The following is a 141315-nucleotide window of genomic DNA, read 5'->3' as shown; positions in this document are numbered from 1 at the left end:
AACCAGTCCCTACAGAGGAGATTTGCCAAGGGAGTGCAGTATAACAGTAAGTATGACGGCAGGTCCGGGGGTCTCTCTGCACCCACCCAATCCATTAAATTCATAGGTAGGAGCTGAACCTGTTACCTCCCGGCCCTGGCCATGCCTGTTATTGTTCCCTCACACTGGGTCATGATGGATTTAGGACAGGAGGAGTCACACCTGGAGACAGTTCCAGCTTTAAGCGATCTCTGATGCCTGTAGTAGATAGAGTAGAGGGTAGTAGATAAATGGAACAGTCTCCCAACAGCAGGGGTGGAGGCAAATACAGCGAGGGAATAGACATAAAGCTTTCCTCACTGTAGGATCTGACCAAAGACCGATAGGGGTTTAAACTCCATACATCAGGAACGGCCGTCAAATCCTGTGTTTCTATAGGGAATGTGTAAAAGCCAACAGTGGGAAACTTCTTCCTCCTTCCAGCACCGGGTCACGGGTTCTACTACCTCAAGGGGTGTTTTAATGACTTTTACTATACTGAATTGAGGACCTCATCGGTCAATGCATTAATTAGACTTTTCGGTATAACAGACAAAAACCTTGTCGTATTTGTAGCTTGGAAATAGTTGCTGCTTTTCACGCGGCCGGGGCTTGGATCAGGGCCGGCGGTGACCTCCCTCGTTAGCAAACAGAGGCTGCGGAAACCCAACGCACAAAGCATTCCTTGTGTGTATAGCGTGCTGTGTGTCGAGGCGTGATCAGGAATTTATCCCGTTACTGATTCCTACATGTGTACGTTTCCGCTAAGGGCTAAAAAAACGGAATATTACATGAGAGCTGGAATATTTGAGGACGTTTATCGCCCAGAGCTGCTCATGCAGACACAGCGACCGTTACGTATAACACTGATTCCAGTGCAAAAAGTGGTCTTATTGTCATAGCAACCAACGGAATGATGCAATCAGCGGGAAAATCCCGCTGCCTGTGGGTTTCTATACACCGGATACGTGGCCGTTCCTGGGTAAGTGGAATCATCCAGACTTATTCCTAAACACATTGGCTGTTTATTGATTTTTTCCAGTGAAAATTGTTATCCGAGGAGACCGTAACACGGGGAAAACCACTCTGTGGCACCGCCTGCAGGGGAAGAAGTTTGTGGAGGAATATATTCCTACTCAGGAGATCCAGGTCACCAGCATCCACTGGAACTATAAAAGTAAGGACTGGATTCTCTGACGTTCACTGTTCGTGTTAATAAATCACATTATTCCAAGTCCCTGCTGCTGCTCCTTGCATGTTTTGGCCATACTCTTCTGCTGAACTTTCCCTCACCGTCCCTCCTCGCTGTCTTCCCTCACCGTCCCTCCTCGCTGTCTTCCTTCACCGTCCCTCCTCGCTGTCTTCCCTCGCCGTCGTCCTCCTCGCTGTCTTCCCTCGCCGTCATCCTCCTCCTCGCTGTCTTCCCTCGCCGTCATCCTCCTCCTCGCTGTCTTCCCTCGCCGTCATCCTCCTCCTCGCTGTCTTCCCTCGCCGTCGTCCTCCTCCTCGCTGTCTTCCCTCGCCGTCGTCCTCCTCCTCGCTGTCTTCCCTCGCCGTCGTCCTCCTCGCCGTCTTCCCTCGCCGTCCTCCTCCTCGCTGTCTTCCCTCGCCGTCATCCTCCTCCTCGCTGTCTTCCCTCGCCGTCGTCCTCCTCCTCGCTGTCTTCCCTCGCCGTCGTCCTCCTCCTCGCTGTCTTCCCTCGCCGTCGTCCTCCTCGCCGTCTTCCCTCGCCGTCTTCCCTCGCCGTCTTCCCTCGCCGTCCTCCTCCTCGCTGTCTTCCCTCGCCGTCCTCCCTCGCCGTCGTCCTCCTCGCTGTCTTCTCCTGGCAGTGTTAAGGGAGCCTGCAGTTTGGGGATGGCTGATTTCTGTGTCCTGAAGCCTTGCAGTCATTTTCATGAGGTCACCAATCTCCCCATACAGAACCATCTAGATGTGACATTTCATGAAGCTGGGTCCTGAGCTCTCCTGGCCTTCAAGGGCTTAAGAGTCTGTCACTTTTTCCTTTTTTTGTTGTTTTAATTCACAAGCTGATCAATTCCTCCTCTCTTGTGTTTGCAGCCACTGATGACATAGTGAAGGTAGAAGTTTGGGACGTGGTTGACAAAGGTAAGTGCAGAATGTCCTCAGATATTTACCCTGTTACCTAAACATTTAGCCATTGCCAAGCATGCTTCCCTGGCAGTCAATGTTAACACTTAGGGACCGGGGGGGGGGGGGGGGGGGGCGAGCATTTCCAGCAATAGTTACCGATCTGGACTTAAACTGTACATCGTTAATTTATTGGGCGGTAAATGCGTTCTGTGATGTCATAAAAAAATAAATCACACTTTTTCCTTATAGGGAAATGTAAGAAGCGCGGAGAAAGCTCCCTGAAAATGGAGAACGAGCCGCAGGAGGTGAGGACAGGCGCTGCGGCCGCAGATCTGACCTTGTTAGTGCGTGTTATACCCCGTGCTGACAGGGGATGTATTTACAGGGGGACGCAGAGTTGGCACTGGATGCAGAGTTCTTGGATGTGTATAAGAATTGCAACGGGGTGATCATGATGTTTGACATCACCAAGCAGTGGTAAGCGGTTCTCACACCCCTTGGGGTAACAGACTTTACCATTTTGGTTATGATACGCACAGCTCATGCTGCTTTGATTGGTGGGATGGGGCTTTTTAACCCATTGTGATTTCCAAATACATCAGTAGATCCACGCCATGTTTCATAGCATTTATTAGAATACTCCCACTCTTTATTTCGGCTTCTGTTTTGGCACAAGGTCTGGCTTCACATTGGTGCTTGTGACGTAACTTGTAGGTTTATGCTAATGAATGTTGTAGGTTTATTGAAAGGTGAAAATGCTTAGGGCCCCTGTGCTGTTCTAGGAGCCACGTCCAGAAACTCATCTTATAGTATATCTTCCCCTAGCGGAGAGTCTGTACGCTTGCTTATCACATTGTATATATATATATATCATCCTTTGTAAATAACTGCGATCATAGCTTCCACACCCGAATCTCTTCTTTTATCTCTGCTGCAGGACATTTAACTACATCCTGAGAGAGCTGCCGAAGGTCCCTAACCATGTGCCGGTGTGTGTGCTGGGCAATCACCGTGACATGGGGGAGCATCGCGTGATCCTGCCCGACGACGTGCGAGATTGCATCGAGAAACTGAACCGGTTAGTGTGAAACGCTCTGCAGCGGAATGGTCCTCCGAAATTAAGAAGGAAACCCCTGTTCTCCCCCGTGCCTCTGTATTGCCGTCTAACTTCTTGGCAATATCACAGGGTGAATTTGTAAGTCCAGTAAAGATTTCTCATACCATATTAGACCCTCCATGTGTTTATTTTCTGGTAAAGAGCAGCCGCGCGTCCTCCTCGTTGCCTGCGCTCATATCCTTGTTCCCGCATCAGCTGAATCGTTTTCCATCCCTCGTCCCTTTGCTTCCCCCACAGACGCCCGGGTTCTTCCTACATCCGCTATGCTGAGTCCTCCATGAAGAACAGCTTTGGGCTGAAATACTTGCACAAATTTTTTAACATCCCTTTCCTGCAGCTCCAGGTGAGAGCCCTGTCCAGATGTCTCCCTGTATGCTTCACCTCGGCACCGTCTCCTGCCTTTGTATTATCTTTGTTGCATTAAAGGGTGTTGTGCGTCACCATATATACACTTATAGTATATAAATATATCTCAAACCAGGAAGGCAGGGGTGTGTTAAAAGGAGCATTTTATTTAATTCATGAAGCATCAACTTAGCTTTGGGCTGAGTCCACGTAATAGACCTAGTTAAGCAGCGGACTGTGTTATGGACCTTTTATCCACCCCTAAGGCACAGGTCCAGTCCGGGACACACCTCTGGGTGCCGCACAGATATATCGGTAGTTTAGCCTGTAGGCTGTATCGTTTCCCCTTTAAACTTGTGGGAAATAGATCACCCGTTGGCAAGAAATACCCAACATCTAATCCTTTTCTTGTTGGACAGTAATCTCCCACGCGTTTCCCTAGATCTCAGTCTGCGTCCCGTGGCTTCCCACCCACCTTCCCGCTGCCCTTTACCCGCGTTCCTGTCTCTCGCTGTGTTTTCTGCGCATATGGTTAGGGTTTAATCCAGTAGCCGCGTTGCGGGCAGGTTGCTGGTTTACCTTTACATGGTACACCTGAGCCGAGCGGCTGGTGTGAAGTTTCAGCCCCTGCTGGTCCGGCCGCAATCCCTCCGAATAAGTCTGCATTCTCCATTGAGCTTCAGACAGACCGGTAAGACTGGGCTGTAAGGTGACTCCGTAGGAACGGATACAGCATCTGCTTTACTTATTCATTGGTATCAGCATATGAGACTTTTAACACCGCTGTTGCTGGTGGCTCCAAAAAGACTATAAAATGCTACTTTGTTTCGTCTAAATAGGAACACACCATCATATCATAGCCCTGAACTGCTGTAAAGGTAGAGCAAACCATTACTTGGCTTCTAAGTGATAGGAGTAGATTTACTGGGCCATGATGATAAACCTTAAAATTCAGGGTGGCAGTTTTGTTGACATTTGGCTCAAAAACCAAACATTTGTCTATTTTCTGTAATTCTTGTAAATGTGAGTGCCATGATTTGCGTGTTCGGTCCGGCATGGGTTAATAAAGGGTGGTGTCGGGCCGGTAACGCGATCCGCGTAGAGGTTCGCGGATATCCTGTGACCCCGCTCCCCGTATTCCCGCAGAGAGAGACCTTGTTACAGCAGCTGGAGACCAATCAGCTGGACATCGATGCGACTCTAGAGGAGCTGTCTGTCCAGCAGGAGACGGAGGACCAGAACTACGAAATGTAAGTTACTTGTTAACTCTCCGTGTTCAGAAAGTAGATTCCATCACGGTCAGAACCGAGGAACATGGGGGGCGCTCACTGAATCGCTCCTCTAGGCATCAGGTTTATGGTAGGGGGTTGCGTTTCAACAAATTAAAGCGACAATACCCTGGAAAATAATATTATAATTTCTTTTATGATTACTGTAGATTTCTGGAAATGTTGGAAAACAATAAACGGCTGGCGTCTCCAGCGGCCACCAACGGCCAAAGCCCAACTTCTGGCTCTCAGTCTCCTGTGGTCACTGTGAATTCTGGGTCTCCGGAGAGTTCCAGCCCCGGAACGCCGCTGCAGCCCTCTTCTGTAAGTCCGGCTAACCCCCCATTGGCCGCATCCCCACCACCTCCTGCATCGGACCTCCCGGAACCCATGGCTCCATCGCCTTCCTCCGTGTCGTCTCCAACTCCTCCTCAAGCATCTCAACAAAAGCGTGGATTTATCTCTCGGCTTTTTGGCTCCTCCACCCCAGAGAACCCTCCAGTGAAAACAGGTGAAGATAATGCTTCTGAGATCCCCTTTTCTCCCCGCTAAGCAGTACATTTGCATGGGGTGTATGTCATTACCCCTCGGTCGTATCCCTTTAAATATTTTAATACCGAGGGGAGGTGGTTATATAAAACTTTATATAGAAGTTTTTATAAACCATCGTGGGGTTTGAAGCGGGTTGGATCTGTTCTGCTGCCAGAAAATCTGGGGTATTTTGACGCCCCCGAAAATGCTTTTTCCCCTCAGAAAACAACGCGTCTCCTGTTGAGCCGATACCGAAAGTGCAGAGCGTGGAGGACTTTATCCCCGATGAGAGCTTGGATCGCAGCTTTCTGGAGGATAGTGGAGTACAGAAAGAGCCGGAAAGAGCGCCCACCGGAACGAGGAGAGACAGTGACAGGCAAGTGCCGCTTCCAGATCTTTCGTTCATATTGCCCCACGTTGGGTCTAACGCCCGGCAGTACCTGGGCACGGAGCCAGAGCCTGCTGTCTATGCCCGATATTCAGTATTTGTCAACCACCTACTTACCCCCAGTAAACAGGACCGGGGTCCCACTAGGTGCAGGCCTAGAGCTCCAATTTAAAAAAATAAAGCCGAGAACATTAGTGACCATTTATTACTGCAACCAGTTCTTGCCCCTGCCATAATCTGACGTTATTTGGGCTCTATCCTGCTGAAATTAACACCTCTCCTATTCTTACTGGCAGCGATGGGGATGTTTCGAGTATGAACCCAATGGTCGCCAGATTTCAGGACGACTTGGATCTTGAAGACCAGCCAGCGGAGAAAGGAAACGCGCTCTCGGTGGTCCCCAGCAAGAACATCACCTTGTCCAGCGATGAAGAAGGGTCCGCTCCGAACGTCCTCATCACTGCAGACGAAGATATCGACTCGGAGCCGGAGAAATGGTAAAAAGAGCTGCCTGCGCTTACATCTAAACCTCAGAGAAACCCAGAGGGGTATTTTTTATTTCTGCTGGCAGCAGAATAAATGTAAAAAATATTTCTCTAACATTAAAATAAATTCCTCTATGACGAGATCCAACAGGTACAAAGCGAAGTCTGCGGAGGGTTTACTGGTTCAGGCTGTTCTGTCTGTGCTCAGATGCTGCTTTTATAGTAACAAACATAATAACTTTTAATTAGAAGCTTAGCGTAAGTAGTTTTTTTTTTAATAAAAACGGGAATATTTAAAGGAAGCCCTAGAAGAAGCAATAACCGAAAAGAGTCAGCCGCTCCCAAGAAGCTTTGTAAATGAATGTTATATGTGGATATTTAGTTGCTTCAGCTCAGGATAATTACAGGCAGCCGGGGCAATTAAATATTAATAGGAAATGTATCCTGCAGACTGCGGTGCGGCTGAGCTTGGTGCCTGTAACAGTCTGTGTTTTCCTGGGTGATTACGATGCCAAGAGAGCTAAAGCCGCAGATCCAGGGAAATGCGAACGTATATAACCTAGAATGCTGAATGTATCAAAGAGTTAAATGTGAAGAACAGAAAACAAGTGTCTTGTGGGATACATCATTAGAGAGGGAGAGAGAGGAGTCTCTAATATGTAACTAACAGCATAGAGCGTCAACGCAAACAAAACGTAGGCGAGGAGCCATAGACGTGGGATATCGGCAGATATTTTGGCCATTGTCAAGGGAGTATCTGGGAGATGACCGGATCAGAGACACACATGCGTTTAGCCGAGTTAATCCAGGTGTCAGACAGTGAGGCGGCGGGCGAGGAGCAATCAGTATAATAGTGATGTGGAAGCCGGGTCCGGAAGCAGAGCGGGACACGTATCCTGCGAGTGTGTCATGTAAACCCAGCACGTTACAGTTACGTTAACCTCATGTCCTGGCAAGTATCTTGTAAAAAATTACAAAAGACGTCCCTAAAAATGCACGTGCCTTATATTCAAAATACCCGGAGAATACAGTAAAAGGAAGAAAGAAAGACATACTTGCCAACACTTCTCCGATGCAGTTAGCAAAGCTTCCGGCTGATTCCCATCCCAATCACACAACCTTTTAATAATCCCCCTCGCCCGTGATGGCATTCGATTCGAAAAGCTTCTGCTGGCAGAAAATCATGGACAGGTAACATTAACCAAATGATTACGGTGTGAAGCTCAATGTTATCCTCCCGTTTCCAGGAAAGCCTCGGAGACCCTGGCTTCTCAGACACAACCCCCAAAACACAGCCAACCCCAGGTGAAGGGACCTCCTGCGGGGAAAACCTCCACCAAACCGAAGAAAGGGAACCCAGAGGTCCAGGAGGAGTCCGATAGTGACCGAGAGGGGCCGATAGCCACACAGATGCTCTCTTTTGTCATGGATGACCCCGATTTCGATAGTGAAGATTCAAGCAAAGTCACCAAAAAGCCGGTGAGTGACGAGAAGTTGAAGTATTTAAAGAGTCGTCGCTACATTCTTGTTACGTACCGTTGGCTCTGACGTTTTCCTTTGCTCCCAGGACGTGTTCCCGGTACTGAGCAATATGTCCGACAGCTCCAGTGAAGAAACTGCCCCAACTCAACCTCCGCCACAGGCAACCAAACCCATCGTGCCAGCCTTTAAAATGAAGGAAGACACCGATCTTTTTGGGCTCGGATTGGAGGAGAAAGTGACAAAGGACGACAGCGAGGAAGGTATGGACGTTTTTACAGACTACGAAACAAAGTAGCAATCGTAGTAAGTCTGCGGTTGGGGTTTTGAAGCTTTGTATCTGTGACGTACTGTATGTGACTGAGCTGCTCATCAATATCCATTTTGGGTTGTTTTTTGTAGATAAAGACAGCAAAACTCATAAAGAAAAGAAGAAAAAGAAGAAGAAATCCAAGGAGGTGATGTAAAAAAATAAAATAAATCCTCAGTCTGTTTCAGGCCGGATTTATATCACGAGCCCAAATACTTCAGGAATCTTGCTAGATATTTCTGTAAATATTCTGTTTCTTTTGCTTCTCTCCCCTTCCAGGGCTCCGAAGAGGACAAATCGACGAAGAAAAAAAGTAAACTGAAGAAAAGCAAAGAGAAGGAAGATGGGAAAGAAGAGAAGAAGAAAAAGAAGACCAAAAAGAGCAGTGAGAAGGATGAATATGATGAGCTTGAAGCCTTCCTGGGTGGTGGGGCCCCAAGCCGGCCCCGCTCAGGCGGGGAGTACGAGGAGCTGTAAGCAGGAGGGACCCTTTTTTCCGTGCCTGTTTCAAGCCCACAAGCCCACCTCCTCTTCCACGTCTCCCTCATCCGATGCTGAGCTTGGAAAAAGAAGACTCGCTTGTGCTCGCTCCACGTAAAAGGTTTTAAAGCGAACCTTTTCCCCAGGCCACTTTTGGAACAGCCTTGTACAGCGTATAACCTCCGTGTATCACACGGGCAGAATATCTTTCAGGGACGGACCGCCGGGCTGTATGAGTTATTTGCATACCTAAACTGGCTGTTGATATCACTAAACCATGTTACGTTTTTTTTTGAGTGACAGGTAAAAAAAAAAAAATCTATGTTCACAGGGGAGGAAAAAAAATACTGCTTTAGAAAAATCATCCAAAATTCCGAAGTAATGAACGTTCTGCAGATTTGAATAAGAAACTCCGCACCCTACCGTTAAACTCACTAAAGCTGCTGAAATATAGCTAGACACACATGAAAAAGCGTATGATTACATCGACGTGCTCATCTCCTTTTTTTCGGTGTTCCATGACGGTTTCCCTACGATGAAGGTTTTTTTCCACTTGGTGCTGACGACCAACCCGAATGCATGCGGATGCTATTGATACTCCATGAGCCGTAGCCACTCGTGTGTCGCCCTCTAGTGTTCATTCAGGTTTATCGGCGAACGTGGCATTAAATCTGCCGTCGTTCTTTATGTTTGGATATCCCCCCCCCAAGAAACAGAGGCCTTTATCACAATTGCGTGATCATGGTGGACCATTTGCATTTAGCGGAACATTGATACTTGTGCATCAAATATTGCCTTTTTTTTTCCTTTAGAAGCGCAGGAATTCTCAGTATGTTGCTGAAAAGTGTTACACCTGGGGGGTTTTATCTGCTAGTAAAATAAGTGTTGGAAATGTGTATGGGTTTTTGCTGACCCCAGAGAGGTGGGAATCACCGAAAGAAAAGTTGTGTTTGTGTGTTTTTGTAGCAGTAGTGTTTTTGTGAAATACCCATTCCATGAGAACTTGTCTCAAGATATTTTGTGATCCGTGTGTTTTAGCAATCACTCTTCATTCTTTCACCCCCGAAAGGTACGACGAACCCTTGAACTTTAGCCTGCGTTTAGCCTCAATTCTTCATGAGGACATCAGTCATTTATGACATCCCTGTTTGCAATCACTTTTCTGGCAGATGGAGCCGAAATGGGGCTTTTGGGTATTTTGATGAGGATACAGAAGGTTACGTTGGCCATTACTAGACACGGCTGGTTCTTGTGACCAATTAGGGCTGTTCTCCATGTATTACAAGGAAGCCACCTGGTTGGCTTTTAGGTGGTAGATGCTTGAATGTTGGTGAACTTCATTTTATCCCATTATTTGTCTTTGAGGTCTTCAAAGCCATGATGCTCATTCCAGAAATAAAATCTGTATACTGTGGCTGCAGAAAAGTAACCAACTCTGCGTATCCATAACAGAGGCTGTGGTGTTGGTTTTGGACCATGTTCGTAGCTAGAAAGCATGTGGCCCGCCTGTGAGTTATTTAATAATTTCCCGGATCCTGCCTCTAACCAAGTTACAAAGTATCATAAAGATCTTCTCTGAGAGCCAAAGAGGACCGAGCTTTGCCAGATCGCCCCGTGAACTGCTGGACCAAGAGTCCGAGCGGATCTCATGCTTGTCCATGACGGGAAGACTTTGGCTCTGAGTCGATGGCCTAACATACCGGGCGTTCATAGGCGTTTGTTTTTAAGGCATATGATCCAGATGTTTGGGCCCCCAATACAATAGTTGGGCTTGCTTTGGTTTTGGTGTAAATGCCGCCTGACCCTTTTGACCTCCATAAAGTGTGTCTGGACCACTAGCTTTTTTGTTTTGCACGCTGGGTTCATATGGATTGACTGCATCAAAAGACACTTGGCATCATGCTGTTATCTTTTGATGAATATACACTGACTTATTGAAAACACAGCTACAAAAAATAAATAAAAACATTTTGTGTAAGGTTTATGTCTTCTCTGCTTGCAAAACATGATCGGTCGGTAAAGTTTCCCAAAGAGCCAAATCATGAGTCTCATTTACTGCAACTTTTGACTGCAGGAAACCCCGGCGCTACGTTCTTGAGGTCCGCCAGAGCCTCTGAAGAAACCCATAACAAATCCAGTACGGTCATCCTTCAATGTCCATTGGAAGGTTACCTCTACACCTGCAGCTTCGGTTTGGCCCTGAATCCCGGCCAATGCTGATAATTGCAGAGTCTGCACGTACCGGCTCATGTCGCCGTAATTTGCTGCTATTATTTCTCCTGCCGTCGGTGGAAACGGTTGCTAGGAAACCGAATGAATTCCCCCACCGGCTGTAGGAGAAGCCCTCTTTCCGCAGTCCCTATATTTAGTTCTCCTGTAAATCTTAAGAAACGTGCATTTCGGCCACCTTGGCCGCTTCCTCGGTGTTCCTCGCGCCGGGAACGCCTGACACGCTGTCGGGGAGACTCCAGGTGTGACCCACAGAGAAGTCGACGTGTCCGTGACGGATTGGTGCGAGCCTTGTACCGGAAACAGGCGCTAAGTGCTACTAATTCACCATATGCTTGCTGTTTGTATCTGCTTACCGTGACTGTTGTTTTGTGGCGTGATAATGAGTAATCGAGAGGGTCAGGAGAAAACACCAAACAAACGAGTCCAATTTAAAATTTTAACTAAATTTTTTTTCTAAACAATATAAAACGATGAACGTGAACGTTAAAAGTACAAACTACAAACCGATAGCTCTCTGGGCTGATCGGGGGAGATCAGTGGATCCCCCCCCAACACACCTATAATCACTGTAATGCCTGAAAATCAGGACCGCACGGAGAGTGAAAATAAACAGAAACATTGAAACTGACAATATAAATTCTGACTGGTACAGAAGGAGAAGAGGACCCTGCCCCAGGGAGCTTACGATTTATAAGATTTTCAGATCGCGGTGTAAGGGGGGCGCTGACCTGACCTCTGCTTTCTGTATCAATGTATTGGCAGCGCAGGGTTAGGAGAGAGACCCCATTTTCATCTGTTTAGGGGAAAACATCAGCAGCAAAATTTAAAAATATATGTAAAACTTAGAGAGGAGCCGATCTAAAAGCTGTTTCCATGGAAACCACAGCCCAGACTGGAAAGTTTTACATTTAGGAACGCATTCAGAACATGGTTTTCCCACGTCTCTGAACAGACTGCATGACTGTTTGCTACATGCGTGTTTGCGGGGCAAGACAAGATATATTTTTGTTAGTAACCCAATTTTACTGGATTTAACCCAGAAAATAAATTATGAACGATGATGGTTTCTCGTACACCCTTCGCACCCCAATAGCTAGCCATCTCTGCAAAGAGGTAAAAACGCCAGCCAGCGTTACATGCTCTGTTACCCTAGCAGCAAAGCTCTGCGTTTAAAGAGACAGCGCACCCACTAATTGCCCCTTTGGGAGTTCAAGTGCGTCAGCGCGTAGCTGGGTCGGGGAGATGTTAGTAAATACTGTGTTACCCGAGACATGCCACGTCTTGGATCAACCTGAAGGCTAATTAAACGCTGCTTTATTCATGCATTCAGATTATATATATATATATATGTATGTATATATATGAGGCAAACCTGCCCATGCGCAATGTTTGGTGTCTGCTGAAATGCACACTGAGCAGAATTTGGATCAGAACGCTGCGGTGTTGACCCATCTACAGGCCGGCTGTTGCGTGTGCTCTCGTGTAGCTGCACATGCCTGGGCTTGCTGGTTGCCTGGACTCGGGGTAAACAAGCATTAGATGAGTGCGGCCTCCCTGCCTCCCGTAGCTCGGCCCCGTGGACAGCGCTGGCACCCTTTCTGCAGTTAACTCCATTCCTCTACTCAGCACTTATAACAATATGTTATAGAGCTGGCACAGCGCAAGCGCCTCCATTGCATTAACCTCCTCAATCAATATGAACGTCTCAGAAGGAAGCCTCCTTAGTCTTCCTTTCATAACCTGACGCCTATCCTGCCGTCTCAATGCAAAATATTAACAGCCGAACTCCCAAAGTCCCCGGTACCTGATTTAACTTCATGTGATTATTATTTATTATTACTATTATTATTTATTATTAGTATTATTATTATTATTACTATTGTTTATTATTATTATTATTATTCACTCTATGCTTTATTCAGCTCCAACAGATCCTGCTACACGTACAACTAGTTATAATCCCCAATGATGATAACCAGTAAGGCCCTGGTCAGCAGAGCTTACAATCGAAATGGGGGCAATGACTCTGAGAATTACCACGTGGAAGGAGAGATAGCGAAACAGAATTTCTAAATAAAATATTATTTATTTCTGAGACATACGTAATTTTTTCCATTTTTGGCATGACGGACATGTTTACTGGTAGATAGAGTTATGCTCCTGCCTGGTGCTTAGAATAATATACCTGGGGTATATTGGGCAGTGAAAGGGGCAAAGTCACCAGCGGGTGCGCATGTCCATAGTGTGCGGCGCATTTTGTCTGATGAACTGTGAGCCCCGGGGATTTGGATTGATTGAATCTGGATCAGTTCATTATGTTAAAGATAATAGTACATTCCTCTGTAAAAGGGTTAAACATATGCCGGTCCACAGAATGCCTTGTTAACCCCATTTGCCCTCGCTGGTCCTCGTTTTCCCCCTCCCTTACAGGCGATGCTGTCCCTTTAAGAGCTCCCTGTGTGTTTCTTTGTAGCCAGCAGAGGCGATCCTGATACTCAAAGTGAAACTGGAATCTTCCAAGGAGACATGAGAGCCTAACAGGTACCTGGAGAGGGGCTTAGGGGCCCCGCATCACTGGGGCCGGGGACTGAGGGCTGGGGGATATGCCCCTGCAGGCTGTGCAGCAGGGGTAGGAGGTGCATATCCACCCCCACCCAAAGCTGGATCTTCCATGCAAGGCTGGCATTAGTGGCATGGGCTGCTGGAGACGCTTTTGATGGCTGTGTCCTTCCCCTGGATGGCATGTGGGGGCAGGTAAGGAGGCAGCAGGCACGGATGTGCTTGCTTGCTTGCAGGAGGCATGGGGCAGCAGGCAGGGATGTGCTCGCTTGCTTGCTGCAGGCAGGGGGGCTGCTGAGATGCAGGCAGGGGGGCTGCTGAGATGCAGGCAGGGATGTGATGCAGGGTACCAGAGCATCCTTCATCCTGCATCCTCCACAGATGGGATTAGCACATGGGATTTACCCTGCTAATGATCTCCAAAGCCCCAGCCTGTGGCATATGGAGTGGATACAGTATCAGGATACTGCTAATGCTGCTGGGAAGCCCCGTCTGATGATGTTAGAGGGAGATACAGGCTCTCATGTCATACCCATCTTTAGGTGTGCGGGTCTATCCAGCCATGTTTATCGATGACTTCATGGGGATGTATGCTGTGTATGTGATCTGCCTGGCAGGGATCTGAGTGCTGGGTTGCTCTGTGCTGTACGCCCAGGGGGCTGCCACCTGCCTAAATACCCCTTCTATATACATATATACCCCACATAATGCCCAGAACATTAACCCTTTAATGCCAGAGTCTGTACTGACGTAGTGTATGGTCCTTGTACAAATCCTATTAGTGAGGAAACCACAGCAAGTTTTGGGGGCATTTGTCAGAGATTTCTGTGAATGATGCCATTTCTGGCTCTTGTCCTGTTAATTACACAGAGGGGCAGAGAGTTTCTACCAAGGCGAGTGAGGAAAGGATGGTAATTACAGTAAGAAAAAAAAAGTTATTTGTGTTCCTAATAATTGTATCTGTACATAAACAATAACGAGATATACCTGAATGGCGCATATATATATATATATATATATATATATATAATTGTATATAATATGTAGACTGAATTCTAAATGATGCACAGGATGTAAGATACATAAACGCGTATCTGGGACGCATGCCCTCAGTGGTCGCAGACTGAGCTCGGATGCTATAAGTAATTATATAACATTCTGGGGCTGTGCAGTCTGTCACGTAGTTGAAGAGGACGGTGGAAAAGCAGTGTAATAAGGATGGATAATTTGTTAATACCCTGCTGAGTAATAAGTAACCCTGTTGGCGCCACCAAGCCGGGACACTTACAGAGAAATGCATCCTGGTCCGTGGGGGGGGGGTCCGTAGCAGACATGGGCAGTCTATGTGCCGGTAACTCCCAGCCAACCGGTAGCGTATCCGGCTGTAGTGAACCAACTACTGGTCTGATCCCATGGGCCTTCCCGGTGAGAGGGCAGAGGATACTGCACAGATATATTAAACCATATGGCCGTCCTGCCTTTCAGCCATATTGATATTGTAAGGAGAGGAAGATTTCCTGTAGCTTGATACAAGATGGAAAGCAGAGCTGGCTTTTAACGTAAGACTTGTAATAGTGAAGGATTCTGGGATGAAGAGCGTGACTTTTACACAGCGGACTGTAAAAAACATCCCCTGCGTGGTTGTCCTCGTTTACCTCTCAGCCCAGGTGTAGGTGAGAACCTCTTGGAGTATTAGATTTAGTGTTGGGGTCTGTCCCGTACCACAGGTTATCATGCGCATGGCCAGATTTTCAGGGTGAAGATACGGGTTCCGTGGATACATTCTCAGAATTCCGAGGATCTCGAGGTGCTTGGCTGGAATGTCAAGTATCTTGGGGTGTATGATCAAGATCTGTATGAAGGGGGTGTCCAAGATTTTTTGGCCCGTCTCCTGGAACATTGTAGTTTTTTCATTCTTGTCCTTGTTTGTTGTAGATCCTGCTTTTAATTTCCTTGGCACTATACAGCAAAACGCCAAACCATGTACAGGCCGCAGCCGATAAAGCCCGATCTGTGTGTTTCATACACAGACAGTGATCACACTTACAATCAGGGGGGGGGGAGTGACAGACGCTGTGAAACATCCATTAACATCGTCACACGCACGCTCACGACAAACACGTGGATGAGAAGGTCTTTCTCGAAGCCAAAAAATAATTAGCAGTAAGCACCAAGAGTGTTGAATTTACCGTTGTCTATTTGTCACCGTTCATGACGCTGCTTTTAAACAGCTGATGCGTTTCTCGGCATTTGGGAGACGGATCATCCCACCGATCTCTGGCCATCCCTGTCACGTCTTTATTTCCGTCCCCGGGATGTTGGGAAGATCGGTTTGACGTTAAACCCAAACTAGAGGACGGGAGATGTATCTTTGTCTCTTCGCTCGCTGCTGACACAGATTTTGGAATGCCGTGATTAGAGGGGAAGAATATGAACTATTTGTTATAAAATATATTTATATATATATAGATTTTGAAACATTGTTTATAACAAGCTATAGATGAATGTACGTTTTTGGGAATATATTTCGGGCAGCGTTTTGGTTGAGGGGGCTGCTGTAATAGGTCCGTTTCCATTTGGCATTTGAAATCGGTAATCGAGAGACACAGAAACATCTAACGGGCGGAATAAACCTGTGTGCATCTCCAGTGATTGAAGCTGTGGTTGTGGCACAGGGACGCTCCTGGAAGGTACAGGGCTTCCCGTCAGTTTTGCAATCCTACATCCCGAAGCCTAGACCTGAGAGGCAGAGTCTCAGCGAGCCATGGGTTTTCCTTGAGACATAACAGGCAAATGTGTAGGTCGGTGTTGTTATTGTCAAGTCTGTAAAAGATTGCATTAATGCCATGTCTGTTTTTCCACACGAAGTTTTTCCACTAACTGCAGCGCGAAAAAACAAGCTTTAACTTAACATTTTTTCACTCAGATTCGTTATGCCGTACTTTGCTTACAATAAACCCATGTGTCCTGTTCTGTTTGCAGAAATTGGCACGTTGAGATGATCTGAAGGGAAGAAACGTAGTCCCGCTTCTTTAAGATGACACGAACCGACCTGCCTGACATACTAACAGCTTATCAAGACATTAAGGTGTCCCTGAGCACGGATTCTCAAAGCCACCCAACCACCGCACAATGTGACAGCTTCATGTCCAAACGCACGGAACTTCACCAGCAACCATTCAACAAAAGGCACTGCCGCAGCTTTGACTTCCTTGAGTCGTTAGAGGAGCCCTTGGCCAACACTGCAAACATGGAAGCATCTCAAAGGGGATCACAGAGACGCGCTGGAACCCCCGAGCCATCTAGTCAGCCTGTGAGCAGGAGGTCCACTCTCAGATCTGAAGGCAGATACATGTCTCAGGGGGTGGATACGTCAAAGGAAACAGTTAAAGAACCAAGAAGGAGACCAAGATCAAAGAGTGCTCCAAGGGTCAAAACTGCCTTCACTTCAGTCCCTATACAAATGTCTTCTTCTCAGTCACCTCCTCCAACTGCCAGAAGAGGTAGAGAGGTCGTTCGGGCATCCCGGGAGCCTCAGAAATCTGTAGCTTCTCCCAAAAGGGAGGCCAGCTACGCCTCTACGAAAGCACTACTGAACGAGGTGCACCCCATAAAGCTGCAACCGCAGCGCAATAGCGCAAGCCGCATTTCTCCGCTTTGTGTTAGCAACAACTGCGTGGAAGAGCCAAAAGGCTTAAAACAAATGTCTAGCCCTCATGTGCGTTGCCGAGTGGACATCAAACCAGATGACGCGGTCCTGCAACATGCTGCTCATGGATCCAAGCCCTGCCAGACCTGGGGTGAAACACCTCACTGCACAAGACAACCTAGCACACCCAGAAGCCTAGCTGTGCCAACGGCGAGACTCATGTCTGTATCCCGCACACCCACCCCCAGTGATTCCTACAGCATGGAACACAGGATCACACATTATCCAAGTACCCCTGGGGGAGAGATGTACGCCCCTGATTTCCGAGGGATCCCATACCAAAGTGTTGCTTCCCCAAGGGATTTTTCAATGTATGCCAGCAGGGACTGTGGGCCATATGGCAACCCAGCCATTCCAACTTCATACTTCTACACGGAGGAGGATACAGGCTTTAGCCAAAGCATTCCTATAAAAAGCAGGGGTTGTGTCACTTACCCTCATCAGTTTACTGATCATGGGGCTCCTACTCATGCATACTACACAGAGGAAACCCCAAGTGGCCTACCTAGGACCTATTACATTGAGGACCCTCGACCATACCCTATTCAGGAAGCCCCAGTACGGACGTTCTATGGAGAAGACCCTCGTTTTTTTCCTCCTCGCACTATCCCTGCCAAAACACATTACGGGGAAGATCCAAGATCTTATCCACTTCAGAGCACTTCCTCCAAGCTCTACTATGCTGAGGACATTGCAAAGTACGCAGAAAGGGAAGCTATCTCAAGAACCTACCCGTACCCCAAAAGCACACCGCCCCTGCAGTTCAGTGAATGGTATTTTCCTGATCAGAGTTCAATCCCTTACCCGACCATTCACATGCCGCCTTTCCCCCAGCAGACTACTGGAAGAGAGGCGATGCTTTCATCTTGGCATGCTTCATATAGCATGAACCAACAGAGACTAGCAACAGACGCCCGAAACTATTCCAGGTCTTGGGACAATATATTGAACCCCAGTGGAAGGAAAGAGGACCCACTATCACGTGGTCGCAGCTATGAGAATTTGCTGTGCCGCGAACGTCGTGCCTTATCTCCTGACGACCGACGTCAGCCTGTGGTGGTTAATCTTTCCTGTTCTCCGAAGAGGTACGCTGCCCTATCACTTTCTGAGAATTCTATAGTCGAGAAGGTCCAAACCGACGGTGTAGGCGGGAGATACACAATGGGTCGGTCATGGTTTGTTACACCAGAGATCACAATTACAGACAATGACTTGAGGGCAAACGGAGTGGGAAGAGGAGAGAGACGTTCAGCCAGCTGGGATGTTATAGATTCAGGAGTATCACCAACAGCTTATCCACCTCATGTCCCCTATCCTACCAAAGAGAAGATGCCAAGCAGATCGTCCCGACACCGCAGCCTTGAGCAACTTGATGAGCTAATAGCAGACCTAGTAATAGATTATAAACCACCATCAAGCCGAAGACCCAGCGAGGCAGATGCTTTGGCTGAACAACTGAGGAAGTTGATTAAGGAGGACATGATAGGGATTCCACGGAAGTCCGAGCCCTACAGCCACGTGGTGCATCACCTTCAGAGCCGACCTCTAAAAGAACAGCCAACACCGACTTTTCCAGACTCCCAAAGAGGACAGAGGAGGGGAGCTTTCCCTGAGGTGCCAGTATCTAGTCCTCACAAGCCCCTAGAAGATTGCTCACCAGATCTAAGTGCTGATGAGGATGACCTTTTGACATGTTCTAATGCCAAGTGCAGGCGTACAGAGACAATGTTCAATGCCTGTCTATACTTTAAGACCTGCCACAGCTGCTACACATACTACTGCTCTCGAAACTGTCGTCGCGAGGACTGGGACATTCACAAAGCGAACTGCATCTATGGCCGCATGGGCAGTGTGTGCCGTCATGTGCTCAAATTTTGCAGAGAAAACAATGAGGTTCACAAGGCCTTCTCTCGTATTGCCAAGGTGGGGTTTCTTTCACGGGGAAGGGGAGTACTCTTCTTGGGGTTTCCAAATCCAGGTTCTGCAGATAACTTTTTGCAGCTAGGTCTAGAGGGTTTACTGATGTCCCCCACCTACCTGTCCCTGCGGGAACTAGAGTGTTACTCGGACAATTTAGGAGAACATGCCAAGGAGCTGCAAGGAGCTGGCAATCAGTACGACCCTGAGGAATGTTTCCTATTGAATGTAACTGTGGCAGTGGGGCAGGGTGGACCTGACCGTCTCTCATCCAGAGCCCATCATGTTCCCACTATCCGTAAGTATGCCAAAATAGCCTTAGCCTCTTCGAGTCCAGAGAGGAAAATCACAAAAAAAGAAAAGGATATGGAGACGCTTATCCTGACTCCTCCACCGGGCACAGCTGACTTGGATAAAGAGGGAGAAGAGGGCAGGAAGGCCAGGGAAGTCTGTTTCATCCACATCCAGAGGGAACTGAGGATGAGAGGAGTCTTCCTTCGCCATGAGTATCCCAAGATCTATCAGCAGCTGTGCGAGTTTGTAGAGAGCAACAAAAGGTTCACACCTACCACCATTTACCCCATTGACCGAAGGACTGGGAAGCAGTTCATGTGCATGATTATGGCAGCTTCTGAGCCTAGGACCCTAGACTGGGTGGCCAGCCCCAACCTGCTGGATGATCTCATGTAACACCAGCATGTGCTGCGTCCAGAACCGAAACCCCGACGGCTGATTCTCTTGTTTTGTAGTTTTTCTTGTAGCAGGAGTAGTCCTGTTATGTAGATATCAAAAAAGTTGAGAGCCTCCTGAAGGAAGCAGGAACATTCAGGATGCATGGGACAGAAACTGTAATGATGGATTTGGATACTTTACAGTGTTTCTTTCAGGTTTGTTTTCCTAAGATGATTATGGGTAGATTGTAGTGCACGTGGAAAAAAAATAGATTTTAGGGGTATGGAAATGACCACATACAACAAATTCAGTAGTCAGCAGCATTCTCATATGATTGCCTAAAAAAATCATGAGTTGTGAATGGATTTTCCTGCAGGGCTTTTAAATCAGTTTCCATTCCAAGGCATGTCACGCTGGCCATTTTCACTCCGTATTTGGTGCTCAGCAACAAACTATGGTTGCTTTTGGGTGCAGAATGGCAGGTTTCAGACAATAATTCAAAAGTTTGAAAATTTCAACTGAACCAGTGAGGAAATAATTTTTTATCGTAACTGTTAGTGAATACTCCACAGGGGCTCTTGGGCACTTGCAATATTCCATGGTGATATCATAATGTATCATTGACAATGTGCACACACTCCACAGAGCTGCGCAACTGTACAGAATTGGCCATTTGGTTTAAAACGAAACATCACATGAGTTCAAGGTCTGCCCAGAAGGACAGGGTACACGTGAGGTCTGCTGCGGTGAAGGCTGGTTAAAATCGTGTCGATTAAAGCTAACCATAAGATCTGTTTCACTGATTTCCATTTGAAACTAAGGACAACTTCAATTCTACATGGTGGGCACACGTGGCACGCGGTGCTTTGTGGGTGTTACAAGAATACTAGGAAAGCATGTGAGTTTAAGAAATGCAATAATTTATTACTAGATGGCATGACAGAGCTGCGGGATTCTCACGTTCTAGATTCTGTCTATCCTTTACCGATAAGAATAATTAGCGTGTGGTGGTAAACCCACAAGGAACGGTGGGGAACGCCATAAGTCCAGAGCTTTAGCATGTAATTATTTCTCTTCAGGGCAGGTTAATCTTCGTGTCGCCTCCACTGTTCCTACTTCGGAAACAGGACCAAACTTGTTTCTGTAGTTATCTCTCGCACCTTCTGCTTTCTTGAACGGCAACCATCTCGGTTTTGAAGCACAAATGTTCATCCGCTTGATGTCATAAATTTAACTGGGAATCCTGAGGAAACACCCAGTGCTAGGTTTATATACTGGCCCCTAAATGATACCTGCTGGCCTTGTAATCAAAGGAAAAGCTGACCTCCAATGAATAGTCAATACTCTCTCTTTAAAGCTGATTGTCAGTGTTTAGGTCGCTGATGTTACGAGTCTCGGGCAATTGCACAAATTCATCGTCACAGCGATTGAGTAAAGTCTTTATATGAAGAGTGGAGACTTAGTGGCCTCTTCAAGAGTTGCTACAGAGTTAAGTCTTCCTATGAAGGCTTAACATTGAGTGACATTAAATGTCTTGATGGAGTGAACTCTTCAAGGGCACAATCTGACCTAATAGTCCTACGTTCAGTTGTAAATGACTGAGAAAGGGCGTGTGTTTCATAAATTAAATATAATTATGCAGTTGCTCATTAATTTAAAAAAAATGCAAAAATTGTCTTTTAAAAAATAGTTAAGAAATATATCTTAAGAAATCCCACATTATAAAGTAACGAGGAAGGTATCTTAAATGACTAGGGTGACTTCTCCCATTTAATAAGCTCTTAAAGGTTATTTACATGAAATGTAACCGCTATGGGCTTGTGGCTTGCATTAGCTTTCAGCTAGGCTTTTATTTTTTGTATTTATTTCATATATTGCTTGTAACGGAAACCCGTTTGTTCATCGCTGGACCTGATAACACAGCTGCGTATGCTCACATTTTAAACACATTATCTAAGTATATTTTAGTAACTGCACTATTTAGACACGGATGTTATTTATTGTCAAAGACAGTTTTAGAGTTTAGGCCTTATTGTAACAATATCACTGGTGCAGAAAGTCGTTCCTGATGCCAGCGCTTTGCCTGAAACTGTATATTTGTTTGGAGATAGATGACCCACCTTCCTTAATAATCAAATAGAATTAAATGTATGTTTATAGCTATTAAGAATGACAAAGGTGATATTAAAGAAGTATAGAAATCAATATTTATTAAATTTTGTAATTGATATTGTTGTGTGTTGCTGTGTATATTATGTAGGTTTTGTTTTCTATGTGGCTCGATCGTAGAAGACTTGTAAGTGTTTCAGGGGATGGTGAACAGTAAAATTAAAACTTTATTTTAAACAAATAGAAATGCTAAATGCCCAACAAGTTAGTTTTTTGTGGCAATGCAGGCTGGGGTAATCTGGGGATTTCTGGGTTCATAGATAAACTATGTCTCTGGTACCCCTCCGGCATGCACTTTATCACTGATGTACGATGGATCCGGGTCAGTGCCCTAGGTAGCCACCTATGTTACGTATAAGATAGGGTTTTATCCATGGGGGTATTTATGTTATCACCCTGACCCCATCACGGGCAATAAACACTTAAAGGTTACTGAGCTAACCTGATTTAACATAATTTAATTTAAATCCCTAATTACAGTATTATTTGCAATTGTTTTTTACGCTTTTCCCATCTGTTTATAAGAGAATTCGACATCCATTGGAGCAGGTTGTAGGTTACCGCTACACCCAAGCCGTGTTTTTAAGTTTTATTTTTCCAAAATAATTGACAACTTACCTTGAGCACCGGATACTAAATATCAGAAATAAATTAAGAGTTCGTACTTTTACTATCAACATATCAGCATTTTGCCACGTAAGTGAAAACGATTCATCACAAAGGGTTATGTAACTTTAGAACAGATTGATATTAATTTATAAATCAATATTAAATGATTAACAATAAACATTACGATATTGAGTTGCACCCGAAGCATGCAGCAGCGACTAAAACATGTAGTTAGCCCTTAGTATTTCTTGCTTTTAGGAGGTAATCCTGTCATGTGTAAAAGGGATTTAAAAATGGCTGCCATTGGTGCTATCATCAAATTGACTTGTATGCAGGCTGCCATGTATATTATCATACAAAATTACACGTTAGCACATACGTGATAATAAAATAAACAGTGCACCTTCCTGCGAGAAAGTCTTCCGTCGAAGGGTGAAGACCCAGGGATATTATGGAGGCCCGGATATAGAAGTGATCCTCGAAGAGAAGAAGATAATGTCATTGGATGCTGCAACCTCTTTTCCCTAAAAGCATTAAACAGAAGGAATTCTAATTATTCACGTTCCATTATTCTTATTGGATTATAACGAACGAGGTTCATCTTTGGTGGAATTTACCCCCAAAACTAATAATTACTACTTATTACTACTTAATAATCAGAAGAAAACGATTAACTAAAGAGGGGAGACAGGAATGCGACAAAGAGTTTGTTAAGGTTTCTGGCCCAAGGTGGGCAATTCTAGTGTTAAGTGGTGCAATCACCATGCCAACTGATGTTTGGGCCGATTGCTGCAATTTGGATGGAGCTGGTGCCCTGTGTTAAATTGGCCCCTGGTTACCCTAGGGGACTCACAAAACATCCCCAACCTGCTTCATTCCAGATACTAAAGCTCGGGCCCCTTGCAGGGCTAACCGACGGGGACAGCCATCTTGTTTAGCCTGGGACAGCCTCGCAGTGATGAGTATTTTTTACTGGCTTAATGTCTTGGTTAATAGCCCAGTTCCGCGTAGCTGCCAAGACCTACCTTCTGCCTGCGCAGCGGGGGCTGTCCATTATTTGTGCAAAAAGAATATCGCCCACAGCATCGCTTCTAGAAGATAACTCATGGACCAAAATTAAATAATTTCAAGCTGATAGAGCGATCTTGGGGTTGTTGCCATGGTGATGCCACCATATAACCTGAGTGGGGTTGAAGTCACCATGGCATAATTACCTCAGAATTAGCATTTATATATAAAAAAGTGTTGTTGCATGTCTATATCTATGTCTATATATATTTATACATCTACAATAATTAGATGAGTCTTAGTTTGAATCATATTCTCCTGTATGTATGATTCTAGTTTGAATTCACGCCACTTAATAATTATTGAGGTGACAGGATACCTCATACTGTAATAAAAGCGCCATGTTTACACCTCCATTGCACTGATGTCACTGGAACGCACGTTCCAACCTTCTCTTTGAGGCGCGCCTGTTTTCTGTGTTTTGGTTGGCTAGCTGTCAGCGAACTGCTATGTTATTGGTCAGTGGAGATTACGCCAAGGCCGGTCCTGTGCATGAGGCAAAGATGGCGGCTGAAGGTCTAGCGAGAATCCCTGAGGTGGACATTGACCCGGATGGCGTGTTTAAATACGTGCTGATTCGGGTGAATGTGAAGGAAGGCTCGGATGATTACAAGGATATTGTCCGGGGATACGGCTGGGCTGAGTACCACGGTGAGCTGCCTCCTAGTGTAATGCGGCAGCTGTGGACTACATTTCCCTGAATGCTCCTCAGTGCTATTACTGACAGGGCGTACTGGGATATGTAGTCCATGTCACCTGCTTTAGCTGAGGCTGGTAATTTCTTTAGTGTCTTGTGGAAGCTCAGGACTCTTACCTTATGGGGCAGAATGTGATTTAACAGTAAGTCTGTATTGTACCCACCTGTCTGCCTTCCACTGACTATATACTTATGATGGTGGAGGCTATGTATAAAAAGTGATATCACCATAGCAACCAGCACTGCTGATTGGACCATCCTATTGGTTGCTATGGTGATAAGGCCACTTTTCAAGTCTGATATGTAACCTCCATAGTATAATTATCCCCTGACTAGTCTCCAGCCATTGAATGACGGAAATGGCATTAAATATTTTCCATTAATCCGCTTTTGGAGTAATTGGTGTCAGTGTGAATTTGGGGTCTGTAGCGGGTTCCAACATCCCCAACATCCCCAGCACAGACCCAGAGTACACATTGTAATGATTTCTGTGCTATGCACGGGCGCGTTACAATTTTTTATTTGTGACCCGAATGGGTTACCCCAAAAGTGCATGATCTGAGCTTTTACCCCACCAGCACTGTGCTTTGGGGCGTATCGATGACTCTGAGGCTCACCCAGCTTCCCTTTATTGTAGCCGATATCTACGACAAGGTGGCAGCCGAACTGGAGAAGGGGGACTTGCTGGACTGCGAGTGTCTGGGAGGAGGCAGGATCCGCCATTCCAGCAAAGACAAGAAAATCCACATCTATGGATACTCTCTGGTAATGATCCAGCAGTAACCCGGGGCAATTATATCACCTACTAACTCTTAGAGCTCATCGTCTTATTGGAAATGACACAAAAATGTGTCTTGTCACCATAGCAACCTATGGAACATATATCCCAATATGACCATCCAAATGGGTTGCTACGGTAATAAGACCCTTTTTAAAACTTTGCAACAAAATTGCTCTTCAGAAATAACTACCCATAAAGTAAATGATGTGTATAGGGCAAGATCTCATATTTAATACTCCCAGTTGGATAGAACACTTGATTATACGCCTGTCTAAAGAAAATGACATGTTAAAGAACGAGCTCTTGGGTGTAGAGGCATATTTTCACAATACAGAAATCCAATATTTCCTTTTTTAACGCCTTCCCTTTAATTTAATTTACACATGAGATCTGATCGTTGGTTGTATTTAATATGGTGCTGGAAGTTCCTTAAGGACTCGATTTATTCTTGCAGGGTTTTGGCCGAGCCAGGCATGCCATTTCCATGGAAAAGATCAAAGCCAAGTATCCAGACTATAAAGTGACTTGGGCCGACGAGGGGTATTAGGTTAACCTGTCACAAGACCCTCATCCACACAGCGGCATTTTACTCCAATGCTCTAAAGACTGTAAATTACCGTCTCGTTCAGTATGGCAGCTTGGGACCCCCGCGCGCTTCTTCTGCGTGAACCACCTCCTAATATTTGGAAGGTATCCTGAAATCGAGTGTTTGATCCTTACTTATTACAAGTCTACAAATCTAACGCACATTTCTCTTTATTCTCTGTATGATGTTTATTATGGGAGATTCTGCTTTCAACTTTTTGTTTTTTGTACTTTAATTTTTGTTTATTGCCGGTAGTTTGGCTGCCATCAAGTTTTACTTTATAAAAGGGGCCATGAATTAACCTCCCCAGATGATTCTGAACTTCAGCTCCCGTTATTATCTCTAGACTCTGGTCAATCAGGAGCTTGCAGGGAGTCATGAGAGTCGTAGTATGATTATAGCTGGAGGACTTCCCATTGGCTACTAAAAAAAACATTAAAATCCATGTTTATAGCTTTCCTGAAGGTGGGCTTGTAACTGGGAATAGACGGCTTTTTCCCAGAATAAAACCAGTTGCATTGTCTATCTTTATTTTTATTGATTTCATTAATTAGCATAATATGCAAAATGTGCCATTTGTGTTCCGTGGTATCCAACCTTCCGTTCTATAGGTGAGCAGAAAACCTTCTTTTTCACGTGTACTGAATGTCGCCGCTCTGCGCCAGCTTTCCGGCTTCATCCGTCTGTACAATTCTGATTGTGACATTGGCAGGAAGACTCCAGCATCGCACCGGGCTTAGATTCCACAATGGTTGGCATGGATCTGTCTTTCTGCTTAAACCCTTCAACATGGAAACCGCCCAACGACGAAGGAATGAGCTATAAAAATAATTTATACGTTATCTCCAGGCCAGATCTTGTACGATGGATAGATTCCCAGTAAGACCCGCAGAGAGACTCTGATGGCTTGTTGGCAATTTCACAAATCTGCCCAGATTAGTCCAAAATTTATCACGTTGCAATCTGTGCTGCCCTGTTATCTGGGGACCTCCTGCTCGTTTCGGTCGGATGTGTAAATAAAGCAAACTTTTATAATGACTTTAGGTTAAGAGAGTCATATTTTATTGTTCCAGAAAAAATAACATTGTTACCAGAAACCTTCTTAAGTGACTTGTTAAGATCATGCTTTGAGCTTTTTGACTCATTGCTTGGGAATTTAGATTTTTTTTTTACTTATCAACATTAAATGGCCGGTAACCATGCTGCATAGTTTTTAGTTTGCAAATATATATGTATATATATATTGCCATGTTTGTGACTGCTGTTACTAGGGTCTATATATATATATCTCTAGCAATAGATACTGTCATGTTTTCAGGATAAAAGGCTTTATTTCACTTTTTTGTAGCTATTAACATGGAAGGAATCTCTGCCATAAAGCACTTAACACAGGTCACCGGTATGATCGTGGCTGCATGATCGTGGTTCAAGTATGTGGTTGCCCCCAACTCCAAGGCAGGAGGATCTGTGATGACCCCAAAATTTAGCCTCCTAGTCTAACCAGCCAGGCTGTCGGAAGGATGCAAGGGGTAGGCATTGTGCCACCAGCTCGATTATTGATCCCAGCAATGGTTTTGGAAGCTGCTTTCCTATTCCCAGAGCACACCACTGCTTATATTATTAGATTGGTCAGAGGTTCTTTCATTAAAGCAGCTCTACATGTCCCTATGGTCAGAGAATTGCTGCCCAGCAATAAAGTCCCGCGGCACCATATGCTACAGCCAGGTGTAGAGGACAGCCGTGCCATAGGTGATGGTGATCTAGATTTCGAAGAGGTGTCTTGAGCCTAATGTCACCGTTATCTCCCTCAGTGTCCCTTTAAGAAGAGGGAGCTGGAAATTCCAGGTAACGAGCATTTATGATTTAATTGCTGGGAATGAAGTGCAGGAATGTGCCAACGGTTCCAAGGTCATGTTTAAAAGGCAGATTTCACAACAATTTATTAATCTTCACATTCCCCAATTCTTATCGTCCCCAAAGCATGTGCCAGACTTGGTCTTGTTTGTTCCCCACATTTTATCGTTTATATGAAGCCAACATAAGCCTCAGCGCTGTATGACGGAATTACAAGAGACAAAATGGGTTAGGAGATAGGGATCCTTACAGATCCTGCACACATGGCGCACGTGTGACTATCCACTGTATGCCAACCCACTGTGCATCACACCTGTTATCGCTGAAAACACCTGTGTTTAAGTAGGAACTTAAGCGTACCAAGAAGAGCAACAAGCGTGAGCAGTTGGTATTAACTCATTGGAGCTCAGAGGAACTACCCCTTCACCCTGCAAATCCCTCCTGAAAACCTACGTCTTCACCCTGCAATCTACCCCTTTTATACGTGAACTTTTGTCCTCATACCACAAGAATCTACCAATTGCCCTGGCAGCTTAACCCTTTACCCAAATAATCTCGGGTACTAAGTACATGTGCTACTTATTTCTAAATAAATCGGCCCCGTCTCCCTGAGATTGGGGCAAAAACCCTGAGACTCTGGGGCAAACACTAATAGTTCCCAGTTCCCATATCTCATTAACAGATCTACTACGCAGCAGTGAAGGTAAAGCGGAAGACTGGAAGCTTGCAAGACTGTCACGTTTCGTGGCTCCTCTGCTTACGTGTATGCGAAAAGGCAAGCGTTTTACTGATGTCGAGTATAGAGAGAGATTTTTTTTAAATCGTTTTTATCAAATAATAACGTTTCTAAAAAGAATCTTCGATAAACCCGATTCTGTCTGTGGAGAAGAGCAGCGTAATGTAGAGATCATTTAGAGAACAGGGTCTTCGAATATTTTACCCCCTTTTTTTTAACCATTTGAGTGCCAAGCAAGTGAGCAATGTGAGTCCACACTCAGAAGAGTTAAACCCCCACCCTGACTGTCACAGTCCTGTCTGTGTTAAAGTGACACTTTGTGCTTGATCGCTGTGCTCTCCATGCGCGGTGTAGCTGTCTTTCTAGCAGATCCCGTGGGTGAAAGTCCACTCCTGTTCGTCTGCGCTTCACTCCTTCCCATCCCCTGAGCTCTCGCGGTTTGGATCATGCACGGGCTGCGGATCTCCCTGCTCCTGCTGGCCCTGTCTTGTGCAGGTAAAGTTATCGTTATTCTTATAATTTTTATTAATTTTGTGGACAGGTGCCCGCAGGTAGCTTCAGGTAACCGTTGGGTTACAGGGGGGTTGAGCATTTTAAATAAACCCGGTACATCGTGAGGTAATAGTACAAGCTGGTACACTTCACTTTAATATTTGTCTCCTTTGCCCCCTCAGCTCCCCCTACCACCTCTGCTGGGTGCGGGAGCCCAGCAGAGACACTCTGTAACTTTATCTGCGATTGTTGGGACTGTGCAGATGAGCGGCACTGCGGTGAGTAGTACGTTGTGAGATTTACATTGTGCTGATAATATATGACCTGACTTTCATGACGCCGAGCACAGCAGGTTATTGTATCACCGGGGTTGTCATGTTTAGATGTCAGATGTCACCATATTACCCCTGGCTCTCCTGGTGGGGTATTTTATCTTGTGCTACTTTTTTTTTTTACCCCTTAGGTTACCATAAGGAATCAGCTGTGTCTGGAGCGTCCTTCAGCTGTGACTTTGAGCTGGACGACTGTGGATGGAAAGACATTAGTACCTCTTCCTACCAATGGTCCAGAGATCGTCTAAGCTCCAAATTCTGGGGTTCCCATTCCCACGGCGACCACACATTGGGGAACAGATGGGGTAATGAAGCTCAGGGTGTCACGTATGGATCTGAGAGGGCCAGTGTTACTCATTGTGTCCTTAAGAGTCCCTCAGTTTATGCATTCAGTGTCTCGTGGGTACCTCCTGGTGCACCAGGCAGGTAGATGGACCCACCGGTGTCATGGACGCCAGTAAACGTGTAGGTTTAATGCTCATGTAGGGCATCTGAAGACCAGTGATCCTCCTTGTAACCCGTATGGCCTATAGTCTCATACCTAAAAGCTCCATGTGTTGCCTTTTACTACAAAAATGTTTTGCCGTGCTATACAGGTTGGTTTATGGCCACCGGTCACACCATGAAGTCTACCGTAATGGCCACCCTCAGATCCCCAGTACTTCGAGATGCAGCGGCTACCTGTGAGGTCCATCTTCACTATCACTCGTGGGATTCAGGTATCAGACTCTGAGGGCTGTATGTACGTGCACCTGTATGGGTCATTACATATATGTGTGAAAACCTAAATACAGCGTGTTACGAGGGTTCTGTCTGGACGACCGTCACCGCGTGGTGATCACTATGTGTTGGGTTAAAGCAGGTTTTTTCCAGGCTGCTGTCACAGGTTGGTTAAAGATCTCTAGACAATGGGGGGGGGGGGCAGATGGATGGTTAAATAACAAAAAAACAACAACCCTGAAATAAAAGAATTGTTACAATATATTGTTAGATTCCACAAGTTCTATTAAACACACAATTCAGATCCCTCAGCTTCTTCTACAGATCTGTCTATTACATCGAGTACTTTGTCTTTTCAGATTCTCCTGGAAATGGGAGTCTGTCTCTGCAGCTGACGGCCGGTGCCCAGACCTTCAATTTGTGGCAAAGCCCCCAAAGAAGCTCTCTGTCCTGGCAGCGGGCGGTGGTCTACACCGGTCGGATCCCCGGAGAGTTCCAGGTTTGCTCATAAAATTGGCAAATATTATTTTTTTACCTTTCGCCTGTTTCAATGAAACTTTCAAAATATGAAATATGAAATATCAGGAGAGATATTCAGGGGATGATTATAGTTTAACTTCCAGAAATTGAAATCATAATTAAACATTAACCTTTTATACTCCCAAGAACCTGTTCCAGGTTTCCACCATTTACCTTCATCAGATTGCCGACAGATTTTCTCTACCTTGCAGCTTACCGTGTCCTCCACCTGGGAGCCCAATACCCAAGGAAACATCGCAATCGACGATATAGAATTCCGCCACTGCGCTCTCTCAGGTACCCCTTCTACGGCAAAAGTGGGGTTGGGGTTGGCCCTGAGGGGCACCCTGGATATAATGGCCATCGGTAATTGAATAGCCATCCTCCCATAGATTGCAACGGGGAAAAAACACGATTGTGAGGAGACAGAGATACATTTTATCTCAGTTAGTGGATGTCACCCAATATATCTGTGCAATGGTTGCTATTCGGTCGTTGGGAGGTAGACTGTCGCCAAATCACTTTTCCCTGCATGTCTACAGCACCAGAGACGGGGTGCCACGCCGGGCAGGTCCAGTGTGACCGCGGGTCGTGTGTCGAGGAAAGATCCGTATGTGACGGAACCGACGACTGCGGAGATAGATCCGATGAGAGCAGCTGTGGTGGGTAATTTCTTTTCGTCTCCAGCCGTGAATTAAAGATGTGAATGTCAAATGATTCTGCGCAGGTCCGAATGGCCACATTGTGCTACAGAGAACTTCAACCTTTTTGCTTTTACTATTATTATTTAACTAAATTTTTAAATTTTGAATGTAGAAAAATTCACCTTCTGCACCTTTGAAAATGCGACATGCAACTGGACGTCTACCTGGTTTAAAGTCAACGGGTTCAGCTCCAAGCCAGGCCGGGATCACACAACAAACAGCAGATCCGGTGGGTACCGTATGCCTATCCCTTTCTTGTTTAAATCCCCTCACTGTGTTACTCTCTACCACTTCTGCTGGGAGGCTGTTCATTAGACATTCTGAATACTTTGTGTAAAATGCATTATGTTAAAACACCCTGTTATAAAATATATTCTGTTTTATTCCTTTTAATGTAGCGATAAATGTTTATATGCTCCTCCTAAATGAATCACAGGCCAGTTTACGACGTGTTACAAAGTTAACATTAAGAACTCACTGATGATGTCATAACAATAGGTTCCTTTCTCCGGGTGAACGATGGAACCGCAACGTTGGTCATCCCAGGTATTCGGAACCAAGACAACATGGCCTGTGCGGTGAGTTCCGTGGACCTCTGATCCAGCGTGTCTCTCATTCCCACCTCTTAATAACACATACGGCTTTGTCTGTCTCCAGCTCGTACTGTATTATCTCACGGCTGGCTCAGAAGAAAACCGCTTGGCTATCAGTTACCGCAACACCAGTTCCTCCGAGGATAACGTCATGTTGGAAAGAGTGGGACAGAGGGCCGAGGTGTGGCTCCGAGAGAAGGTCACCTTTCCTATTTCCCAAGAGCCATTTCAGGTAACGGTGTTACAGACTTGGATATGTATTTAAGGTTCTCCCCTGGTAATTGGGGGCTGTTTTGTTGGGTTTTCCCCATAGACCCCACTTAAGGGCTCTCTACGTCTTATCTGGAGACACCAGGTTTGCACACAATGAAGGTCTTCATGATGCTGTTACGCTTACACAAGTTGTGTGGCCATTGTAGACGTCAAATCACTTTTAAACACCATTTAAAGGGACCTCGTGTGCTACATTTTTACACTTTACATTACTCTTTATAAAACACGACCATTGGAGAAGGTCTCATAAAATATCTGAGCTGGTGCGTATATATTAATTCTCACATATCGTCTCTGCTTATAGGTCACCATCACGGGTGTTGCGGGTAAAGGAGCCGACCCCGGTGTTGCCCTGGATGATCTCATCTGGTCTCCCGGATGTGTCCTGCCGGGTAAAATTGAAACAAAAATCCTATGATAAGGTTATGAGACCAAGCGATTCACCTAATGCAGACCCTGACTGCTCTTCTCTTGTCTCCGAGGCTGGAAACATGAAACTTCAAAATCTGAGCAAAACTCTGTTTTTTTGGGGGGGGGACGACAAATTTCTTCTTTAAAAAAGCAACATGTATTTTAAATCAGCAATGAAAATGGCTCTTTTGTAAGATATTTTTAATAATTTTCCCGGGATAATATGGAAATACAAACGGATCTGTGATGGTAACCCTCTGCGTCTTTTACTTAGGAAATAAAACTCGGGATACAAATCTAGAAATTCAGAGCTTTCCAACGCTCGCGGAGGTGCGCAGCCCCGGGAAGGCAGCCTGCAACACAATACCTGGTAAGATGCCCCATAATTACCCCTAATATCACGTGGTGCTTGCGGACCCAAATTATGGGTTATCAGAAGAGAATTGGATCTCCTGACATAATTCTATAGAATGTATAGAATCAGGATCTTTAGCAAAATCAGGTTCCAACTTAAGAAACTATATTATTGCTCTCTGTTGAAATTAGTTTTTATCGGATTGTTTAATATATGCAATTTCTGCCCTTAGACGGCTATGATTTTGAGGGGGATAATAAAGGCTGGCAGGACGTCAGTATCGGGGTGCAGAGGTGGAGCGGAGACATAAAGACCTTCCCGGAAGAGGGCGTCTCAGGTAATTAAATACTTTGTATTCAGTGCTTTCTAAATCTTACTAAAACCCCAAGGCAGTGGCGCAAAACAAGTCCCATCTGCTAATTAACCATATATCTTCCTTTCAGGGCATCTTGGGGTGACGCACGCCGAAGGGAACCTTCTAACAAATGCCGTGATCCTCAGCCCTACATTGTGCCCTAGCATACCTTCCTGCATGGTGAACATGACCTACTCTTTTAACAGTGGACCAGCAGGTACCCAAAATGACCGAGGACGATGGAGAATAGGGTTACTGAGCCCTGCTGGAGGTCGACCTCCAGAGATGCCACGGTCACCTTAATCCGAGTGGGCATCAGCTAGTAATTAGCACCATAATGTATAAGTGGCAAAAGGGAATAGACAGCTGGCGGGTACCGGCGTGCAGGAGACCTCATTGTGTTCTTCTGATCGCAGGCTCCTTGTCTATACATGTATTGGACTCAGAGCTGCGGACACACACGCAGATCTGGCAGAGCCGGGGCCACAGCAGATCCTGGAGAAGCGCTTTGATTCCGGTGGGAGAGAGGCTTCAGCCGTTCCAGGTATTGACCCCACAGATCCAACATTTGCTTTGAAACATATGTAGCACTGTAGGAAATTTAGTGAAATGATCTACAGAAAACATCATTGGGATGTTGCCCGAGATAATTATTAATCTCAATTTATGAAGTGGAACAGGAGGTTACCGGCCAGCTTTACTTATGGTCCCATTCACCAGGAGCACCACCGGGCCATGGGGTCCTTACCAAGAGCGAGTCCTGGATGGTTGCACCGACCCCAGATGAGATTCTTGTTACCCATCCATTTGATCACAATGGATCCCTTTCACCAAAACGACTGCAGTCCCATGATTTTTGTTCAGCTGGCCATTACTATAAGGGGATGTGTACCAATGGTTGGTGACTTTGGGTGGTTTTGGGTAATGGTCATGTCCCATTTTATCTGGATCGGTAACTTTTCCACACATGTGATCTAAAGGTGATACAAAGTTACACTCTGAAACAAACTTAACGTAAGCATGATTTTGGGGACGATCAGCCGCTCTGAGATCCGGGATGACTTGTTTGTTTTGATTTTCCATTTCAGTTTGTCTTGTCGGGCTCCGTGGACCCTCTTCCTGGTGGGCTGTGGGGGGCAGTCGTGAAAAGCATGACATTTCTGGAATGTGACAAACAGGCCTCTCTTAACAATACAGGTATTCTGTACCCCGACTCATATCCACACAGTGATTTGTACCTTTGGTATTTATATCGCTGCAGTTATACAGAACCGCTTCAGAACTTCTGGAGTCACGTTCTGTGTACCGTCCACTTGAGATCTTTTCACAAACGTGGTAGAGACCTTTGTGACGGAACACTACAACTGAAGATGACTTTGAAGGCATTAGAGTGTGGTACGGTGGTGCCATAACTTTGACCGCCCATGGGGTCCATCAGCCCTGGGCTACGAATGACCACCTCTTCCGGTGATGTTGTGGGAGGGAGTGCAGAGACCTCTCTCTCCCCTGATGTCTCTTAAATTGCATAAGATGGTACAGAATGGATTTATGTTCGAGAGCCTTGCCCATAATACTTTGATTCTTATTGTTACCCCTCAGGGTCTGTAACCTGTAACTTTGAGACTGGCCTCTGCGGCTGGTACCAGGATCAGACAGACGACATCGACTGGGAACAAAGAACGCTGGCCGATCACACCACGGGGAACGGTGAGTTCTCAAATTCAATATGGCGCCGGCAGGACTACTAGATAAGTCTGCAGCCTGCAGTCTGCACGCTTTCCACTGGGAAGGCCAGGTGCAGGGCTTTAGGAGAGGGTGGTAGACAGGTGAAACAGCCTCCCAGCAGAAGTGGTAGATGCTAATATAGTGCCCAGCGGCACGGCCTTACAGTGGAAATCTGTCTTTTGATCTGTGTTGTGTTTGTAGCTTTTGTAACATTAGGGTGTTTGCAGGTGAAATGTATGGAATCGATGCATTCACTATATGGTCAATGCTTTAATCCATATTCTGTATCCGTAACCATTTGCTGCATGTAGCCCCAGGGTTGGAGCCTCTCGTTCTCCTCTATCCATTGGTTTTCTTTCTCTCTGGCAGGTAATTACCTGTATGTAGCCGGAGGGTCCCGCATGGATCGAGGGGGTAAAGCCCGTCTTATAACTTACCTACAATCCATTGAATCCAGATCCCAGTGCCTATCGCTGTATTACCGCATAGGGGGACCAGACGCAGGTACGTTTTGCCCTCCATCCTCTCGATATACAACGTGTACCATGTTTCAGACATTCTGTGTACATTGAGTACCGTCTTGCATCAAAACCCTAATAACTAGAGATAGAGGCAGGATTTCAGGCATTGGATGAAACAATTTTTTTTTTTTTTTTAATTAAAAATAGATTTGAGATTTCTAGGTTGTTTTGTAATTAAGTTGCTTATGCATTTTGGGGATTTTTCATGGTTTTTGGTTCTACGCACCATTATCCCCCATTTTCATACCCATAGTATAATATTCACAGCTTTCGTCTCGTATGCATTATAGGCACCTTGAACCTGTTTATTAAATACGACGGAGGTCAGGAGACATTACTTTGGACTGTCTCCGGCACCCGCGGGAACATGTGGCACCATGAATCCATTCCTCTCTCACACCCAGCCAAGATTAAGTATCAGGTATGTGAAGATTGGCGCCGGGGTGATCTTGTGTGATGTAGATTGGCGAGGGTACTGTGTCGGGGGTGAGTGGTTAGTGTTGTTACCATCGCCTCCTGTCTGGCAGCTGATCCTTGACGCAGTCCGCGATGGTTCCGTGGGCCACATATCCATCGATGATATCACTGTGAGATCCAGTCCCTGCGCAGCTTCCACGCACTGCTCTTTTGAGGCCGGAACCTGCGGCTTCACCACGGAGGGGGACAACCACTGGTGGAGACAGCAGAGCCTGCAAGCCAAGCCTCACGGGGGACCCTTTTTCGATCATACGCTGCAGACGATTACAGGTAGCCACCAGCTACGGTGGACGGTCCTCCTCAATCTGATGATTGCTGTCTAACCTCCCTGAATTTTAAGATCCCGAGTGCCTTCCACGCCGGTACCGTTAGATATAACAAAACCATTCATCATCATTCTGTATAAATAAAGTAATAATAGAGTAATAATAATTGTAATGATGATAATATCTACTACCAGCCATGATAGGAATAAGACTTAGAAGCTGATAAAGGTAATTTAGGGTCAGGATGCGGATACATTGGGGTCGCGCATAACCTTGGGGACAACATTTAATTTGGGAAGGAGGGATTCTAGACCCGTGAGAGTCTGGGGCAGCAGTTTGAATGCCCTGGGCGCATGGAATATGGCTGAGAACACGCTAGGATTTATGGCTGTAATCCGCTACCGTCACAGGTCATTACATCATTGTCGATACCAGCGCTTCTACTTTGCCAAAGAAAAAGACAGCTGTTCTGACATCAGGTTGGTACAATACCCAGCCTGCCCTCCAATGCCTGAGCTTCTGGTACCAGCTGGGTGGCAGTAAGTCAGGTGAGTAGTCCTGACATAGGTTGGGTCTGAGGGCTGAGTCTGAGTTGTGAGTCTGAGGGCTGTAGGCGCTGACAGAGATGTTATTCACAGGAACACTTAACGTCTATAAGGTGGAGAATTCGGGCAAGCACCACACAAAGACGCGTCTGCTTAGCATGAGTGGGGCTCATGGAGACAGCTGGCACTATCGGAGTGTGAAGCTCCAGTCTGACCATGAGTGGTTGGTAAGAAGGTTTTTATTGGGGCAGGGTTCGGAATGGTTGCTGAATTTACCCCAGAGAAGGGAAGGAGAGGCATGGGGTGCTTTTACCCTGGCAATAGACTCACCTACAACTTTGTGGACATAAAGTTCTATCGGATTAAGGTCATCTCATGGTCCTTCCAATGTATTCTGTGCAGCTGAAGTTTGAAGCTGTTGGCGCTGGAGGAGATCGGAGCTTTATTGCTGTTGATGATGTTCACATGAGCCACCATCCCTGTGATGAAGCAGGTACGGGTCGCTCGGGTTATGCCCACACCGGAAGGTAAAGCCTCCCATCTGAACCGTGAGAAATACGGCCATGACCACGTGTCTAGATTCTACTTTGTGCCTTCCGCCATGTTTTTTGTGTCACCACCTGTAACAGTTACCGTGAGACAAATGTATTGTATGAACTTCCATGTTTACATGCACCCCGCACCTAGAGAGTACATACTATCGGTACACATCCGCTTATAGTAATGGCCAAGCCACAATTTAAGAGTACGGGGTGAACGTACAGTTTGTTCGGAGAGGTCACAGTATGAGTATTATCATCCCCAGCCACGTGCGACTTTGAATCCGGTTCCTGCGCCTGGACCAACACGCGTATTCCACTGATGGACACGTATGATTGGGACTGGACCAGTGGAGCTGCCCTGACCACCAAGAACTCGGCCTTGGAGAAAGATCACACTCTCGGCACCCCAGAAGGTAAGACACCAACGGAATAATAACTGATATTCATTGTTGGCATCTTCAGATTTCACAGACAATAATAACCAAGAACTGATCAGCTCTTCAAGTGCATATCACACAAATCATTAATGAAATGTGAGGGCCACCATACACCGTAAGCCAATCTTTGGGGTCATGAGCCTGATTCTCTTCTCCCCCCGTAGGACATTATCCCTTTGTGGATACCGGAGTGATGCACGCGGAAGGGAGCTCCGCATGGATGATGAGCGAACATCTCCCGGCCACAGCCAGCTCCTGTTTCACTTTCTGGTACCGCACGGATTCCCCGGACCGTGCCCGTAAGTGAACAGATAGACACGCAAACACCCAGCCTAACCGGCGTGACTTAAATACCCCACCGCTAACCTTCGTCAGCCTTAAACCGAGCACTTGGCCATTAGAGGTATATGGGAGGTATACTGGAGTTTTATGCGGCTCGTCCATAGGCTACGGTAGTGACCCACATGACATTGTTATTAATTTATTGGATCGATGTATGAAAAACATCTGGATTTGTGTTCTCTGTCCAAGCCAGACCTGGGAGAGCTGGTCCTGTATTTGGCCAGTAGTCACGGCCTGCAGCCCCTCTGGGTCCTTCACGGCTACCACAGCGGCGACTGGCAACAAGTGCAGCTGCAGATCAACAGCACGGCGGAGTTCCAGGTACCCCGGGCGGCTCTTCGAAGCGTTACGTTTCAGTTTAAAATGGTATCTGTGTAATTAGGGGCTGGTCTCATGTCTCGTGTACAGATTGTATTTGAAGCATCCAAAGGGTCTCACGCGCACCCCACTACCATCTCACTAGACGACGTGGCATACTCTTTGGATTTACCGTGCAACGCAAAGAAAACAGAAAAGGGTAAGTGATAATAAAAAATGTATGAAATTCCGTCACGGAACAACATCCATTCCATTACCAGACTGCGAGTTACTCTGTGTTTTCAGGGAAGAGTAACGCAAAGGAGATAGCGGCCATTGTCCTCGGCGTTCTCCTGGCCCTGGTTTGCCTGGCGGCTGCCTATCTGCTGTATCGTAAACGGAAAAAGAACCTGAACGATGCGCCCCGAGTCTCCAACCACAGCGAGGCAATCGACGGATTCGATAACGTGGTGTTTGGAGAGGTATATTCTGTCTCATTATCCCAAGAATTTTACCTGCGCGTTGGTTGAGGGTTATGAGACATTGTGAATGTTTTTAGTGCCATCAAACAGGTTACAATTAACCTATTAGTCCAATGCATCGTCCGAAATTCTGAGACATTTCTACATAAATACTGGAATAAGGGTGTCTTTACCTTCCTTAGCCTGCAGACGCCACATCCACCAGCTAGGACCACCGCCCACAGATCCACAGATCTCTGCCAGGCCAACAAAATGTCCCGCGATGACCCCTCTGAAATACTAACCGGCCAGAACCATCTGTACAGGCCCCCGCTCGGCCAGAACCATCTGTACGGGCCCCCGCTCGGCCAGAACCATCTGTACGGGCCCCCGCTCGGCCAGAACCATCTGTACGGGCCCCCGCTCGGCCAGAACCATCTGTACGGGCCCCCGCTCGGCCAGAACCCAAAGAAACGTGGCCACAAAGTAAGCGGAATACAGAAATATCACAGAGGGTACTTTTTACTGTGTCTTGTTAAATTAAAATGCTAGTTAACATTTGTGTTTGAACATCCATTTCACTTGGAACAAGAGGGTCCCAGTGGGTGAGGGGGGGGCACATTTTGGTTAAAATATTTAAGATTGTAGGATTAAATCACTTTAATTGCGAGAATGCACAAACTAGTAGATTCAGGTATCATATACTTAATTTCAAGCCCACACCGTGTCTTGAGTCGCAGCCTTGTTTAAAGTCTTTGCCGCCTCTTATGGGGTTACGCTGCAACCCGAAGGAAGCGATCAGGAGAGATTAATCCGATTGGCTTAAAACAGGGGGAGACAGTCAAACCGAAAACCAACCGTCGTAAAGAGAAGCATGCATTGCATTGAACGCGTCGCGATCAGAATGGAAGAGACGCACGGGCAGCTATGGAAGCTGAGAGACGCATGTATCAGTCAGATATGTGAAGGATAACAAATTTTATTTTACAATGACATTATGGAAGGGATGTGGTGTATCAAAGAAACAGAAGGAATGCCTTCCAACCCCCAATTCATACGAGAGAGGGGAAGAAAAAAAAAAAAAAAAAAAAAAAAAAAAAAAAAAAAAAAAAAAAGCATCCAGCTTGCATCTGGGGCCAAAAAAAAGTCAAATTTCCACATCATGTAAGCAGAAGATGCTCCCCACTAGCACGGCGAGAGACATTGTTTTAGGACTAAATACATTTGTACAGCAGGGAAGAAAATTCCGCGAGGCGGCCCCCATGGCGCAGTCCGAAGACGGCTGCGTTCAGCTTGGCAATGTAGAGCCCCTGGTCGGCTTGCGCCAGACAGGGCGAGATCAGCTGGGGAACACTGATTTCGAGGCTTTGCTTTCATTTATTTTTTGGGCCGGCGTCCAGGGGCTTTCCAATGTCTCTTCCACGCAGCTTTATGCCTGCAAACACAGGAGGTTTTATAAAGAAAGACAGCGTTCCCAACAGAACCCCTTCTACACTTCAGAGATGGATTCACCTGGGGTGGATAAATTAATCCCAGAGCCCCGCATAACCCTCCCGTATTAACGCTGTATAGTTTATAATTCCCTGGGACACCCAGAGCCGCGCGGTGTACGACTGCTGGGGGTAGTGGAAGTCATCCGACTTACCGAGTGCTCTTTCGATCTTTCCCATGACCTGGTTGCTGGGGATCGCTCTTCCGCACTCATAATCTGCGATCACCTGAGGCTTCTCGTTGATTTTCTGCAAGACATGATAGCAATGACTGAAAAGCCCTTTCCACAGAGTAATGCTACAGCCGGCTCAGAGTTATGGGGGTCTGTCTTATAGGAACCGCTTTCACTTGCGAAGAGCCCAAGTCTACTGCTGCACGTGGGCCTTACCGTGGCCAGGTCCTTCTGGGTCATTCCGATTGCCTGCCTGCCCTGCTGGATGACTTTGCCCACCTCGAGGGGCACTCTGTCGTGGTGAAGCTCTTCTGTTTCCCGGTCCAGCTTGGCTGTGTTCTTGGTGATCGTGTGCTGCTTGTTCTGACCGGCTGACCCTGAAACAGAGGATGCAAAAGGTTCCTTCACATGGAAACAAGCTATAAAGCAGCCCCCCCCCCCCCCCAACGCATTTAAATAAGGGGCAGGGGAAACAACATACATTTTTTGGAGGTTTCTACATCTTCGCCTCTTCGCTGAGCAGCTATAATCGCCTGGAAGCAGAAGAAAGTGAAAGGTGAGCTGGTTGTCGAGATACCAAAAGGTTAACACAGGGTTAATTGCAGAGAACCCCAAGTTTTTATCTCTAAAGAAGAATGTGATGTCATCAGGTAATGAGAATTGGCATTCAGAAGAGCCCCCAAAGCAAGAAGACCAGCGAGATCTCCCCATGAGTTACTGTATCCTCCTCGCTCGGCGTCATTAAACTGCGTCTAGCCGCTCTCCTCCGTGGATCTATGCCCTGTCTAAACGGCAGCAGGACTCGCAGCTGTCCTGAGACGTCCGTATAATGTTACTGCATGTGCCGGGAGCCTCGTGCGGGGTATGCTGTAAACACAGACCCCGGAGGGGCGAGAGACGGGGCAGGGCGAGCATGTCCAGCGTCCCGTGCTGCTATATTTACACACACGGTCTAACCAAGTCCTAACTCTGCTTCACACCCCAAACGGAAGGAGCGAAACGCGCCTCAGCCTGGCACACGGGTCACTATACGGTAACACGCGTGGTTTGCTGCCACGACAGCAAGACGTTATCTAATGAACCTCTCTACTGGATATTAGACAGTGGAAACTCTGCCGCCGCTGGCTCGTTAATCTGCCCTGCAGCATCGCCGCGGCAACTTGTACTTTTGGACTCCGGGCGCGTAACTAAGTTTAACAAAAGTCCCAAAACACACACAGAAAAACAAGGCGTTAAACTAGAGGCGTGTTTCTGGCGTGTTCTTTCCCTGTATGCTGGGGAAGTGGATTCTCTATTCATTGATCCCCATCTGGTCATCAATGATGTCGACCTCTGATAAACTGTCTGGACTACTACCTGCTTCCCACCGCATACACGCAGACCACGCGATAATCCGTCACCTATTACCGGCTTTAACGCTTCTTCATGACCGGGAGATGCCGGCTGTGAGTGATTGGAATCTGCTACCCGTTACCCTGGACGGTTCTGTTTTAGAACAGCCATGAGCGGCACAGAGTGAAACGCGTCAAGGTTTTCCTGCCTCCCCCGATGGTTGTTAATAAACATATAAGGAAGCAGATGGCCGCGAGCCACCTCAGTGTTTATGTTGTCGCTGCCTTCTTGCCCTGCTGAGCAAACCAGTCCGATGAGTTTCACCCTCTGTGATCGGAGGCATCTGCCAGCCAGATCCAGGCCTTTTGTGTTTAGATGCAGTTGTTATGCAATTAGGATCACGGTGCACAGTAATTTACAATGCGAGTGTGAGTGTGAGTGATGACCAAATGGGAAAATACAAAAAAAAAAAAGAAGCCATGCGGGGGCCGGGCAGTGTTTACCGTTACCTGTATATAAGAAAAGCTTAAAGAACAATGTCAGCATGTACAGAGCACGACGGTCCCTTTAAAACACACCTTAACGGTGCATGCGCTGTCTCATGGCTACCATAAGACCTCTAGGACCCCCAGAGACACTCTCTCCTTTATCAGTCGTCAGTCTCCGCCATTGCTTTCTGTCTTCATTTGATGTGATCTGCAGACGCGTCCCAACGCGTTTCGCGTATTATAGAAATCGATACATCGCTAAGCTGATTATTTTGTAATCCAGCAGTAAGAATAACACGTTTCTAACACACTTTACATGCCTGATCCTAAACTCCCTCCGGCAGGATACACAGATCCTTCACCAGGGCAGAAGACCCCCCATATAAAGTTGCCCCCCATGCAGAGCCATGTGAGTGGGTGTCCAGCACGTGGTTCCTACTGTTTACAAACCACAGATATTATAACACCCCCCCATGTTAAATTATCTGCAGGCTCCTCCTTTAAACCCCAGGCTGCCCCTGAGGGATACTGAAGGAGGGCATTATCTGAGTAATGGCGCCTGTACTGTGGCCCTTAAAGGCTGTGAATCCCCCCCCCTCATTATGTGGCCCCTAACGCATAGAGCTCCCTCTTGTGTCTAATACTGAAGCTTTTCCTATCCTATGGCTCTTAATAACTGCCCCCTATCCCACACTATAGCCCGTCTGATAAGGTTCCCCCGGCCCTGAGTCTGATACCAGGCTCTTCCCCCATCCCTGTGGCCCGATACCAGAAGCTTCCCCCCCCCGTGGCCCCTAAATGATACCAGGTTCCTCCCCCTTGCCCTGGGTACCTGCTTGGACTTGGCCTGCGCGGCGGTCGGGCCCTTCTTCCTCAGCACGGTCACGGTATCCCAGTCGCTCTCAGCCATGTCTCCGTCACACTGTGCCGAGCCTCTGCTCCGATAGCAGCCAAACTCCGCCCGCCAGCCGCGCTCATTGCACCCCGAGCCTGCCCCTCACTACCCCGCGCGTCATGATTGGCTGTGAGCATTTTAGGCTTCTCATTGGTGGAATACTGAAGAAAGATCTGGAAGACCGGGGCTTAAAACATACAACGGCTATGATTTGCTGGCTCACTTCCACAGCCTCGTGACTCTCCCAGCCCATTGGCTGATGCAACTCCCCTTAACATGATATCACTGTCAGTGAGGTGGGGTAACCCCTTGTGTGCCGCACCGCCATAGCTCTACATTTATTATTATTATTATATTTATTGTTTTATATAGCGCCATCATATTCCGTAACGCTGTAAAATTATTATTTAATAATGATTTCATAATGGCATCAACACATCGTACAGTGCTGCGGAATATGATGGCGCAATAATAATATACTGTCATTCCATTGGGAGATGTGTCATTAGGCTGAGCATTGTGGGAGTTGCTCACGGTTGACCAGCTTAACACTGAAACTAATTCTCACTGACCAAAACTTTCTTACGGGTGGCCAAGCTTATCCGGAGGGCCTGAACTGGGTATAAATCAGTAATATTTAGTGTTTTTATTAATATAGAAAATTGACAAATTACTCAAATATTAATTCACTTTTTGAATGCGCTTTTTCTAGATTTACTGGCGGTTTGCGGCCCCCGAGCACCATGAATCCCAGCACCGTGCGGTGAACCTGGCAGGAGTGCCAGACCATATACTGGTCTCTATACCAGTTTACACCAGTAAGGCTCCCAGTCTATCCAGCAGGTGGCAGCTTATAGGGATTTAAAGGGAACAGTATGGACTGACTAGGCTTCCGTAGGCTGCCTGCTGCAGGCTTCCTGTTTAAATGTCACCCAGAGCAGCAATAAAAAGCCCTGGGAGGTCAGGCTCTGAGCGGCTGGCTGTGGGGCTGAGATTAGGAGTCAGTCCGGCTATCGGCACCGAAGGGGTGTCCCTGTGATTGGGGGTCCCGGAAAGTTAAATGGGGGCTAGGGGGATGATGATAATAAGGGGGCTGCTGAAGTCACCGGCATGGAGGACAATGAAGCCTGTTGCGCCTTTTTATGCAGGCAAGTGAGCCCTGGGTTTACAGGCTTTAAACATACGAGCTGTCAATAATAAGAGCTATGCGGAGCCATATATCCTGAAGCCGGGGATAGGGGACCAGGGCCGGAAAGTCCATGGGGTAAGAGGGGCAGGTGCCGCAAGGTGAGGGGTTTGCTTGATCTGCCTGGTGGCAGCGCTCTTGCCCCTGCTTCAATAAAGGCATGAGTCTTAGTCTTAGCAGGACTTCCAAACCTGGCGCGGGTGACAGGAGCCCTGGTTACGGCTTTGCTGCCTCTGATCTTCTCGCACCGCTCTCCCAGCAGGCACAAGGCTGCGGTTTTACCAAACCAACCACATGGCAGCGGAGGAGCAGGAAGGAGACCTAAAATTCAGCACCGCGCAGGAAGAAAGCGCTCGTGCCCTGTACCCCGACCACATTCCCACCAGCACCCTGCAGAAGGTCCTGCTTTCTGCCGGCTCGGCCGTAATGTCTCTGTATGACCCGTATAGACATGGTAAGAAAATATCTACAACCCTGCTGCCTTCCATACGCATTGTACTGTCACTTTAAAAAGAGGGGCAACTCAATGAAGGGGCTAATTTGGGTCCCCCCAGAAGCAGCCATCGTTGGTTCATCCCGTTTAAATACTCATATGGGTTTGAAGGAGGTGGAGCGCAATGATTGGTGCTTTAGCAGGAGGGAGCGATGGGATTGGTGCAATAATGGCTTTCACGCACTGCGTTGGGGACGTCTTCCTCCTACATGCCCTCTCCCAAAGCACGGAACTTACACGGCGCCTTCTGACAAAATCTAGGCTCCCGCCATTAGTCTGCTGCGGTGTGTGAAACATGTGACTTGACACGTGTGCTGCCGCTTGCTTATATTTGCTTCATGATTATCTAGACATGGTTGCGGTTCTTGGGGAGACCACAGGTGCGCAGGCTCTACAAAACCTCCGAGACCGTATGACCAGGGACCCCGAAGGAATCCAAATATTACAGTGAGTTCTTATTCTTCCATACATTTGCTATATAAGTGATAAACATGTCAAGTTTGATTAATGCCCCCCATCAGACCGCTGCTGGATTAAGTACCAACTACTGCGCTATTCCCCCCCCCATGTTAAAACATATTAACTTATCGCTTCTCCACCAGGTTCTATAAAGAAAGTTTATTCATTTATCTTAAATGATGGGGAAATATGGTACAAATTTTCAGAAAACCACCCCAAAGAACCAAAATGTTTCCAGAAAGCCAGAATCACCCAAAAGGCTCTTATTTCTTCACAATCTGTTCCTATCGTTTTTTACCCCAGGGAACGGCCTCGTATCCGAATGTCTACCTTGGATATCGAGCGGTTGAGACAGATGCCAGATGGGACTTTTGGACGGGAGTACGTACGCTTCTTGGACGTCAACGTAAGTTTCTCCGTAAGCCTCGTGCTGCTATATGACATCATATTTGTTTGCAACAAACAACCTAAAAAAGTTGTAGTTTTGACTGTATTGTCCTGATGGAATGATTATTTTGTGCCCCTCAGCGCGTCTCCCCTGACACTCGCATGCCCGTGAAGTTTGTAGACGACGAGGAGCTGGCGTATGTGGCACAAAGGTACCGTGAAGTCCATGACCTGATGCACACGCTTTTAGGGATGCCGACGAACATGCTGGGTGAGTGCGCTGCCGGCAGGCTATTTTCCGGTAAGCGGATCGGATAATGCTTAACAGCGAATCTTCTCCACAGGGGAGGTTGTAGTGAAGTGGTTTGAAGCTGCGCAGACGGGGCTGCCGATGTGTGTCCTGGGAGCCGTGTTTGGGCCCCTGCGTCTTAATAGCAAGTAAGATTAATCTCGAGCCAATTACCCGGCGTATCGCTCTGCAGTCTACACGCGGCGGTCACGTCTGTTCTCTGCTGGAATTATTCTGCCACGTAATGTGCCATAGAACATTCCATACCAGGAATGAACTCACCAGTAGATCGCTTGGTCCATAGATCACCTTTCTTTCATACTGTGTACCCCAAAACATGAGATACGGTATTTTTAATTGCACCAAAATCGTGCACGGCGGGCGTTTTTGGGCCATTTGATGTCGTATCTGCAGTAGGTAATGCAGTCGCCCTTCTTTCTGATTGTTGGGTTTGCAGGAGGCTGAAGCTTCTGGCAGAGCTCATTCCCTGGGCAGTGCAGAACGGACGCAGCGCGCGGTGTGTCCTCAGCTTCTACTACGAGAACCGCTGGGAGCAGAGCGTGGAGTCCCTGAGAGAGGAGATCGGGATCCTGCCGCCGCCTCCTATCAAATCCTAAACGCCTAAAAGCCGCAACGCTTACTGCAACCCAGAAGCCTGCACTGTGTGTAGATCCACGGCCAAGGCGGAGCAGATGATTGGCTGCAGCAGTAGGCAACCGCAGCTTGTTTACAGCAAGTGTTTCATTTCCCTGCTGGAAAAGGCTGCAGCAGTAGTGTTAGAACCTTGCAATATGCTGTGTTGATGTAATGATGATCTCAGACATTAGAATGATGTCACTGACTGGGGAAACCTCTAGCCTGATGGTTTTCAAAGCTTACCCCAACACCAATGCCCAGATTCCAGCCCAAGGATAGAGTGTTTAAAAGGTTATCATTCATGGTAGATAATGCCCTGACAGACACCATCCATGCTTCAAGATTTCTATCATTTACATTACGAGTAAGCCTTATTTTGGGGTAATTATATCTATATGCCAATAACTCATCCTGTTCATTAAAGTGTAAAGTCCAGCCAATTTAATAATGATATCAAATATTAAAGTTTTTATTTTAAATAAATCGGTGCTTGGTTTTGAACAAAGACCTTCCACGTGGTGTCTTTGCGACGAAAGAAAAAGATTTGAACATCACCTTAATTAGACATATCAGAAGAGCCACGTGCTCTATCCCTTTCCTATATCGCTTCAGATATTTAGTTCCTTTTACTGAACATTTTACTTTGTTATGAAGCCCAAAATAACAGACAGGTGATCCCAAAGGCACTACTCAATGTCTGGGGGACTACCCTTCCAAACATCATCACATTCTCCCCACTACGTTACATTTTATGCTCTCCCCAATTCGTTTCGGTTTCTCTTTTTTTTTTTTTTTTTTGCTCGTGTTTCAAAAGAGAACCTAAATAGGAAAAAAGAATATAGTTTTGGACAAGATTTGCCGAAGTGGGTTTCCAAGTTCTCCTCTGACATCGATGAATGAATGGAGGATTCTGTGATGACATCTGGTTATGCGTTCCCACCGCTCGAGGGGAAGAGCAGAATAATTACATCCTTAGTTCCTCACCGTCCTCGTTACTGGGGGACTCGGTATCTCTCTCCGCGGGTTGCAGCCTATCCAGGTTTTCAATCCTTCTCCTGATCAGTTCCGCGGCTCGGCCCCTGCTCTCCTTTACTGCTTGGCGGATACTGTACAGGTCCCAGTGCGTATGGAGCAAGGCACAGTCAACGGTAAAGGAGCCATCCCGGGTGCGGCGCACTTTAGTACATACCGCTGACGAGCGGAGCTCAAGCCCAATCTCGTGGATGACCTTGCGCAGGTACTGCTGAGTCTCATGCATGCATTGTATCTCTGCAAGGGTAGAAACCGGTATTTTGAAACTTAATAAATCAAGTATATTGCAAAAAAACCCAAAACATTTACATTTGTATGTGATATGTATAAGATGCATCAAATAAACAACCTTAGTGCGTGGGGTTTTTTTTGTTAGTAAGAGCAGCTGAGAAGCCACTGTGCGGAAGAGATGTAGCTTAGGTCTTACCTAATGTGAAGTCTGGTGGCGAGAAATCCAAACAGCGCATCCCCAGGATAATGGGGGGAGATTTCACCATGGGCCGCAGCTGACCCGCTACGGCAAGTTCGTAAGCCTCCTGGCTCTTAAGGTCTATGTGAGAGTGCCTGGGGCGAGAAATGCAACTTAGAAGAGACAGCATGGAAACGCAAACGTCTTGCGTGAACTTTGGTAGGCTACATATAATATATATATATATATGTTAAATATGAAGAATAGTGACACACAGAACACTTACGTTAGCAACGCTTTTCGGTTACTGCCCTGAATCACAGCCAGAATCCTCTCCAACTTGTCTCGTGTGACGTGACCTACGGCAATAAGAAAAAAACGTCTATGACTCTCGTAATGAGTTGCTAGCCTTGTAATAATATTGAAGGGGGTGTTTGGGACCCCCACCTTCAGCACACTTACCATACGTAGTCTTCTCAATTATGCTCCCCGTGTCCGAGAAGTCGTCTGTGGCTGTCCCGAAAGACCCGCACACGGTGTAATCCTTTACCAACGACAAACAGGTGCCACATTATATGAGTGAGGACGGCGGGTGTTTAATTTACTTCCAATCTGATTGTGTAGAAAGTTTATCGAAAGGCAGTGTGTTGGTTCAGAGGCCAGCACCCGCAGAACCCTAAACACAAAGAGTTCCGTACCCTGGTGCAGTGGCTGTTGTACATATCCGTCAGAAGCCGGTTCCCGCGTCCGATTCCCAATACTGATCAAAACAAAAAGATTAAAATCCGCATTAAGCTTTGATAAAACCAGCATGTGCACAAGGGTGGGAAACACGGCTGATTTCTCACCGAAGACCCCAGACGATCGAGCGTCCAGCCTGTGCCCGGCTCCGATCTTCAGACTGGTGTACGGCGCCCCTTTAACTGGAAAGACACCAGTGAGACTGAGCCAAAGAACACGCAACTGCAGCATAAGACATATTTGTTTTATTTGTTCACAGATATTTTCAATGCTTTGCGCTCACCCAGTACATGATCAGCCAAAGCCGGAACAGCGGTGGCCACTCTGGTTAATTCGACGCCGTCTGTGCCCTCTGCGGCTGCCGGCTGGAAGCGGATCAGCTGATGAGGTGGAGGGGTTTCCAGAGAGTTCAGCTCTGTTCGAGATAAACAAGACAATAATTAAAACCAATCTGCCAGTCGCCACACAGGATCCTGGCAGCTGGTTGTAGATTACGTGCTTTTTATATAGAATTTCCCTACTAAAATATTTTTGCAGGGAATTCTCTGTTCCCGCGGGTATGGTATGTACTACGTTTTAAGCAGCGACACCCGTGTTATTCTCTGTACCTTTCAGTAAATTTGTTTCCACGTTGTCGCGCACCAGCATCCAATGGACTCCAGGGGGTTTATAAACCGCAAAGAACCCCTGCAGCGACCGAAAGACGGAAGACGCAGAACGAGACATGATCGGGGCGTCACTTCATGCTTTGGAAGGTGCGTCTGAACACTGAACGAGATTACTGGTTTTTATTTTTTTGCGGAAGTTTGAGACTACAAATCACCAGAATCATTGAGATTAGATATATAAAAAAGTGACTTCAAATAGTGATCTTATTGCCATGGAAACCAGTGGAATGGTCCTGCTTATTGAATCATCCTATTGGTTGCCATGGTGATAAGACACACTTTTGACCTCTGCACCAGAATAACTTTTTTTTTCATGTCCCCTGTTTATCACACATTAGCTATATATTCAGCAAAACAATAGTTTAACAATCCAATAATAATGTTACATATAATAATAATATATAATAATTTAAACATATTACACATACATTTAAAACACAAGAGATTCATCTGTCAAATTATCAATTTCCCATCACAACTATTATTTTACATAATAATTCTATTTAATCACAAATAGCAATAATAATATTACAAACTAAACTAATCTATTACAAAGCATGCATTACACTAAATAACCTCTATGTCCCTAATATCTACCCTCCCTCAGAAAACAAACCGGTGCATAAAGTGACTGATCCCTAAAATCACTCCAACATCACAATCACTCCAGTAAAATAAAATAACTCAAATAAAACTTAACATTCGCCGCACTCACCGGAGCGAGGACTCGCCGCTCTCTCACACTCGGTTTCTGGTCTCTGATGGGCGCCGCCATTGGCTTCCGCTGCAGCGCGTCACGTGACTCGATGACTGAGAGCACCAATATGGCGGCTGCTCCGTGTAGCTCTAGCGGGCGCCATATTGCTACTCCTCGCACGCAGTATTCCAGGCGCCATATTGCTACTCTCAGAAACCCTGTAGGTAGACAAAGACCAGCAGGGGGCAGCCTTGTGTGCAGTTAAAATGCCCTCCTGCCATGTGGAGGGGGTAAGAATTCATGAGATGTTTGATGCTAAGCATTTCTCTGATGGGATTCATCTGATAATATACAGTAATACCGAGCCACCCTTCACTGGGCCTTGTATGCACCATGGCCATGGCTGGGGTATTTTGCGTGACACGATTTCACTTTCTAAGAACTTATGCAGCTGCTGTGATTTTTTGTCATTAATGAAACTCTCCATTCTAGTGAGGCCCCAGCATTTGCGGGGCTAAAACAGGAGGTTTTGGGTGTCTGCAGTAGGAATCGCCAGCACCGAGGTTTCAGGAGTAATTATAATCATGGAGAACATTTAACTTAACATGAAAAAGAAGCTGGCTGCCGGATGTTTTTCTGGTCATTTTTAAAATGTTATTCACTAAATGTTCTTCTGTCCCAGGTTCTGCGTTTGAGTAAGACGAGCGCCCACGGGCTGCATGTTCTCAGACGTGGTCTTGTCTCGGTTGACGTGGTCCCTGATCGGTATGACGGGTTCATTAAGGCAAGGTATTTATTTATTTATTGCGATATATGAAGAGGACTGTGCTATAATATATTAATGTATAATAAGTGGACATTGAACATTGTAACCTAAAGCCCCGAATCTTAACAAAGATTAATGGAGTGGATCGGGGAGAGGTACAGATCTCCCTGATTCCCAAGCAGATTACCAGGGGGTGCAAAGAAAAACCAGGAATGCCACCAGGAATTTGGGGCACATTCTCAGCTGGAACCCCTCTACTTACCCCATTGTCTTTTGGGATCTCCATGACACAGAAGTCTGGGTCTTATCACCGTACTTTGTAACTATGTTACAATATTGATGTTACATTTCATGATTCAGGTTAACACGAGAAAGACGTCTCAATCGCTCCCCCAAAAGTAAGTGGGCGCAACTTTTATTAGCCAAAGCAGCTACAGAAATGATCAGACGGCACATTAACCGTGGCTGCCGGTGCTGAGTTTCAAGGTACGGAGTACACTGCTAGGTGACCGCTATCCCCTCGTTTACACAACTAAAAACCGCCTAATCCAGCAACAGCAAACAGAAAAGGGGAATTTAGGGCAGCATCATACTGTGTATTTTTTTATAGATTTATAATTTTCTTTTGCATTTGCTCAACCAGGGTCAAACGGTATTATTTAAAAAAAAACAAAAAACATTTATTGGGGGTTTTAGGAGATCCAAAAAGGTTTATATTGGCGATGGAGCACAAACCCCATATGTCTTCTTTGCTACTCCTCTGTATTTCATTCCAAGTAACGCATAAGAAATTAACTTTATGGTGAGATTTAGTTTCTTGAAGTCTTTTGTCCTTAAGGTTCCTTTCAGGTCGCAGAGTGTCGAAGGCTACGTGCCAGCCCAGATCATATTTACTGTCCGTGCCTCTGAATTGTCTTATATCAAACTCGGTATTGACAGGGAGACGTGAGGTCAGCCAGAAACTATGTACACGCCATTCACCCAAACCGGCATTGTTGATATAATGATATGCTTGTGCAGGAGGCAATTATTCCTTTGTTTATTCCAGTACCCCCAAGAAACATTTTACCATTATTTTTTTTTTACAGTTCATTAAAAAAATAGAATGACTTGAAAACAAAGCTCTGGTTCCCCAATATGGTCACCAGAGCTGAGGAGCAGAATGACGAACTCAACAACTCGAGTAGTTTGTCCATGAATCCATAACCTTTCTTTACAAAAACGGTCGGATAAAAATCTTTATTTTTGGATAGAACCTCTATCGTTGGCGTGGAATGACTCTCTGTGGAAGAAGTGAGTTGCTAGGGGCAAGGGGCAGTCGAAACGTGACTCCAGACTCTCCGATGAGAGCAAGAACATCTTTATGAAAATGTCCAGACAGCGGTCCTTCAATCCTGAAAGAGAGTAGAACCGAAACAAGGCTTCCGTCATACCAGATAATACATTGATCATTTTTTATTTCATTTTTTGGGGGTTTTAAGCTTACCTTTGTCCTTTAAAAGGCTTCCGAAGTTTTTTTTCTATCTTCTGGAGATTGTGGATCCTGGATAGTTCTGCATGAAACTGCGATACGGGCTGATGTCTCACAGCGAATGGTCCTGCAAAGGATGAATGAGACTGAGCGACCTATTTCAGTGACGCCGTGTTGTGATTCTGCAGCCATCGTGGGATTATTTATTATTATTTTATACAGTCTATTTTGGTGAATGTTTGGTAAGGCTTTAAGACTCACCCGCTGTCTGTGAGAAAGGCCCATCCTTGAGTAGGGCGTTCTTGGCCAGTGGTGCTGGATGGGGCTTTTCTTCTTCTGCAGAGATCCCAGGACAATTCCAGGACCCGTACGTCTTTTCTTCTCCGTTTTTCAAACTTTCGGTAATGTTCCAAGCTCTGAGCTTCAGGTTTCGGTGTCTAGATTTCAGTAAGGGATCTGCCAAGGTCGTAGAGAAGAAACCAGTCACCCGCTTCGCTCTCAATCCAGTTCCTGTCTACTTGCTAAATGTCTTTCACTCACCTCGCAGTGGCTCCAGTGTCCTTCGTTCCGTCTCCAACTCACATTCATGCCTATACATAAGTGACGCAAAACATCTAGTTCCAGTTGGAATCAACTCATTTCTTTTTGCATTTCCCATAAAACAAACCATTGCGAGGACTTAGAATTCAACCATAACGATTGCACTTACATTTGCTGGCCCTGCCTTTCCTTTCGCGTTGGCCGCACGAGTTCAGTTTCCGTCTTGGCCCTCTGATACAACAGATATCCCGGCTCCAGGCAATGAACGGATGCCACGGGTGTTGGTCGCAGACCCAGAGAACTTTTTGGCTTTTTGATATCAGGAGGTCCAGAGTGGACCAGCTTGGATGTGGAGTCCAATACTCCCAGGGGGCTTAGCTTCGGAGGCTGCACGGAGAAATAAAGCAAAAACAGATATATTAATGCATTACCTGGATATTATTTTCTTAGAAGAATAACATCCAAAAAAAATGATTTCACCATTGGCAGGACCCTGGCGTTAATTGTCTGGGTGACCTCTGACCCGTTCTCCTTGATGGTTCCAGGTTCTCCTCGGCAGTGGCTGCCCCTCCTGTGTTTGATCCGGTGCTCTGTTGGTGTGGTGGTTACGTCACGCGGTGAAGCACACTGGGTAACAAAGAACGGCAAAGCCAGTCAACCTTGCAGCGGTCAGAAAGATGTTTGTGAATTGACATCGTCAGACGCTTGTGTCGTGCAGGTCTCCTTACAGGACTCATTTTTCTTAAATAGTTGTTGCGTCGTCTGTGTTTTAATTTGCAGACTTTATTTTTTTCGTATACTGACCTGGACTTGGGACAGCAGAGGTCCAGCAGTGCCCTCACTTGAGTCAGTAGACCATGATAGCATCGAGTTTCTCCTAAACCAGAAGAGGACATTTAACTATACAGCTCTCCCCAAACTGTGAATAAAGCAACGGTAACCTTGATGGTCTGTTTTTGACCCCTGCTTTGATTGGTGATGTGTCTTTTGGTACAAGAACCAAGAAGCCCCCCTATGCGCCGATCACATTAGGCTTACCGTGAATTGGGGGCTTGGCTTTTATTATCTCCTGACCTGCTGGTCTGTCGGCTGAGGAGCAGCCGTATAGGGTGACTTTTAGTGGGACAATGTTTGGAAGGATCGGGCATCTTTGGCTGTTTCTCAGCGTGATCTGGTGGATCGCGTGCAGGTGAAGAAGCCACAGGTTGGTTGTTCTCCAATGTAACATGGTTTCTGTGAATTGGTGAGGACAGGACATGCGTGTTGATATAAGTTGAAGTATAAAACCTGCAATAAAAACTACGTACGGCTTTGGAAGAACCTTGGATAGTGACATAGAGCTGCTGCATATATTTTCGTTATATAAATATGGCCTTTGGGTGCATATGGCGTAACTCGGTGGCATCCTTTCTCCACCACGTGGCTTCCTAAGTAGACCTGGGTGGTCGGTTTTATCACGTTGAGGTGAGGACTGGCCAGAGCTGTGACACTGGGCTTAGTTAGACCATTTCTGATGCCGTACCGGCTTATCCTCGGCCCACCATCATAAAACCTACTATATAAGAATACTTTCAGGTCTGTAACGGAAATAAACAAATGCGCTACGTGTTTCCGTGAACATAAATCCCGTATTATCACTCTGGGGAGATCGCGTTTCAAAGCGGTCACTAATCCCGGCACGTTTTACGTAAACCTTTTAAAGTGGATGAAAAAGGATTAGCCGCAATTGGATTATTACGGTTTGTAGGGATTTGGTAATAAGTGCTAGAATAACCAGAATCAACAGCAAAAAATGTCACGTTTTCATGGAATTTTATGAGTTCCTGGGCGTACAGCCATGTATTTGCCGGGATGGGAAAAGTAAAAGGTATTGAGGACTGTATCGTTGCGTACCTGCTCAGGTTACTGTACTCGTCCTTGGCAGTGCGTTTAGTGACCGCTCTACTCTCGAAGCGCCCTTCACTGGTAATGGCGCACACCGTGAAGGTGTACTCTGTGCTGGGAACGAGGCGGCGGGCGGTGTAAGAACGTTCTGTACCCAAGTAGACCGGCTTCCCGTTCATGCATAGCTCATAGTTGAAGAATCTACCTAGAGGGGCTCTGGGCACATCCCACGTGATGAAGATCTCGCTTCGGCCGATGACATAGACGGTGAGTTTGCCCGGAGCATGATCACCTTTGTCGATTGTCCGGGCAACTAGAGATACCTTCTGGCCCCGGCTGCTTGACGAGCAGGCACACACGCTAAAAGTGTAATTAGAGGATGGCGACAAACCTCCTACTATGCAGCCAAGCTCAGAGGTGGTCTCCATGGGAGTCTCCTCTCTGAACACAATGTAAGATTTTATGGTTGCGCCATTTTCAGCAGGGGGTGACCAGCTGAGTCTTACTTTCGTAGCCGTTCGACTCGTAACCTGGAAGTTCAGAGGACAGCCGGGCAAAGGTTCGTCCACGGTCACCGACGCCACCGGGCTTTCTGGGCTTCGGTCTCCTATGGTTTCCATGAAAACTCGAAGATTGTATTGTTGGCCTGGCTTGCAGTTCGAGATTAGATAGGAGCTTGATGGGCCTTTGTAAAGGAGCCTTTCACCATCGAAGAGACTATAAACAAAAGAGAGACATGCCTATTAAATCAGACCGCGGGGCGTCTCTGACACCCAACCGACGCGTTCCTCTTACCTGTATGTGACGGACAGGCCGCTGTTTGGTGTGTGTTCCTCCCAGCCGACCCGTATGGACCCTGACGTCAGTATTTCAGTTCTGGGACAGCGGGGCTGGGGCAGACGCTGGAGATTGACGAGGGTTTCCTGCACCTCCTCCAGCAGCTCTTTTCCAGCTGTTTGGGAAGCTGCAGCCTTCTGCGGAGGAGTCCAGAGAGAAACGAGACGGTTTAGTGGGAAATAGCGAACCTCCCCGGTAGACACACGGATCTACACACGGAGAGACCTTACGTCTCACACTGTGCTCAGCTCATCTCATCCCGTGTGTCTCCTATCTGACTCTTATTTATTATATTCTGCATTTTATTTGGTTTTGTTAAAGTTAAATGACCATGAGCTGAGGAGCCTATTCCAGAGAGAACGGATTGAGAAGTCGCACTGTGCCAAGCCGAACAGGTCGATGACGGATGATTCTCGCTGGAGCTCGCAGCCAGCCATTGGTCTTTTATCACTATTGTGAACCTTGGAGATATTGACGACCTTGCTCTTTGGAAAAAAACAACCCATAGCAACCTACTCCATGGTGACAAAGCCACCGCCGGTCACAATGACATCTGTCCCACCATCCCCACTGACCCAGTAAAAATATTTATGGGACGCTCTTCCATGGAGACAAATTCAAACACTCTGTACGGTTATTGGGCTTGCTTGTGTCCTCTTCATTTGGGGGTCCCATTGGACGCCCCACCTCTGTGTCCTTCTTACCTTTAGGACTTCTTCCAGTACAGGGTGCTGCCGAAGCCTCACAACACCTTCAGGGTAACTGGATAAGACCTTCACAGTCCTGTATTAAAAAGCATAACAAGCATGAGTTACGTTCTTTCCTCTGGACACTTTTCCAGTCTCTCTTTTAATGCTAAAGCGACATATTTTGTGTAATTTAGTTTGTTTGAGTCGAAACCCTAATAACTTTACATTATAACTGGTTTAGGGGACATACATGGCAGCAAACCAGCAGGACTCCTGCTCGTCCGAGCGTAGCAGGCGGCTGAGGGTGTCGAGAATCCGAGGGAAGGACGCGCTCTTTAGAACGTGCTGGTGGCCGACGCGGTCCGTGGCTAAGCACGTGAGCGCGAAGCATGCATTGCGACTCCCTCCAGCATCCCCTTCCGACATCATGGCCTCCAGGCGAGACACCTAGAATTGTGGGGTTACGCTAAGTCAAACATACAGGGGTTCAGACGAATAATGTTCAGAATGTTGGGGCGGAAGAAGGGTGAAAGGTCCTTACCATGTGTTCAGCCTCCTGTAGACCAAGTACCCTCTTTCTCCCGACGTCTGTGTCGCAGAGGTGCCCCAGAGTAAATGCAGCATTCAACCCACAGCCTGTCAAGGAAAGGGTTAATGACAAGAAGCTCATAGAGAATGTCCATCACGGGTTTTTGGTGGGACGCTCACCCGCTTCATCCACGCGCAGCGAGACCACCAGCTTTTGGAGTATGGCCTCGGATTTGGGGTGGTCCAGAAGCCTGGCGCAGCCCTGGGGGCACATACAGATCCGGGCAAGCACCAGGGCACAGTTACTGGCCGTCCATTCACTGGGGCAGCCCAGCAGGTCCGCAATGTTCTCGATGATAAAGTCAGCGTCGGGGGATTCAAGAATCCATCGGCGACCGGAGCTGCTCTCTGCCTACAGATGACACCGGAGGAATTATTAGACGGCCGATTCTGGACACAGAAGGGGTGACAGCCGAGATATCCCTGGCTCGATGCACATAGTTCACTAAATCACAAGAAATTTACAGAGAGCCAGAGGCTCAATGGATGGAATTTGCTACTTTGGATCAAACGGAGGAGTTTGGGGTCTTTTTTTTATTCTCGGTCTGGTATCGTACCTTCCCTGCTCGCCCGGTTTGTACGGCAGCGAGACGAGCGTTTCCTTCTACGATTGAAACGCAAACATAAGATGTGATGGCAGCCAAGATAAACGCCGACCGCAAACTATTATCTCCTGAGTGTCCTCGGAACCCAGTTCTGCTCAGTTTCCTTTGCAGAATAGCAGCGCCTTTACTGGTGTCACCGGCAACACTCTGGGCTGATTAACCAAAAACCATTACAGGTGCCGCCCGTGGCCGAGTTCCCAGCAGAGCCGGCAGCCGGCGCGGAGACGCTCACGTGTCACAGCAGACTGTATATCGTCATTAACTGCCCCCGAGACAACGGCCATCGCTGCTATCGTTTGTAGTGTCTTCAGTCCAGTAAGCATGCATTCTCGTAAACCCGACACAGGTCACTGCAGGCTCTCACTCACCAGCGTTCCCAGCGCCCCCGCAGCGTTCATCACAACCTCCGTGTCCTCCCACTGTAACATGTCTCCCAATCTGACCAGCAGGTCCCAGTCTGTCCAGCTCTTGGCCAGCTCCACCAGCAGCGAGGAGATGTCTGGGTCTTCTGCCACCGTGCCCAGGATGTACGCCGCACTACTGCACAACCTGCACAAGAGTCAGAACAGATGGTGAGAATCTAAAATACTTTACTGTGAGGGTAGTTGATAAGTGGAGCAGCCTCCCAGCAGAGGTGGTAGAGGGTAATACAGTGAGGGTATTAAACAGGCATGGGATAGACATACGGCTCCTGAATCTAAGACGAGATCAACGACTGATTAAGGTTTGAGTCTTTACAGCAGGAGAAACGGCGACTAGACGGGGCCGTCAGGGGCCGATCTGTTCTAGGTTACGTGGGCATTGTACCGGCTTCTAAAAGATGGAGAAAAGCAGAACCTGTAATAATATTTTTTCTTGGCAATTAAAAGCCCCCCTGATTCTAGAATGAATCGGTGAATTTGATGAATGAATGAATGATTTATTAAGGAGAATTAAGGTCCGTTTTATCCGACGCGATAGAGATGAATACATTGTATCTGCGTAGATCAAAGCACCCTTTAATGTGAGTTTGTTTTATTATTTGTGGGGTTCTGCGCTCTTTTAATGCACAACATCCGGAGCGCCCGCCGTTCTTCGAGTTTAGAGGATCTGGAAAGTCTTGCCCTGTAAGTCACTTAAGTGGCTGTGGCAGCACAGGAGAGAATGCTTCCCCTCCTCTTACACCTTGGCACGGAGCTCCAGATCAAATCCTGTAAACATCACAAGCCTGGCCGGGATCTCCAGTTGCCGGGAAACCCTCGTAACTAAACTAATCCCGAGCGGAGCCCGGAGCGGACGTCTGCCAGCAAGACCCCGGGAAGACGCGAATCACCCGAACCCTCTGGGGCACAAGACTTGAAAAACAAGAGGAGAAAGCGCCCGTGCGCAGACTGCTCGGGACCTCTGCTAATCCCCTGCACAAAGAGTTAATAAACAGGGATCAGAAAGGCAGTTTAACCCTAAGAATTAAGCGATCAGTGCGTTGCTTTAGTAACCAGAGGGTTAAGTATCATTGGATCTCGTTACAGACGTTGAGGTTTAATAGTCTAATCCACTGCAAGTGGTACTTAATACATTGTTCGTGGAATGTGCTGCTTAGCGGACATGGCCCATGCACCCACCGCGGGATTCGAAGAGCTGGAGTATCTTTGTTCGGCTTGAAATGCGTGGGGGTCTGACATAGCTAACGATATACCGCTGGGAACCCCCCCATGTCATTTCTCAGGACCTTTGGCGTTTAATGGTCACCCCGTCTGCAAGACCATGACCTACGGGGACGATCGACTAAGGTGTGATTACTTCACTACCGGCACGTCTCCATGTCCTCTAGTATTCTAATTCTATGTAGCCTGTGTACCATCTGTAGGGGGCCACAGCTCTGGAGAAGTGCAAAATGGGGGGCACCATCCCAGAACGTGGTGGTCACAGTAGCCCGAATCCCAGTGCTTTCCTGTCCTGGCCAGTATCGCTCGCAGTTACAGCCAGATCTCTTGTATCAGCCCCACGGGGTAATTTATCCGCACTTTGAGTTATTAAAGTCACATAAGCTGCCGTGACCAGGAGATAATGAGCTCTGGGAGCTCTCGGCGCCGCTATGGCTCTGCCTATTGGCTCGCTCTGTTTACCCGGCTGTGCCTTTTATTTAAGCTACAATTTATTTTGGGCTTGGTTGCTGAGTATCTGTCATGCTCCTTAAAAGATGTGTTTACTGTGCGGATATAACATGCTTCACACCGCAGAGGTCTCGACCATTACCCAACGCGTCCCCTCCTTGTGTCAACGCGATCCGGAGGTTTCCTCAGCGTCTGTTTGTAAAAGGTTCACCCCGGGGCCAGCCCGAACTCCGCTGATAACCCCCTTTTTGTTCTTCGTGTGACGGGCAGGAGATTTTGTTACTATTATTATTACAGCGATGTCACCATTTGTGTCGTTTTCACAAAAGCCGCTATGGGTGGTCCCCTCTCTCTATCAAAGATTTCAGTGGCCCTGGTCCCCCCCCCGCAGGCCTTTTGGTTGGGGAGGAAAGGACTGGGTCATATAAGGGGCTCTGGTGTCCACCATGGCCCGCAGGCGCGTTTCGCACGGGAACCTCTGGGCTTCAGTTACAGCTTTTCAGTCTAAATATTTTTTTCTCGTTTTCTTCTTACAGGAAAAAGTAAATGGGGGGCCACACAGCCTAAAGGGGACCCCCCCGGCGATAAAGTAAATAGGGGGCCACACATAGCCTAAGGGGGATCCCCCGGCGATAAAGTAAATGGAGGGCCACCCAGACTAAAGGGGATCCCCCGGCGATAAAGTAAATGGGGGCCACACATAGCCTAAAGGGGACCCCCCGGCGATCCTCACCTGACGTCGGGAGCTCTCAGCAGGTTGCACAGAGCCGTTATGTACTGTCTGCACCGCGAGTCGGTCATCAGCGCCGCCATCACCTGCTCCCGGTACGCCTGCACGTCGTTCATTATCACTTCTACCCCCTGCTGCACCACATGGGGAAGGGGGGAGAGAAGCTGGGGCAGAACGCCGTCCATGTCGGGCACTTTATCTTCCGCTTCTCCCGCCACCATCAGCTGCGCCCTGTCAGGAGAGGTAGAGGCTCAGACTTCTTACATCGCTTCCAGTCTATGCCCCTCCGTTCGGAGTCCTGCCCTCTACCCACCCTCCTCTCTCACTTTCACCCCCTGCTGCCCTCCTCTTTCTCTCTCTTCTTCCTTGTCCTTTTTTCCACCTTAATGTCTGATCTCCCTGACACTTTTTTCACGATTTACAAAATTGACAAACATATTTTAACATTTAAAAAAACAATTTAAAAAATGAATCCCTACGAAAACAATTTACAATCTTAAAAACAAAGCGAAGGGGACCCCTGAGCCTGATCTGGCATAGGGTCTAGGCGGTAATGATCGAGGCTAAAATTATTATTTCATTATTAAAAATTATTATTATTTGAGGCTGAAATTATTACCCCCTCATTAGAAATCTGCTGCTGCAACAAACCTTACTGGACCCTGAGCTGTCAATCAGCTGTCAATCACTCCCTTCTGTGGTGAGATGTCTGTCGAGGACTTTTGATTGACATCTGGTTTATTTTTTATTTTTTTCTTCCCTAAAGAAATGCAATTTTCTGATTTTCTGGTCCTAATTTTTTTTTAGAATACATTTCTTGTTCCATCGATAGGGTTTATTCCCAAAAGTAATTTTAATCATTTTTTATAAATATAAGAAACGAATTTAATGCACTTAATATTTCATACCCTGTGAGATTAGTTTGGGGGTTTTGTGTATTTTCCCCCATAATTTAAATGCCTTCAATCTCCAGTAATGAATAATCGCGTTACTCACGCCTGCTACGGGGAGAATATTTAAATTGTGTTTTTTTAACCCAAATCTGTATTCGCTGTCCGTTAATATATGGCGTGGAACGTACCTGTTGTGTTATTGCCGTCCGGAGCTGTTCCCAGTCCTCTCGCCCCGTTCTAGTTGCGGTCCTTGTTTCTTTTTTTTTGTGTGTTGCGTACAAAGATAAATGTTTCTTTTCTCTTCCTTTTCTCCAATCAGGGCAGAGACCGTCCTCCGGGAGGCAGGGATCGGTTTGCTTGATCGCAGTCCGGAGACGCGGAGTTGCACCTCCTTTAATCCGGATTACTGTGATTGTGTGGATGCGCAGTAACGCTGGGCTTGGGCCGGAGAGATACATAATAACGATCTGAAAGAAGAATCGCTAGTCAAAGATACTTTGTTGCATTTATTTTATAATATAAATTACTATGATTTATATTTATTTATTTAAAAAAAAAAACACCTGGGGTTTTTCCTTTTTTGCCCTAGTTATAAATAAATTGGTCTTTATTGAGCCAGACCACAAAAATTGTGTGATTATTTTATTTCATTATAAAAAATAAAATAAAGGAGTGAACTAAAATTGCAGCGGCTCTAAAATGTAATTTTCTAAAAGTAATTATTGCCTTTTAATGCAGAAAGTGTTTCAATTGTAAAATATACTTTTATGCTTATTTCAATTATATGTAATATTTTTTTTTTTTTTTTTTTTTTAATTTTTTAAGTCTTTGTGTGTTTGCAGGTTCCTGGCACCGTGGCTTTATGGCAAAGGGAGACATTGTGGGGGGGGGGCGACATTTTTTTACAGATGCCCCTGGATGTGATGGGTTAATGTCCATGGAGCTGCTGGTAGAAACTCCGCCCACAGCTATTACAGCTGGCGGTGGGACACGCCCTCTAGTGCTTTCGCCCCGCCTACTCCAGGAAGTGCACACAATGGATGCCCGGGTGCAGCAGTTTGTGTCTTTGTGCTCGCTGAGCCACAAGGGACAGAGATATTTGTGTCATGGCGGAGTCCGCGACCTGCGCTCCGGCGGCCTGGAGATCACGTAAGTATGAGATGTTACTAATGCTTTACAGCTTGTATCCTGGGGCAGAAAAAATCCAGTACATTGTGGACACCGCTGGCTACAAAAGAGTTAACTGACCAGTAATTCCAGGTAACAGTGCATTACTGGCAGAGGGGGTTAATGGGTTAACTGTTTGCTGTTGCTGGTGCGTGTCCCCGCTGCGTATAGAATCCAGTGGATTGAGGATCGTGGGAATTGTCCATCTGCAGCTTTATTTTCTGTGTTTTTCCTCCCCAGTGTAACGAATGGCATTGAGGTCTGGAGATCTGAATTATCCAAGGAGACCCTGGAGGAGTGGGTGAGTGACTGGGTCCGCTTCAGTTATTAAATAACGCATTGTTTGTGGCATTAAATCACCAGCCTGCCCGGCGCTGCCACGTGAAGCCCTGTGCCGCTGTGTTATATGTCGTTGATCAACCGTTTAGATCGTAAGCTCCGTGGGCTCCCCTCGTGGAAATCACTAATTCATGATTCCTATCCAGACTCCAAGAGAACGCTGTGGGCGCTGCGTGGGGTAAAATATGCGCCGTGAGGAGGGGAGCAGGGCCGTAAATAAATACACTTTTTGTTTTAAGGACACATCTGGGAGTTTCGGGTCTCCAGAGGACAGCCCAGGAGCCCTGCGGTAAGACGTTCCGTATAAGTTATTATTAATGTTTTATATAGCGCCATCAAATTCCGTAGCGCTGTACAATAAATGGTGTTTTATAGACATTAAAGTAATTTGACTGCCAGTGTTTTATGATGTCATTGATGATGTCATTTATATTTAAACGGTGTCTTGTGCTCTGATTTCCCGTAGAAAGATTTTTGAGCGGGTGACCCCGGTTCTGGATGTGAACGGCAGCCTGGCCACCCTGAGCCTCTCGCTCCATTCTGGAAACGTGACCCTGGAGCTTTTCAAGCTGTCCATCTCCAAGACGCGCATGCACCTCCAGACCCTGCTCTTTGATTTGGCCGACCGGGTGCAGGATCTTGAAAAGTGCCAGAGGGGTAAGGACAGGGAAAGTTCTGCTGCTGTCCCCGTCCGAAGTGAGTTACTGTGTGGCACTAGAGTATGCATGTGTAAGTGTATGGTGTTAACATGTGTGAGTGTGTGTCAGCATGTGTGTGAGTGTGTGATAGCGTGTAAGTGTATAGTATTAGGGTGAGTGTGCATGTATTATGTTATATTATAAGCTACGCCACGCATTTCACTCCTGTCCTGCTGTAATATTGTATTTTCCCATCCCTCCCACAGGAGGCAGCGTATCGGCAACACCCAGTCCCGTGAAAGCGGCTTCACTTAACAATTTAATGCCCATTCCAGGTGAGTGCGGACGGGCGGCTCATGATCCGCGCAGGAACTGCAGCGAGTGAACCCTCGGCGTTCGGTGTTCTTGAATATTTGGTAATTTTATTATATTTGCCCCGTTCCTAATTTGTTTTGTTTTCCCACCGATCAGACATTGAAGCTCGTAGGAGAGGCTATGGGACCTCGATCACAAATATTAAGAAGAGGCTGCCGGGAGAGTCACTCGTCAACCCCGGGTGCAAAAGGTACAACTCATGGCGTTCATACCAGCTGGGGAACGATATAGAGGCGGGGGGGCGGCGGCGGCGAAGCATTGACTTTATATTCTCTCGTTTCAGAAAAAAACCTGCGACGGGGGTAGATTTTGAAGAATCCTGACGAAAACGTCCAAAAACACGGCACTGATGTGAGGGAGCGCCACCTACTGATGGGTCAATGGTACTACAGTCTCCAAAGAAAAAGGACCCTGGAGGAAACGCATCGGGATTGACTCGTCTATTATGGTCAGAAATGATCTTTTATACAAAGTCATGGTTTTAAGGGGTCAAACAAACAGGACGCTCCGGGCCGGAAACTGTCCAATCAGATTAGGGCGTAGGAGCCGGTCCGACGGCTGGAGTACCTATCTTCAAGCATTAACATTCATTGCGTCTTTACGGCTACCTTGCTTATAGACCAGATTTGTCACCCTGTATTAACTTAGCCCCCTACGATGTGATGGCCGACCCTCGGCACTCCGGCTATTGCATTTACTGCCAACGCGTTCCGCGGGATCTGACGTCTGGCCAGCACCGCTCCTCGTGTGTCTGCCCGATTGCCGTATTCTGAATGAGATGATAAATCCTTGTGAATTAGATCGGTTCACGAGGGGTCGCAGGCTGCAGGGTTTTAATCCCCCCCTTATTTTTAAACAAGAATAACAAACATTTATGTAACAACAAAAAAGGCTTTATTTACAGTCAAAATAATGCACAAATAAGAAGATTAAATTAAGACAGTCGAACCTTATACTAAACATGCATTAAATTATTTTTAACCCTTTTTTATGCAGTATCTTTTAGCCTTTTATTGGGTGAATGTGTTTGTCTTTTTTACCTCCCAGGACTTAAAAAGGAATTTTATGAATTAGCAGATAAACTCACTCGGTGCTGTTTATGTTGTGTGTGTATATATATATATATATATATGTGTGTATATATATAATATATATATATATTCATATTTTTTTAACATACCGGATATTTGGAAACTATATAACATTTTTAACTTTTATCAATAAAATGCCGGATTATAAATATATTGTGATTATTTTCATACAATAATCGTTACATTATAAGGTTTGGGGTTGGTCGATGGGCTGCGTCTGGTGGGATTTTTTTTTTAATTTTTTTTGTAGGCTTTATGAAAAGAAAAGTATTAAACACAATTAATATCGTAGAGAAAGTTAAGGAAGTTCGGCAGAAGCGACGAAATTGACAACAAGCCTTCTGTGACCTTCCAGTCGCATTCCCGATGTGCCATCAAGAAAAATACTATCTTAAAAGTGTCTGAAAGTTAGACATCTATGTATAAAAGTATATATATATATATATATATATGTTAACTGTATGACCACAGACGGAGATCCTCCGGCTGCCGGCAGCCAACAAGCCAGCGGCCAGCAGCCAGCAGCCCAAGCAAGATGACAGGCGTGTTGCGGAGTCGTTTAAAGGCCTCTGGGCACAGCAGCGTCCCTTCTCTTCACCAAATTCTGTCTGGCTGGAGCCCGGCCCTCACTTCATTTGCTTGACCACGGGACGGTAATACAGGAGGATCTCCTCCACGTTGGGGCAGGTGTATTTAAACTCCTTGAGCTCCGCCGCATGGCTCATGTAGCTCGTTACGCCCTTCAGGTCCTTAGGAATCCCAAACTTGCGATAGTGTTTGCAGACAGTCTGTTGGAAAGGAGAGAGACCCGGTGAGTGCGGGACCGGGGGGGGGGGGGGGGGAGCGCTCTAAGATTAAAACAAATAGAGACTCCATTCTACTTAAACCGCAAAGAACACACGGGGTTATCGAAAGCTACTTCAACTATAAGTGCCCTCCATGCTCTCCTCCTCCTCCAACACGGCAGCCGTTTGATATTTAATAATATTTAATTTTTAACCTTCCAAACCCAAAAATGTAGAAATTGTTTCTTTGTCTGTTAAGTTTATTTCAAACTCAGCAGCATTTTTTTTTTATGAAGATATTTTTAATAGGACTTTCTAGCATATTGCGTGTTAATAAAAAATATTAATACAAATTATAAAAATGTATACAAATAATTATAATCTAGCTATTCTAATAAAAAAATTATGAAAATAATTTATACATTATGTTCAAGCTATTCTAATAAAAAATATTAAGAAGAATTATATATAATCTAGCTATTGTAATAGGAATATTAATACAAATAAAATATTAATACAAATATAATCTAGTGATTCTAATGCAAAATATTAATAAAAATTATATATATTCTAACTATTCTAATAAAAATATTAATAATTATATATAATGTTCAAGCTATTCTAATAAGAATATTAATACAAATCTATATATTCAAGCTATTCTAATAAAAATATTAAGTATATATAATCTAGAAATTCTAATACCAAATATTAATAAAAATAATTATATATAATCTAGCTATTCTAATAAAAAATAAAAATTATTATTTTAAAATTGCTATTGACAGTTCCACTTTAATAATCGCAGTTTACGCTCTTGGCATCCTGTTAAGCGGGACTCACGTTGATGATGTGAAGTTTGGGTAACAAGTTGCAGTCGGGTAGCGTCAGGTTGTTTCCGTCCAGGAATTTCCGTCGTGAGACGGTGGCGTTCCGATCGGTTGCCAGTTCATGCGGAAGGGGAGTCTGCAGGTAACGGTCCAACAAAAGCAGCGAGCGCAGCAGGTTCCTCTGTAGACCTGAATGGGGCAAAGTGGGGTAACGTGGGTGATTTTCTGACGCTGAGAAGCCAACGATACAGCGCAGCAAAGTGATACAGTAATCGTTATGAAGCCTCTGGTTGGACTTGAAGGGGAACCTCTGGCTCTGAGTAGACGTGACTTGAAATGCAAAGGAACCCCTGACCCTGGATATTGGTACTCACTGTCGTCATTTTCAGGGACCTGGTTCTTGATGTAGGCAGAAAACCGAAGGAACACGTCGTTCCCGGCACTGGTGGATTCCTTGTATTTGGGAGTCATGTTGGGATAACTGCAACCACAAAGTTCTAGATTTATCAAGCAGCAGCTCTAGAACATCACATCAGTACCAACTATGTTATCTGTTTACATTCCAGAGAGGACAAAAAGAATTTCTCAAAAATAACACAGCTAACAACGCCTGACACATTATTAAGAGGATTTCAATGTTTTTACTGTCTGAATTTTTGTTCTGGGATGGTCCTCGAGCCTCCCGGGTAAAACAAAACCTCAGACTGCATGGACTAGTAGTCCAGATTCTGAAGACCTTGCCTACTTGTTCACAGGTGGCTTTCACAACGCAATGCAACCATTATAACGACGCTCTTTGGCCCATTAAAGCTGCCACAAACCTCTTTGGATTATGTTCTCTTGGAGTTACGTTGGAAATAAAGAAGGTTCTCTCACCTTGGCGGCTTTAGGGTCTCCTCCAAAAACTCCTCGATCTTGTTGGTGTCCGTTTTGACCTCTCCATTGTAGAGGAGGAATGGCGGCTGTGATCCGGGTGCCAGGTCTTTCAATACCTCCGGGGCCCTGGAGAAGAGAATCCACCAATGTCATCAAGGTTCCAGGCATGGAGGAGGAATTAACCAAACCTTCTTCAGGTCATGATGGTTGCTTAGTGGGTGGATTAGCCATGTAAGGACCACCTGAGATCCAGCCAACTGCCAACTAGCCTACAGGCAGGGGGTCCCTGTGCCCAGCCAATCACTTTACATTAATGTAAATAAAACACATGATGAGAAATTCTCTTTGGGAAAATAATGTGACTTTTACAATCCGGTCCGAGCCTCGGGGACCCCCTAAAGAAAACAGACCCCTTCCGTATTTTTTGAAGGCCACTTAGAGCTTAGAGACCCCGCAGAGCCTTCAGATCTTTGTACAGGTAACTTTGTATCAGTATTTGTATCTTTCTGCGGTTGAACTACAACCTTCTCGTAAAAAGGTCCGGATATTGCCTAGAACGGAAAAACAGGTTTCTGGACGTTTTCGAGCAATGCCTGAAGGTGAAGAGTCGGCGACTCAAACACCAATCAGATGCACCTGCTGATGGTGAAAGAACAATGGCTCCTTGTAGCAACCGGCTGTAGGGCGGATTCACTAACGTGGAAACCTGTAGCGGTGAACGTGTCAGCTCCCTGATATCCAGGGCCAACGCCATTATGAAGGAGCCCGTCTGAGGAAGAGACCTCTGAGGTTCCAAAAGCTTATAAAACCTCAGATTTCTATCTATGTTGGGCTAAAAACTAATGTATCGGCTGTCCCTTCTCTATGACTGATAGGACTTTATACATTTTCCGGGATAGAAAGTATCTCCGGCCACCTAAGAGGTCCCCAAGGAATTTTAGATGTTAACTTTGGACACATTTCCGTGGGAACAAACAGAATTGGCGATTCTGCCTGGAAAAAAAAATATCATTAAAGTTCTAAATGAATAAAATTAACGACAATTGAACCTGTCACCCTTATACAACTGCTACGAGAAACGTTCTCATTTGGTTAATTTATTTACAAGAAATTCTAAGTCATCGCTGAACACCCCCCCCGATGTTCCAAAATACATTTGGTTTCCAATTACATAAAAAATGCTAAATAAATCTTTTATCAGAAATATTATTTGGAATTTTCGATGAATTTCACAAAATGAAGAACCGAGTCTAGGACGACCCCCCCCAACCCCCCCCCCGGGACGCACCTCTTCATATCCACCGTGGTCAGGGTGAACGGGACGCCTTTGTACATCAGGATCATGAACAGACGCTGGCAAAAGGGGCAATTTCCAACACTTTCTCCATCGTCGCTCGCCTGGAGGGAGGGAGACGGGGCAATTAACGCCGTTATCCGGAAAATGCAGTTTATGACATCGATTTAACCGGAAAAAATATATGTGTGTTTGATTTCATCTTACAAGTGATTTGTATGAAATTATGGAGTAACGGAGAACCCAGTGAGGAGCCCCTACATTAATTATACATTGTACAGGGCTGGCCCTTCATTATGAAGTCAAATGCAAACGCAATTCTGTAAAACACATATATTTCTCATCTATCTGATATAATATCTGAGAAGGAAGCCATTTTTAGCACAGGCACAAATCCAGCCAATGGGAGATGGAATCTCTGCTTTGGTTCATTCCCATTGGCTCTTTGGTGTTCTGATTTAGAACCTGGAGACCTCTTGGGATCTCTTCCCAAAAATGTATTGTGAATAATCAGTAAAAACGTGATGACCGGGTTCCCCGGCAGGCTGGGAGTTCCCGTAACGTGGCGGTGACCCGACGGGCGAGAAACTCCCCGTTGTGAAATCCTCGTTTTGCGGTTCTCTATCGTCTCGGAGTATCAGTCCCACCCGGGAATCCTGATGGCTGCCGCTAGGAAGGCTCCACCAGGGCCTGTCTAACGAGTTCAGCGAGGCTGGGCGCTGTGGAGAAGAAGTCACCCTCGTCGGCCCCATTGTTTGCCGCGAGGGGCCCGAGAACGTTGTGAGACTGCGAGTGTCAAAGATTAACCTGGTGCAGGGCGCTATCTATAAACGCTGCAGCCCCGGTGTAGTAATGGGAGTTCTGCTTCAACAAACTGGAGAGCCACGACGCATTGGCACATTCTAAATCAGGATTTCCTCTCTTCCTCTCTGATCTATATCTCCCCTTGTCTCTCGCTCCCCATCTCTCCCCCTCCCCATCTCTCTTGCCCCCCCTCGCTTCCCATCTCTCCCCCTCCCCATCTCTCTCGCTTCCCTTCCCTCTATCTCTCACTCCCCATCTCTCTCGCTCCCCCTCCCTCCCTCTCTCTCGCTCCCCATCTCTCTCGCTCCCTCTCCCTCTCTCTCGCTCCCCATCTCTCTCGCTCCCCATCTCTCTCGCTCCCTTTCTCTCTCGCCCCCTCTTCCTTTCTCTCTCGCCCCCCCCTTCCTCTCTCTTTTGGTTTTGGTGGCGGCCAGCGAGTCCGCACCCGCCTAAATATTTGGGAAGCCGCGTTGGAGGAAAATAATAATAATTTTTTTTTTAATGAGCCAAAACCTCAAAGTTTTTGTCTGTTGGTTAAGCAGGAAACAGAAGCCGATGACTCAGTAAAGGTGGCATCGTGACCTCATTATTAATTACGCCCTGTGCTGCCGGCCAGAAACACAGAGAAAAGAGGCCGAAATCTAACTCTAGAGGGTCAGCAGCTGAGATGGAATGACTGAGAGGGTGGTAGATAAATGGAACAGCCTCCCAGTAGAAGAGGTACCCTCCCCCTCTCCATCACGATAGACGTGTGGAGTCAGGTCTCGGATTAAACAGTCCCTGTGATCAGCACCCGCCTAGACTTCCTAATTTAGCTTTGATGTGAGACGGCCCCCGGCGGCCCCCGCTCCTGCCAGACGCACCGCGCTGTTACTGCCGCTGCTGCAGGTGCGAAGGGATTTAAGTCTCAGTCAAGAAAAAGCGGAATTAACCTTTTCTGCAGACAATGACAACTGAGACTCTTTAAATAAACCACCGGCCAGACGGGGTGGTAATAGGTACTCCTGGACAGCCGTTCGAGGGGAGGCATGGGGCCAGTTATCACACAAACACATTCTAACACCCACTCACCCTAACACCACACTATCTCCCTCCTCTCCCTCACACCACTAACTCCAGACTGACCGCTGACACTCTAGTACCATGTGCTGACACACACACTCATCCTAACACCATACACTCACACACGCCAGACTCACAGCATTCCCTCACATACACCATACAGTAACGCACACTCACTCTAACACCATACACTCACACGCTAACCCTACACAGTAACACACACACCATACTCACACACAGACACATTATAACACCCACTCCCTCTAACACCATACTCTTACCCACGCTATCTCCCTCCTCTCCCTCACACCACTAACTCCAGACTGACCACTGACACTCTAGTACCATGTGCTGACACACACACTCATCCTAACACCATACACTCACACACGCCAGACTCACAGCATTCCCTCACATACACCATACAGTAACGCACACTCACTCTAACACCATACACTCACACGCTAACCCTACACAGTAACACACACACCATACTCACACACAGACACATTATAACACCCACTCCCTCTAACACCATACTCTTACCCACGCTATCTCCCTCCTCTCCCTCACACCACTAACTCCAGACTGACCACTGACACTCTAGTACCATGTGCCGACACACACACTCATCCTAACACCATACACTCACACACACTAACACTACACAGTAACACAAACACCCTATACTCACACACAGACACATTATAACACCCACGGCATCGCTGAACCACAACCACAACAAATCCCCCCCAAAAAGATGAAGAAAACAGCGCCGATGTAAAATGCGTGGGGAGAGGCGAAGCGCGGCGGCCGCGGGGGGGGGAGTTTATTCAAAGAGACAACGCTGAGGAATTGCAATAAAAGTGTGTTGTTTTTTTTTTACTGAACCTATAACTTCTTATTACCGTCCTTGAAAAACTTAACCCTTACCTGGCCGCAGAAACCTTTCCCAATTGTACCGAAACCAGGTCCCGGCAGAGATACCCCACCCTGCGCCGCTGACTCAGTCCCTCCAGCTTCTTTTGCAACAATTAATTGTCAGCTCCTCGCGTAACATTCACGGCCGGATGAGTGTTAGGAGGTTTTTTATTTTTTGCTGTTTAAAGATCTGCACCCCATCGCTGTACGGTACACAAAGGGTTAATGGCCATCTGGGTCAGGGGTCTGGCATTTGAAGGGTTAATCCTGGATACACTCCAGAAACTTTAATTTTTTTCTAGAAAAGTTATTTACTATTAATGTAAAGTGAATTAACCCTTTTTGTCTCAGACTGATGCGGGAACTCTCAGGGTTTTTTTGCCCCAGTCTCGGGGTAAATGGGCAGATTTTCGGGGTCACACAGTCCGGAGCTGACTCCTTCCTATCCCCCCCTGCTGTGATTATATATAAGACGCCCAGTTCGTGCTTTTGCTCCCAGTATGTTATGGGTGACATCCCTGCTTGAATGCAGGTGACTCAATTCAGTGCATCTTTAAATAATGACAAAGTCAAGGTTTCCATGACAACCGGTATTTGGGGAGTCTCTGCATAGAATTGCCACGATTCGGCTATTAAAGGGTTAACATTTCCAGAATCTCAGGGGCCGCTGATGAGGAGGTTTAAAGAGCCGGAGGCTAAGAGGTTAAAAAAATAAAATAAAAATTAACGGCGCTTACCTTGATGAAAAGTTCGATTTTGGAGTTTTCTGCCATAATCGGCGGTTATTCCGTCTCCCCCCGGCTCCCGCTCCGGTTGCTCCTCTTGCCCCGGCTCTCACTCCAATTGCTCTGCGTGCCGCTCTGATTGCTCCGCTTGCCCCGGCTCCCGTCCTGTTCTCCTGCAGCTGCCGGCGAGGATCTGACGGCGGCTCGGGGCTCCGTGCCCGACCTGTGCAGCGCGTGACACTCCCTCCCGCCGGTCCGCACCAACCGCATTCCTGCCTCGTCCCACCAATCCCCGCCCGCGCTTACACCAGCATTCCGTGCACACCCCACCCTGGGACGCCTCCGCCAGGACAGACTACGTCTATTAAAAGTACATTAATTATTATTATTATTTTATTACCCCAGCGGGGGGGTTTTTGGCCCCTGCGACTAACGAGGAGCCTCCGTTTTCCCTCCTCTTATTATATTTTAACTACATCTGGAATTTGGAAGTTCTCCTTCTGTCTGCCGCCTCTGCCGGTTGTTGGTTCCATGTCCGCAGGACCCTCCACGAGCAGACAACACAGAGACCGGTCTCAGCCTTTCTTTTTGAACCGGTTTCCAGTCCCTGCGTTTATGGGAGAGACGGGTTTTATTTCTTCCTTTTATCGGCCGTCTCACTGCTCTTTTTTACGAGAGACGGAATTCTCTGCTTAAAATATTTAAAGCACCGGCTCCATTATTCCTCCCCGGAGACGTTCGGAACAGATCTCCAGTGATTATCTATATGAATAGACCCCCCCCCCCCCGATACCCCACTGAGGGCAATTTGCAGGGCCGATCGCTAAATGATACTAATTGGAAGTCGTGACACAGAGTTTCTGTTGAGAATTCTCATTGTTCTCAGGAAGGGAACTCCTTAAAACGCTCTATAGAGACAGATTAGAGGGTAGATAAGTGGAACAGCCTCCCAGCAGAGGTGGTAGAGGGTAATACAGTGAGGGTATTAAACATGCATGGGATAGACATACGGCTCCTGAATCTAAGACGAGACCTGATTAAGGTTTAAGGGATATTATTAAAGCGAGCTGCTTAGTCTTAGGTGCCCCTGCTTGATCAAAGGGCCTAACCACCTGCGCTCAAGTAAAAGTAATGTGAGTTGGAAGCCATCGTGAGACGTCCCTGGAAATGAAACGCGGACCCCGGCTGGAGTTAAAGTGCATTTTTTTTGTTCATTTCATTTGCAATATAGAAGAAAAATAAAAACACAAAATAAAGCATTTTTTACACACAATTCCCATATTTTTGGCAGTGCAGATCCTAAAATGCCCGTAAGGGTTAAATGCTGGCTCGGCGGACCCTCCGCCTGATGCGTTAAACATTGGATGGCACGTCATATCACACAGACGGGGGGCGGAGCGGATAACGGGGAGGAAAAAGTCTATAGACAGAGGAGTGGGTAATCGCGGCGGAGTGCCGCGCAGGGGGAGACGGGAGGGGAGTCCGTGACATGCGCTCTCTGCGCTCCCCACAAACCAAGGACCCAATGGTAACACAGCTACAGGTAGGTCTGGTCATCAGTTTAGCACCAGCCAATCGACGGTCTGCAGCAGGGTCCCGAATTCTGGGGCAGGAAGGCAGTTACCAGAGAACTCCGCGGTCGGCCCTCGGTTCGGTTCCAGGTGTCCCTTTTAAGTGCAGAAAGCTGGATTATGGACTCAGAGCGTGGCTCCTGCCGCAAGGAACCTTACATGATCACGCTGCAGACTGTAGGCGCGTTGGAGCTTCAGTCCGACAGACCCTTCGTCCTGCCTGCGTTGTTGACCCCCCCACCCCAGGCTCCTCGTTGGGGCAAACGTGGACAACGCTCAGGAGCTCGGCATGGCCGGGAGACCAAAGTTCATGGAGCGGAACGAGACGGGAGCCGACCTGCACCCGAGAGCGCGAGGGAAAGTCTCAGCAGAGAGTGTCCGTGTTGAAAGCCAATTGAGCCTGGATGTGCAAAGCAAAGCGCGTGAGAAGCCGCGAGACGCCACCATATTATAAACTATTTATCAAGACTGACGACAGCGGCTGACTTTCTCCAGGCTGGCGACCTCCGACACAGCTGTGACCATCACCGGTAAGGGTGTATCAGGGGGGTAAGCGCCCGGTAAGCTTGTATCGGGGGGTAAGCGCCCGGTAAGGGTGTATCGGGGGGTAAGCGCCCGGTAAGGGTGTATCGGGGGGTAAGCGCCCGGTAAGGGTGTATCGGGGGGTAAGCGCCCGGTAAGGGTGTATCGGGGGGTAAGCGCCCGGTAAGGGTGTATCGGGGGGTAAGCGCCCGGTAAGGGTGTATCGGGGGGTAAGCGCCCGGTAAGGGTGTATCGGGGGGTAAGCGCCCGGTAAGGGTGTATCGGGGGGTAAGCGCCCGGTAAGGGTGTATCGGGGGGTAAGCGCCCGGTAAGGGTGTATCGGGGGGTAAGCGCCCGGTAAGGGTGTATCGGGGGGTAAGCGCCCGGTAAGGGTGTATCGGGGGGTAAGCGCCCGGTAAGGGTGTATCGGGGGGTAAGCGCCCGGTAAGGGTGTATCAGGGGGTAAGCGCCCGGTAAGGGTGTATCAGGGGGTAAGCGCCCGGTAAGGGTGTATCAGGGGGTAAGCGCCCGGTAAGGGTGTATCAGGGGGTAAGCGCCCGGTAAGGGTGTATCAGGGGGTAAGCGCCTTCGTTGGGACAAAGACTTTGCCTATCTTTCGGTGAAACTCTTACCCTTTCCTCTTCGAAGCTGATCAGACCCTCATCGTCTGTTTCCAGGTCCTCGGGCTCCTCCACGACGAGGGCTCGGAGCTCGGTCGGCCTGGCGCGGGGTCGGAAGAGATTCAGAACCCTCTCCAACGGGGACGGCGCGGCGCAGCTCGGGAGCCCCTCCTGCTGCTCCAGGTTATCACTCTGCTTCTTGGCAAAGTTTACAAACACCTGGCGGGGGGTAGAAAAGAGGACGATTACCAGCCGGGACAGGGAAGGCCGCGACGGCAGCCATTATCACCCGCCGTGCTCTCCAGAAAGCCCCAGGCTAGAGACGCCTTCGCTCAGACAGAAGAACTTGGTCCAGAAGAAGACGACAGACGTCTCCATGACCCTTTGCGGTCTTCCTCGCTACTCACGTTGTCCAAGGTGGTCTGACTGACGGAATAATCCTCGATCCCTAGAACGTCCAAGACCTGCTCCATTTTACTGAAGACCTGGGCCAAGGACACCTGGTCCGACTTCAGCTGGTACTGAACCTTGGTGTGGTGTCTCTCCTGGAAAAGGAGGGGGTAAACGCATCAGCTTCGAGGGACTCGACCGGCAGGAATCGAGCCGCCGGCTGCGTCTCATACTCACTTTGAGTACAGCTTCTGGGAAGTTTCTGTTGAAGAACCGCACGACCTCCTTAACGTTTGCGCTGGATTTGGTCCGGACGGTGATCATGTACCCGTCGCCAAACCTACGGGGCAAATAGGTTAAAGCGTGACAGGAATAACAGGATTCTCTCCGTGGGGGGGGCTTTTTTTTATATTCTCACCGGTTTTTCAGATGCTGGATGCTTCCCAAGCATTTAAAACGTCCGTTCACCATAATGACCAGCCTGGTGCACAGCGCTTCGCACTCCTCCATGCTGGGGGCAAAAGAGACAAAGATTAGAACCGACGCATTTCGCTCCACAATATCTCAGCTCGAATAAAGGCAAAAGTCGGCACCCACCCCAACCCCCCCCAGCAAATCGGATGGCACCGGTTTTAACCACGGGGCAGATATGACTCTAACGCCTTTTCTAGATGCCAACCTGTGCGACGTCAGCACGACGGAGCGCCCGGTCTTAATAATGTCAAGAATTAAGTTCCAGAGAAAGCGACGCGCTTTGGGGTCCATCCCCGTGGTGGGTTCATCCTGTAGGGGCAAAAAAAAAAAAAAAAAACGCTGTTAAGAGGGAAGACTCGGGAAAACTAAATATTTTGCTCCATTTTGGTAGAGAAGCCATGTTTTGGACAATTCTCCATATATATCGATAATCCGGTTGCTACGGTAACATCTCACCAGGAAGATAAAAGACGGGTAGCCGATCAGCGCGATGGCGGTCGACAGCTTCCTTTTGTTGCCGCCGCTGTAGGTTCCGGCCGGTTTATCGGCGTATTTGCTGAGTTCGAGTTTCTCCAGCGCCCATTTCACCACCTAGCAGGGAAACGATAGTGAGTGGGAGCTTCCAGGCCGCAAGCTGGGTTGACTTCTCCAACCTTTGGTTAAGCACCATAACACCTTTGGTTAAGCATGGACCCCCCTTAATATTCCTACGTTACCAAATCTATTTAAAATTAATGAAAAAAGCGAGATAGGGAACCCAAAATACTTGGCACGGAGTCCGTAAAATAATTTTGATCGCTGCTATCGTACGAATGGGTCTCAGCCCCACATCCTCACCCTCTCCTCGTCCTTCCAGGGGATCCCCCGAAGCCGCGTGTACAGCTCCAGGTGCTCCTGGGCCGTGAGTTCATCAAACAAAGCGTCAAACTGAGGGCAGTAGCCAATACTTTGTTGGACCTGAAGAAGATCCTTCAAGATGCTGTTAAAAGATGTAAGCGTGAGTGTGAGGTGAGCAGCCACTCATATCCAGCAGATGGATTCAGTTTCCTCTGGCCTTAAAGGAGTCAATCCCACCTTTCCCAGCGAGACCACCATGACTCCAAGGTCCTATGGAAACCTGCACTCCGTGTATCCGTTATTGAGTGTAAGATACATGGAATTGGGTGCCGTTACCTGTGCCCGTTGATGAACGCCTCTCCCCCCGTGGTGCTCTCGTCGCCGGTCAGCATTTTAAAGGTGGCCGTTTTGCCGGCGCCGTTCACGCCGAGGAGTCCGAAGCACTCGCCGGGCCGAACTCCCAAGCACAGGCGGTCCACGGCCAGAATGCGCCCCATCTTACGGGATTTGTAAACCTGACGAGAAACGATCGGAAGTCATTAAGATAGAAGAGGACGGCGTGGAGAAGACACCGGAGAGAAATTGGCCAAACGCAACACCGGCCGACAAATGGGTTGCCGGGCACCGCGGAGGGAGGAGCGGAGAGCTTGGTCAGCGGCTGGATGAGGAGCTGGTTTGTTATGAAGAATTGGGGTGATGAGGCGTCCGTACCGCATTACCTTGGTTAGATTATCAATCTTTAACATGTCATTATCCGCTCCCCCCCTCAACACTCTTTGCCTCTCGTTTGCCACATCGATGTCGTCATCCTCAATGGGCTTGTTGGAAATCGGGAGACGCCTGGAAGAGAGGAGGGACACATTTTGGGCCAAAACACGGGACGCTCCTGTCCGTGGTTCACTCAGTCCATGAAACCCCAATGTAACCAAGTAGCTGGTGAGTTTATGGAGCTTCTGTGAACACTAAACCAGTATGAGTTCCAGACCAACACGTTCAGTCAATACGACAGATTCATCAAGAGAACGTTCCACGTTAGAACAGGTCGGCCAAACCTAAATACATCCGGGATTTTATCAAAGTAATAATAGCCAACATCAGATCATCATTAACCAATTATATATTAATAATATTTATCGATCGTTCAGTCAAATGGTCGGCGGGTTCAGCGTTATTATGGAAAGTGGAAAAAGCAGATGGGGCTTCATAAAAAGACCAACCATCAGAGCCATAAAATCATCCCCTGGTTATTAACCAAAAAACGTTTATATTAGCTCGCTAAACATTCCATCCCTCTATCTCAGAACGGAACTGCACATGCGGTCCGAAAGACCCCCAGTCCACGGAAGTCACCCCGATATCAGCCCGGTATTCCCTACTCACTGTGGCTTGCGCATGAAGTTGTATTGACACATAATAGTGATGAAGAATCCCACGAATCCTTCTATCGCCATAGCAACCAGGCCACGTGTAACAATGTCCCACTCAAACGGAGATTTCATCTTATCGAACTGACCTAATGAGGGAAAGTCACAGCGTTACCGAGGCTCCGAGCGATGTTTACGCAGCGCTCGCCGACAGAAACCAGGTGGAATCATGATTAGAGGCGGCGAGAAAGACGTGACCCGTGGAAGCCGTCATCAGAGCGGAACGGCCACCGTGGCTGACCCGGTTCTGTGGCTTTAGTAATAGTGAAATCTCCCAAGATCCCAATCAGCACCAGCTTCTCGTGGACAGCATCCATCATGTCTCTCCGGCCACCGTCATACCCCGCACCGCCAGCAGAGGGCAGACCGTGGACAACGTGCCCCTCGCCGAGCTGCGGGGTCCTTACCGATCTTGGCGTAGTATTCGTTGATGTACTCGTTGTAGGCCATCTCCATTAGTCCGTGTCCCAGGTTGTAGTTGGGGAAGATGAGGAAGCAGCTCTTCAAGTAACTGTTCACCAACTTCAGGTCCTACGCGGCCAAGTGACAAAGACAACACCAACGTTTAACACATTCACTAAAGTGACATAAATAAGACGTCTGCACCCGTCTGTCTCATAAATGGCCGACAGCGATGGAGAACAGCTTATTATTATGCCCACCAGGTGATTCATTCCAAGGCTTCCCCCAAGAAGCGTCTACGTTCCTTAAGTCTTAAGTCTTACGGCACGGAGTCTCAAGACGAAGATCTACCACCATTTTGAGGCGTTAATCACGCACCTTGTCGTGTTCAAAAAGCTGCAGTAGGAACGTAGCCACGGTGGCCGTTATCCCAATGAACAGATTGATGACGATGAGGAAGACGTAGGCCGTACTCGGTACCTCGAACCAGAAAGAAGCCGGATACATAATAGGAGTGATGGACCAGCTGGGGAGGGAAAAACAGTCAGAGAAATGGCTGCCAGCCAACACGCTTTCCCTTTAACGGGCGAGTTTGCGTATGGGGCTGCCCAATGGCATTCGTCAAACACATGCCCCCTACGCCCGTTACTCACCCGTACAGCAGGAATAGCGACAGGACGGCCGGGAAGTTGGTCGGGGACGTGTACGCAGGGAGATCGAACACGAAGAGGATAATAATACAGCAGGTCGCCGGAACCAGGTAATTCAACTGAAAATCAATATAAAAACAATTAAGTCAGTGCAAAGGGGCAGTTTTACAGTTCCTGCCCCGGATCCTAACTGCCCCGACACTTTCCTATACCAAAGAGAACATTGTAACAGTCAAATGCCAAAGTATCAATAAGATTCCGTACCTTGATACATTCGGCCGTTCTCTCATTGAGAAGTTTCGGGCGCTGCTGTCAGATAGCCGGCCCCCAAATTAATCGAGGGGCCGCTCCAAAGCATTACCCGGAAACGTGAGAAGCAAACCCATTCCATCTCCTACGTCCGAGGTAGGGATCCGCGTAGCTCCCTTCCCAAGGTATCACAACCAACATGACGTGACAGCGTAGTTGGAGGGACTGGTACAGCCGGGTGGCAAGCGATGGAAAACCCTGGGGCAATAAGCCAGCTTACCATATCCCACACGTAATTGGCCAACCAGTAGATAACGGGATTGCAGCCGCTGACAAACTGGAGGTGCTTGGCTTTGGTGGATTTCTCCGCCACCAGGAACACCACGAAACTGGCGGGGACGAAGGACATCGCCACGATGATGAATATGGCAATCACCACATCTGTGCCTTGCAAGCTGCGGAGGGGAATATTTGTCCTTGAAATCACCCATTGGCACAATGGACAAGCAGATTACCCCCAATTTGTCTGGGAGCCTACAAAGGGGCAACGGTGAGTGTGTTTCGAGTGGGGTCAGCACTGGACCAAGTGGCTCCATTACCACAAGCGTGCGTCATGGCCGGTCTCCCGGTATAATGGAATGGTGGTTATTAAAAGGTCATCAAAGGGTTTGGCTACTTACAGATAGTCCAGGGACAGGCTAGCGCTGGTCTTGTTCATTGGGTGGTTGGTGACTGTGATACCTAGAAGAGAGGAGGAAGGTTTAGGTGACCCCTCTACGCTCATACCTTCTGGAAACCCTTCCAAGATGCCAAACCCACCATAAGCTGCCGGGTTCCCCCGCCTCTTTTTCAGGTTGGCTCGGAGGATGGCGTTATTCAGCGCGTTGAGGTAGGTCGGCATGCTGTGATAACCTTTGTTGTTGTAGAAAGCCTTAGAAAAAGAACGATTGCCATGAAATGGAAAAGAAGAAAGAAGAATTCTTCGTGGCTAAAAGTGTCTTCTCACAAGACAAGAGACAGTCCCACTCTCAGTTAACCCCCCCCATAAAATAGAAGGTAGTAGATATAAAGAGGCACTTACCTGCGCAGTGTGTCTGACCGCAATCTTCCTCAGCATGGGGGGAGCCTTAACCCCAAAGGATGCTGGGATGCTTTTTTGTATATTTCCAAAGGTTAGCGCTCCGTACCTGGGAGTGAAAGCTGGACATTATTCTACGACACGTCAACCTAAACCGCTTTAATTTTTTTTCTGGGTAGGTCAGACAATAACGCAGGTGGTTAGATATTTCCAAGCGACCAATTGGCTTGAACTCTAAAGCTTAAGGCTCTACACGCCTGAGTAGTCGGCTTTATAACGACCAACCTCCCTCTCCAAGTAAAGACCCCGACGCGTTTCTAGAGGTCACCTGTGAAGCCGGAAACGGTCCGACGTGTACAGCAGGTACTCGGACACGTTACGGCCGGTAATGTCCACCATAATATCTCCTGTCACCACCTTCATCTGCGGGGGGTGACCACCGACCCCGCTGGGGCAGGAAAAGCCAGTTCCTTGCATGGAGCAGGTGCACCTCACAGGCTCGTGGATCCGACGTGGCACCGAAGGGGTGGTGGTGATGGCTTCTGCTGAAAGAGTGGAGAACCGTGGAGATATGCGTTACTACGGTCCTTCTACAGATCCTGGAGGACAACAAATTACCCCACATACGTCAGCACTAAAAAGAATAATTTTGCTCTTAAAAATTAAACAAAGCCGGTGTTTTAAAGAGGACAAACTATAAGGGTTTGTTGGCTCTTCTCGTCCGGTAAAGCAGGAGTTTAGCAGCTTTTCATTACCTTGGACGGGGGTTGGTGGGTAGGTGGTGGAATTCCAGAAGTGGGAGAAGTCCTCGTCCGGTGGGTAGTCGGACGGGGCCGGGGATGGCGGAGGCGGCACGAAGTTAGAGAGGGGCAAGCCTTGGGTGAAAGAATCCACACACATGGCGTCGAAGAACTGGGCGGCCAACATCTTGGACTCGTTGCTGTTGAGGTTGAGGGACTGCACCAGCTGGTCCAAAGTGCTGTTAAACGCCGTCTTCAGGACACAGGTGGCTCCGATTCCCGATGGCATGTAAAAGGTTTTCACAAGAGCTTGCGGTCCTGCATCCGGAGATTGCTTGATCCTGCCACGGGAATTAGAGAGAAGTCACACTGTGTGCAGTAAGGGCAGTGAAGTTAGGGATTTCACCTCCACACTGAGACCAGACATTGTACTGCTTGTTGTTTTGGTTCTAGAGATCGCAGTCATCTCCATAAAACTTTCTCAGATGATTGTCTGCTTTAAACAGGCTCGTAATAAATGGCTTCTTAATAAATTGGCCAAGACGCTGTTGCTCTGCAGAGAACGAATTGTGTTATGAACGGCTGCACATAAGTCTCCTTATGGGAAGAAGCCCAGCAGTCTTTCAGGTTTATTGCAGAGCTCACGGGTAGAGCCGTTATTATTAATCCGGCTCATTCAGAGTCAGACAGGTGATATCGTTTCCAATTAAATCGGCAACCAAAATATATCCCAGACGGTTAATTTATAAAGCCGTTTCCTGCTGTTTTAGGGCCGTAGAACCCTGCGATCCCCTCATACCCAGCAAACATTCTGACCTCGACAAGGATGGAGGATTCAGAGTACGAAGTGATTGGGCTCATTATGTTACACTTCATCCTTACATGTATTCCCGTCGTTCCTCGTTGGCGTACGGCACAAAGTTCCCGCGGGGTTGAGTGTAGTTGTGATACTGAGATGGGGAGAGAATCAGCGGAGGGAGGTCTCCTGGCGGAAGGAAACAAATTGTAACCGTTAGATTCTTTTTACCGTTTTATGAACTGATAGTGTTACATATTTTTCCACCGTCGCGTTTCACGATTTACCGTGTTTTTTTTTATCGAGTATCTGCTTTGGTTATACTCTGGTTTTTCTCCCGCTCTAGAACCATTGGATAAATGGAGAAGCGCACTTACCGATTTCCGGAACGGACAGCGCCACCGTCATCGCGACGCAGACAAAGAATGCCGGGAGCAGGATTTGCGAGAAGAGCCCTTTGGTGTTCCTCTTGGCGCAGTGGAAGCGTTTCACGATCAGTCCGTGGAACTGGCGCAGTTTCAGCCACGATCCCTCCAGCTTGTAGCTTCCCTGCCCATCCAGCAGCTCCATCTCCTCCGTCTCTGTATCTGAGAGCGGAAAACACGGCTAAGCCTCTCTTCTAGGAGGTCTCTGGGGGAATTCAGTGGCGCTACACCATATACCAAGCAGAGGAACCACCGGAAACTGAACACTCACTCATACTCAATCCTAAACACGGAAGATCGCTCACCGTGTAAACTCAGGTTCTCTGTGTCCTGAGGGTTATCAAACAGAGGAGAGTAGTCCCCGTAGAACTCGGCATACGCTCCACCTTCTTCCCCCCGTATAGAGCCGACAGAGGATGACGAGCCGGAACGCAGGGAGCTTGGCGAGTGGCCAAGCCGGTTTCCTGACGCAAAGTTGTTGAGTTCCACATCTGGCTTGTCTAGTGAGTCCGCACCCGGTGTGGACTCTTCTCCCGTCTCGGGCTGGATAAGAGGTCTCAGGGAGTCTTTCTTGGACTCCTTTACGTCTGGAAGATAAAGCAGAACAGGCTGTAAGGGCGTAGGGTAGAAGGAGGTAAGCGGGGTAGAAAGAGGGGGGTCCTTTCTTGTATATGGGAACCGAACTCCATTGTCTTAACAGACGTGTGCTGCTGAGGTTTATGGAGAGAGGTCCATGCCAACGACAATGGTTCACCCACTAAGCAAACAAACCACACAAAATGGAAGAGCTGTGCCACAAACATCATTGGAAAAAGCAAGTCCAAAATGGGAAGAGTCTTATTTTCTTGATAAATCCCTCAGATCTCTACCTGCGTCGCTGTTCTCAAGAGACTGGTCTTCTTCTGAGACCTTAAGGAAAACCTCTTCCAAGGTGGTGTCCATCAGTCCAAAGCTGGTCAGTTGTAGATCACTCAGGCTCTGCTCCAAATGCTTTCAAACCAAAAAAATTAGGTCAAACCAAACAAGAGTCAAAATTAGCATTTAGACCCAAATTCCTGCCCTCCTACAGAAAAGTTCAAGGTGGGTACCTGGAACAAACGCTCGAAGCAGCCCTTTCTGACGGACTCGCTGGGAAGAATGTACGACAATTCCGTGTTTGTGTCGGAAACCAGCAGACACGAGGCCACGTATTTCTTAATAAACTGGGAGACTCTGGGCTCGGAGCAGGGGCTGACGTTGGAGCCGGGGGTGTTTCCAGCATCTAAAGAGAGAGAAAGACCCAGGTAGACCCAGAGGCAAAGTAACCAGAGCGAGCGAGTGCATTGAAATATGTAAAAGGATTCTAGAGTGAGAATCAAGACTTATCTATATGTTCTAGATTTCATGTTTGGTGAAAAACAACAAACCTGGGCCTCTCTGTTTTTTCACCACGGTCAGTTTGTACCCGTCTCCGTACGTGCTCTTCAGAAATAGCGGAGACCCGCAGCACTTCAGCTTCCCGTGGGAAATGATGGCGATTCGGTCTCCGAGGAGGTCAGCCTCGTCCATGTGATGCGTGGAAAGGAGGATTGTCCGGCCTGGAAGCGATAAGGCAATCGGGTCAATCAGCACTCGTCACGTAAAGGACACAATGCCCAACGTATGCTGTACCTTGCTTGTATTTTAGGATAAGGTCCCATATAGCTCTCCTCGCGTAAGGATCGACTCCGGCCGTCGGCTCGTCCAGGATAACGGCCTTCGAGCCTCCGACGAAAGCAATCGCTACGGACAGTTTCCTTTTCATGCCGCCAGACAGGGTTTGGACTAAAGAGTGGCGCTTGTTGGACAGCTCCAAGTCCTCGATCATTCTGTAAAAGTAAAAATATGCGTGTCACTTAATGTCTTATTTAACCCATACATTCCCCCCCCAAAGAAAAATCCTCCATAAAGATGCTTCAATGTGTTGCTAATTTAAAGAACAGCGAGGAACCCAACTTGTAGATATCAAGTCGGAAAGGTTCTAGAACCATGTTACAGACCACGGATGACAATTTGTGGAGTCCTAATCAACCTTGGACTACAACTCCTATTACCCACAGACCCAACCCATGCGGTACCGGCTGTCCCTGCTCTCATTACGTACTTGTCCATCTCTTTGCGGATCTCCTCTTCAGCCATTCCTTTCAGACGGGAGTACAACCACAGGTGTTCCTCCACCGTCAGCTTGTCGAAGAGCACATTGTGCTGAGGACACATCCCCAAACTTTTCCTGATCTCGTTCATCTCTGTGCGGATATCGTGCCCATAAATGGTTGCCGAGCCCGAGGTCGGGGGAAAGAGGCCGGTCAGGATGGACCTATTTATGCGAAGGAGACAAAAATGTAAGGCCGCCTCACAGACACTCCATGGTGGTACAGAGAGCAAAGGGTTGAAGCTACCTTCTACTTACATGGTGGTGGTTTTGCCAGCTCCGTTATGCCCCAAAAAAGAAACAACCTGGTTTTCGTGAAGATTGAGGCTCAATTTGTTCAGAGCCAACTTCATGCCAGTCTTGTAGATTTTGGTCAGTTTGTCTATGCAGACAACCAGCGGTAGGTGATTGGGTTCCTCTTCAATGCCTCGAGTCTCCTCTGAAAAGCCAAATGGATCATTGGGTCACGTAAACCTAGCCTGTGATTGAGGCATGCCTTTAGCCCACTATGTGACTGATTGTCTTTAGCCCACTATGGTTTTTTTTCAGCACTCACCCATACGGTGGGTCTCCATGGCGCAGGCTTGGTCTTCTTCCATGACGCTTAACCTAGGTGGCCGTGACCAGGGCCACGACCATTCCCATGACTCAATACGACCATTTCCGAGCCAGTAAGATCTCTGGAAAGGGAAGTACCAGGGACGTGGGAGGCCATACATGCCTGTAACAAAACATGGAGCCAAAGTATACACGAGTCAGGCCAATATTTCATGTCTGAAGGTCAACAACACCTCTTAAGACAAAATATGAGACAATTAATAATGAGGGGACATTTTCACATTGAATTAGATAGTAAGGTTTCTTTTTTACCACTATATACCAGCCCTGAGCCAAATTTATCAATCATTAGTATTCAAGATCTCTTGGGATACTGGAAGAATCCCGTGTATCATACCTGGGTGAACAGCCTCAATATACCAGGTCAGGACTCCATACACAACCGCATCGATGATCAACATCATCATGGACAGCATGAGGTTAAAGTCATCTCCTTCCACCGGTGACTGGCTAAACGTATGCCACTGAATCCCGACCCCGGCCACCTCGTACAGGGCAAAGTACTTGGAGCCAAGGCCAAAGGCAGTAGTAGACATGAGGGACTGTATGGAAAGAGTAGAAACCCCATTTTTTTGTTTCATTGACCAAATAAAACACAGATAATTGAATGTTCGGAGCTCTAAAATGTATCAATAATTCCTGATGGAACTTCCAATAAGGTCTCTTCTACTTTTAGGTCTGTGGGGATTCTGGATGTTACTTACAGCAATGCACTTTTCGAAGGCTGTGATTTTGTCATGGGCCACCTCTTCCCTGATGGCTACATACATGTACGGCACGTAGCTCAGGAAATAGATGATGCCACCACACGCAGAAGCCAGTTTGGCTTTGGAGTATAGCACCGAGACCAGGAAACTGCAAGGGGGCAGGAGACAAACGGACACACGAAAACCTTATGTGAAGTTAATTTTTTTTCCTCTTTCCTTGTGTTCCAGTCATTCTTCACATTGTTACCCTTTGTTGGGTAGTTGTACAACCGCGCTGGGTCATTCTTTTCATAGATACATGTCCTCATGCGATGAAACGATCCATATATCCCTCCCTGTTACATACCTACACCGTCCCGGTCAGCCCGCACCTCCTTGTACTCACCAGAACATGATGGTCGCCACTGCGTAGATGGAGAGGAAGAGCCAGATTATAAAGACATTGCTGTGCATGAGGACCTGGCCATACTTCAGAATGCCGGTCAGGGCCGTGACGGAGATGGAAAGCTGGACGAACCCCGTGATGAACCACGCCACCCAGTGTACTGCGTTATTCAGACCCATCATCTTCATCACCTGGGCACAGCAAGTGAGGAGATGAAGTTCTCCATCACAGGAGGGAAATAGGGTTTATGCATGTCTGGGACTAGATTCCTGGTCATGTTACCTCTTTCAGACGATGCTCCTTCTCCGCCACGATATGCTGGATCATCATGGCCACAGAATATACCCAGGAGATGACCATGCAGAGTGGCATCATATGTTCGATCACAAACAGAAAGCTGGAGGGGCACGGAGACAACGTAATCACGCACTTTGCAGCCATTGTTAACAATTGCATTAACATTGTTGATAACCCAAGTACTAACGTGAAATCACATATAAAGGGTTGGCTTGCTATGTGTCTACCAAGTTCTACTGGGTTCAAGGTCATGGACCACATCAAGACCACCAACGATGGTACCTACTCATCACGTGTGTAACAGGGGTATGGAAACATCTGCACGTAGTTCCCCGGTTCCACAACATCGTGTCCCACGAAGTTATTGATGATGGCTCTATCCATCATGTCTGCGAAAATTGACCAAGAAACGATGAGGGTTCAAAGGTTAGAAGGAAGCCTATAGATTGTGTGACAAGTCTGAAGACATGTGTGAAACATGCGCGGGGACACAGGGATAAAATTACAATCCATTCATGGAAATAGAAAATGTGTCCAATACTCTCGTTCTTAAAATATGGTAAAAAACACAAAGGGAGGTCATCCAGGCATTTAACCCATTTAATATATACGATAGTGACCTTGTATCCACACGAAGCCGTACAGGAAATAAAAGCGCCCGCCGGTGTTTGGCCCGGGACGCCAATATGCCCGGCGGATTTCGTTGGTCTTTTCCGTGAAGCTGGAATTTTGTCTTATCTTGTACATGACGTGAGGGGGAAGTGAGCCATCTGGCCGAGTCTGGAAGATGACACCTGGGCAACGCGAGGAAAATGGAGAATTAATTACTATTTTTCAGTAGAAGAGGGAAGTAGATTATTGATGCACATTTCACTTCCTGTGTCTTAGATACAACATGAATAAAATCAATGAGAAAAATGCAATATGAATCGCCATCCCCCAGACACTGACACCATTAAATGTTTAAACAAGTTTATGTTAATGTCTCTGATCATCATGTGACTTCCTGCCGATTAATTACAAATTACAGTAATTAAGAACAGATAATATTAAAAAGATTTTCCCCTGCTTTTCACAGACCCGTGAGTTACTCACTTGCAAACACCGTGACGTTATCATGATAAGCCTGATTCAGGGTGTAGTTCACAATACTGTCCTCGTTCGGAAAGCCTTTAAAAATGTCCACGCTCACCTTATGGAGAGAGGAAGACAAAATACATTTATTTACAGAAGACCCCCAACTAAAAACTACACAACTACAAAAATTGAAACGGAAGTTATCTAATTTTAGAAATAATATTTTCCTTACAAAAAATGGACTGCAAAAAATAACCAATAGTGTTTATTTGAGAGAGATATATTTGTTCCTTTTATTAGTTGGGAATCCTGACATGTGGGAAGCCATCTTGCTTTCTTTGGTTCCGCCCACTCCACTTCCTCATGAAAACAATACACTTTGGTTCTGCCTTACGATACTCATCAGCCCAGTTACATCTCATGGACACTATTGTTATATATTTGGTACTCAATATCCTAAAATGAGGAGTATCCTTTGGGGCAAATAGAGGACTTGTTTGCACACGTTCCGGAAGTAAGTTGCCCTCACCTTGGACATGAACTGTGTCCACCCGCAGGCCGCATTGTCGATGGTGTCTAACTGCTGCAGCAAAGTGCTGGCATTTGGCATGGAGAAGTTTGCGCCGATTACCCGTTGCAGGAGGTCGCTGTCGGTGCCGTTCAGCAGCTCTGGGTGTTTCTGCAGGTCATTCGTAAACTGTCGTGGAATTAAATCAGACAGCGTGAGAGTGGAAGTGACAGAACCCTAACCTCTGGGTCCATATGAGGCCATCACTGTTGGGTTCTAAGGCTGTTCCTATTCATACGCGATGTCGTAACCCTTACCGCCCCAAGCCTCTCATTCTACATGAAAGTTCTCCACCACCCGAGCGGACATTTTAGTCGTCACTGTGGATTTGGTCCTATCTGCCGTTACCTGCTGTAACCACTGGATACGCTGTTGCAAGATCCCATCTTCCAGCAAACCGCGGATCTCGGTGGAAATGTTCATCCACATCCAGGCATATTGAGTCACGTTCCCCACAAACGCAAAGGTCTCATTCGCCTAGGACAAAAAAGAGTCAAAGTGTACCCTCGATACAACGTAACCAGTCGGGAAACATGGTTTCAACAATCACCAGGAAAGGAAATCTCTACCCAGCAGGTCTACCAAACCTGCCTTTATCATTTTTGGAGCGCAAATCCATCAGATACAAATTCCTGAAACATCAATCAATCTAACCAAATTGGACTTTTAAAAGGTGAGCAAAAAAAAAAAATAGAATTAAACAGGATCATGTTAAGTACATAAAACTTATAGCATAGTTCTTAATGTACTAAAGATATAATACAAGTGGACAGGATCAGCGTCAAGGGAGCCAGAAATATGGATTTGCTTTTATCTGATCTCAAACCTGCGGACTTGTTTACGATACTCCGGAGGACAGCGAAGAACGCCATGAAGGAGTTTACAGGAACGCAGTTTCATTACTGACCACAATTTATTATAAAGCCATAGAGGAGAGGTCATCCACGGTCCGATTGCTTCCCCGTAAGGAATTTATACCTTCCGGATCACCTTGTCCACCTCGGTACCCACTGGAGAGTAGAGGATTTTGGGGTTGCTGGTCATGAGATGGACAAGAAGCCCCAAGTTTCTTTGTTCTTTGCTTGTAAATCCCAGCGAGCTCATATTCCCTTGTTTGAGTGCCTCTGGTTCAATGGTCCTGCGAGGAAGACACAGACAGAGGGTTGGAGAACATCTCCAGTACATAGAATGTGTTCTCATAGCGAGAACCCACAGCTTGGAGGAAGACTGTCTGCGGAGTGGACCATGGTCTAGAAAACCAATAGATGGCAGGGAAAAAACCATACAAGTCTACAAACAGAATTGGGTCATGGGTCTAAGACATTGTAGTCCCCAGGTCAACGTTTAGTTTGTAGATATTGGCCAGTTTGTTCACCTCCAGAGAAGTCACTGGTCCCAGTACCCCTTTCTAGATGCTTACCGGTTGATGCCGCAGAGGATGGGCTGGAGTCCTGCCCAGAGCTGAACGAAAGCTGAAAACTGGCTCTGAGGGTTTTCTGTATCTCCATCCGGATTCTTGGTCTCTTCTCCATCTGCGGTGAAGTTGGAGCCTGCGGTGGAGTTGCTGCCCCAGCTGGTGGCGTTACCAGGGGTTGGAGGGGATTTGCTCGCGCACGCACCCTTGGGTAGCAGTTTTGCCAGAGCCGAAAGGATGTCTACGTCCTTCAAGATCTTTTGAACTTCCAGCAGGTCCTCCAGCAGGACGCGCAGCCGACGTTGAGTTGCTGTGGCGTTCACCTCGTCCAGACGAAGCTGGAACATCAAAGTTGAACATCAAAGTCATAAAACTTCAAGACCCATGATTTCATTCCTTCAACTGATACTAATTGGATATAAAATAATTCATATAGTGCCCTCCGGGTGACCAAAATTAAGTATTTTCGTAACAGGGGGAGGGGTTTCAACCAAGTTTCAAAAAAGTTTAAGGGATTCAACCTTAATTTTGTACATAATGGAGAGCCCTGAAGATTATGCTTTGTGGACCTTATCGTGGTTACTGGAATATAACAGAAAGGGCAGCGGCGGGAAAGGCTGGGTCACCTACCTGGCTGACGGTTTTGGAAACATCCACTTGGTCCTTTAGCTCCTCAGCAAGCTCCTGAAAGCGCTCCATGCGCAGCTGTTGGCTCCCATTGCAAACGATGCTCTGGTAGGAGGTGAGAAGAGGGCGCGTCAGCTCGGAGACTCGAAGAACGCTTCCCAGCTCGTCCAAACTCCCTTCGCAGGTCAGGGCTTCCAGGGCCGAGGGTGTAAAGAGAACATCCTGTATGAAGGGAATACGTTAAGACAACCCCTCGATCTTCTGACGGATCCAACAACCATTAGCAGGTTAGGGTACCTCTAGTTCCTTCACCACCGCCTGAGGGTCATAGCTGTCGGCCGGCGAATAGGGGACAGTAAGGCCAAGAGCTAGCGTCAGGAGTCGAAGGGCCAGTCCGTGTTTAGATTTCAACGGATCCTTCAGAGCCTTGTGAATCAGCCCTTCGCGTAGAGACTTCCATTTGCCCAGGATGTTCCCCTGAAAACACCATCACCAATGGATGAGGAGGACAAAGAAAAGGCAAAGAGAACTCAAAGTAAGAAACATCCACAAGCTAAAGATAGTAAAACCACGATAGATAATAGGTCTTTAGACATGGGGTGATGTTCCTGGCGCCATTGTTAAGCGGTCAGGTTTGGCTACAGGAATAGAATCTTATAGACTTACGTGAAGATTGAGGATTTGTTCACCGGCGCTGGTGGCGGCTTCCCAAGGACTTCTCTCTGGTAGGTCTTCAGGAGATAAATACGGAGAGCTGAAAAACAGATGGTAAACCTGCGGGGTGCGGGGGAGGGGAGAATATAAGCAGGGGCAAAAAATATATATTATTCCAAAATGTGCTATTTTTGTAACAACAGATATGAAACATTTAGAGACAATTACAGAAGAACGGTTCTTAGTAAAAAGGACCTCTTTAAATTATCATACCCGACAAAACTATTCCACTACAGGAATGGATATGAATTGTATCAGGACCGATACATTATACCAAGCATAAGAACGCCAAACAATATCTTGTTATTTACTAAGCTTTGATGTGGACAGGTAATCTGTTTGCAGTAATATTCGCCGGCGCGCTCCGTCCATACCTCCTGGGGATTGATGTTAGAATTGCCCAGAAAGTCCACGACGTCACTCGGCAGCGAGAGGTTTTGGCTGAGAAACAAACGAAAAGCCGTCCTGTTCTTCACGACGGAGTCCAGACGGAAACCTGCGTCAGAGATTACACATAAAAGCATACGAATATCACGCTTCGCCGGGATAGCTCTGGAAGTTGCATTTATTGCCCAGATTAGAGGACATCCAATTCCATAAAGCCAATTGGTTCCATAACGTAACACAGGGAGGTTCCGGCCAATTTGCCCCGCGCACAGGTGAGGCTTGGGTGGGCCAGTGGCGGATGAGCTGCGGTTACCTGGCCGGCTGTGGAAATGGTTCTCCAGGGAACTCGGGTCACTGCTCAGAGACTCCAAGTGATGTTTGAGGGACTCGAGCTCCTCTTCCAACCCGGGTCTGTCTGTGTCAAACAGGTTACTCTCCTCCACCACCTCATTTATCCTCTCCAACAGCTGCGTGACACTGGAAAGAAAGAAACTTCTGATACAGATCGCAATTTATAAGAAGCAAGAGGAACTTCTTTAGGAGAGAGGAACAAGCAAGGGACTAGGCTGGTCAAGAGGTTCAGTAATAATATATCACATAATGTATCCACGCTGGCCCGATAAAATGTTACCAGGACACTTGCAGAAAAGAAATGGATAAATATACTGAAGAAGAGCTAAGAAATGACCCAGTAAAGGAACTTCCCTACCTATTTAAGAAGGAGGAATATACTACAACGTATCGTTCTAAATTCTGCCTCTTGGATCAGTAAAGGAAACACGATCAACCCTCGATCTATACATTATTGTAAGTTTTTTATCTGGTAACATTTTTATTGGCTACAAAACTACCTCAAAAGCTGGAATTTAATTATTCAACAAAGAGGTAGATGAGACCAAGGAAGTCAAGCTTCAAATACTTTTTTTTTGGCGATGTTCTTGGATTTGAGGATCTTGGTGATTTCATGTCCACCATTGTGGCTACACGAGGGTTAAATGGGTAAAACGCGCTATTCTAAAACAAACTGACAAAGGATGGAGAATTGAGAGATCGCTACTCACGTGGAATTGGTGTATTGTAGGAAGCCAAACTCATCCCGTTGACCATCGGGGCACAGAGACTGCATAACAGGTAAAATCCCAGCCGAGGTCAACGGGGCTGCTGTGTAGAAAGCTGAGGAAGGTGAACGAGAGAACAAACATGGTCAGAGCCCAATAATTGGGATGCGAACACAAAACCAGGACCAAGGGACAGATTCACAAGGAGAGGGATTGATCTATGGAACAAATCTGGAACAAAGAAAGACAGGAGTGAGTAGAAGAAAGACGTCTAGATATGATTGAGGAGGAAAACTTTGAAAGTTATGATTGGAGGAAGAAGAAGGAGTACAGAGACAGTAAGAGTGACAGAAAGTCACGGAGGGGTTGAGGATTTAAACGTGGAAGATGATTATCAAAAGACAAAGAAAAACTGGACACATTGTATCGTCTTTAGGTAAAGAAACAGCGACTTGGATTATTTCGGGCGTAAGTAATTAGTAATTTTATATTTTATCCAAAGAACGGCTGGGAACAAGAAGCTACAGCAAGAGACAGGTTAAATCTGCAGATAAGTAGGACCTGTCGGACCAGAAAGTCCTTAATCAGACATGTGATTCGGGATAAGTAACTCATATCACAGATTTAGCCTGGATAATATTTAACGAGGTATAATACGAAGGCTGCCTCCTTTTTCTACCTTTAAAGAGAAATCTCCAGTTTACTCTGAGGATTTACAGCTAAATTGTATTATTTCAAAAGCCCTTCTTCAAAGTGGTGGCGCGGTTAACTCTTCGCTGAATTAATTAGGGCTCACGGACTGTGGTGTCCACTCAATCATTTCCGACAGACGATAAATTAAGGCTATAACTTCGTTTGGAAAAATTCAGTCAAAAAGGGGCCCTATTTGTTAAAAAAAACCAAACAACATTTTTTGTATTATTTTTTTTTTTTTAACCTTGCATGCCCTCGCCTCCAAGCAGTAAAAAAAAATGTAATTATCTGAGACAGTGATTTATTTCTTGCATCCAATTTTTAACCTTACATATAACCCATACTCCTGCGCTGCAACCCTCTTCCTTCGATAAACTTAGACTCCTACGATCCTCCACCTGAGCTGGTGTCTCCATGCGCAGCCCTGGCTGATCTACCATTCTGCTTACCAGGTCGCCCCAACTTATCTCACGTCTCTTGATAAAGACAATTTTTTTTTCACATGTCCAGAAAGGAAAAACTTTGCCATTGTTATTGGGGGAAAATAAATCTTATTGCTTCCATGCCAGCTAAACATTGTGATCAGGCAAGCGAGTAGGGGGGGCTGGAAGAGCGGGCTTCATTGATTTCAAATCGAAATATAGTTAAAGGGGATAAAGAAAAGAGAAATCTAACAAAAGACTTCTCTCTGCCATAAAGCAATCAGCGCAGTGAGGTTTACAAGCAGTGGGCGTCGGCCAAATGTCACATGACCATCAGCAATGGGGACCTGCAGGCCAGCTAATGGATTTAAGCAATATATTTTGAAAAAAAAAAAAAATGAAAAAAAAAAAAGTACTTTGTTTAATACTCTAAAGGGGAATTTTGTAAAAATAATTAAAAAAATGAGCAAGCATTGAATGGGGCCCCGGGACACAGGGGCCCCCTGTAAATAAATTGTTGGTCTATGGATCTAGTGATGTCATTTGCTTTCTTGTCTTCTCTTACAGATCACAAGGTCTACTTAACACGGAGACGAGAGAAAGCAGAAGGAAAGCAGGTCTACGGGGGGGGGGGGGGGGGTATTGCGACACCATCCCGGAAAAGCTTTGCTGGGCCCAGACCACGAGAAGAAACCGCTTTACAACTTACAAACTGCAGCATGCGATGTGGAGTCGGGCAATGGAGATGAGGAACGAAAAGAACAACGTGTTTGAAGAAATCGGGAAGAAAATAAAATAAAAATAAACAAATATTCACAAACGTTGACGTTCAATGACAAGATGAACACGGCTTAAACACATGAAAACGAGAAATCAGTTAATATTAAAAAAAACCAAAAACACAATAAATTAAACATTTACGGTATTTCTCCTAAATGTTATTCCTCGGGGAGGTAGAATGAGATTTAAAGCTGCTGTTCCACTTAAACAAAATATGAATTGTGCTCTCTTGTAATGTTACGCAAATAAACCTTCACAGATCTGCCTTTTCATTCTTTCCATAAAAGGGTTAATCACTTAAAACAACACAGTATTAAGAAGCCCCCTCCCCCTGCTTTTGTGTCACATGACAATTAAATATTCCTGGCAAAATTATGAAAAAGGAAAATTATTTTTTACAAGATTAAAGAATTATTTCGGAGAAGGCTTCGGACATTTAGCAGCGCGAGGGATGGTGTTTCTAATCAGGCATTTAGTTATAAAAGAGTTAAATTCACAAAATGTCATCAGGTTTATAATTCTTAATTTTATTTTTTTTTAAGTTTTTGAGCAGAAAGTTACTCAAATAAATAAAAATCAGTTAATTAAAACCAAACATCAACCAAGGATTCCTATTGGCTATGAGGATATGGTCATGTGACCAACAGGAGTGCTTTAAACATTGGTTTGTTCTGGGCAATGCTTTTTATTCCTCTACTTTTAGCAAAATATTATTTATCGTTCTGTCCAAAAATGCAACAAAACATCTTTAAAAATAGATTGGTTTATTCATCACTTAAGGGTGACAACCAAATAAAATACGGAAGCCGCAGCACCAGCCGCCTATCGGTTCCGAAATCATTCAATCTCATAAATGTCAATATAACCCTTTAAATGGATACAAATTACAGCTCAGTAATTGAAAAACAAAAAAGAAAAAAAATCTTACAAAAAAGGACAGTAAAATATTTGACCCCCCCCCCAAAAATAATAATATACAGACTAATGCCTGATGTAGATTAATACAGAATAATATAAAACATACAATAAGATAAGAAAGTAGGGGAAAAAAAATAGAAATTCTCAAAAAGCCATTTCTAAATTAAAAGTTTTAAGTGAAGGAAACCCGCCAGGGCACTTAAAGGGTTAATAGTGAGGTCATCCTTTTTTCTTTAAAAAAAAAAAATATTTTAAAGCGGTGCGGGGAAATCAGATTTGCAAAGTAGCAATGGTTGAAGATATATTTATATATATTTATACATCAGCTCGGACAGCCAGGAAGGAACATGCAGCTTTTTTTTTTAATCAATTATCTGATTAAATTGCCTTTTTTTTTTGCAAAATTACTGCAGATAATCAAAATAAAATTGGGCAACGCGTTTCTCGCATCGGCCAGAAATCATTTTACTTTAATTCCGTAAACTGTATTACAATAATTATAATGACCAAGCTGAGGCGTAATCCGCTGAATAATTACACAGAAAAAGCTACAGGGGAATTTCCAGATTCTATCATCTTAAATGTAACCGAAGGAATACAGAACCCCAGCATTTTACTTCATACTATTTTTATTATTTTTATTTTAAAAAATACCTGGGGAATTTTTTTTTTTTATTATATATATATATATATATATATTTAAAAAATATGGCTATTTTTTTCCCTATTTCCCAGCATGCCTTCCCCTGATTGGCTGTTTCTTTGTAACCTTTTACATTATTATTATTATTATTATTTAGGAGAGAATAGGATTTGTACCCTTGAACCCCCCCCCATACAGTGAGTTCCATGACAGCTCAACTTATTAAAAGCCATAAACTTCATTCATTCATCTCTTTCTATTGTTTTTTTTTTTGCTGTTGATTAATGTACAGTTTTCTGCGAGGGGGGGGGGCGACGTGACATTTAATCACATTATAGAAATTCCCTGCGCGCACAAAGCTGATCAATAGATCAATATGTTTGTTCTTTGCTATACTGTAACAAACTATTAACCCTGCGCATGGACGCCGGGAAGAGATATTCTTTTTTTATTGGACGGAGAGATTAAATGAAACGGCTTTCTGTTCACTCCAGTTGAGTGAGTGGGTTTTTTAGGCTACCGGGAGAGTGATAGATAAGAGGAACAGCCTCCCAGCAGAAGTGGTAGAGAGTAATACAGTGAGGGGATTAAACATGCATGGGATACACATACGGCTCCTGAATCTAAGACGAGACCGACGACTGATTAAGGTTTGAAACGGGCGACTAGACGGGGGCCGAATGGGGCCGATCTTATTATGTGATGTCATCCATGATGCTAAAATCTCTCTAATAACATATTGACGGTTTGCACGGCGCTTACCTTCCTTCACAGGGATTGTCGGCTTCTTCTGCCGCAGGCCAAGGAGTATGAAGAACAGGACCAGGGGGATGAAGATTTCAAATGCCAGCACCCACTGAAAAAAATAAAAGGGACGGTAATAACAGATGACATCATAATCACAGTTCTAACGTATCAAAATGTATCAAAATAAACGCAACCACAGACAGAACAAAACATATCTATTCAGTTCAAAATATTATTTATTAATAATAAAAATTCAAGTGTAAAATAAAATACAAAAAGATAATTTAATCAAATTTTATCTGAGAAATCTGTGTATAAAACATGAATTTTAGTGAAACTATTAAAAAAAAAATAATTGTATTTTTATTAATATATAATTTGAACCCAATTTATTGCACACTAATTACATGCCGCTGCTTACAAATATATCTATTTTAACATAACATAGACCAGTATTTTGTTTTGGTTGCTCAGGTCTGCCCATAAGAGCTTGCAATCTATTTCTAATCGTAGTCAGGTACGCTTTGCGTAGTAGCAGTTCATGAGTGAAAGGGGTAGCGTTGCCCCCCCGCCAGTGGCTGTTTCTGGGGCAATCTGTTTGTTTTGCCCCTTGGCTCACGGATCCCTACTAGATCCATCTACGCGCGCGGACACGGATCGCCCTGTAAATAAATCCACGATGGGTCCGCGATTCGCCGGGATTCCCGTCCAACTCCAAACAATCAATAAAGGTTCATTAGACTAATAATTAAACGGTGAAATCCGCACAAGCCCCCGAGATTAATCAAGGTGAACGCAGAGTGATTGATAAGATGACAGATCAAACGCCATGATGGGGGTGGGGAGGAAAAAAGGCAAAATCTGCATCAATCACTCTATCCACTGCGGCAGAGAATGCGTCGGCCGGCAGAAAATGGAGGGCCTATGGAACGGGTGGAAGACCGACCTAGCGGCAAGCGGCCCTGGTGGCCAAAACAATATTGTATGAAACGGCCTTAATTTATACTAAATAGTAAATGTAGGTCGTCGAGAAAAAACAAACAAGAAATGTGTTATTATTACACAACGTGTGTTATTGTATGATGTATTACACAACAGGCGATGGCATTCCGTGTTTCACACGCGTCTGGTTTTGGGTTGCTGTGTGATGCAACACGGTGCGCGATGTCATCGATGGATAGAGAATGATGTCCTTCAACAGATTTTCCGCCAGATCGGCCCCCATTCGGCCCCCGTCCAGTCTCCCATTTCAAACCTTAATCAGTCGTTGGTCTCGTCTTAGATTCAGGAGCTGTATGTCTATCCCATGCAAGTTTAATACCCTTGCTGTATTACCCTCTACCACCTCTGCTGGGAGGCTGTTCCGGTTATTCACCACCACCACCTCTTCTGCTGATAAAATGAAGTATCATAGAATGCACCAACAGCTCTAGGGAGAAATTAGGGAGCGAGAAAAGACAGAAAAAATCATTTCTGTTTCTGATCTCCTAACCGGTTCGTTCCCGAGGTTTATAACCCCGATGGTTACTTTGTAACAATAATAATAACAATAACAATAAATAATAATAATAATTATAAGAATAACAATTGTTATCAAGCATCCTGATTGGCTGTATCCCTGGCCAGGGGTAATATATCCCCACCCCCAGTCACGCAGCGCATGGCACGGGAGGCATTAAACTGGCCGGCTGGTACCCGGGGCTGGGGGTGTTTATCAGACAAAGCTATGAAAGCAGCAGATGTTACGAGGACTCTCCGTACCGCGGCTCCAGGATGATCCGGGGCCAATTTCCACCCACAAACCGGGTGACGGCGACAGCGAGGCTCTGCCCCCCTCCCGCCCCTTCCATCTGGACAGACTCCGCCAACCAGAACAGATAAACCCCGGGAGGGCGCGGACCGGGTGACCCAGTTACAGGGCATCAGCGCAGCTGGGCATTAACTGCGAAAATAACTCCCGTCGTACCCAACGAATCTCTTCTATACAATATATTGGTCTGGGTGACTTTACTGAGAGGGTGGTAGATGAGTGGAACAGCCTCGCCGCAGAAGCGGTAGAGGGTAATACAGTGAGGGTATTAAACATGCATGGGATAGACATACGGCTCCTGAATCTAAGACGAGACCAACGACCGATTAAGAGAAACGGGCGACTAGACGGGGGACATACTGATGAAACCTACATTTTATAGTAAGCATATTTATTCCTCACGCGTTTCGCTCGTCATGTGACCAAAGTGGTTCACAGCGAGGAATTTAATCCAACAACAAAGTTTTAAATATATATATATATAATTCTTTTTGCTTCTACCGACGGCCATCCCTCCACGGCAGCTGGTATCGTGCGCCAATGCGAAACGCGTGGGTTTTTTTTTTGGTTTTTTTTGTACACAACAAGCAAAACAAGTAGCTGATTCATAGAGTATTCGCGGGGGTCGGAGAAGCGGCTAGTAAACATCTCCAGACAAAACAGCGAGGATTTGTGCACAAAAGACAAATATATTCCTATAACCCCTCCGCGCCCAGCACTATTGTGGGATAAAAACAAACAAACCTCGTGACCGGTTTTTGGTTATTTTACGGGAAATCCTCAATATTTCCTTTCTATATTTTTTTCTAATAGTTTCATTAAAAGTGAGAAATCAAACATTTATAATTCATCATTAATTCCGACCTAAAATATGTGAGATTTTAAATTATTTTTAATGAAATAAATAAATAAAAATATTAACCCTTTATGAAAAGCTGTAGATTTGTTTTTAATAATAGGCAGCCCCGCTTTATTTCAGGATCTGTGCTTCCTACCCCACAGCTGCCTCCAAATACCCGCCGGAGAGCAGTGCCGGGTATCTGGACATTCAGACTCCCAGCGCGTTTCACCTGCGAGTCTGAACTCAGCAGCGCCCTCTACGTGCAGCGCTCGCTTCTTAAAGGGACAGGCACCCATTCATTTGGCATTCTTATCGCGTGTACGGTCCGGCACGGCGCATGTTCTATGTTCTGAGCCAGAAGGTGGTGAATCGCATGCAACGAGTCCTGTAACACCGCGTCCTGCGTCTCCGTTTGGGTTAATGATTTATCACGAGGAAGAGGAAGTAAGCAGAGAAGCTCAAAGGACTAATGTCAGTCGTTGGTCCTGACTTTGATTCAGGAGCCATATGCTTATCTCATGCATGTATCTCTCGCTGTATTAACCTCTACCACTTCTGCTGGGAGGCTGCTCCACTTACCTACCACTCTCTCAGTAAAAAGATTTAATAAAACATATAAAACGTGTATACGATCTGCCGATTGGCGCAGATTTTAGGTTACGTTTTTAGATTGGAGTTTTATGATGACATCACAGGCGTCATTTGTTCCGGTCGCTCTGCGAGCTGCAGGCTGATTGAATTATATGCCTGTCGCCGCTCGATACATTGACAGCCGTCGCGTAACCGAACAAAACTGAAAATTCCATCGATGGGAGAATTTAACGCTTTTAGAACTTTCTTCATTATCATAACCATAGCGACGGTGAGCGGCCAGACCTGGCGCAGAAACAGTCCGTTAATCCTCAAAAAAAAAATAAAAAAAATTGCTGCGTTAGTAATTATTCAGGGAATGCTTAATTGTCATATGATGCAGAAGCAGACAGTGATAGACTGTTGCTATAGAAACTGTAGCTTCTTAAAATGTTACTTTGTTACTTTCATCTGATTGATGGATTTTTTTTATTCTGAAGGGTTAATCACAGCGCACGAGAGAGCAACTCATTCTTGGCTAAGTGGGACAGCAGCTTTAAAATCGGTCCCGCATCGCCCAACTAAACGTCTGCCCCATGAAGCGATACCCCCGCGGGAAATAAAGAGTTAACAAACGGGGTTCGGAAGCTGGCAGAGAAGCAAAAAAACATAAAGCCGGTTATTAATCTCGGGGTATTTAATAGCGATCTCGGCGGACGCCCCAGCTGCCCAGGGTCTAATTATCATTGTTTATTAACAAACACGTGCGGCCCTCCGCGGACACAGAGCGCTAAACTTACGACACAATTAACACAGACGATGGGGGCGAAAAAACACGAGCAGGAACCGGGGGGGGGGGTTCTGTTTGACTTACGGGGAGGAAATATTAAAGTGCAGCACGGAGGCATCTATGATCTCAGACTCACCAATGAACACGCAGAATTCCCAAATCTACGATGTATTCCCCGGGCGTGGGGTTTATTGACCCCGTTTAGTTTATAAAGCCGTTTCCTGCTGTTTCTATACACATTATCGGGGCTTTTAGGGCCGTAGAACCCTGCGATACCCTCATACCCAGCAAACATTCCGAGCTCCTAGAAAAGAGAGGCATCAGGGGAGGAGAGAAGGACATCAGGGGAGGAAGGAGAGGACAGCTTCTCCCCAAAATGTGCATATGTTCTCAGAAGGCCACACCCCTGAGGATCCCACCACACCTCCCCCTAGGAACCACCACACCCCTGCTTATCTCTCCCGGTGGCCGATGGGGGCTGCACGAACCTCTATGTTCTCGAGGTTAGACGCATCGCAGCAAAACCGGCAGATTTCGGTTTGTATTCAGGCAGAATCCGGAATGAGCGTCTTTCTGGAATAATCTGCAGGGGCCGCCTTCTAACAACCGCTAAATTATTATTAGATGCTGCTTGAGGTCTAACAAGTGAGGGCCGGCGAGGTACAGCGAGGGGCCAGATACGGCATTATTTGATAAGAGGCTCTGCGGCTCTTAACGGATTCTACCGGATGCAGGCGGCTCGGCTCGTTTTGGGAGGAGACATAACGGCCGCAGCATCCTAGGGGGACCCGATGCATTTATTTGCCCCATGCCTGGGGTAAAATTTTTGTCTATGGTGGACTAGCAGGAAGCGTAGAACGTTAGGTGTTCCAGAAACCTCATCTGTTAATCGTCGATACTTAAAGGGTCTCCGATCTGGAACGGGCCGACGTGGACACGCGAGATATAAGGGGTCATATGATAAGAGGGCCGTCTTTATCGGGCGGGGGGGGGGGTGATGACACATTCAGCACCTTCCAGAAGTCGCCGTGACTAATCGCCAGCTCTGCGTATAAATAACTCGCTATGCGGGGGGGGGTCGGTTATTGGATCCGCTGCATCGAAAGGGTTAAAGATGATAAGAGATGGATTGTTTTATTCTGTAAGCGGCTGATGTGAACACGGGGGGGGGGGTATCTGTATCGGGGTAACACCCCTGCAAAGGGGGGGAATTATCTGTGCCCCCCCCCGCCGGGGACGCTGCCTCCATACATTCCCCTGAATTGCGTTAAATCGCCAAGAGGGAATCGGACGAGAATGTTCGTATTAAAAAAAAATAATAATAATAAATAATAAATAATAATAATAAACGTTCTCCGACATTTTTTTTTCCAGAACTCGGTCGGTTGGCGCACGTATCTACTACCTACCGATTCCGCCGGACTTTGGGGGGTTTGTGATTATAAATCACCCCCCCAATTTATTCTCCTGTTATGGGTGGGAGTTGACTCCATGGACGCCCCACGGGAAGGGACTGCTACGGCCCCTGGGACCCCTTCTGGACCCTTCGCCCGTCTGCGGATTTCTTATTGACCTGTGCAATTGCCCCCCAAAAACAGCTACTGGGGGGGCATTAAATGAGGCTCAAAGGGTCCGATTCGCCCCCCCTATAAATTTGAGGTGGTCAGTCTGCGGAGTCGGTCTCACCTCATAACCTTTAACCCTTCTTGAAGCCAAAACAGGGGGGAGGGGCCCCCCTACTCACCGTCGGAAGGTCCTCACGCAACCCGGATCCTTAACCTTCAAATGCCAGGTTTGGTCTGCGACGCATTACCCCCTCTGCCCCCCCCCCACTTAACCCTTAACGCTGCAGAGGGTTAATCAATCCATCCTATTCCGCGCTAGAATGTTCGCATAATTCCTTAACCCTTTGCGTGCCAACTGGCTGACCAACACATAATAGCCGGTGCCTGGAGATCACGCGCTCTTAACCCTTCAAAAGCCAGGTTGACGGGCAACGCAGCGCCTCCGGCTCCAGGAAGGGGTTAAAGGAGCGCACCGCAGCCCCTAACGCTCGGAGGCTCCATACCGTCCCCAAAACCCAGCCGCAGCGCTGAGAATACTCACGGGGCTTCTCCGCTTCAGGGCGACGTTCTTCCAGAGCAGGAGGTGCAGCTGGTGGAGGAATCCCATGGCTTACAGATTCAGATGCCCCCTTTTCTGCCACCTGCCTGCCCCCCCGTCCACCTTCTACCCCCCCCACACACTACCACCTCTTCCTGGATAATTTTTTCTATGGGGAGGAATAAATCGGAGATCCGAGCGCCGATCGAAATCCCATCAACAGTCCAGAACCTGGAATCTTCACGCCTTCATCTTCAACGCTCTTTTTCGCACCCGCCGGGAATTTGTCCGTATAAAGGGGGGGGGGCAGCCGCTTACGATCCGGGCCCCTCTATGGTTCATATACGGTATATAGTTGTCTACATTTCAACAGCAACACAGCAGAGGATTGTGGGAAGTAAAAGAGGGGGGTCTTTCGGTGGCTGGCGGATGCCGGTGGCCACGGTTGCCGAAGGGTCTGGCGCCGGCGGGTTGACCAACCGCTCGCCCTGCGCCGTCCGCTTCGGCTCTACGGTCTGGATGGCGATCAGCTGTGTTTTGATCCGGCTGCAGCCTCCGCCTCCTCCTCTGCTGCATTGAACTGAATCGCCTGCCAATCTCTCCAGGCTCCTCCTCCTCTTAAAGCCGCAGAGCCCTCATTTCTGAAACAAGAACATTCCCATTAATAAAAAAAACCCCATCATTGCAAGAAAAAAATTTATTTGAGAAAATACACCCCCCCCACCGCACACGCGTGTTCGATATCCAACATTTATCACATTTCATTCGCTGGGAGCCAAACGGTTAATCATTGATGTTCTATCTGCGAGTGTTCTAGATTCTCGCACTGAGGGCGGCTTCGTTATAAACAGATAAGGGGATAGATTTATGGACAGGTTACTTTATAAGGATATTTTCAGGAGAAGAAACCAAAGCTCTCGTCACAGACACTCGTTACAATTCGGAAACAAAGTAATAGTTTGTGAAAGTGGCGAGAAAAAGTACACAATGTAACAGCTTTGGCAAAAAAAACAAACAAAAGTGCCAGCTAATTAGATTGTAAGCTCATGCGCGGAGGCCCTCAGGAGCCCACCATTCTGGCTCACGGGCCGGGTCCTCAACTCCTGCTGTATCTGTCTGTGTAAACGTATCAAATAATAATAATAATAATAAATAATAGTAGTAATAATAATAATATTGCAGAGAACTGCACGCCGCCTACACACGAAGCCACTAAGAAAACGGAGCGCTGGAAGAAAGCGGCGGTTTAGATTTGAGAAAAGCCCCCTAAGGTTTCCTGTTGTTCAGAAAACCCTTTGTTTCACCCAAACAGGTATTGGGGCGCCTGTCACACACGCGCGGCGACCTGCGTTCGGGGGTCTGGGGCTGATGAATAGCCCTCGGGCTGGAAGTGATATCAGAGACCTGACCCAGTGAGGCCAAGACACGGAAATAAAGCAGATCGTGCGCCGGGGTTTATTGCTGCAATGAATGAGTTATCATGCAGTCATTCTGGACTTTGAGCTGCGCAGGAGCCAATAAACCCAGCGTTTAAAGGGACAGCTTTGATGCATGGGGGTTAAATTGGGTCTAGCTATAGGGGTTTAAATAGTTGGAGATATAAGGGGTTAAATACTTTCATGTATGGAGGTTTAATTGGGTTTAGCTATAGGGGTTTAAATGGCTGGAGATGCAAGGGGTTAAATATTTTGATATATGGAAAGTTTAATTGGGTCTAGCTATAGGGGTTTAAATAGTTGGACATATAAGGGGTTAAATATTTGATGTATGGGGATTTAATTGGGTGGAGATACAAGGGGTTAAATACTTTGATGTGTGGAGGTTTAATTGCTTTTAGCTATAGGGGTTTAAATAGTTGGAGATACAAGGGGTTAATTACTTTGATGTATGGAGGCTTAATTGCTTTTAGCTATAGAGGTGTAAATAGTTGGAGATATAAGGGGTTAAATACTTTTATGTATGGGGGGTTAATTGGGTTTAGCTATAGGGGTTTAAATGGTCGGAGTAAATAAGGAATTTACTCCGCCCTCTAGTGGACACTCCGTGTATCACAGCGCCTCCCTGCCTGCCTCCTCCTATCTACAGAAAGCTTTACATTTACACATACACACTATCTTGACTTTAAAGCCTAGTCCTGGCACGTATACCTCTCATTACCCCAGTTTATCCTTTTTTTTTCACATGGAATGGTTTTTATTTTAATTGCATTTGTTTTGTGTATAAAACGTGCAGCATCCGTGGAGTTTTATTTGCATGGGGTGGGGGCAGAAAACTGAAACTTTTTCTGTGGCATGAACTTCAAATAAAGTCTTTGTCTTCTCTCAGCAGATTATTGCGCGTATGGTTATGGAACTGCGTTATACAAAAGGTGTCCTCTAGATTGTAAACTCACATGCCAAGCCCTCTTTCCCTAATGTATTTCAGACTCCTTGAATGTAGGGACTGTAAAAAGTGCTGCAGAAATGCTATAGAAATAATAATATTATTAACACATTAAGATTATAGTTATTTTTTATTTATTTATTTATTATTATTATATTTTTATTATCATTATTATTATTAACAACAATAATAATATTAATATATTATTCGTATTATTATTATTATTAATAATAATATAAATAATAATAATAGTAATAATAATAATATAAAGCAGTAGATGGCTTTACTGTTCCTTTAAGGTCTGGCGAGGAGGCTGCTGCATCTTTCTGGGATTCCGATCATGTTCTGCAGTGAAGATGATCTCCTGGTTCGGTTGCCAAGGCGATAAGTTCCCTGTCATTGGCGGTCTGCAGTTAATATTTCTTTTTTAATATTATCCTTTTCAATAAGATCATTTTGTCGTCAACAGCATTAAGAAGAAAAGAAAAAGGTTAAAGGTCGCCATTCCGGAACATGTAACAATGTAATCATTCTGGATACTTGACGAATTTAGAAACAATGTCTCCAATGGGTCATGATGTCACTACTGGGAACTTTACTTTTCACGTCATGAACTGTAGGCTAATGAGGCAGAATCCCAGGCTTAAGTCTATAATGATGACGATTTAAGGTGAAGCAAACCGGTGGTCCGATCAAAACCAGCAAAATGTTCACCGACCCGCGGATTATATTTCATTTAAATAATCGAATTTACAGATTTAAAGATCATTTTCTTTTTTGAAATGAGACTGAATTGTTAGACTTCATACCTTTTTTTAATATAAAAATCAGAAAACTCCAACAGATCTCCAACGACAATGAAAATTCTGAACGTTCCGAACACTCAGCAGCAACGTTCTAGAACATTCTTCGTCAAAAATCACTTGAATAACTGAAATTCATGCAAAAGTCAGCTGCGTGCTCAATAAATAACCAAGACAAGAATTATTTGTATTGAAAGAGCAAGTTTAGCATTTATATATTATTTATCAATAATAATAATACCAATAATAATAATAATAACAATAATAATAAAAATAATAATAATAATAAAAATAATAATAATATATTTTTTTAATATTTATTATTAATTCAAACTGAAAATATAACAGGATAAAAAGTGAAACTTTTCCCCGTTGATATAATTGCCCACTTTATGTTAATGCAACCAAAGGGATGATGGTTTTAATTTGTTGGCTCCACCCCCACCTGTTTCATTTACATATTGGGCAGCATGCGGATCTCACTAATAATGGGGCTTACCCAGTGTCCCCAAACCCCTCTTTTTTCTTGGTATATGTATCTTGCTGTAATTAGAGCATGGTGGATACCCTAGATTCATGTTTGGGGTGTAAAAAGGGCGTGCCATGGGGGACCTCTGCCCAGGCACCCATTACAGAAGCGATGGGTCACATGACTTGCATGACGTCCCCTCAATAGTAGGCTCTCAGCAGGAGTACTGAGTGTCCATGTGGGGTTTTAGTGTAGGATGTAAGTGGTGGTTGTTAGCATTTGGTGTAAGCATGAGTGTTAGTGTGTGGTGTTAGCATGTCAGGGGTTAGTGGTACGAGGGGCAGGTGGCATATGCATGTATGTGTATGGAGTTAGCAGGTGTTAGCGTGTAGAGCGGCTCTGCGTGTTAGTATGCGTGTGTGTTTTAGCGTGTGTTTGCGATCACATGCCTGCTGCATTTGGAGAATCGAGATGTTGGGACCGTTCAGCCCGGCACTCGAGAACAGGAAACAGATTCGGAGGTTAAACGAGTAATAAGCCCGGTATTACGGGGCGTGCAACCAAACACCCGCTGACAAGAACGCGCGGACTTTCCATCCTCAGGATGTTTGCAACCCAAGAAGATGCTGAGATTAGAAATGCAAAAAAAAATTAGATTAGATCAGCCGAAAAAAGGAGATCGGCCTCTTTCGTCTGCCCATTTTTCTAAGTGCTCTATGACCTCAAACCTTAACGGTCTTCTCTTCGGTTGGCCTTTGCCTGCCCTGCACATTAAAGAAAAAAGTATTTCTACGACGCACTTCTGGTGGAGAGTCGGGAGGGGAGACGGTCGTGGGGGCATCCTGTGGTTCTAATTTGAGGCTTTTTCTTCTGAAATGCCAAGTTACTCACAACTTGAAACCGTGAAAAGCAAATGTGTGTCAGCTCTGGGGCCTAAAAACCGCACCTGTATATCCTGTACCACCCTGTGCCCTACCACTCCCATCAAGCTCTGCCAACACATTGATCACACAGTTCCCGACAACTTTTACAGAGAAACAAGTCTTTCTTTACTGTTACCTTTTTTGGGGGGGAATTTACTGATTCAGTGATTTTGATGGAAAACAGATCTGGTAGAAACGAGTGGAAAAGATAGGGGGCCGAATGGGGCCGACCTGTCAGCAGGGTCTGGGTTTTTATATATAATTGTTATTGCAAAATAATATTTGAGGAACTGCAGAGTCCCACATCTGGCAAAGATCAGTCCACAAAGCGGAAAGAGAGATTCTAGACCCTATTTTTGTTGCCCCAAAATCTACCGATGACAGTCAGATACCGAGTTACCCAGGAAAGGAAGGAGGTGGTTGCATCAACCAGCTCAAAAAAAGCAGAAGGAACTCAACCCAGCTGTGAGCAAATCATTCCACAAGAGAACCTCACACACAGCCACCGACACAACCGCCGGCACCGAGGACCTACCTGCCGGGAGGAACGCAATCCTGGTCTGAGCTTCTGAAGCCCAACTTCAGCCTGAAGAAGGCAGGTTGTCCCTGTGGAGGCCAAGACCAACATCATCTAAGAGGACCATCCTTCTGCTTTCCAGGTGGTTGTCGGGGTCCTCAGCGGACGGAGATACCCTCAAAAGGTACGACTACAAGTAGAAAACAGTAAAATCATAATTTTAGCTTAAAAAGGATAGTCGGCTGTCTCATTAGACCCACTGGAAATCTCATGCGAGATGGAGGTATGTACCCCGCGCATGGCTTCATGGCTGAGCAGAAGATGCCCTCAATGGAAGGGAGTTTAGGAAAACGTAGAGAAAAAGCGATGAACATTATCGATGTCTCGCACACCGACCACCAACTTATTGAGTCTTTTGAGGGCCACGGAGCGGACAATGCGTTTGTTACCCCCTGGCTGGCAAAAATCAATCAGAATCACTTCTTCCACGTAACTGTTAAATCTGTTCTCGGATTTCCATTTGAGGTCAGACGCCTCTTCATTACGAAACTTTTTTATGAGATTCAGACATGCGAAGTTACCAACCCCAACCCTGAACCACTTCAGCAGCTTCACGTAAAAAATGCATTCTTTCCTGTTGTAAACTACTCTTTTAGTCAACCAGTTTTTGAGGGGCTTTGGGTGAACTGTCAAGATTTTATTCCATTTTTTAAAATTTGGGGAAAAAATAGGTCTTTGCCTTTGTGATTTTTTTTTATGAAGGAGCAGCAACTTAACAATGGTGTCTTCTCCTTGGTGGCCCAACTGAGAAAGAATACCGGTTTGGCCATATAATGTCTTCTCCAGTGCTTCTCTTTGACCACTCCACGTAGGGGTTCATAGAGTTTATTGTCTTCTAATGAGACGATCTAATCACGGTGAGACAGTCTTGGAGGGGGGAAACGCTTCATTAATTCTGAGTGCTTAAGGAAAAACTTCATTCCATGGTGAGGGAGCATTTGGTGAGAAGAGTAAACTTGGCCAAAACCAGTCCATAGCCAACTCCAGCCAAGTAAAGCCATCGAGGACAAAAATGTATTTTTAAAATCGTAGAGATGGACGGATGGCGTGACCGCCATGTTTTTTCTCTTCCAGGGCGAAAGGGCGTTTTGTGTTTGGAGAAGGTATGAGGATTTATGGAGATCGAGACATCCATGGATAAGGAGAGGAACGGCTATAGAGAGAGATCTTTAGGGGTAGCGTTATGCTAAACGCGTCCTAATTATTACGTCTCTCGTGTTCCTAACTCTAGAACTCGTTCTACCTCAGACTGGTGAGAAAAATGATTTCAGCAAAAAGACTGCGTTGGGGGTCGCTTGTCGGAAGCTTCTTTGCACTGACTGCTCTTGCCTTTAATGTTAGGTTAGTCCTCATCTCCTTCAATGGCTCTGAGGAGGTCATTGTCCCAACCAGTAACGTCACCATCTTGATATGGCACTGGCCATTCCATCGGGCCTTGGACCTTACTGGAGATGTTTGCTCACGACTTTATAATATTCAGAGTTGTAAACTGACCGACGACCGCGGTAAGTATGGCCAAGCCGATGTGGTGGTTTTCCACCACCTCGAACTTGGTAGACGAGGTTCTGAGCTGCCACCTAAGCCTAGACCGCCCGGACAGAAGTGGGTTTGGGCAAATTTAGAATCTCCATCTAACGTCCGTGGGGTTGGGAAATGGAACCATATTTTTAACTGGACTTTGACCTATCGAGAAGACTCGGACATCTTTATGCCATATGGGAAGCTGGTTCCGAGGGCTTCTATGAGCCCCATCAACACCAACAAGACTGGTCTGGTGGCTTGGGTGGTCAGCCATTACCAGAAGACACAGGAAAGAGTTCCATTCGTCACAGAACTCTCTAACTACCTCAAAGTCGATGTGTACGGACAAGCCAATCAAAATCCTTTATGTCCGTCCTGTCTCGTCCCCACCGTGTCCCGATACTTCTTTTATTTGTCCTTGGAAAATTCCATACACAAGGACTACATCACGGAGAAGCTCTGGAAAAACTCGTTCCTGGCCGGGGCGGTTCCGGTCGTGTTGGGTCCTCCTCGGAAAAATTACGAAAAATTTGCACCCCCCGATTCGTTCATCCACGTCTCCGACTTCCCTTCACCCCAACATCTGGCCGACTTCATGCTATCAATGACCCCCCGGCGGTACCTCCAGTATCTTCGCTGGCGGAAGGAATTCGAAGTCAAATTATTCACCGACTGGAGGGAAAGATTTTGTACGATTTGCTCAAAATACTCAAGTTTACCACAAAACAAAACGTATAGTGATTTGGAAGGCTGGTTTCATAATGGTGATTAATTACACGTAAATATACCCAAAACCGCCTTAAAAAAAAAAAGATCCTTCTGCAATATGAGCGTTACTTAGAAGACATGGCCCGAAACGCAAATTTAGACTCGGAGAGCAATTAGTGAATAAATTAATATATTTTATATGTTTTCTATCATATTGTTTGAATGATTTGTATAATAATGATGTTCCTCTATAGACAGATCTCTGGAATCCTAGAAAAATGTAGGCGTCAAAGTTAATTAAAGCTGCTGTTCCACCTAATCTGCTGAATTTAACACTTTTGTAACTAAATGCTGCGTTGGTAGAAACATCGTTCCTGGTCCTTCAAAATCCCCAGACCCTTCCTAGAAATCATGCCAAGTTTTGTCTTGTTCATAATTTTGTTGGGAATGCTTCATTGTCTTGTGATACACAGACAGACATTGATTGGCTGTTGCCATAGAAAGTGGGGGAAAAAAAAGCTTTTTTAAAGTGTGTGAAACATAAAATCTGCCGGCACATGGGCTGGGAGGCTGTTCCACTTATCTACCACCCTCTCAGTCAAGTTAACAAAGTCTTGTTTCAGGCATACTCAAAAAAAGATAATTTTTTTTTTTGGCTTTTACCAGACAGGTTTTACGAAACCCTTATGATAATTTGTCGTTTTGAAATGAAAATCACAACGAATGCCGTGGGTTCTGAAACTGTTTTCGAATGTTTTACTAACATTATGCCACCACGGCTGAGAGCATTCGGTCTCCATCGGAACATTTAATAATTTAGATTTTTTCCCCCCAAAACGAACCAAATGGAATCTTTTGTATCAAAGTATGAATTTTGGTTCCGACCAACGCATTTCGCACAGAAAGAACAGGGACTGGCTGGCTGAAATAATGTTTGCAGCGCGTACGGTCCGTTCCTCAAATAGGACGCCTTTCAAATTTATGTTACTGCAGCCGACGCGTTCAGCAGCCAACATTCTAATTACAAAGACTTGAATCCTTGATACTGTTATCTGATTGGTCAATGCAATTAACCCTGTATCAGTATGGGGGCTTCTCGAAGGCTTTATACCCTTTTGCTCCTAAGAAGCCCTTCCAGCCCTGGTTAGTGTGAATCCCTGCCGCTTTCACAAGCGTCTGATCCCTGCGACAAACGTTTACAAACATTCCGTGTGTTCAGTAAACAAATACTTAAAAAATAAAGCGTGTTTTCAACAAAAAAACCAAAACATTATTTAAATAAAAAAATTAAAAGATCTTTAATGTATTTTATGTGATTAAATGTGCACCATGTGCACCACCGTGTGGGATTTAAAAAAAGTTTTTTTTGCAATTTAATGTTTTTTTTTTTGTTTTTTTTATCCTATCCCAGAGTTCACTAAATGCTATAAACTAAATTATCCTACAATTTGTTATTCGTAAAAAATATAAATTTATTCAGTTAAACGATCTTACAAGAAATTGATATTTATGCAACTTTATAACCCCCCCTGCAATAAGATAAAGATTTTTAACTCTGGTGTGTGTGTGTGTGGGGGGGTCATTTACACAGTCATTAAAACCTGATTTATTAAAAATTACCAAATAAAGGGCCACGTGAAATGAAATTTTTTACATGTATTAAGTCCCCCCAAAACCTAAAAAAAACCTAAAAAAACTAAAAAAAACACAAAAAAACCCCAAAAAACAAAAAAAAAAATAAGAAAAAAAAGGTTGCTTATTTTGGCACCGTGAGTTCTGAGAGTCACGAAAACCCCGGCAGTGAGAGGAAGGCATTAAAAACCACGGGCTCTTCCTGTTCGAGAGGCAGAGAAGCTGCCACAGACTTTGGTGGGCGGCGATGCCAGGGCGAAATCTCACAAAATTCTTAAACGTTTTCAGAAACATTATTTTTTTTAATATAGGAATATATATTTTTTCAGCTGAGGCTGCAAAGTAATCAGTCGTCGGTCTCGTCTTAGATTCAGGAGCCGTATGTCTGTCCCCTCACTGTATTACCGTCTACCACCTCTGCTGGGAGGCTGTTCCACTTATCTACCTCTTTCTCTGTAAATTAAACTGTCCCACATTCCATCTAAGCCCCTAACCCTCTAGTTTTAGATGATGGTCTCTTGACCCATAAATTATGAATAATAGTATTTTTCAGCAATCAAAGTTAGGCTTTATTCACTTAAACAGGCATTAGCATCTTTAATCATATTTTTTTTAAAAAGGGAATTAAATGATTTCCGGTGATTGTTACATTTTAGAGAGAAGCCAAAAGATCAATGACATCTTCTTTTTTATTTTAAGATAAATGTTGGCTTTTTTTCCCTTTTTCTCTTGAATGAGGAAATGAGTGTTTTACGCTGTCTGGCCGAGTTAAAAGGAAGGGTTGAAATTTGGGTTATAACATCCTGAAACTTTTTGCTACTTTTTTTTCTTAGATTTTGGAAACTTCACTCATTTTGAATATATTTCATTTCTCTCATTGTCTTTTGCGGCTCTAATTGTCATCGACAAAGCAGACTCCGAGATATAGTCCTAAAACGTATCCGTGGCATCATTAAAGCTGAGGTTCCACTAAATCGCAGGGACTTCTTTTTGGACACGAGCGACCCATGGAGATCACGCAAACTTTTTAACGCGGCCAAGCATGATGAATCAGAGGAACGGGAACCCAAACAATGGCGTTTGATAACCAAACGGCGCGTTACTGGTTCAACTCCTTGACGTCCGCGTACATGACGAAGGTCAAACCCCAGTGAGCTCCCCTCGTAGGAAGAGCTCGACCAGCCCTGTGTTATATATATTATATTATATAGTATATAGTTACACCAGTGAGATTTCTTCAGCCTTACACATTAAATTATACAGGGCCAGCCCAGCCCTTCACGCTTGAGAAACCCACCAGCGACAGATAGTCCCTCGTCACAAATCGTTATATGGTTTTCTCGCCATTGCAGAAGGTGATGGGGGGGGGGGTTCTATTGTGAATACCTGCTTTTAATGGTTTATTGTTGGGGGGACCAAGACCCCAAACCACAGGACATAATCCTCTTGCCGCAGGTCACAGGGCGGCCACCCCGTGCTTGCGGAGAGACCTTTAATTCTCGCCATTGTGAGTCGATCAGCTCTGTGGACCTTTAACTCTTTGTGCGTCGGCTCGGGCAAAGTATTGCGCTGAGATGCATTTCTTTGACACCAAAAGGGGTTAATTGCGCATCACAATGGCTTTATGCTAAATGGTATCGGCTTTACAGGACACCACCAGCCGCAGGTGAAATAGTTGGGGTAATTAGTTTCAGGATGTCCTAGATTTCTGCCCAGCTGGGGGTCCTTAAGAAACCAAAGGGGTAAAGGAGAGGTTTCTGAGCTGGTAATCAGGACCCCCGCCGGCTTGAAGGACAACTTCATGCAGCCATAGGGGGTCCTCCTCATGGCATGGGTCATGTCATGAATATGATTACCCCCCACCGAGGTCCTTCTGCTCTGAAAAGCACAACATTCTAGAAGAAACCCCTTTTATTACAATGTTTCCAGCAGTAGTGCTCTTTACTCCCGGGTAAGATACATTGTAACCCCGAACACCGACGCCGGCCAACAGAGGCTCTCCGTCCCATGGCAGACCTTTGATTAAACCCCAAAAGCTCCAGGGGCTGACGGAGACCGAATCAAAAGACCCCGGACCTCAACGCCCATGAAAATGCAGCCAACTGCAGGTCCTTTGTTGTGAAGACAATGGCCCTTAAACCAGCCCACAGGGGGCACTTAGCAGGCCGAGATTTAAACACAAAAATACCCCAAACGTAAATAAACCCCACTTGGCCTCTGCTTGACCTTGAGTTCATTCACCAAGATTCCAGCAAAAAGTGTCGAGGAAACAGGGATTTTTTGTTTTATATAAAAAAATTTCAAAATTAGTTTTCTAAACGGTTCTGCTGAAGGAACGGACTTCATTAGCATTGCCATAAAGCATCAGCTCCATGATGGAAAGAGCGTTTCTCTCCAACATGGCCACTTCAAAAAAAGGTGCGCATGACCTGATCAGAAACACCGGAACTCCAGATGCATCGGTGGGGGAAGAGATTTTAATGGAAATAAAAAACGAGTACAACAAAAAACCATTACTAAAGAACACAGTGCCACGGTTTTATGTATTTATTTAGTCTTTTTTTTTTAACAAAAAAAAATAAAAAAAATGTATAATGAACCTTTCCATAAAAATTCAGTGGGAAGAAAACCCCAAAACAATACCAGATATTATCCAACAGCCCAAGGGGGAGCAGATACTCAAATCAGAACGATACAGAGTTCATATTCGCTCCAGAGTTTGTCGTTTATCATACTTTTACACCCCCCCAAAATATCCATAAAAAAAGAAAAATTATATAAAAGAGGGAGAGATCTGAATTTGTTTGTTTTAATGTCCCATTCAGAAGAATCTCCGCTCGATGCAAGGGACGAGGGGCAGCCCAGCATAAACAAGTTAACACTGTGTGAAATGCGTCGGCCGCCCTACCCATACCACAATGGGTTAAGTTTATCGTGCTAAACATCTGCTTAGTATACGGCCCCCCTGTGGATGATTTTGTGGACGGGGGGGGGTGCTATAGAATTCATTATCCTGGCGCACAGAGGAATAAATTGATTACCGCTTTTTTTAAAGGGTGATTAAGTTAATATCTCTAGGAGATCAAAAATTTCAGAAATAAATTAAGGGAGAAAAACAGGGGCACCCAACAACCTGTTTACAAGGAGACTGGTCAAAGCGTATGGCAAATCTTCTAAAGGGGGGGCCCCCCCAATAATCTAAAATTCAAAAAATTAAAAATGCGTAGGCAGAACAAAAACTATTAATTTGGGTTGGAGAGATGGACTTCAGGGGCATAAAAAAAAAATTAAATATATTGAGGGGTTGGATGGGTAAATACCCTTTATCCACCCCATTAGTGGAAGGATAAAAATATAAAATACACACACACAAAAATAGTAAAAACGGGAGTGGGGCTCGCAGACAGAATCGGATCCGTTAAGAAGGAGTCCATTAACACAGCTGGTTCCCCATGGGCACCATATGGCCGATCGACTGGTGGAACAAATCATTCTTGTGAAACGCGGAGGCGTAGATTCCAGGCGAGGACGACAGAGGAGCAGCCAAGTAACCCTGGGAGGCCATTCCTTGGGGCAGACTGTAGGGCGAATGGGGTAATAAAGGTTGGACCCCAACTTCATAAGCTTCTTTGGGGTTGGCTCCAGAGTGTGCGTCCCCCTCGCGTTTCTCCTTCTGTCTCCGGTTACAGAACCATATCCTAACAACCTATTAATAAAATAAAAAATATATAAGAACGGCCTATCGGGACTCACGACACACATGTTTTTCTTTGTTTTTTGTAACTCTATCGAGGTCGGGATTTTTTCTCTCAAAGTCTTACCTCCTTTCCGATTTTTAGATCTTTTGCCATCTGACTCATCTCCTGAGCGGACGGTTTTGGGCATTTCATGTAATATTTCTCCAGATGTGCTTTCACGACAGCCTCGATGTTTGTCCTCCTCTTCCTTTTCCTTGTGTGAATGAGCGATTGCTCCTTCGTAAGCAACTAAAAATAAAATTAAAAAAGTGTTACAGGAGTTACATTTATAGCCAAAAAATTCCTACTTACTGCTCATCACATAATGGACTTTGTACTTCAACTGTAGACCTGGAACCCTCAATCGCTGTCAGTCATGTGATATTTTGGGTAACTTTCCCGGCTCAAACACCACACTGAGCTGATGCTTTATGGCGATGCTAATGAAGTCCATTCCTCCATAGACTTTCATTAGACAGAGTCTGAATGGGTCAGACAGTCATTCTATTGTTCCCCACAGACAGTATGATAAGGATGTATGTATCTTAACGGGGGGGGGTTACCTATTGCCAAAATCCAGGACCCTCACAGGTTCTACAACAATCGCATCTTTGACTTACCTCGAGGAGATTGTCATACTTTTCAGCCACAACCAGCCAGTGACTGAGGAGAGGCTTCAGTTGACACATATTCTTATAGCTCAGCTGTAACGATTCAAACCGGCAGATCGTCGTCTGACTGAATAGTTTATCTGTAACACAGGAACAAACAAATAAGACATAAGCAGCACAAGAGCGCCACCACCTGACCATCTGGTGAATCACAACATAGAAAAAGGGGACCTGCTACGGATCTGTAAAGCTTCCAGTACAAGTGAAATATCCAAATTAGAACAAACAGAGGATTTATACTCCATAGAGAGCTGTGACAAAGTAACTCACCAAAAATAATGCCCAGCATATAGCCCACGTCAGCTTGCGTGTAGCCCAGCGATACCCGCTTGTGCTTTAACTCTTTGGCAAACTGCTCCATCTCCACTTCAGTTGGTGTTTCCTGGTAAAAGACAAAAGTTAAGTGAAGTATGAGATAGATATATAGATTATATATATCTCACAGACGAAATTGTGTGCCATGCAGTACTAAAACCGAGCACTAGGGGGCAGTGGTGAACACAAATCAAAACCTGCAAGCTTCTCCACAGGGATATTTGGGAAGGAGTCATTGAAACAGCGCCTTTAGGAGGTCAGCAGTGGAATTACACATGGGGAAGATAAAGTCTTTAAATTAAACCACCCCCTAAAACACTACAAATATTAAAAGATATTTAACACACAGGCAATAAACTTCCTCCCCTATTTTAGAGCAACACATGGGGGCCACTAACTCCACTTGCCATCCCATATAACACCTGCAGACAGCCCAGCACCCAAGTACAGAGACAAAAAAAATCTCTACTAGAAGTTTTATTCCTACATTCCATGGATCTGTTAAAAATGCAGCCATTTACAGTAAACTCCAAAATCCCACTGAACCCATGATTTTGGAAGGGGTAAAAGGACCATGGCTGCAATGAACCTCCTGAAACCAGTCGGGATTCGGGGGCATCCCAAGACCTCCTGGGTCGCTAGAAGTGATCTCAATACCCCCTCCCTCCAATTACACTTGGCCACCAAAAGGTTGCAATTTCACTTTAAGTGATACTGGCAGCCATTTTACATGAACTTGGGGGCAAAAAAAATAAATAAATAAATCCTACGAAATGTTACCAGTTTCTTAAACAAATAAAAACCCTGAAACGCAAAAAACCCTCCAAATGAAGCTGAGATTGCAATATATATATATTTTTTTTTAATAACTGTTTTTGTGTGTGTGTGTATATATATATATATATATATATATATATATATATATATATATATAGAAAATTTGTAGTGGCAAACATTTTACCAAAAGCTAATTTAACACAAAAAGTAAAAAAAAAATATTTTAAGCTAAAATGCGGGAGGAGACCCAAGATGTATAGAATTATAATAAGCATTGAGGGTCTTACCTCCTCCACATCAGACATGTTCCCGTAGGTCCTGATGATATATTGGGTGAAGGAGCTCTTCCCATCATAGGCTTCCTCGGTCCCTCTGCTCGTAACGTTGGCACTGCCGCAGCGGCTGCTCTCCAGGTTGGTCACCTCGCACTCCGCTGGGGTTTGGGGGCTGTGGTTTGCCCCTGTGGGGTAGGTAGTAGAGTCCTGTGCACTGGGGGGTTTGGGGAGGTGTTGGCTGGGCAATGGGGGGCTTGAGTTGGAGGCCGTTGTGGTGGAGGCCCCCGGCCAGTAAGGAGAAGTCCAGCTGTTGGAAAATTGGGGCTCAGGAAGATTGGGTGCTGGGGAGAACTTCCCAGCCACAGACTCCTCTTTGGACTCCGAATCATAATCAGATTCTTCCTTGATGCTCTTGGCCTCCACTTTGGCCGGACTCGGTTCCCTGGGTTGGGGGGGCTGTTCATAGGAATTCATGTGATTATGGAACTCAAACTGAGCCAAAGGATTCCAAGACATCACCTGAGCCGTTCCTTCACCGTTGGGTTGTCCTCCCAAGTCCACATTATCAAGCTTTCCTGCTGAAAAGTGGTAGTATTGCTGGGGGTAAGGAGGGTAGCCTCCAAAACCCTCCTGAAGAAGCCCATGGTTAAAGGAGAAGGCAGGGTAGGCTTGTTGACCATACATGGTGGCAAGATGATCAGGTCCAACCACAAGGGTTAAAAAGAAATAAAAATTGTTAAAAAAAATATTTTTTAACAAAGTTAGTTCAAAAATATTTCTTCAAGTCATTCCTAAATAAAAAAGGAAGGCTTTTGACCCTCAGTTGGCTGCTGGAGGAGACCTCACTTGGTCCTGGCTCAAAGTCTCATCTCTAAAAGTTGCCCCCCTCCCAAACAAAAATACAAAAAAATGAAAGCCCTTGCTAATCCACAAACGGGGAGGAAAAAATTAAGATCAGGGGTCTATTGAACTCCTCAAAAACAGCAAACACATCCTAGTCCATCAGCAAAAAACCCTCCAGAGACAACACCTATGAGGAGGTCCTCTACTCACTACCAATTATTACTGGAGACTGGGGTCTGGGTGATCAATCCCACCCATCTGATAGTTATGTTAATTGGCCTCCAGCTATTGGTCTCTTAAAAAGAAATACACCCCACCCCTTTTAAGGTTTTTTTTTTTATTTTAAAGATCGTGATTTTCGACAAAATGTATAAAATTTATTTTTTTAGGTGTTCTACATTACTTTTACCCCGTCTTATAAATATAAATATTATACCCAGCATTTTAACCCTGATACCCCCATTCAGGTATATTCATGTGTATGAATAAATGTTCCAGGTAACACAGCAGGGTCCTGGGGGCGCCAGGTGCCCACATTAAACACCAGTGGGTTTTTTTTCCTCCAAAAAGGGGGTGTTTTCTTAAAAAAAAAAAATTGCTGAAAAGTTGTCTAAACCAAGAAACCATTATATCCAATTTCCCATGGAATGAATGAATTTGCATGACACAGGAGCTTGTTACTGTTTATTATTCTAATTAACTCATTTCCATTAAATGTCACAAAAATGCTATTATTCCAAACCTATTATAATACAAAAATACTTTATTATAATGATAATTGGTATTTATTGCAGGTATTTTTTTTATTTATTATTATTATTAATTTTATTTATTAACTGTGGACTGAATGTACCTTTGTGGGGTTTTTTTTGTTGGTGATATTAGTGGGACAGTGGAGAAGTGAAATTATTCCCCAGCTAAGACTGATTAACAGGGTAGATTTGTATTTTAACCCTACATGTGATCTTAAAGTTTAATTTGAAAAAAAAGTCGTCATGATTTTTGAACAATTTTTAAACTTTATATAATAGCAAAGAAATGTAAAATTATATTGCAGATATGTCTGTTCTGTCCGTGTTTATTTTAAATAAAAATAAATATTTATTAAATGAAAGTAAGCAGTTTATATGCCTTATAAAAATAACCCAATCAATCAGAAAATACGTTTTAGAGTTGAGTAAATCTGGCTGGCTGAGTGTCCTGTGATTGGTTGTCTGTAACAGTTTTCTTGAGGTTGGTCAGAACCAGTTTAGAAAATGCAATTAAGTTTTATTTAAAAATCAAAAATGTAATTCATTTTATTTGGAGCACTCACAAAAATGTAAAACATAACACCTTTTTTATTGGATTGAAACATTCAAGAAAATGATTGAAATTCAACAAATTTGGACACAGCTCACAGACTCAAGTTGTGTGAAGGTGTACTGGATGAGCGTGGTGAGAGTTGTAGCCTCATTTTCTGCAGTTCATATTCAATCTTTAAAAATATCTGTATGGTTCACTTTAATTCTAATCCAGATTTAATTTAAAATGCAAGAAAACAGACTTCAGAATGCAATTTTTATTTACAAATCCTATTTACAAATTTCCACTTAGAACACTGGCATAAAATAATATAAAGAAAAATTCAGATTTTGTAGCCGGAAACCCTTTAAAGAGACACAAAAACAAAACGGAAATTTGTCCAAAAATTTGAAAAAAATACAAACGCTGTACTTAAAGGGGTCAAGAACAAGCAATATAAAATAGACATAAAATAGCTCAACCCCCCCCATCCCTCCCACATTTTATATAAACAAAATAAAATTAGAAATTAAAAAAAAAAAAGTTTTATAAAAAATAAATTTGTGTATCAGGACCGCTGATTTGAAATTGAATCCCGCATTTTGGGAATCCCCGGAGTTTGTCCAGGACAGGTGTGGGTGCGACGTGTGGGACGCGCCCGCAGGAATTCAGGTGAATGGAGATAATTTGCATCCGAAAAAAAAAAAAAGCTGCTGTTTTTATGGAAAGGAGGAAATTCATTGTAATTAACGACACCTTTTCACAAGATTTTGTTTTGAAATCTTCAAGGTGTTTTGAACCACAACAGGTTCCCTGAGGTTAGAAACGAATGCAAGCGGCAGGAAAATGTTGTTGATCTGCTTTTAAAATTAGATAAAAAAAGAATTGTCAAAAACACACAAAAAAATTTTTTTTGCATATTTTACGTAGACGATTCTAAAACTCGACACAAGAGGAAGTTTTTGGAATTGCGGAGGTTAATATAAAAATCGCGCCGGAGCAGATTTCTTTGCGCTTGCTCCTTTTCAAACAGGAAGTGAAGAGGGCGACTTAAAATGTCTTCCCCCTGCAACTAACCGAGCTGGCAGAAATATATTTACAGAGCGTTCTATAGCGGTGCGTCCAGTCGTAAAATGGCTGAGGGCAATTAACATCTCTTAGAGATAGTAGGCAACCTAACTAGAGGGCAATTGGGAGGCACAGACGTGAGGTCCAATAATTTAATGCCCGATTTATGGATCTCAACAGGAAAGGAGTCAGGGCACGGGGGGGGGGTGGAGATGATGGTGAAGATTTGGGTAGCGAAGGAGTGGGTTGAGCCATGACTGCGTAGAGGAACTTTTAGGCTACTCTGTGGTCTCCAAATTATATTTTCTAAAGGAGAAGGACCTAGTATGAGCAGATTATAAATATTTTTGCCACCTGGATGTGGGATCCAAACCCCGAAATATCCAGTAAACCCATGAAGTTCTCAGGCAGGCCGAGCAGACAAGCCCCCCATGGGATGTATCGGACCTGTAGGCCATCAGTTGGACAACCTTTTGAGTTTTAGAATTTTATCTCTGGATCCCAGTTATGATTTGCACCTTGAAGCATCTCTCTAGGTTCCTAGAGGTTGTCCTTTCAATCTCCAGCCTACCTGGTTCTAGCTAATTTAAGCCATGTTGGAAATGGGCCATCTGGAGCTGAAGGACATGGCGCCCAACCTTCAAGTTGTAATGGTGAGGAACATCTCAATAAGCATAGAACCCCGGGTCAAAGGGTGGACTTTGTGAAGTAAGACTCTTTTTTTGTGTTACCCAACAGCAGCTCCAACGTCACAACATGTTGTGCTTATCATGGGTCGGCAACGCCAGTCACCGTACAAACGGGCCCAGACCAGTCAATGAACACGTCGGAGCACGCTAGGATTTTTGTTTTTCTTAACATTTTTTTTTTAGTGTTCCCTAAACGAGTTACACTCAATGGAATCTACTCAAAAACAACAATAAATATCAAAAGTTAAAAGGCAGCACTGGACCCGTGTTGGATTTTTAAACATGTATGGTTACATGCGGTTCCTCACCAAAGACTCACTCATGAGTCAAGATGCACCAAAGAAAGTGGTAGAAGTCTCTCCATACCCTGTACTCAAAAGTGGACTCCTCTCCATCTCACCTTGGTCCATCAAGTACTCACCTAAAAATCATTAAAATCATGGCCTGATTGAGTCTTTTTTTACAAAATTGACACAATTACACATGGAAACCAACAACCAACCAAGCCCACAATAAGAAGTCTCTTCCCTGGCTGCCGATGCCGTATATTTTTTGGGGAAAAAAGTAAAATTCGGGATTAGGATGAAATCTGGTTTCCGACGGATACCCCGTGAGGTCTCGGCTGGAGCAGCGTTGCGTTGGGGTTGTAGGTGGTCGGGTAGCTTCCGTCAGGAGCCGCCACATAGGCCGGTGGTATGGAGAAGCTGGGAATGGGTAATCCTTGAACGCCATCGTATGAGTCGATCGCATCATCGCCCGGCTGGTGGTTCATCTGTCGTCTCCCTTTTTGTCGTCGGTTACAAAACCAAACGCGCACCACCTGCCGAGAGACAACAAAAACGCGTCAACGACAAGGACTGACCCCAAGAAATATCACCAATGGGTAGATCACAGCGAACCCTTCCTGAGATTTTTCGGTCTATTCACTAAAAATGGGTAAAAAATAACTTACGCTTTTCTCCATGTTGAGGTCCCTTGCAATCTGGTTTATGTCTTGAGGTCCGGGTTTGGCGCATTTACTAAAGTGGGACTCCAAATTGCGTCTCGTCATGGCGTCAATACAAGTCCTATGTTTACGCCTCACCGTGTGCGGCAGCATCTCTCCTCTGCTAACAATCTAATGGGTAGCAAAAAAAGATGGCAGATAAGCGGAGCAGCCTCCCAGCAGAAGTGGTAGAGGGTAATACAGTGAGGGGATTAAACATGCATGGGATAGACATACGGCTCCTGAATCTAAGACGGGACCAACGACTGATTAAGGTTTGAGTCTTTACAGCAGGAGAAACGGTGACTCTAAGGTTCTCTTATCGCATTACAGAATTACACCTGATGTCAAGGATATCTCTGATTGGCTAGGAGTGATTTTTACCCCATCGGGGCAGACCTGGAAAACCTTAATGAAGGATGTCCTTCAAGTTGGGTTTGGAGGACATTCCCGGCCAAGTTTTTGGGCTAAAATCTATCGTTATTCATTGTTTTTCCCCGGTGAAGAGCTGCGTTTCCGGGCCGGTACTCACTTCTCGGCTGTCCTCGTTGGTTTCCACCTCGTGGAGCCAGCTTTTCAGGAGGGGCTTCAGTTTGCACATGTTTTTGAAGCTGAGTTGAAGGGATTCGAATCGGCAGATGGTCGTCTGACTGAAGGTTTTATCTGTAAAAAAAAAAACCAACATATTATATTTTTGGGCCCTGAGCCATCACCGAACCGCTCAATATTATTATCGACGAGAAACAATGTATCAGCTCCAGGGAGGGAGTGTTGGCTCTTACCAAACAGGGCCCCTAGGCCGTTCCCCACGTCCGCCTGCGTAAACCCCATGGTGATCCGTTTATGTTTCAGTTCCTTGGCGAATTCCTCCATTTCTGCGGACGATGGAACTTCCTGCAAAAGAAGGTGGCAAGGAAAGGGTTAAGCAGATTGCCATGTTCAGCAAAACGCCCCCAAAAACTCTGACTTAGTTAATTGTACAAATAAATGCATCCAGACGTAATGTAAGGAGGTTTTACTTTAAAGAGAGTGTGGTAGGTACGTGGAACAGCCTCCCAGCAGAAGTGGTAGAGGGTAATACAGTGAGGGGATTAAACATACATGGGATAGAGACATCTGCAACGCGGAGAGAGGAGAGCGGAGAGAACAGTTAATGACCTGAAACCCCTGGGCCGGGTCAGCAAAACTAACAGAAAGTCTCCTTTATTTAAGAAAAAGAAAATGATGCGGCTATAAATCTAGTGACATCACAGCCTGCAGGTGCCGCGGTGACCTTATTATAACCCAACGATTCATTACAGCAGGTGAGTTACGCGTTTAGAGCCGCAGCAAAAACTAAAACCACAAACCTGAACCCTGATCCCGGATTGGCCGTTTATCTTATTTTAACCTGAAATAGAATATATTGACGACGTTTTACTGACTAATGAAAGTCTATGGAGGGACGGAGTCATTAGCATCGCCATAAAGCATCCGCTCAGTGTGGTGTTTGAGCCGGGAAAGTTACCCAAAATATCACATGACTGACTGTATACAGCGCTGGGGGTTATATTACTGTATACAGTGCTGGGGGTTATATTACTGTATACAGCGCTGGGGGTTATATTACTGTATACAGTGCTGGGGTTATATTACTGTATACAGCGCTGGGGGTTATATTACTATATACAGCGCTGGGGGGGTTATATTACTGTATACAGCGCTGGGGGGTTATATTACTGTATACAGCGCTGGGGGGTTATATTACTGTATACAGCGCTGGGGGTTATATTACTGTATACAGCGCTGGGGGTTATATTACTGCATACAGCGCTGGGGGTTATATTACTGTATACAGCGCTGGGGGTTATATTACTGTATACAGCGCTGGGGTTATATTACTGTATACAGCGCTGGGGGTTATTACTGTATACAGCCCTGGGGGTTATATTACTGTATACAGCGCTGGGGGTTATATTACTGTATACAGTGCTGGGGGTTATATTACTGTATACAGCGCTGGGGGGTTATATTACTGTATACAGCGCTGGGGGTTATATTACTGTATACAACGCTGGGGGTTATATTACTGTATACAGCGCTGGGGGGGTTTATATTACTGTATACAGCGCTGGGGGTTATTACTGTATACAGCCCTGGGGGTTATATTACTGTATACAGCGCTGGGGGTTATATTACTGTATACAGTGCTGGGGGTTATATTACTGTATACAGCGCTGGGGGGTTATATTACTGTATACAGCGCTGGGGGTTATATTACTGTATACAGCGCTGGGGGTTATATTACTGTATACAGCGCTGGGGGGTTATATTACTGTATTCAGCACTGGGGGGTTATATTATTGTATACAGTGCTGGGGGGTTATATTACTGTATGCAGCGCTGGGGGGTTATATTACTGTATACAGCGCTGGGGGGTTATATTATTGTATACAGTGCTGGGGGGTTATATTACTGCATACAGCATTGGGGGGTTATATTACTGTATATAGTGCTGGGGGGGTTATATTACTGTATACAGCATTGGGGGGGTTATTACTGAATGATGGGGGTTGGGTGGATATTGTTAGGGTTTGAGGGGTTACTTTCTGTACATTTAAGGTTTGTAGAGTCGGGCAGGTAAAGGCTCTCACACTGTATACAGATATATATGATATGATGTATGGGGGAGATGTATGGGGGAGATGTATGGGGGAGATGTATGGGGGAGATGTATGGGGGAGATGTATGGGGGAGATGTATGGGGGAGATGTATGGCTATGCTGTATATATCGATCTATAGGTACAGATATAGGGAGCTCTGTCTGCAGATTATGCTATAGGAGTAAAGTGGAGAAAATCAGCCATTTCCTAAAGATAATTATTTATTAGTTAATAGATATCAGTTATCAGGTAATAATTATTAGTTATTTATTATTAGTTATTTATTATTAGTCGGTCGGGTGCCGGTAATTCCTCGCATTGCGGAGATATCGGGCGTTAGACGGCCGGAGATGCCGCTGATTTAGGGTGTGATAAGGAGCAGTCACTCACCTCTTCGCTGTCGCTGGCGAGAGAGTTGCCGAGCCCCTTGGACTCACTCCCGGGGGTCCCGCTGGTGAGTGCAGAGCCCGGGCTGGCTGCGCTGCTGCACCGGGTGGTCTCGGGGCTGGGGATCCCGCTGTCTGCCGAGGAGTTGGAGCTTTGGTAGGAAGGGGAGAGGTACATGGCCGGGGTCCCGGCAGGGTTGGTCTGTGGTGGGCTCTCCAGGATCCTGGGGGTGGATGTCGGGTTCAGGGCCGGCTGCCACACGCTTGGGGCGGAGGGACCCCAGTATTGTCCATAAGAAGGTGGGCTGGAGAGCCCTGGTTGCGGGGCCCCCATTGGGCTGTCGGGATCCTCCTGGGGGTCTCTTCCTCTCTTGGTGGGCCTCCTTATCTGAGTCATGCCGGGGTTCTGCTCTCTTACTGCGAACCCAGACCCCGGGAACCCCGTCTGACCTGGGCTCTCCAGGTGGGAGAAGGGGTTCCAGGGCATTCCCACGACCTGCGGGGAGCTCTCCGCATCCCCCTGCCCCCCGAAATCTACAAATTCCGACTTGACTGCAGAGAAGGGGAAGTAATGCTGGGGACCCCCAATACCTCCATATGCATTCACAGTGTAGGGGGCAGCCCCATCCGGGGCAAAGTCTGCATTGGGGGCAAGTCCGGGGTACCCAGCTTGGTTGTATATAATTTGGTGGGGCATCTCTCTGATTGCCCCAGGAGGGTTGATCTTGGGGGGTCCTGCAGGTTGGGACAGGAGATGGGAAGCAGAAGACCCTTCAGGAATAGTTCAAGGTCTTGGGAGTCCAAGGAGAGTCTTCATCAGGAGTCCCTGGACCAGGAGCTGCTGCCTCAATGAGATGGTAGAACCAGCATGCGATCCGGAAGGTTCTCCTAAACCGGTTCTAAGTGAGTTCCTTGCTTCAGTTACCCCAGGTTGGGGGTAGATAGCCCCTCCCCCCCGTGGGTGACTTTGTTTATTCATTTTACCTGTGATTGGTCATTTCAAACAAATTCCCCCCCCCCCGAGGTAGAAAACCTCCATCTAATCCAATGATTGCCCCCCCAATCTCAAAAAATCAGGGGGAAAAACGTTTTATTTATTTAACCCTTCGGTCTCCTTCTCATTGTGTCAAATAAAACTTATTTCCAAAAGTTCCACTCAGACTCCCATCATTATTATTATTAGTAGTAGTGGTAGAAGTAGTAGTATATTATTATTACTTTTATTATTATTATTATAACTTTTATTAATATTATTATTATTACTTTTATTATTATTATTATTACTTTTATTATTATTATTACTTTTATTATTATTATTATTATTACTTTTATTATTATTATTATTATTACTTTTATTATTATTAGTGGTAAAAGTAGTAGTATATTATTATTATTGTTTATATTATTATTACTTTTATTATCATTGTTAGTACTATTATTATTATTACTATTATTATTATTATTCCTTTTATTATTATTACTTTTATTATTATTATTATTACTTTTATTATTATTATTAGTGGTAGAAGTAGTAGTATATTATTATTATTTATATTATTATTCCTTTTATTATCATTGTTAGTATTATTATTATTATTTTTGATAGTAGTATTTATATTATTATATTAGTATCATTATTATTAGTAGTAGAAGTATTATTATTATTTATTGATTTATATATCACCATCATATTCTGTAGCTCTGTGCTATAATATATATACCATAAATAGAAATTTGACTTGATAAATATGACTTTAGCTTTTTTTGGAGTGAAAAGGTTTTCTGCCGTCCCATCACGCAGCACCATGGAGAGTTCTGAGGATGTGACGGCTCGGAGGCAAAGCGTCCCTGGAATTTTTGACTCATATTTTAATTTAATGTCCAACGGCAGAAGCCTACGAAGAAAGAAGCCGCTTCCAGCGGTGCATGGGTTAATGGCGAGGTTGCCGAACCGGACTCTAAATCTTGTTAGCGTCTGGATCCAGCAAACAGCCCCAGACCTGATAAGGCAGCCGGGAGGGGGGGGGGGGGTTAATAATTGTTTGCTTTGCTTTTGGGGCTTCTTGAGATCTTTTTGGGACTGTGGCTGGAGGAGTCTTACAGAGAGGCGCGAAGACGAGATAAGCAAAGGGCTGATTAAGGAGTTAATTGGGGGGTTCGTTTTGTTTTTCTCTTTAAGACTATACTGCGCTAAGAAGACATGGCCCCTTGGCTTCCTTAGTCTAGAGAGGGTTAAACAGATTAACGTAACAAAAGGGTGATAATTAGATTAGGGTTTACAGACACTTACAAAAAAGGGTTAAAATTCTAAATTCTCCAGGTTTGTTGAACCTACTGGGGCCGCCGTGGCCGAGTCCGACCAAACCGGGCAATTCGGTCTGAATCTATAAATTAGATGATTATATCGGTAGCCGGCGCGGCAGACGACTTTCCGGACCCGGATAGTGGGGGTCTTGGCTTTGACCTTTTTTGGTTTATTATTAAACATGATGTCATAGTCTGCAATCTGCAGGTCAGAGTGCTAGATCAGAGCACCAGGTAACCAATGGGAGACGAGCCGATGTGAGATTCTGTCTCCCATTGGCTGCTTACGGTTTCCAGTCGTTCCCAGTTTATTTTACACACTGGGAGCTTTGCCAGGGTGAAACGCATTGGGGGTTTTGAAGCCCCCCCCCACCGTCATAATCTTATCTTCCTGTCCGCCGGCCTCCCCAGGTTCTCAGCCTCGGTGGTGACTTCTTGGCAGGTCCAACCCCTCCTTGTAAATATTTGCACTTTGTAAAGTCGTCGATTTGTTTTTCAGGGTTTTAATGTGTTTTTAAAGAATTGTTTTTTCTTTAATTTTAAACTCGCGTTTATTTTATCCTGTGGGTTTTGTGCTGGAGGCTTTCAGGATGTCCTCGGTCGATCACAGATGGTCCTTAACACCAGCATATAGCGCCTGAATCTAAGACGAGACCAACGACTGGTTAAGGTTTGAGTCTTTACAGCAGGAGAAACTGTAAAGACTAGACGGGGGCCGCGGGGGCCGACCTGCCGGCAGATTATAGGTTTCTGCCATTGTTGTGTCTGGGGAGGAATTACTGGGGTTTCTTTCACATAAGTCAACAACCCACTGGAAAAATGTTTCATAAATAATTCATTATTTGGGAAAATATATATTTTTAGGAATTTGTGGATTTTGTTGGCCAATAGATTTTCAGATCATTTAAAATTACCAGAAATGTAAAACGAACGGCCGGGAAATTCATGCTTTACGCTTCCTGCTAATTGGCAACAATCGCGGTGCATTGAGCCGCGCATGCCGTGTACGTCCCGACGCGTGATACCACAATTAGGTGGTTAACCAAACCCTAATGATCCGCTTCCCTGCCAGGAAGGTCCGTGACCCCTTCTGTCGCTGCCCATTCAAGCAGAAAACAGCCGAAAGGCGCTAATTATTTAAGGAAGAATTGGTGAAAGTGACCTGTGAGAATAGACATTTTTTAACGCCGCTAATGAGCAATTATGTAGAAGTGGAGCGGGATCTGGAGCCTCTGCGTCGGAGCAGAATGCTTCTTGGCTCTAGAACAGAACTCTCCGTCAATGTCTGTCTGCAGATCCTCCAACAGAGTGGCTTTCAGGATCTCCTCGGATGGTCACAGATGGGGCAATCAGTTTTTGTCTGGCGGATCCTGCTGTGCTAATGAAAGAACCACCTGTGCTGGGATGTGGAGACCCTTAAACCCTGTGGTGTTGGGGGTGTCTTCGAGACTAACAGTAGATCCGTATCAAAGAGACAGTTACTTTTATTCGGCCCGTTGAGACCGCCATCATTTTTTTCACTTTTGATCACTATTTGTGGTTCGTAAGCATAGCAATGGTTCTGCTATCTCAATGACACGACACGATAACAAGGGAGAGCGCAGAGTAGCTTCAGGGGCCAGAGTTTATTTTGCCAGTGACCGGGGTCCGATCCCATCTTGCCTGCCCGTTTTTATGGAAAAATGCCCACACAGATCAGAACTTTCATATCTGAATGGACATGTGAGGGGGAAGAATTTTACTGCTGCACTTGCTCAGAAGAGCACTCAGTGAGCAGAAGGCTGGCATAAGGCCCAGCAGGAAGTGAAGAATGCAACGGACAATCCCTTCCCCCAGTTTCATAATTTAGTTAATAGAACGGAAACACTTTCTATATGTCTATGAAACTAACGCCCTTTAACCGTATAATTCCTCATCCAAATGGGATGCTTGTAAATAAATTAGGAAGGGGAACTGAATTATTCTGATGATGTCATAGAGCATAGAGTTGGGTTGATTTTCCAAATGGATAGGGTGATGTTTCGCTAGGGATGTCGTGTGTTTTTTATGTTGTTTGGTGTGAGAGGCGATGTTTCCAGCAGATACAACACTCCGGGGCTCCGACTGTAACAGATTTTTGCTCTGAGCTCCACAGGGCGCTGTTGGCCAAAGGAGAGCTCCTTTCAACACAACAATGGCTGCTAGACTTTGATTTATTGTTACAGTAGGCGACTCCAAATACCCCCCCCCCCGTCCCTGTTCACTTCACACCCTAGGACACTTGGAGACCCAAAACAAGCAACGAGAGCTGCCCCAAACCAGATTAACCACATTCCCACCAGCCTCCTGGTTTACTGGTGTCCAGGGTCTTCTTCATAACTTTGAACCTGCGAATCCACGCGTATTGCGCCCACCAAAGGTTCCTTCGGCTGGAAGCTTATAACAGAGCAATGGTTATTAAGTATCTTGAGATACATAAAGTAACATTTCATATCCTGAAGACTATTAATCCAAACAACAATCTTGGAGGACCTAGGAGATCTCTACAAGTCAGTTGACTTGTGCCTTTAGAACGGTCAAATAATTGAACTTCTCTTCACGTATTTAGAATTTAGAATGTTCTTTAAGAGCAAATGTATTCAAATAACTTAAATCCCCCCCAAAATATTTATCGTACAGAACGTTTTACGGTTAACAAATGTGTTAGTAGATATTTATAGGGTCTTGGATTGAATGGACCTTCTTTAAACCCTTGACTATCACAATGTATTTAAAGTTCTTCCGATGTTCCTTTTGACCAATTGCTGTCTTACTCACCCTATAAATTTAAATAATCCAAATATTTTTCCGTAGTCGATATTGTTGGTCATTTGCATTCGAGGACATAAGAGATAAGGAGGCGTTCAAGATGTCTTTAGAGGGTGAGGATCATAGACATAGTGTCCAAGGGTGTGATAATTATCTCCATTCTTAAGAGCTCAATCGATCACAATGATCTAGACATTTATTTTAGCATCAGGCTGGGATACGTCTTATGATGGCAGATGCCAGAGGCTGAATAAAACCTGTCCTCTACATTTATATATGTTGTTTTTGTTTATATAGCGCCACCATATTCCATGGCGCCATACTTTCCAAATAATAGATATAGAATGGAGACGAAGTACGGAGAATGATTCTGTGTGAAGAAGTCCAAACATTCTACTGGCTTCCAGCGCAGCGTTCTAACTTTATTCCGTACCTTTTATTTGGCGAGTATGGCGCCATGGAATATGGTGGCGCTATATAAATAAAAACATTCTACCGGCTTCCATCACAACATCTTAACTTCATTCTTTCAAAATCCTCTTCAGATTGGTTAAAATTCCACCGCATCGATAAAAGAGAAGCCGATAAATGAAAGGAGTGTCGTAATCGGCGTATAGAGCTAGAAATGATACATTGCTGTCATTTAAAACGCAGAAACTTGACCCAAAAGTTATGACGGGGCTTCAGTCGAAGCAGATAATAAATCACGAGGTTTGTGCTTTATATGTTTTTATTGATATAGATCAGATTTTTTACCTTTTTTTTTTTTAAGCGCTTTATATGTTTTTATTGACATAAATCACGAGGTTTGAACTTGGCAAAGAGCCGCGTAAGCAGCAAATCACTACGGCTTTTAGGAAAAAAGAACAGTTTTATGCCTCAGTCAATCTGCAATTTAAATCCCAGTTGTTTACTGGATTCTAAGTGGAACCGCCGCCTGCGCAAATCACCCATCATATGTCACGCGTGGGAATAAAAATGGCCGTTTCCTTTGGAGGAACCGATTCTGGGGTAAACCTACTTATTTTAACCAGTAAATGAACCCTTCAACAAAAAAAAAAAAAAAAAAAAAAAAGGATATTTTCGGTAACTAATATATAAAATTTCCGTTCGTTCAAACTTTAAATGGTAAATAATATTGAAAAAAAAATTCAAGTTATGTACCAGATTTAATTGGACGAGCCACAGTCACCCATTGTACAGCGCTACGGAATATGATGGCGCTATATAAAGCAATAAATAAATGATTAACCTCAATGTCATGAACAAAGTCCTGCTATTGAGGAACTGAATAGCAACAATGATGCACGCAATGATCTTATGGTGGGTAATGATGTCATGGTCCAAATAACATTACAGGAAATAGAAAGTCAGCCACAGTTGATGTCATCCAAGTAATCGTGTTATACGGACTGTTATTATTTCTTCTGTCCCTTTAAATCTTCTAATTACGCCATTTTCACTGGTAATCATAGATTTTGAATTTGTCATCCCCCCCCTCCTAATGGACAATTTTTTCATCATTTGCCTTTTAATTTGGGTGATTTTTAAAAACAATGCTTTGTGCTTTAATACCCCCGCCGCATTTCGCTATACAGAGGCTTTTTGGGGTCTTTAAATAACCTGGAATCTGTTAATCCCACATCGTATAATATTATTTTTTTGTAACAAATGTAAAAAGTTTGGTATTTGATAGTTTAGAAGTTAATTACTAAAGAAGACACCTGACTGCCCAACTTTAAATCGCAAGAAAAAGGTAAATCACAACAAAAGGCAGACCCCCCCCCCTCGTATTTATCTGGTCTAAAGGCTGGCAACGAGGTTTTTTCCCCCATTCGTCTCAGGAATGCCTTTGAATTTGTGATCAGAAGGAATGGGGCAGCAACGCATTAAGGAAGCAGACAAAGTGGGTGAGATTTGCCCTCAGGGGTGAAGGAGATCCTGCATTTGAAATACCCCCAGCCCCCCCCCCCTCAACAGTGCAACTGTAAAGAGAGAGAGGAGGGAATAGGATTTCGGGTGAAAAAAAATTCACATTTTTTCTTTCCCTTTTTTTTTTTTTTTAAAATTAAGTTCGAAGAATTTGGGTGGAATTTGCTTCCTTTTCCAAAATCTGGAAACGTAAATTAATAATAATAAAAATCATGCCAAAGCCCCCCCCCCCCCATTGAGGACTTTTATTGTAAAAAATAAGACAAAGCGCACTCTATATCGTATCGATTTAATAAAATAAAAATTCCAGGATACGGCGTCACAGAGAACAGAACACACGGGGATGCAGCTTCACGGCCACGAGTGTGCGGACGAAGTCACGCTTTGGTTTTTCGACCCGTTTCCGCTTTATTAACCATTTAACCCCCTTTTTAGAATGTAACGTGTCCGTGTGGAATATTAAGTCAGTCTCGGAAGGGGCGTCTGATTTTGGAATAATCACAATTTGGGCGCCAGGGAGGGGAAGTAAACCAACTGCTAATTCCAGTTTGGAAAATGCCCTTAGCCCCTAAAAAATACGGGGTACACACATTAACCCTTGCAAGGTCAACAGCAAAACCTTTGCCTTGTTAATAATTTGTCGCTTAGAGGGGAGCAAATGGGTCGTCGGTGGTGACGAGGCAGGTCGGTGCGCTCACCGGCGTCAATCACAGTGAATTTAAAGATGGCTTCGACGCCAAGACATAGATAATGAATTCCGGCGGCCGTCCCCCAGTGCCTACGACCCCAACACATTCTCATCCGCGATTCGACAGCCTCCTAACTCTACGTGAGCTGCGGATACAGTCAACTGTTTGCAAGTAGTGATTTTCCCCATCTCTGCCCGAAACCTGCTACATGGGCCGGCGTGACATCATAAGTTACTAGGATTTTGCCGCGTGGGTAATGGCCGCTCCGTAGGGGATGATGGCTTTTACAATACAACGTATCGCAGTAAATCGATTGACGCCGATACAGTTACTGACTGCAACAAATCTTTAATCTTTAGAATCAGCTGAATCGATGGATTCTTCCCTCCCCTGGAATCATTTACAGTTTTCACAAAAATAATTTACAGATAAATAAAACTATGAATTAGATTTAAAAAAAAAAAAGAAACTAAACATTTCTGATTAGAGAAGAAACTAGAAATAGTTGTAAAGGAACATCAAATAATGATTTGGAGAGAATTTAGCTGGGAATCTGAGATGATTTCTGAAAAGGTGGAAGTCTAACAATTTTCTTTTTTTGGGGCTAAATTCTCGGGTAGAAAATTGGAACTAGAATTTTCCCTCTGATCATCCAATCAGATTCCGTTATTAATTTCATGCAGAGATGTATAAGGGTAGTCCGGCTACTTTCCGACTGGGAGTCCGAATAAAGTACCCTTACAAGAGACCCCAAAACAGCCCCCTATGTGGGGCAAGTCTGGAATGACACACGTGTTAATTGGACTGCATAGAAGGAACCCTAAATGGAATACATCATGGTGGAAACGCCAGCGACTCAATACTTCTCCCAGTGGCCGCATGAGGAATTACAAGTGAAAAAAAATCCCAGCTCTGGATTATTTCCCTGCGCATGTTTCACCATTTAATTACAGGAAAAATATATCATTTCTAAGATCCTAAACCTTCCCACATTTATCAATCACAGTCATTTCGCTCTTCGCTTTGTAATGTCTAATCGATCAAAAAATATATAGTTTTTTTTATCCAATTTAACGATAAACACAATAATTCTGTTATTTCCTAGGAAAACTAACTAAGCGTCCCGATTTTGGATAAATGTTTAGAAACGGGGAAGAGTAGGTTGCATGCTTCTGCAGGGCCTCCCCTAAGTCGAAATGCATCAGAATTCCGACTGACAGCGATTGAAATATTCCCAGCGTACACAACGGCTGCTGCTCGTTAAACCGAATACAAACATTCAACAAGAAAAGCTGAAAAAGTAACAAAAAAGCCTTAATTTGCGTGAGCGAGTAAAGTGCAAATATACGTTTTAAGGAGGAAACTTTGCACTTCGCTTTCTTTCCACCGATCGGCTGCTCTCGTGCCGTCGGTTAGACGCTTTGAATGAGGACCGACAGATACATTTAGAAGACGAGGAAGAAAAGGAAGCGGCAGAATTTTCCGGAATCGTCCAAATGTAAGGAAAGCGGAGGATTTGTACAAAGCGAGGAAGGAGACAGAGAGAGTCGGAGTTCCGGCTACAGAAAGGTCTGCTCGTTTATTTTAACAGTCTCGGGTAACAATGTAACAGGTCGGCTTGAAAAGTTATTTTCCAAAATACGGAACGGAGTATTTATGATGAATTCTCTCTCTTTGTTATTTTTTAGAACCAGTCTGGAGGAGGGGTCGGTGACGGGGGCCGCTACGGTTTTTTGGGGCCCGGATGGTGTAAAGTGGAATCATCAAACAGGGGATTCTTCACTTCCATTTCTCCGGTCTGCAGGGACAAAAAACACACAAGCACATCGGTTAAACACACGCCTATCCCATGCATGTTTAAATCCCCTCACTGTATTACTCTCTACCACTTCTGCTGAGAGGCTGTTCCACGTACCTACCACCCTCTCAGTAAAGTGAAACTTCCTTCAAATCCCATCTCAGCCTCTGACTCTCTAGTGTTAGATTCTGAAATAATCACCCTCTATGTATCATACATCAGGCCTCCGTCATACGGATCTCACTGGGATGGCACCATCACACGCTATAGTGTCACATGCTGAAAGGATTTGCCCTGTAGCCAGCCATGTCTTTGCTCCATGCGGCAATATATGAGAGGTGGCATCTCAGCAGGGTAACTACTGATCGGGAGGTGGCATCTCAGCGGGGTAACTACTGATCAGGATAGGGTGATAATCCCCCATTAGATTGCTAGCTCTGTGGAACAGAATCCTCTTACAATGTGTAGATTGATGTGTATTTGGGGATTCCCTCCCTGGAGGGGGGGCAACGTATGGAAATGTAACGTATACAGCCGTTAATCGCCCGGCTGCGGTCACATTCGTCATTGATTCTGACGAGGAAGAATTTAATTAGAAGCCGAGGGTTTGAAAGGGTCGGCCGGCTGAGGGTGGGATTAAGACAGGAACTGAGGACAAAACCACCGGGACCCTTAAGAAGCCCTTCATCTTGGCTCTGCCTGTCCGGCCGCCTTGGTCATTGTCACATAAAAAGCTTTCACTGAGCCCCCCGCTGGGGCTTTGTGCGTGGCGCTTGTGACACGGCTAATCAAAGCCCACATTGTCCTCTGTGGATCGTGTTACGGAGCCCACGCTGTGTCCTGAGTGGGGAGGAATTATCTGCTAAACGATATTACAGCGTTACACCGCGCTCTGCGTGCCTAATTACACTACTATACACACTAAGAAGGCTTTGGCGTGTTCCACCTGGGGGGGGGGCTCTTGGGGGGCAAAGCCACATATTACAACCCACGGAACCAGCGGCATCCCAAGCCCCCCCAGCTCCCATCACACTCAGCCAGGTTTGAGGTTAATGTTACCGTTGCTTCTTACCAAGTACAGAGAGAAGCCCAGCACTAAATAGTTAAAGATTAAATTAAATATATATTTGTAAGAAAAATGTGAGGCTTGCATGAAATCATTTTACTTAATAAACTAACAAACCGCCGCCCAGCGAGGCTGGGAATGCGGATTCCCTTCCCAGCTTCAAGTTCGGCCCCAGGCCGCGTGCGAGGGGCGAGATCCCATTACGAGGGCCATTGACCACGATTCACACGCTTCCACGTGGCCAGTAATCCTGCCCCACGGCCATCCCTCAAACCGCACTTTGGGTAATTTAATAAACCGCAAAGAGAGCAACTACTTGTCGATAAAGCGGCCCCATCCGGCCCCCGTCTAGTCGCCCGTATTTTTTGCCTGTGCGTCTGGTTTAAGGATAAATGCTACCCTGTGGGACGAGTGTTTGGTGGCGTAACCATGGTAACTGAGGGTGAGGGCAATTAGTTTGGGGGTTATTAACCAGTGGAATTTCGAGCGTGAGCCTCTGACGAATCGCATAAACAGACACAACATGTGGGTAATTAGCTGCATGAGCCGGGAGATCCAATTAATTATTAATACTAATATTATAATAATAATAATAACAGTAATAATAATGAAATCATAATAATAATTATAGTAAAATAATAATAAGTAATAATAATGAAATAAAAATAATAAAACAGCAATAAAATAATAATAATAAATATATTAATAGAAAAAATATTAAGATAAAATAATAATACTAATATAAACAATAAAATAATAACAAAATAATAACAAAAATGTTGCTTTTGGATCCACCGACCCAGTTCTGCGGTGGAATTAACGGGATGTCGGAGATGTTGTTAATACTCACCGGTGCTAAACCGGGACATTCGTAGACGGTAAAATCGCCGTCCTCGTTTTCCTCGTCCGATGTGACGGCCGAATCCGTGTGTTTGGGCTCGTCTTTATTTCTTTAAAGAGACACAAAATGTAATTATTAGAAAGCGTTTAAATATACAGAGAAAACGGTCATCTAATGTACTCCCGTTTAACCCCATCGCTGCGTGATGTCATGGGGGGAGCGTTACGCGGATCCCCTGCACACTACGGGGCTCTGTATTAATGATAATACATAGAATTTACGACATTATAGATATATATATTATTATTATTATTATTATTAATTTTGCCGCCATAATAATACTATAAGGAATACTCACTTTTCCATTGATAACATCTGCTGCTTCTGGTGCTGGTAATGATACATCTGGGCGTTTTGGGCCAACTTGTTATCTCCAGGCTGGCGAGAAACGGACAGATATTTACTCCAAAAACCAACGCTATCCACAAAGAACCCTAAAACACGCATTTAACACGCGGGCGGAACCCCGGAGCGTGACCGGGACGCTACGGACATCGAATGATCAGGCGAGCTGGTGAATAATAATAATAGTGTGATCTTATGATGTCATACAGGGGTGACTGGCAAGGATTTTGGAGACATTAACCCTTTGCCGCCAGTGGCTTCGCATGGTGTCCAACCCTGTAGCGAGAGTCTTGTGCTTTGGACGGGACGGGGGGCGCGCCATGACTTACGGACGTCTTTTCATAGGCTGGAGGCGGCGAGGACCTGAACACCGGGTAATCCGCCTTCTCGGCCAGCTTCATCTCCCTTCGCATTCTGCACCAGCACAGTCCGGCCACCATCAAGGCCAGGAGTCCCGTAACGGCACACGCGACCACCACGCCTGCCGGGACACAAGAACGTGAGCGTTCTTATATATACACACAGACACAGTATATATTATATATATATATACACACACACAGTATATATTATATATATACACACACACACAGTATATATTATATATATATACACACACACACACAGTATATATTATATATATATACACACACACAGTATATATTATATATATATATATATATATACACACACACACACAGTATATATATCACATACATATATATAATAAATAATTGTTTGGCCAAATACTTTCCGACCTGAAAGGAACGCTGCTTTCCATCAGATTTCCAAAATTCAGTGGCCACAACACATAAATAAAATAACACAACCGACTTATTGGTATCTACGGGTTCTAAAATCAGCCATTTTGCTAGTTTTTCTTCCACATTTATAAAGAGTGCCTGTTGGTCTATTTGGGGTAAAAACCAGTACAATAGTATATATATATATATTTTGTAATTTAGTTGATTCTAAATGAAACGTTGAACTGTTCTACTTGATCCTGCACTCGGCACAGAGCTGCCGCTAACCCCGGGGAGCCGGACTTTCCCCCGAAGGCAGAGAATCAATAAATAATAAATAATATTATTATTATCTTTGTTTTTATACAGCGCCAGCAATATACTCAGCGCTTAGATTATCACGATCCTTGCGGTCTCTTAGAGGGCCTGAGCTCGGCTGCACCCAGTAACAGCCCCTGCTGGCCCGCTGTAAGCCCGTTCCTCGCCTCGCTTGCCGTGATGGCTTTATTGTGACCCAGGGGGCTTTTCACCGGTGAGGAAGGTTATCCAGAGAGCAACAAGGAATCAGCCCGACTTCTGTTTGATGAGGGATTAGAGGCATTAAAAGGAGTTGAGGGGCCGTCAGCCCCCATGCCGTGGGGGACCTTTAAACACGGACCACTTCTATGGCCTTTTTGTTTGGCGGCCCAGGTGAAAGCCGTGTAAATATCACCCAGGAAGGGAATCGTTCAGCGGGGTTTAAAAAACACTGGCTTGGGCTAACTGCTTTTTGGGTTATTAACCCCTTAAGGACATCGGCATTGTGAGCCCGTACATGTACAGGCTTTGTTGTGAAGGGGTTAAGTCATCGCTGAGATATTTTACAAAATAGGGGCACTTTTCATGGCGTTTGTAATCAGGTGCCGTTAGCACTGCTTAGCGAGTCGGCTCCTAAAGTGGAGCGAAGCCTTAATGTTTCCAGTAAATGTCCCCACTCCGATTCCCAGAAAGTTGTTGACTCTCGGAGTAGGTATATTACGGGGTTTATGTATATTACGGGGTTTATGTATATATTACGGGGTTTATGTATATATTACGGGGTTTATGTATATATTACGGGGTTTATGTATATATTACGGGGTTTATCTATGTTACGGGGATTTGCCTGATCAGTCAAAAAATAGATAAAATGTTTCAAAACCTTGATCTATAAAATAAACCAGAATTAAAATAATACATTGTATCAAAGCGATGGGCTGTACCGAGTATGAGGGCATCGCTGAGCGGCTGTCTGCGGCCCCTCTGTGGCGGCGCTGCGTCCCCCGACGCGTTTCCTTTCCTTTCCGACGGCGGCAGGTTTGGAGGAGGCGGCGGCGGCTTTGGGTTTGTGATGTTACCTGAGGAGGACACGGAAAGACGATAAAGAGTGACGGGGTCACGACGTACAACGTCTAGAAGGCTTGGTCTGCGACCCCTCAGAAATAAACGTGGGGTACGTACCATGTATGTTCCGTGTGTGAACGTGGGGTACGTACCGTGTATGTACCGTGTGTGAACGTGGGGTACGTACCGTGTATGTACCGTGTGTGAACGTGGGGTATGTACTGTGTGTGAACCGTGTATGTACCGTGTATGAACGTGGGGTATATACCGTGTATATACCGTGTATGAACGTGGGGTATATACCGTGTATATACCGTGTATGTTCCGTGTGTGAACGTGGGGTATATACCGTGTATGTTCCGTGTGTGAACGTGGGGTATATACCGTGTTTGTCCACCTACCTCCTTCAGCCAGCTGTAGTGTTCTGGGGTTCTGATTGGACAGTATGGACGCCAGGTAGTCAATCTCTGCATCCACGTTGGGAAAAGCACCTTTTCCTGTAACAAAAAAAGTTCTCCATATTACATTCTTAATACCCGCTGGTCGGCCATTCTCTATATCTACTGCAGCCCCAATTATCTCGCGCTATATATATATATATATATGTCTCGGAATAGCTCCCGACTTCATGATCATTTAGCTCTGCGGCCCCCCATTCACAAGAGCCCCCCCGTATCAGCCAAGGGTTAACGCTTTGGGGCAACAAATGTATAAATACGTCTTGAAAAGAAGCATTCTCTGGGGTATCCTGGAGTAAGAGCTCACACTCACTCCGGAGATACCCAGAGATCCTTCTGTCTGCCGTCCGTCCATCGTCTGTCTGGAAGCCGCCTCTGCCCGTCCTTTATAAAGTCACGGATACGTATCGGGCCCCCAAGTTGGGGGGTATTTAAAGAGGGACAATAAACCCCCAATATAAGTGTAAGAGGAAGAAACGCACACGCTGTAAAAGGGGCTGAAAAGCTGGCGGGGGCGAGGAGGGCCGGGCAACGAGCGCCGTAAACGGGACAGAAAGCACAGAAAGGCTGCCAGGACATACCAGAGAGACATCACGGCAACCGAGAGAGTGCCGGCCTGTGCCGAGGAAGGAGACGGCCGCACCGTCGCCACGTTTTACTGCCCACTTTAAAACTCATGATTCCAACTGTTCTTCCCCCATCCGTTTTAATGATTTATAGCCCTCTCTGCTGGGATGCTCTACACTGTGTCCACTACTACTTTAGTTGTTGTTGTACGCGTTCTTAACGTATATTATATTGACGTTTCTCAGGAGCCGTGGGTTTTTTTTCTTTGTTATAAAGATAAAATGTTTTAAATTTTTGTTTCAAAACATAATGTTTCAAGTTAAAAGCCGAAAAAATTAACCGGTGAAGTTCCCAAATATTTGGAAAGGCGCTTATTAAGGCGAGCCATAGGGAGAGAGCGAAGTGTTAACCTCCTACAGTCCCATTCTGGCTGCCTGAGGCTAATGAGAGTTGCCATTCTACAGCAGGGGCAAATGCACTGATTGGCCACTGCTGGGTCATTGTGAGTGGTCTTCAAAGACCTTCTGGGGTCTTGACCTGCTGTATCCGGGCAAAAAAAGCCACTTCTCCCTTTAGATTTTCTGCAAGCTGATGTGATTGGCTCGCTTTGTTTACAAAACATGGCAAGCTACCGCAACAGGTAAAGCCCCCATGTAGGCTCCCGGCAGGGGGTCCGGGCCAGCCCAGGCTCTATTGTGCGGGGGGGGGGGGGGGGTGTCCTGCGGTGGACAGAGAGCCCATCTGTCCCATTCTGTCTTTGCTTGTCCTGCGGCTGCCTCGTTAACATGCGCAGCTCGGACTGCAGCTATTCACCAAAGGACCTGTTTGTTCTGTTTTGGGGAAAGGAAAAAGGTGCGATGTATTAATGAATTCGGGAGTCCGGCAGCCCGCGCCGCGTCTTCCCCCCCCAATACACAAAACTAATTAGCCCCCGGCACCAACCACTCTACGCTAAGGTGTCCCTTTGGTGGCCGCGGAGTTGGGGCTTCGATACAAAGTATTATGGGATATATTAAATGCTGAATACGGTGCGGATCCCTGGGGGTGCCCCGGGGGGGACTACAAACCCCGTTACCCCCCCACGTACTGTAATGCGGTGATAACACATCGCACACCGGAACCATTATCACTCCAGATAACAGGCAGGGGGCAGTTTGCTTCATTTGCACATAATACCCCCGTCTCTCGAAAATAAGAGAACGCCCCCCCCATCCCCCCAAGTATTAAACCAGTATCCCTTCGCACAGAGTGTAATTCATCCTCTTGGAGCACGACAGCTGTACAACTCCCATGACACTCAGCCAGCACGAGA

General features: G+C 45.6%; 9 protein-coding genes and 2 pseudogenes across 14 annotated transcripts in view; 6 read left to right on the top strand and 5 right to left on the bottom strand.

The window, feature by feature from the left end:
- Positions 1 to 8509, top strand: part of LOC149277466 (rab-like protein 6) — an 8593-nt pseudogene extending 84 nt beyond the window's left edge.
- Positions 8510 to 16340: 7831 nt separating this feature from the next.
- On the top strand, positions 16341 to 19619 carry LOC149277465 (apical junction component 1 homolog). 2 transcript variants are annotated; one of them, XM_089502941.1, is made up of 2 exons: positions 16341 to 17260; positions 17336 to 19619. In XM_089502941.1, the coding sequence occupies exons 1-2, from the start codon at positions 16341 to 16343 to the stop codon at positions 19617 to 19619; spliced, it is 3204 nt and encodes a 1067-aa protein (XP_089359067.1). The 2 variants fall into 2 exon arrangements, with proteins under 2 accessions (XP_089359067.1, XP_089359065.1); XM_089502939.1 differs by having other exon boundaries at positions 16341 to 17295; positions 17362 to 19619.
- A 4331-nt stretch (positions 19620 to 23950) lies between these two features.
- PHPT1 (phosphohistidine phosphatase 1) lies at positions 23951 to 25472 on the top strand. 2 transcript variants are annotated; one of them, XM_089502935.1, is made up of 3 exons: positions 23951 to 24098; positions 24782 to 24909; positions 25380 to 25472. In XM_089502935.1, the coding sequence occupies exons 1-3, from the start codon at positions 23951 to 23953 to the stop codon at positions 25470 to 25472; spliced, it is 369 nt and encodes a 122-aa protein (XP_089359061.1). The 2 variants fall into 2 exon arrangements, with proteins under 2 accessions (XP_089359061.1, XP_089359060.1); XM_089502934.1 differs by having other exon boundaries at positions 23951 to 24113.
- A 3075-nt stretch (positions 25473 to 28547) lies between these two features.
- On the top strand, positions 28548 to 38537 carry LOC149277463 (apical endosomal glycoprotein-like). The gene is made up of 25 exons (XM_089502909.1): positions 28548 to 28596; positions 28776 to 28871; positions 29057 to 29230; positions 29577 to 29663; positions 30005 to 30144; positions 30377 to 30461; positions 30707 to 30826; positions 31367 to 31446; positions 31526 to 31693; positions 32039 to 32126; positions 32420 to 32515; positions 32733 to 32837; positions 32944 to 33072; positions 34455 to 34562; positions 34950 to 35084; positions 35392 to 35522; positions 35629 to 35848; positions 36255 to 36392; positions 36483 to 36616; positions 36792 to 36882; positions 37195 to 37344; positions 37533 to 37667; positions 37904 to 38031; positions 38119 to 38227; positions 38314 to 38537. Exons 1-25 carry the CDS (start codon positions 28548 to 28550, stop codon positions 38535 to 38537), a joined length of 3120 nt encoding a protein of 1039 aa, XP_089359035.1.
- A 1304-nt stretch (positions 38538 to 39841) lies between these two features.
- On the bottom strand, positions 39842 to 42861 carry LOC149277462 (endothelial differentiation-related factor 1 homolog). 3 transcript variants are annotated; one of them, XM_089502872.1, is made up of 5 exons: positions 42784 to 42861; positions 40613 to 40664; positions 40348 to 40508; positions 40114 to 40207; positions 39842 to 39903 (listed from the first exon to the last, which is right to left on the bottom strand). In XM_089502872.1, the coding sequence occupies exons 1-5, from the start codon at positions 42859 to 42861 to the stop codon at positions 39842 to 39844; spliced, it is 447 nt and encodes a 148-aa protein (XP_089358998.1). The 3 variants fall into 3 exon arrangements, with proteins under 3 accessions (XP_089358998.1, XP_089358999.1, XP_089359000.1); XM_089502873.1 differs by having other exon boundaries at positions 40402 to 40508; XM_089502874.1 differs by having other exon boundaries at positions 40411 to 40508.
- Positions 42862 to 43122: 261 nt separating this feature from the next.
- On the top strand, positions 43123 to 46277 carry LOC149277461 (ubiquinone biosynthesis protein COQ4 homolog, mitochondrial-like). The gene is made up of 8 exons (XM_089502907.1): positions 43123 to 43137; positions 43559 to 43664; positions 44295 to 44486; positions 44876 to 44972; positions 45288 to 45390; positions 45513 to 45642; positions 45716 to 45809; positions 46118 to 46277. Exons 1-8 carry the CDS (start codon positions 43123 to 43125, stop codon positions 46275 to 46277), a joined length of 897 nt encoding a protein of 298 aa, XP_089359033.1.
- A 983-nt stretch (positions 46278 to 47260) lies between these two features.
- Positions 47261 to 49204, bottom strand: LOC149277460 (pseudouridylate synthase TRUB2, mitochondrial-like). The gene is made up of 8 exons (XM_089502906.1): positions 49087 to 49204; positions 48762 to 48893; positions 48586 to 48660; positions 48436 to 48497; positions 48200 to 48281; positions 48024 to 48096; positions 47756 to 47892; positions 47261 to 47565 (listed from the first exon to the last, which is right to left on the bottom strand). The coding sequence occupies exons 1-8, from the start codon at positions 49202 to 49204 to the stop codon at positions 47261 to 47263; spliced, it is 984 nt and encodes a 327-aa protein (XP_089359032.1).
- Positions 49205 to 65175: 15971 nt separating this feature from the next.
- LOC149277459 (chloride intracellular channel protein 3-like) lies at positions 65176 to 71894 on the bottom strand. The gene is made up of 6 exons (XM_089502869.1): positions 71859 to 71894; positions 68329 to 68438; positions 67041 to 67166; positions 66539 to 66645; positions 66178 to 66353; positions 65176 to 65337 (listed from the first exon to the last, which is right to left on the bottom strand). The coding sequence occupies exons 1-6, from the start codon at positions 71892 to 71894 to the stop codon at positions 65176 to 65178; spliced, it is 717 nt and encodes a 238-aa protein (XP_089358995.1).
- Positions 71895 to 73781: 1887 nt separating this feature from the next.
- LOC149277458 (ATP-binding cassette sub-family A member 2-like) lies at positions 73782 to 102432 on the bottom strand. 2 transcript variants are annotated; one of them, XM_089502936.1, is made up of 49 exons: positions 102367 to 102432; positions 96265 to 96358; positions 92050 to 92161; positions 91296 to 91465; positions 90976 to 91097; positions 90554 to 90661; positions 90185 to 90364; positions 89891 to 90109; positions 89267 to 89598; positions 88825 to 88984; positions 88195 to 88323; positions 87808 to 87975; positions 87297 to 87393; positions 86822 to 86995; positions 86488 to 86590; positions 86187 to 86301; positions 85905 to 86095; positions 85517 to 85667; positions 85150 to 85354; positions 84751 to 84915; positions 84453 to 84633; positions 84147 to 84359; positions 83675 to 83871; positions 83431 to 83601; positions 83113 to 83285; positions 82894 to 83014; positions 82316 to 82611; positions 81977 to 82178; positions 81686 to 81788; positions 80819 to 81144; positions 80392 to 80602; positions 80067 to 80172; positions 79805 to 79916; positions 79666 to 79726; positions 79266 to 79440; positions 78740 to 78855; positions 78465 to 78612; positions 78092 to 78215; positions 77641 to 77773; positions 76980 to 77100; positions 76597 to 76775; positions 76261 to 76402; positions 75880 to 76014; positions 75629 to 75732; positions 75368 to 75460; positions 75187 to 75289; positions 74967 to 75104; positions 74572 to 74778; positions 73782 to 73817 (listed from the first exon to the last, which is right to left on the bottom strand). In XM_089502936.1, exons 1-49 carry the CDS (start codon positions 102430 to 102432, stop codon positions 73782 to 73784), a joined length of 7488 nt encoding a protein of 2495 aa, XP_089359062.1. The 2 variants fall into 2 exon arrangements, with proteins under 2 accessions (XP_089359062.1, XP_089359063.1); XM_089502937.1 differs by having other exon boundaries at positions 80392 to 80605; positions 81977 to 82186; positions 82330 to 82611; positions 91302 to 91465.
- Positions 102433 to 107823: 5391 nt separating this feature from the next.
- Positions 107824 to 109810, top strand: LOC149277457 (alpha-(1,3)-fucosyltransferase 7 pseudogene; annotated as a pseudogene).
- A 24676-nt stretch (positions 109811 to 134486) lies between these two features.
- Positions 134487 to 141315, bottom strand: part of LOC149277456 (neural proliferation differentiation and control protein 1-like) — a 13160-nt gene continuing 6331 nt past the window's right edge. The window contains exons 5-10 of the mRNA XM_089502905.1: positions 139380 to 139475; positions 138858 to 138992; positions 137203 to 137354; positions 136827 to 136906; positions 136478 to 136577; positions 134487 to 134561 (exon numbers count right to left, since the gene is read on the bottom strand). Of these exons, the coding sequence (XP_089359031.1) occupies positions 134487 to 134561; positions 136478 to 136577; positions 136827 to 136906; positions 137203 to 137354; positions 138858 to 138992; positions 139380 to 139475 (638 nt within the window). The remainder of the gene's footprint in view (positions 134562 to 136477; positions 136578 to 136826; positions 136907 to 137202; positions 137355 to 138857; positions 138993 to 139379; positions 139476 to 141315) is intronic.

This window comes from Sceloporus occidentalis, unplaced genomic scaffold, assembly GCF_023333645.1.
Source record: "Sceloporus occidentalis isolate IW3139 unplaced genomic scaffold, rSceOcc1.0.p SCAF_214, whole genome shotgun sequence".
In the NCBI taxonomy this organism is placed as follows: Eukaryota; Metazoa; Chordata; class Lepidosauria; order Squamata; family Phrynosomatidae; genus Sceloporus; species Sceloporus occidentalis.
The sequence above is the reverse complement of the archived record's forward strand: the minus strand, read 5'-3'. Positions and strand labels throughout refer to the sequence as shown.

Excerpts from the sequence above, each read along its gene's own strand:
- LOC149277461 (XM_089502907.1), top strand. Across the intron at positions 43,665-44,294 it reads CTCTATACCAGTTTACACCA|GCACAAGGCTGCGGTTTTAC; the intron begins GTAAGGCTCCCA and ends CTCTCCCAGCAG. Across the intron at positions 45,391-45,512 it reads TACGCTTCTTGGACGTCAAC|CGCGTCTCCCCTGACACTCG; the intron begins GTAAGTTTCTCC and ends TGTGCCCCTCAG.
- LOC149277462 (XM_089502872.1), bottom strand. The coding sequence starts at position 42,861 with ATGGCTGAGAGCGACTGGGATACCGTGACCGTGCTGAGGAAGAAGGGC. Across the intron at positions 40,509-40,612 it reads TGTAGAAACCTCCAAAAAAT|GGTCAGCCGGTCAGAACAAG; the intron begins GTATGTTGTTTC and ends CCTCTGTTTCAG. Across the intron at positions 40,208-40,347 it reads CCCAGAAGGACCTGGCCACG|AAAATCAACGAGAAGCCTCA; the intron begins GTAAGGCCCACG and ends CATGTCTTGCAG.
- LOC149277465 (XM_089502939.1), top strand. The coding sequence starts at position 16,341 with ATGACACGAACCGACCTGCCTGACATACTAACAGCTTATCAAGACATT. Across the intron at positions 17,296-17,361 it reads CCGAGGGATCCCATACCAAA|CCATTCCAACTTCATACTTC; the intron begins GTGTTGCTTCCC and ends ATGGCAACCCAG.
- PHPT1 (XM_089502934.1), top strand. The coding sequence starts at position 23,951 with ATGGCGGCTGAAGGTCTAGCGAGAATCCCTGAGGTGGACATTGACCCG. Across the intron at positions 24,114-24,781 it reads CCACGGTGAGCTGCCTCCTA|CCGATATCTACGACAAGGTG; the intron begins GTGTAATGCGGC and ends CCTTTATTGTAG. Across the intron at positions 24,910-25,379 it reads ACATCTATGGATACTCTCTG|GGTTTTGGCCGAGCCAGGCA; the intron begins GTAATGATCCAG and ends TTATTCTTGCAG.
- LOC149277460 (XM_089502906.1), bottom strand. The coding sequence starts at position 49,204 with ATGTCTCGTTCTGCGTCTTCCGTCTTTCGGTCGCTGCAGGGGTTCTTT. Across the intron at positions 48,894-49,086 it reads GGAAACAAATTTACTGAAAG|AGCTGAACTCTCTGGAAACC; the intron begins GTACAGAGAATA and ends TATCTCGAACAG. Across the intron at positions 47,566-47,755 it reads GCCACCAGACTTCACATTAG|AGATACAATGCATGCATGAG; the intron begins GTAAGACCTAAG and ends CTACCCTTGCAG.
- LOC149277459 (XM_089502869.1), bottom strand. The coding sequence starts at position 71,894 with ATGGCAGAAAACTCCAAAATCGAACTTTTCATCAAG. Across the intron at positions 68,439-71,858 it reads AAATCGAACTTTTCATCAAG|GCGAGCGACGATGGAGAAAG; the intron begins GTAAGCGCCGTT and ends CCCTCCCTCCAG. Across the intron at positions 65,338-66,177 it reads CCAAACTTCACATCATCAAC|ACTGTCTGCAAACACTATCG; the intron begins GTGAGTCCCGCT and ends CCTTTCCAACAG.
- LOC149277463 (XM_089502909.1), top strand. The coding sequence starts at position 28,548 with ATGCACGGGCTGCGGATCTCCCTGCTCCTGCTGGCCCTGTCTTGTGCA. Across the intron at positions 36,617-36,791 it reads AGTCTGACCATGAGTGGTTG|CTGAAGTTTGAAGCTGTTGG; the intron begins GTAAGAAGGTTT and ends TATTCTGTGCAG. Across the intron at positions 37,345-37,532 it reads CACTCTCGGCACCCCAGAAG|GACATTATCCCTTTGTGGAT; the intron begins GTAAGACACCAA and ends CTCCCCCCGTAG.
- LOC149277458 (XM_089502936.1), bottom strand. The coding sequence starts at position 102,432 with ATGGGATTCCTCCACCAGCTGCACCTCCTGCTCTGGAAGAACGTCGCC. Across the intron at positions 90,365-90,553 it reads AACAAATCCTCAATCTTCAC|GGGAACATCCTGGGCAAATG; the intron begins GTAAGTCTATAA and ends TGGTGTTTTCAG. Across the intron at positions 77,101-77,640 it reads AACTTCATGCGCAAGCCACA|GCGTCTCCCGATTTCCAACA; the intron begins GTGAGTAGGGAA and ends CCTCTCTTCCAG.